This window comes from Paroedura picta, chromosome 1 (genome assembly GCF_049243985.1).
Source record: "Paroedura picta isolate Pp20150507F chromosome 1, Ppicta_v3.0, whole genome shotgun sequence".
NCBI lineage: Eukaryota > Metazoa > Chordata > Lepidosauria > Squamata > Gekkonidae > Paroedura > Paroedura picta.
Window position 1 is genome coordinate 197,671,289 of NC_135369.1, and position 143,967 is coordinate 197,815,255.

General features: G+C 47.8%; 2 protein-coding genes and 1 pseudogene across 2 annotated transcripts; 2 read left to right on the forward strand and 1 right to left on the reverse strand.

The window, feature by feature from the left end:
- Positions 1-48,886: 48,886 nt before the first annotated feature.
- LOC143822605 (interleukin-17F-like) lies at positions 48,887-55,367 on the forward strand. Its single transcript, XM_077307987.1, has 3 exons — positions 48,887-48,954; positions 50,806-51,038; positions 54,208-55,367. Exons 1-3 carry the CDS (start codon positions 48,928-48,930, stop codon positions 54,512-54,514), a joined length of 567 nt encoding a protein of 188 aa, XP_077164102.1. The 5' UTR covers positions 48,887-48,927; the 3' UTR covers positions 54,515-55,367.
- Positions 55,368-64,396: 9,029 nt separating this feature from the next.
- Positions 64,397-121,119, reverse strand: MCM3 (minichromosome maintenance complex component 3). Its single transcript, XM_077315966.1, has 17 exons — positions 120,865-121,119; positions 118,414-118,526; positions 111,912-112,120; positions 110,147-110,277; positions 108,068-108,306; positions 95,434-95,542; positions 92,447-92,600; positions 92,196-92,327; positions 84,603-84,811; positions 83,761-83,935; positions 80,832-80,958; positions 80,207-80,357; positions 78,516-78,656; positions 76,461-76,564; positions 74,905-74,996; positions 71,820-71,892; positions 64,397-70,569 (listed from the first exon to the last, which is right to left on the reverse strand). The coding sequence occupies exons 1-17, from the start codon at positions 120,934-120,936 to the stop codon at positions 70,371-70,373; spliced, it is 2,430 nt and encodes an 809-aa protein (XP_077172081.1). The 5' UTR covers positions 120,937-121,119; the 3' UTR covers positions 64,397-70,370.
- A 2,311-nt stretch (positions 121,120-123,430) lies between these two features.
- Positions 123,431-129,668, forward strand: LOC143826700 (proteasome maturation protein pseudogene; annotated as a pseudogene).
- Positions 129,669-143,967: the final 14,299 nt, after the last annotated feature.

Genomic DNA, 143,967 nt, shown 5'->3' on the forward strand with positions numbered 1-143,967 from the left:
TAACACTTTGGCAGGAAGCCTGGGATAGCACCGGGGTGGAGGATGACACCCCTCCCCTTGGGAATGGGTCTGGTTTCGGTGGGAGAACAGTCCGATATCGAACAGTCTTGACTTCAGATGTTTAAGTGTTCAGATCTACTTCCAATTAAAGCTTTCTTTCTATAGAAGCCTGGTTGTGAGTTTTGTCTGCCCTTGACACCCCCCCCCCAGAGCATGGATGGATGGGAGGCTTGGATTCCCTCAATGTTTTGCTGTAGTGGATGGTACCCACATCCCCATCAGAGTACCGGAGGACAGCATTAAGGAATACGGGAACAGAAAAGACTTCTGCTCCGTTCTCCTTCAGGGGACAGTCAACTACACAGGGAGGTTTATTGATGCCAAAGTTGGGTGGAGTGGAAGAAGGCATGATGCGCTGGTCTTTCATGAGTCCAACCTGAGGCGTGCTATGGACAAAAGGGTCTTTGTTCCAGGAAACCCTATGGTGACAATCGAGGGTGTTCATCTCCCCGCTCTGATCCTTGGGGATGGTGCCTACCTGCTGCATAAATGGCTGATGGTGCCTTACAAAAGACCCAGGACTAATGTGCAAAGTTATTACAACTTGAGGCACTCAAACACAAGAAACATGGTGGAGCGCACCTTTGGACGATTAAAGAGAAGGTTTCATTGCTTGATGAATAGCCTGCATGTCCACATTGATAACGTCACCCCCTGATCATAACCTGTGTGATCCTCTATAATATCTGTGAGGAGAAGGGTCAGCGAGTTCCATTCCCCTTGGAGGAGCTTGAACCTGTTGTGCTTCAGGAGGATGTCTCTCTCTCCAAGCCAAGGAGAAAAAGGATTTACGAAGAGGGTTGCAGAGTTAGGGATAGGCGATGCTTTTGAGTCGGTTTAATAATGTTTGTTCATTACTGTTGAATAAAGTTTTAATTATTGTTTCCAGAAGCCTCGTCTCCTCCTTCTCACATCTCGATAAAACGATTATGGGGGTGGGGGGTTACTGGGGACTTATTCTCAATGACCACTGCCAACAGACTCCCTTAGAAGCAAACAATGTATGGCTGGGAAGTCGTTTGACCTACAGAAACAGCTTCCTGCTCCACGGGAAATCATGGCGCCCCCTGTGTTGCGTGCTATATTAACCAGCCATCAATGCATGCTACTAAGCGGCCTCATCCCATTGGATGATGGATTGGACACTTTTTAAAATTTGATCAGGAAGGCGTATTAATGCATCTTCGTTAGCCCACTGTCACTCTGCGCCATAGCTCCACCGAGACAGGGTGCATTTTGGCGGCAGGCGGAGGCAGAGGCAATGCTGGAAAGCATTCTAGCTTCCAGGGATATCAAGATCCTTATGGCTAGCACTCATGGCCACACCAAGGAGGCCTACATGGCCACTGCAAAGGTACCCTGAACATTGATTAGTACTGCAGGGTTACTATGATAACTGTTTGGTGATGGCATGATTTTTCAGTTATGTGAGGATTTTTCAGTTATGTGAGGAGCAAACGTAAAGTAAAGGAGGCAATAGGCCCACTGTTGGGTGCGGATGGACAAACTCTAACGGAAGATGCAGAGAAAGCAGAAAGGCTTAGTGCCTATTTTACATCTGTTTTTCCCCACAGGTCAAAGTGTTTAGGCACATCTAGAGATGGCCATAGCCAAAGGACAGTGTCTGGGTGGCAGGTTAACATGGATAGAGAGGTTGTCGAGAGGCATTTAGCTGCACTGGATGAGTTCAAATCCCCTGGTCCGGATGAAATGCACCCGAGAGTACTCAAAGAACTTTCCAGAGCACTTGCACAGCCCTTGTCCATCATCTTCGGAACCTCTTTAAGGACTGGAGATATCCCGGAGGACTGGAAGAGAGCAAATGTTATTCCGATCTTCAAAAAAGGGAGGAAGGATGACCCGGGAAACTACAGACCAGTGAGTCTGACCTCTGTCGTGGGGAAGATAATGGAGCAGATATTAAAGGGAGCGATCTGCAAACATCTGGAGGACAATTTGATGATCCAAGGAAGTCAGCATGGATTTGTCTCCAACAGGTCCTGCCAGACCAACCTGGTTTCCTTTTTTGACCAAGTAACAGGTTTGCTGGATTGGGGAAATTCGGTTGATGTCATTTACTTGGATTTTAGTAAAGCTTTTGACAAGGTTCCCCATGATGTTCTGATGGATAAATTGAAGGACTGCAATCTGGATTTTCAGATAGTCAGGTGGATAGGGAATTGGTTAGAGAACCGCACTCAAAGAGTTGTTGTCAATGGTGTTTCATCAGACTGGAGAGAGGTGAGTAGCGGGGTACCTCAGGGCTCGGTGATTGGACCGGTACTTTTTAACATATTTATTAATGATCTAGATGAGGGGGTGGAGGGACTACTCATCAAGTTTGCAGATGACACCAAATTGGGAGGACTGGCAAATACTCCGGAGGATAGAGACAGAGTTCAACGAGATCTGAACACAATGGAAAAATGGGCAAATGAGAACAAGATGCAATTTAATAAAGATAAGTGTAAAGTTCTGCATCTGGGTCAGAAAAATGAAAAGCATGCCTACTGGATGGGGGATACGCTTCTAGGTAACACTATGTATGAATGAGACCTTGGAGTACTTGTGGATTGTAAACTAAACATGAGCAGGCAGTGTGATGCAGCGGTAAAAAAGGCAAATGCCATTTTGGGCTGTATCAACACATCAAAATCACAAGATGTCATAGTCCCATTGTATACGGCACTGGTCAGACCACACTTGGTGTACTGTGTGCAGTTCTGGAGGTCTCACTTCAAGAAGGACGTAGATAAAATTGAAAGGGTACAGAGGAGAGCGACGAAGATGATCTGGGGCCAAGGGACCAAGCACTATGAAGATAGGTTGAGGGACTTGGGAATGTTCAGCCTGGAGAAAAGGAGGTTGAGAGGGGACATGATAGCCCTCTTTAAGTATTTGAAGGTTGTCACTTGGAGGAGGGCAGGATGCTGTTTCTGCTGGCTGCAAAGGAGAAGACACGCAGTAATGGGTTTAAACTTCAAGTACAACGATATAGGCTAGATATCAGAAAAAAGGTTTTCACAGTCAGAGTAGTTCAGCAGTGGAATAGGCTGCCTAAGGAGGTGGTGAGCTCCCCCTCACTGGCAGTCTTCAAGCAAAGGTTGGATACACACTTTTCTTGAATGCTTTAGGATGCTTAGGGCTAATCCTGCGTTGAGCAGGGGGTTGGACTAGATTGCCTGTATGGCCCCTTCCAACTCTATGATTCTATGATTCTATGATTCTATGATGTTGCCTTGTCCAGAACTCAAAAGTTAATAGGGAATGTGATGACACTAGGAAAATTACGGTTTTGAACCCAGTACTGTACAGTACTGCTAGAGGCTTACTGTGCAGACTGGCATGCTTCCAAGGCACTGTACAGCTCTAGTTGTTGTTTGACATTTCTCAACTAGAAATGTGGTAATCCTAGCATTTTTGTAGACTAACTGAAGGCATCCAACCTTTTACTAACCCCCGTGTTGGTCCCCTTCTGTTCCCCTCCATAGCAACAATGTCCCCGTGGGAAGATGGTTGCAGGGTCAACCGTGAGGGAGGAGACAACGGGTGACCGGGATGACCAGCCATCCACCTCTGCCCAAGCTACATGTAAGATTCTGAATTATGCTTAATGTCAACCCTGCATGCATACTAGAAATCCTATTCTATTGATTGATTTATTCCCCCCCCCCCCAACAGACAAAACTCTACAAGCCGGGATCCAGGAGCTGGAGAGGCACAAGGAACAGTCAGAGGCCATGGGTGAGCATGCCACCACGAGGCTGTGATGTGAATAGGAGATTGTGACGGAAATATCTAAACCCAAAAAAACCCCAATTAATTCCCTTCTGTTTACCCCCTTTCCAGTTAACACTCTCGAGTCGAGGAACAAGGAGCTTCAGTGCTCACTGGGTGGGCACAAGGAGGTTTGCAAGAGCTTGCAGTTATTATCTGAAGCATTTAAGACATGTGTGCTTTGTCCAGAAACAATCCTGAATTGAGCTATCCTCCTTTTTTCTTGCACCCCCCATCCAGTACATACACTGCAGTCGAGGGCCAGTGGATAGGATGCTGCCTTGGGGAAGCTGAGCGCGCGGCTTGATAAGGAAGGTGAGCTGGTTGCAACCACAATTAGATACCCACAAAATTTTGTCCATGTCCCCATGCACTGTATGATTTTTCCCCCTTTTTTCTGAAGATAATAAAGTAAAGGACGAGGCCAGGGCAGCATGGGAGAGGAAGGCCGTGGGCATGATCAACAGAATGAGCAGGCAGCTTAAAGCCATGCCGGGGGTGGGAGTGGGGGTGGCCAAAGGAGAGGCTAAAGTGGAGGTGGGCAAAAGAAAGGCTGGGAAGGGGAAGGGAAAGGGGAAGGGTGGTAAAGTAAAAAGGGTTAAAGGGAGGGGGGAGGGGAGGGGAGGGAGATGCTGGTGAGGGAACCTCTGGTTGCTAGATATTTATATCTCATGTTAAATATTTGCCCACCACTGTCTCAACCACCCACCCGTAATGCTAGGCATCACCCTAAAACATAGACCGGGCAACACAGAAAACCCATGCCCCCCCCCAAAAGATTTAAAAATGAACACAAGTGGTAACATCCCAAACAAAACAAGACTGTATTTATTGAAACACTGTGGGTGGACATGTACGTGTGCGGGAAACTAAGATGGTGAATATGGTACCCTGCAGCATCCGCAAGTCTGTTCATTGATTCCACTATACCCCAGAGAGAATCGCTGCATGACGCATACACCTCCCTTAGTAGCCTTCCCTCCTCCCTCCTCAGCCTCCTCCTGGCATCCTCCCTTTCCATCTGGCAGCAGTCTTCCTCAAAGTAGAGCATGTCCTGCTCAAAGGCATGAGAGTGTCTCATGTCCTCCTCTGCTTGCTCCAGCAGCCTCTGGCCCACATTTGTCAGCAGGGCAACGCATCTCTGTCTCATGCATTCTCTTTGCAGTCTCTCTTCTGCTGAAAGAGTCCCCCTTTGGTCCCTTTGGTACCATGTCTCTAGGATGGCCATCCCCCTCCTCTTCTGGGTCTTCATCAGAGTGTGGCTCTGAAAACACAAGATCAGCGCAAAGCAGTTATGACAACCAATCCCCCCTCCCTTTAAGACTACACGCAGTAGGCACACCCATGAGTCAGTGCATCCTGTTGTAACATGAAAAAATGCATGAAGACCATATTAATGAATAGATAAAAGGCTTTCTGCCACACTTTCCTACTGGTCCTTCCCTTTCCATTTGGGTGAACAGTGTCCTGAGTGCATGTGGCTGTGTTTGCTGAGTCCCAGGAACACAATCTGCTGGTTTAAAGGATGTTTCTTAATAGAGATAAAGTAGATTTTGTCTAAGAGCTCCTCATCAATTTAGGTTGTCCACCTTCCAGTGAGTTTGGTGACCGCACAAAGGCTAACCCTACTACCCACATTGTTTTCCCTCCAAGTAAACAAAAGAAAATACCCACCTATTTGTGTTGAGGCTCCAGAGTCACGCCCTGGGTCCTGATCCCTGGGTGTTGGATTCCATTGGGGAAACAGTCTGTGGGCCATCGAACTGTGTTTCTATTGGAATGGAAAAAAAGTAAAATCAGAAAGGTCTCCCCCCCCCCCCTCATCCCAGCACATATTCTGGGAAGCATGGCTCATTTTTATATGCTTGGAGAAGCATGACCCCGAACAGGTAGAGGACAAAGTTGAACTTAACAAAGGAAATCGTTGCAACGAATTAACATTCTCCCCCTGCCAATATATACCTAAGAAATGGCTAAACCCAGCAGCAAAAGAGGGAAGCTTACCCGAGGCGAAGGCTGTCTAGGGAAAAACACTCTTCTGCTCTCCGTGGATAACAGCAAGAATGTCTAGAGTTACCAGTTCTGTCCCCCCTCGCTGTTGCAGAACTGGCTGCTGGATCCTCCCGGTGGATGGTCCCTCTTCTGGATCGTCCTCCTGAGAAGGCTCAATTAGTGCGGGGGCAGCCCGCCTGACCACCTTCAGGCTTCTTCCCACCCGCTTCGGCCTCCTGTCGCCCTCTCCCTCCCCATACAGTGCACGCTGCACTTCGTAAAACGGGCAGGTGACTTTTCCCACCCCGGATTTCTTGTTGTGGGCTATGACCAGTCCTATGGTGGCCAAGTTCTCTCTTCATTGCCACCTGCTCAAATACTTCCCTGTTACGATGGGAAGATCTGAATGAGTCCTGAATTCTTTCCTCCGAGACAATGGCCATTAGATCCCGGATCTCGGACTCCCTCCAAGTGGGTCCTCTGCCGCTGCCCTGAACGGATGAGGATCCCAATGCAGAATCCATCTTTTTTTGTTTAATTTTATTGTTTATTGTTATTATATAAAGTACAGAAAAGTGAAAGAGAAAAAAGAAGGCGACCAGCTGATAGGTAATTATTATTACATAGTCTATACATCGTCTATACAAATATACCTTACATAGTATAGCCTGATATTATCTCAAGAAACATGTAGTCAGTTCCCATTGCATATTAGTCCTAGCCTAGCAGTTACTGCTGTCTTTCTTAAGAAAGTCCAGGTAATCGCTCCACTGTTCGTCATATTCTTCCGGTGGTTTCTTCTTAACCATGTTAGTGAGTCTTGCCATTTTTACTAAGTCCGCTAGTTTGTCTAGCCATGTAGAAATAGTTGGGGTCTCGGTCGCCTTCCAGTGCTTCGCCCACACCAACCGTGCCACTGTAGTTGCATGGAAGAAGAGGATTCTAGAAGAACTTGGTAAAGCACTTGGATGATAACTTAGCAACATAGATTCAGGCTTCATTGGGTATCGCATTTGCTTTCTCACAATTCCACCACATATGATAAAAGGAACCTATTGCTTTATTACATTTCCAACATTTATTATCAAACCTATCTGAAATTTTTGCGATAACCTTTGGAGTAATATACCATCTATAAAACATCTTATACCAGTTTTCCCTTAAAATCTGGCTGTTGGTTTGTTTAGGAATTTTGATCCATTCCTCCATAGCAATTATGGAGCCCAAATTTTGCATCCATTTAATCATACAGTTCTTTACTTGTTCCGACTCAGGCTCATATTTCAAAAGTAGTTTATAGATCTGGCCCTGTAAGTGTGGTTTTTTGAGCAATAACATGTTTTCGAAATCACTAAAAGGCGAGTTTTTGTCCACTCGAATCTCAAAGTCTGTTTTTAGTCTAGCTTTCAATTGATTGTAGCTACCATCGTAGCTCATATCCTTCTTTGTTTAATACTTGCAGACTCTTGAGCTCACCTGTTCTCGTTAACAAGTCCTTGTACATTGGGCATGTTATTCTTTTTTGCTGCTGTCTGGAAAAATATGCCTCAATTGGCGATTTTAATAGGTATGATGAAGAGCAGAGTCTTTTTTCGTATTTGTTCCAGATCTTTAAGAGAGATCTTGTCCAAAAGCTGACCTTAGGTTTTTCCTTTCCTTTTGTTTTCAGGGAGGGCCAGAGCATTTCATGAAAACTTTGCTTGCTATCTGCTTGCTATCAGGTCTCTTGTCATTGGGTCAGTTATCCAATCTGCCACTGCTGTCAGTGTTGCCGCATGTAGGTATAATTTTAAATTTGGGATGCCCTGTCCCCGTCTTTCTTGTCATCTTGTAAAATTTTAAAGGCAATTCTTGGCCTCTTATAGTTCCAGAACTTATTTATTTCAGACTGCCATTTATTTACCACGGAGTCGTTGATATCTATTGGTAGAATTTGAAAAAGTTAAATTTTGGTAATATTGACATTTTTACTGTGGCCATTCTTGTTGACCACGAAAGGTTCAAGCTTTTCCACTTCTTAATATCCTGTTGGATTTGTAACCAGAGCTCCCCATAGTTGTTTGCAAACAGGGACTCAGAATGGTTTCCGGTTTGGACTCCTAGATATTTAACCTTCTTGGGGTTGATCTCACACCTTAATGTCCTTTTGGTTATCTCTATATTCAAGTCAGACATGTCAAATTGCATAACCTTAGTTTTAGAGAGGTTTACTCTGTAACCAGAATGTTTCCCAAAAGTGTTTATCTCTTCAAACAACAATTCTAAGGTGGAGACTGGATTGGTTAATACACAAACAACATCATCAGCATACCTTTTGAGTTTAAATTCTTCTCTAGCAATCATGAGTCCCGAGAGCTTTGCGTTTGCTCGAATTTTACGAGCTAGAGACTCCAATACCAGGTTGAATAATAGGGGGGAGAGTGGGCATCCTTGTCTGGTTCCCTTCCCAATATGAATAGGGTCCTTAGTTAACATTCCGTTAACCAAAATTCTTCCCTCTTGCTTAGAGTATACGTGATTAATTAGATTCCAAAAATTGTTCCCACATTTTAGTTGGGTGAGCGTGGCCAATAAAAACTTCCATTGCACCTTGTCAAAAACATTTTCAGCGTCTAAAAACACAAAAGCCGATTGAATTCCTTTAGTACGGACCACCTCCATTGCATTGACAAATCTGACGTTGTTTTTCATATGCCTCTTGGGCATGAATCCTGTTTGGTCTGGGTGGATGATTTCATTAAGGCATTTCTTCAGTCTTTCTGCTAAGGCCATAGTGAAAATTTTATAATTCACGTTAAGTAGTGATATTGGTCTATAAGCATTCGGCGATGATGTGTTCATACCTTCTTTGTATAGGAGTGTTATTGACGCTTGCTGCCACGATTTGGGGAGCGATTTTCCAGAATTGTCCACTACCTCATTCAGCATCTATGTCAGAACTGGTAATAATATATTATTTAATTTCTTATAATAGGTTGCGGAAAGGCCATCTGGGCCTGGAGCCTTGTTTAATTTCATAGCTGTTACCGCTTCAGCCTGAGTTCCTGAGCTGAGAATTTCTGATTTAATATCTTTCGTTGCTCATCTGTAAAGGTTAGAGATGGGGCGCCTCCAAGGTATTCCATACTGTCAGGTACAGTTTCTTCATCTGTTTGGTATAAATTTTGGAAAAAGTTTGAGAGACATTGTTGTATTTCCGGTTCTGTACGAAAGTGATTGTCTCCACATTTAAGGCTGGATATGACACTTTTGTTATGATTTCCTTTTAATTTATATGCCAGCCATCTTCCAGGTTTGTCAGCATATTCAAAGTTCTTTTGTTTTAACCAATCCAATTTTTTCCTCATATCTTCGGTTTCCAATGCATCTCTTTTTAGTCTTAAGAGAGTTATTTGTTTGGCTGTCTTCTTAGACGGATGAGTTTGGTGTTGGAGTTCTAGTTGCCGAATTGACTACACAATTTCATTCAGCTCTTTTTCTTTCTTTTTCCTTTTGGCGCTGTTCAAGCTTATCAGTCTTCCTCGTATATATGCTTTACTCGCATCCCAGACCGTGGATAAAGAAATCTCTTTTGTGCAGTTAAGCTCAAAGAATTCTTTTAAGTCAGTTTCGCACAGATTCAGATCTTCTTTGTCTTCTAAGATATATTCATTCATTCTCCATCTTCGCATACCAGCTCTGCAAAAGGAAAATTCTGCCCATATTGGGTTGTGATCTGCAAAGGTATTAGGGAGTATTTCAATATTTGCCACTTTTGGTACTAACAATTTTGAACACCAGCATTGGTCTATTCTAGAATATGAGGAGTGTCGAGAAGAACAGAAGGTGTACTGTTTGCTTTTAGGATGGAGTTCTCTCCAAAGATCTATTAGTGAATTGAGGTGAATGTTGCGCTTGGCCGATTTCGGAAAATATGCTCCCTGTCGGTTATGTGATTTGTCCAGCGAGGGGTTCATTACTGCATTAAAGTCTCCGATTATAATCCACTGTTCGGTAGTAATTTCTGTGTGCTTCTGAAAAAATTCTTCGAAGAACTTGTCCTTTGCATTGTTGGGAGCGTATATGTTTGTCAATGTGTATTTCTGACCATCTGGTAGCTGTATTTCAAGTGTTAAAAAGTGGCCATCATTATCTTGAATTTTCTGCTCTGTTACCCAAATTGCTGAACACGTGTCTGAAAACACGTATCTTTGAGCTTGTGGGGAATATTAGCTCAAAATGCTGCGAGAGGGGGGTAACTTAGCGTTATCGGATCGTTACCTTTGTATACGAGGGTTTATTACACCTGTAGGAACTCAAGGCAAACACAGATTTAAATGGTAAAATATTAATATAAGCTTTTATTGAAAGGAAAATAACAAAAAGACACACAAATAGCTAACACACATACAAGCAGTCATATAGAGAAGGGGGAGGAAGAGTGGAAGGCTTGATAGTTACCTGTCTGAGGAGTGGTGGGTCAGAGGAAGAAGCACGAACCAGCGTGGGAGGTCCCGGGTTGGAAGACACTCAGAGTGGCTGTGTGAAGCCACAGTTTTTATAGGATTTTGGGAAGGGGGCTATGTGACAAGGCTCAGGTAAGCATGTACTGGAAGTTTCCAGGGTCCCCAGAGATTAGGACAATACCGGGCCAAGTGGGGGGTGATGGCTGTAAATGGATTTGGATAAAGGTATTAATGGCTCTGAGGAAGAGAGCCATCAGGTCTAGCTGGCAGGGTGTGGGGAGGAAATATCCCCTGGCAGAGGGGCCAAGTGTGAAAAATGTTGCAAGACAAAGGATTTTCCTAGGAGCCCTTAGGCAAACAGGAGGAAGCCAGTCCACTCACTTAGAAATACAATGGGGGGGGGGGAGCTGATGCAAGCTTGAGTCCAGAGGCACCTCTGGGTCAGGCAAAGGCTGTCATTCCAAACCTAAGGCAGAGAGCAAGATTTCTAAGATGGAGTCTGGCCTGGCTTGGCTGACCCTAGCAGTGTCATGGCTTTAGCTTAAGCCTAGACTATTGTGGGGTGCCATTGGTTATAGAAGACAGTGTGCCAAGGCATAAGGCAGGGATCCTGCCATGCGTAACAGCTCAGCCTTGATGTTGGGGTTTGCAATATAGATTATCACCCCTCTTTTTTTCACTGCGGCAGAAGCTGCAAATTCTCTTCCTAGTTTTCTTGTTGATTAAAAAAAAAATTAGATTTTTTCCCCACACATGTGTTTCCTGTATACAGTAGATGTCGGCTCTCAGTTTTTTCAGTTGATTGAAGAATTCCGATGCAGAATCCATCTTGATTTGGCTGCTGCTGGAGGGAAATAGAGTTGCAAAGGAGTGTCCAAGCCTAGATACTTTCTTCCTGCTCCAGGAAAGAAGGCGGGATTGTAGGCTCCTGATTGGTTTGCTGCCCCTTGATTGGAGCTCTCGTGTCATGTGATTTGTTTGGAAATCCTGCGTGAGGGAAACCGCGAAGCCAAAGCTACACGTAGAGATCTACAAAATGGCTGTGTACACGCACCTAATACTTAATACTGGACTTAATACTGACCAACAGGCAAGAGTTGGTGGATGAGGTGAAGGAGGTGGGGACCCTAGGGGGAAGTGACCATGTCCTCATAGAATTCTTTTTGAGATGGGGAGGCAAGGAAGCTTGTAGCCAGACGTGGATGTTGGATTTTCGTAGGGCAAACTTTAATAAACTCAAAGACATGATGAGTGTCATACAATGGACGAGAATGCTGGAAGGGAAGGGAGCATGTGAAGGGTGGGCGCTACTCAAACAAGAGCTATTGCATGCTCAATCAATGACTATCCCAGAAAGATGAAAACACTGCAGGAGCTCTAAGAAGCCTATTTGGATGAACAGAGAACTTCAAGAGGAACTAAGAAGGAAAACGGAGATGTTCAGGAAATGGAGGGAAGGACAGAGCTCTAACGAAGAGTACCTACAGGCTATTAAGCACTGCAGATCAATCATCAGAAAGGCCAAAGCTGAGAGTGAGCTAAGATTGGCCAGGGAAGCCCACTGTAACAAGAAAAGATTTTTCAGTTATGTGAGGAGCAAACGTAAAGTAAAGGAGGCAATAGGCCCACTGTTGGATGCGGATAGAAAAACTCTAACGGAGGATGCAGAGAAAGCAGAAAGTCTCAGCGCCTATTTTACATCTGTTTTTTCCCATGGGTCAAAGGGTTTAGGCACATCTAGAGATGGCAGTAGCCAAGAGATAGTGTCTGGGTAGCAGGTTGACATGGACAGAGAGGTTGTTGAGAGGCATTTAGCTGCACTGGATGAGTTCAAATCCCCTGGGCCGGATGGAATGCACCCGAGAGTGCTCAAAGAACTTTCCGGAGAACTTGCAGAACCCTTGTTCATCATCTTTGGGACCTCTTTAAGGACTGGAGATGTCCCGGAGGACTGGAAGAGAGCAAACGTTATTCCAATCTTCAAAAAAGGGAGGAAGGATGACCCGGGAAACTATAGATCAGTGAGTCTGACCTCTGTTGTGGGTAAGATAATGGAGCAGATATTAAAGGGAGCAATCTGCAAACATCCGGAGGACAATTTGTTGATCCAAGGAAGTCAGCATGGATTTGTCTCCAACAGGTCCTGTGAAGATAGGTTGAGGGACTTGGGAATGTTCAGCCTGGAGAAAAGGAGATTGAGAGGGGACATGATAGCCCTCTTTAAGTATTTTAAAGGTTGTAATTTGGAGGAGGGCAGGATGCTGTTCCCATTGGCTGCAGAGGAAAGGACACGCAGTAATGGGTTTAAACTACAAGTACAACGATATAGGCTAGATATCAGGAAAAAGTTTTTCACAGTCAGAGTAGTTCAGCAGTGGAATAGGCTGCCTAAGGAGGTGGTGACCTCCCCCTCACTGGCAGTCTTCAAGCAAAGGTTGGATACACACTTTTCTTGGATGCTTTAGGATGCTTTGGGCTGATCCTGCATTGAGGAGGGGGTTGGACTAGATGGCCTGTATGGACCCTTCCAACTCTATGATTCTATGATTCTATGATCTAACAGTGGTGTTTGAACATGCGCAGTTCTCTCCAGTTCTAAATAGCAAATAAGTAAAAGGTCTTTAACACAGACCATGAAGAGACTTGTGGCACGAGGCAATAATCCCCACATCCACGACATTGTCAGCAAGTTGATTAAACCCCTTTATTTGTTCGGTCACCTTTGTTAAAGAAACTGCGTGCTCGCGTCTGCGTTACTCCTGTAGGTTCTAATACTAAAAAAAAAAATTCCCCGTCTCCCAGGACCAGTATATAATACATTTAGAAAAAAGGTTTGTGATATTGTTTAATTTCCAAGTGGGTGCTTATCTTGCTGCCACCCCATTACTTCTTCATGCACCTTTGTTAAACAAGCCGCCTGCTCGCTTCTGCGTTACTCCTGTAGGCTCTATTAATTAAAAAAAAATTCCCCATCTCCCAGGACCAGTATATAATTTACCCCCCAGCAAGCTGTGTACTCATTTTACCGACCTCGGAAGGATGGAAGGCTGAGTCAACCTTGAGCCGGCTGCTGGGATCGAACTCCCAGCCTCATGGGCAGAGCTTCAGACTGCATGTCTGCTGCCTTACCACTCTGCGCCACAAGAGGCTCTTATATATAGCCATATCACCCAATAAATGTTAAATAAATTTTAAAATATAGATATAAAAATAATGAACTCCCACCCAGTCTGCAAAACCCTTCCAGGGTCATCAAGAAACCCCAGGGTTTCACAAAACCCTGGTTGATAAAGCCTGAACTAAGTGCAGGATACAAATGACCTCTCCTAAGAGTGGTAAGGCAGCAGGCATGCAGTATTCTTCAAAGGGAGACTTAACCTCTAAGATCTCAACGACCATTAGAGTTAAGCAAGGCTGTATTCTGGCCCCCTTGTTGTTTAATTTATTCATTAATGATTTAGCGCAAAAACTGGAACCTATTAATGGTCATCCCCCAAAACTTGGTTCCCAACATATTCCTTTGTTGTTGTATGCCGACGATACTACAATACTCTCATATATAAGGGTTGGCTTACAACGATACTTATCCACCTTTTACCAATATTGCCAAGATAATAAGTTAGTAATTAACTATGGTAAAACAAAAGTTTTGGTTTTCTCTAAGAGCTGGCATGCAATGACTATTGGAGACACTTCAATAGAACAATTTAATCATTTAAGTATCTAGGTGTTACCTTCCAATATAACCAGAACTGGCGCTCCCACTGCCAACGAGCTATCTATCTGCCCAAATCCTCATCTTCCTTGATAAAACAAATCCATCCATAAAACAAATTCTCTGCGAAAGGTAACCAATTTATTCCTGCAGCAGTTAAAATTTTTAATGCCAAAGTGATGTCCCAGCTCCTGTTTGGATGCCCCTTATGGGTTCCTGCTTTTAATAAATCTATTGAGGGTGTTCAATCTGCTTTCTATAGGCAAATTGCAGGGGTTCTCAATTGTGTCTCCTATCATGCCATTTGCGCAGAATTTGGCCAAATTAGGGTAGAGACAAGGGCCTGGATAGCTACTTTTAAATATTGAGTCAGACTCTATTTTAGAGTAGAAACTGGCAGCCTTTTAACTTGTCTAAAAAGTGACCCTCTTAAATTTCGATGGTTCCAGGCTATTGAACAAAAATTAGTCTGCATTGGCATCGATCTGAACTCCCTACTACCTCTGGAAGAAAAATGTATCTTCTGGGTTATTAAACAGAGAATACTAGACCATGAGCAGCAGGAACTCATGCCTACCCAGCCTCGAGTCTGCTCACCAGCATTCTTTGGCATCACTATGCAGAGAAATATTGTGTCTACATATCTGCATCTTCTTGATGTCCCACCCCTGAGAAGAGCTTTTCTCCTGGCATGAACAATGCTTTCCCCTCAAAGGTCTTAGAGCTCAGACAACTGAGAGCACGTGGAGAGAGCTACTGGGGAGAGTTGGTGCTGACCAGGTGAGGCTATTGTTCTGTCTGGGTGAGGTGATTGCTGGGTAATTGTTGGGAGGATTAAAAAGGGCTACTCCTCACCAGAGGCGCGAGCCTTTGGCGAGAGACAAAGGGCTCTTGGCCTGTGGCTCTTAGCCTGGGGTTCTTGGCCGAGCAATTAGAATCAGTAGATTATATCAGTAGATTATATTTCCCTAGTACTTCCACTGCCTAGACATTACAATGGACCTCCAGGACACTCATCCCATCATCTGCAGTGAGTGTGACATGATTGCCTTCCTCCCAGAAGACAAGATGGACTACAGCTGCCCCAAGTGTAAGCTGGTAAGACTTTTGGAGGAAAAGATTAGGGCACTAGAAAACAGAATTATTACTCTGACCCAAAGTAAGAAAGGGGAGGAGTTCGTAGTCCAGAGCTGTGCAACTTGGAATAAAGAGAATAAAGAGAATACAACTAGTCCTGAAGAGGACAAGGAGATTGACCACAATAGGGAGCCTCTGCAGGCAGTTCGGAAAAAGACTGAACGGCGAAGGGCGAGACAGTTCTCGGGGCCTTTGGAGCTCCAGAATAGATTTCAGGCCCTTGCAGAGGAGGTGCATGGGTCAATAAGGGAAGGGGTCCCAAAACAAACTCTAAGACAAAGGGAAGAGGCCACGGGGACAGAAGGAAATGGAGTTGAGAAGAAAAAAAAAAGGAGAGTACTGGTAATTGGAGACTCCCTGATAAGAGGAATGGATCGCCATGTCGCTGGGCCCGACCCCCTAACCCGAGAGGTGTGTTGCTTGCCAGGGGCGAAAATTAAAGATGTTTCAGAAAGGCTGCCCAAACTCCTCAAATCTACGGATCGCTACCCATTTGTGATGGTCCATGTGGGAACGAATGACATGTCCCTGAATACCATCGCTCCTATTTAAAAAGACTATCAAGATCTGGGGAGGAAGCTCAAGCAAATGGGGGCACAAGTGGTATTCTCTTCAATCTTGCCTGTCAAGGGAAGAGGAATGCGTCGGGAGAGGAAGATAATGGAGGTGAATCACTGGCTGCGTAGTGGAACTAAGAAAGAAAAGGAAAATGTTCAGGAAATGGAGGGAAGGACAGAGCTCTAAAGAAGAGTACCTACAGGTTACTAGGCACTGTAGATCAATCATCAGAAAGACCAAAGCTGAGAGTGAGCTAAGATTGGCCAGGGAAGCCCATTGTAACAAGAAAAGATTTTTCAGTTACGTGAGGAGCAAATGTAAAGTAAAGGAGGCAATAGGCCCACTGTTGGGTGCGGATGGACAAACTCTAACGAAAGATGCAGAGAAAGCAGAAAGGCTTAGTGCCTATTTTACATCTGTTTTTTCCCATGGGTCAAAGTGTTTAGGCACATCTAGAGATGGCCATAGCCAAAGGACAGTGTCTGGGTGGCAGGTTAACATGGATAGAGAGGTTGTCGAGAGCCATTTAGCTGCACTGGATGAGTTCAAATCCCCTGGTCCGGATGAAATGCACCCGAGAGTACTCAAAGAACTTTCCAGAGAACTTGCACAGCCCTTGTCCATCATCTTCGGAACCTCTTTAAGGACTGGAGATGTCCCGGAGGACTGGAAAAGAGCAAATGTTATTCCGATCTTCAAAAAAGGGAGGAAGGATGACCCGGGAAACTACAGACCAGTTGTCAAACGTGAAGAGAACTCACAACAGGCTTCTTAATTAAAGAAAGCTTTATTGAAAAGTACTACACACTCTAGGACTGCAAAGTCAAATCTGACTAGAGTACAGATTTGCTTCTGCTTATCAATACAATTCTCCCGCTCAAAACTTGAAAGTTCCCAAGGGAGGGGAGAAGGAGGGAAGAGGCACAGGCAATTAAAACAGTGATACATTCTCATGGCCTTGACTGGGTGATAGCGAAACCAGACCCAGCCGAGAGGCCTCAACAGGTGATAAGAGTTACAACAACATAATTCACTTATAATTGTTAGCAAGAATATAGGACCTGTGGCAACCAGGCACCAAGCAATAAAACTGTCATGGAAGAACTCAGGCTAATTTATGACAGAGATTCTACAATCCTGACATCCTTCCACTCTAAAAAGGACCCCCCCCCCACCCTAGCCCGCATCGACTGGACGAGGGCAATCTGGAAATGCACGGTGGAACGCCCGCAGGAGGCGCGGAGCTTTTACATTCGCAGCCTCCACCCACTCCCTCTCCCCCAAAAGGAACTCTTTCCAATCCACCAAATATTGGAGGCGACCCTTGTGTACACGAGAGTCCAAGATCTGATTGACTTCGTAATGGGTGTCCTTATCAACGTAGACAGGCACAGGTGTTGAGAGCGGAGGGTACCACACATCCGGCACCGGGGCTCGGCGCAGCAGGCTGGAATGAAAAACCGGATGCATATTCCTGTAAGTTTTAGGCAATCGCAATTCCACAGTCACAGCATTGATCAGCTTCACGATGGGAAAGGGCCCCACAAATTTGGGACCCAGTTTCTTAGATTGTTGCTGACAGCGTAGGTTTTTTGTAGACAGGTAGGCAAGGTCACCTACTTTCCAGGCTGGTGCAGGTGCACGTTTTTTGTCTGCCTGGGATTTATAAGCTTGTTTAGCCTCCTCAAGGCTAGAGACAATGTCAGGCCAACCCGCACTAATAGTTGTCGCCCATTTTGTGACTTCAGGGGCTTCAGCAGACACTAATTCCCAGGTAGGTGCAGCCACAAGGTCAGTCCCGTACACCACCTTAAAGGGAGATACTCCTGTGGATGCATGCACCCCGTTGTTGTAGGCGAATTCAGCCAGTGGCAAGAGGGCGACCCAATCATTTTGTTGGTGGTTAATAAAACAGCGCAGATACTGTTCAAGTATTTGGTTCACCCGCTCAGTTTGACCGTTGGACTCCGGGTGGTAGCCCGAGGTCAGGGCTTGCTCTATTCCCAGCAACTTCAAAAGCTCCCGCCAGAACTTGGCAACGAACTGGGGGCCCCGATCCGTGAGCAAACGCCTAGGAATTCCATGTAGGCGGATTATGTGGGTCACAAACGTAGAAGCCAGTTTGGCCGCCGAGGGCAAGCCCATACAGGGAATAAAATGGGCTTGTTTTGAAAATGCATCCACCACCACCCAAACTACAGTCTTGCCCTGGCTGGGAGGCAGGTCCGTAATAAAATCCATGGTAACATCGGACCAGGGACGGGCAGGGGTGGGCAGAGGCTGCAGCAGCCCTCTTTTCTTTCCTCCCGGGGGCTTGGAAACCAGGCAGGTGGGGCAGCCTTGCACGTATTTTTCCACATCGCTCCGCAACGTTGGCCACCAATAATGTCTTCTGACCAGGTGCAAAGTTTTCACAAAACCAAAATGACCTGCGGTTTTTGCATCGTGGCAAAGTTTTAAAACGTCCCCGCGCGCTGCTGCTGGAACGTAAAGGCCCTTGAAAAACAGGCCCCCCTTGTCGGCTAGGTCAGGGCGGAGGGAAGCAAACTCAGAGTCCTGTAACACCTCCTTCTGAACCCACCCACCGGGAATTGAGTTCCCCTTCTTTGTTTGACTGCGCGTCACTGCGGCCATCCCCAGTTGGGCGGGGGTGAAAACTGTGTCCACCAATGGGTCGCGCTTACTGTTGTACTGGGGCAAGCGGGAGAGAGCGTCCGCCAAAAAGTTCATTTTGCCTGGCAGATGCTTAAGAGTAAAGTTGAAACGAGAGAAAAACTCCGTCCACCGCATTTGCTTGGCAGAGAGTGAGCGGGGCTGCTTAAGTGCTTGGAGATTTTTATGGCCTGTCCAAACTACAAACGGGACGGCGGACCCTTCCAACCAATGTCTCCATGTGGCAAGCGCCAATTTTACTGCAGCTGCCTCTTTTTCCCAAATTGCCCAGTTGCGTTCTGCCCCCGAAAACTTTTTTGACATATAGGCTAAAGGGTGTAGCTTCCCATCCTCCCCCTCTTGTAGGATCACGGCCCCCATTGCCATATCCGAGGAATCTACTTGCACGGTGAATTGCTTAGCTGAGTCAGCATGGGCAAACACGGGCTCAGATGTAAACAGGAGCTTCAAATTCTCAAAAGCTTCCTGACACTGGGGGGTCCACTGGAGTGGGGCGCCCGGTCGATTTGCCGCTTTTCCCCCTTCTTTTGTTTTCAACAAGTCAGTGAGCGGCAATGACACCTTGACAAAACTAGGGATAAACGTTCTATAAAAGTTTGCAAATCCTAAGAAACTCTGGAGCTGCCTCCGCATCCGGGGAGGTTCCCAGGCCAGCCAGTCACGCACCTTGCCCGGGTCCATTTCGATCCCCGTTTGAGAGACCCGGAAACCTAGAAATTCCACCGCATCCCGGTAGAATTCACACTTTGAAAGTTTAGCAAACAAATGGTGCTTCCGCAGTCGGCGGAGCACTTCGCGGACTAATTTGGCGTGCTTGCCCACGTCTTCTGAATACACTAAAATATCATCAATGTAAACCAACACCCCTTGATACAACAAATCATGCATAATTTCATTTATCATGTTCATGAACACGCCCGGAGCGCCGGCGAGGCCTAACGGCATGACAGTGTATTCAAATTGGCCCAGGGGGGTGTTAAAAGCGGTCAAATACTCCTGCCCCTTCTTTATTCGGACCCGGTAATAGGCTTCTCTCAAGTCCAGTTTTGTAAAAATCCGAGCCCTCCCCAAATGTCCCAGCAAGTCCTTAATCAAAGGCAGCGGGTAAGCATTGCAGGTGGAAACAGCGTTCAGCCCTCTGTAGTCCGTGCAGAGGCGCAAGGACCCGTCTTTCTTTTTCACAAAGAGGACCGGGGCAGCCAAGGGAGAAGTCGCAGGTCTGATAAATCCCCGGGCTAAGTTTTTGTCCAAAAACTCCCTAAGTTCTTTCATTTCTCTAGGGCTCATAGAGTAAAGTTTGGCTTTGGGAAGGGGCTCCCCTTTCTTTAACTCAATGGCACAGTCTGTTTTACGGTGGGGAGGAAGTTGGTCGCATTCAGCCTCTGCGAACACATCAGCAAAGTCTCGATACTCCCGAGGGATAGCCACCCCCCCGGCGGTCTCTACTGCGCCCACGGCTCTGCAGCTTTGAGCAAGTTGGGGCCGCACATGCTGCTTGCAACTAGGTGAGGAAAACTTCACTGTTCCCTTTTTCCACTTCACCGTGGGGTCATGCTCCCTCAACCAGTCCAAACCTAGCACGCATGGGAAAGCGGAGTGGGGCGCTACTAGGGGTTGAATTTGCTCCCAATGTTTCTCAACGTCCAAGTCCATCGAGAGCATTTTCACCGTAGCCTCCCCCCCTGGGGCACATTTCCCATCCAGTTGGGTAATGGGTAGGGGCTCCCCCAAAGGCACCTTCCCCACCCCCAAAGTCTCGGCTAGCGCTGGGCTTACTAGGGTTTTGGTACACCCTGAGTCCACAATGCAACGAACCCCCACTTTTCATCCAGAGTTGGGCTTTGTGAGGGTCGCGGGCAAAAGAACCAGGGGGGAGTCACTCACCACGCGTCTGCCCCTGCCGGAGGCCTGCTGGCGGGGCGCCTTTACAGCAGACCGTCTTCGTTTCCCGACTGCTCCTCCGATTGAACTTCTTCGTCCTGGCCGCTGCTGTCCTCCGATTCCTCCACCACAGTTGCGGCCCCAGCTGGAGCAAGCAAGGACTTGGCACTTTTCTTCGGGACCGTTTTCTTAGTGGTGGGCGCTTTGGCTGGGGTTCCTCCCGTTGACTTGGCGCTGGGTGATGTCTTGGTTGGGCATTGTGCGAGGAAGTGGCCAGCCTGACCACAACCCAGACACAATCCCTTTTCCATGCGCCAAGTGCGCTCACTCGGCTCCAGTTTCGCCTTCGGCTTGACTTTCTTGGGGGTAGAAGTCTTCGTCCCCGTCTTGCCCGCAACTCCTTGATATTAGGCCGCCCTTTCCAGGCGGCTCTCCATCTCTCCTGCCAACTGCACCCATCCCGCCACCGTCAGTGGGTCTTCCAGGAGGAGGCACTTGCTGGACAAATCTCCGGAGAGCCCCCCCACGAACGCGTGCACTCTCTGGGGTTCAGTCCAACCCGGGACCGCTGATGAAAGCTCCTTGAATTCTCTGCCATATTCGGCCACCGTCATTTTCCCTTGCTCAGGGACTTGAGTTTCTTTTCCGCCGTCTCCTTCTCGAAAGGTTCCACGTACATCAGGCGCATGGTTCTCAGGCAGTGATTGTAATTACGGACGGCCCTCGGGTTGTAACGATAGAGGTCCATGAACCATTTCGCTGCCTTCCCTTCCAGGCATTCTCCCACAAAACGAACGCGCTCGGCATCATCGTTAAAAGTGAAACCCATGTCCATCATGTAGGCTTGGAGATGCACCAGGAATGAATGGAAGGTTGATGGGTCCCCCGAGAATTTAGCTTTAAACTTGTAGGTGCTCCGCATTTCCACTCCTCTGAGATGGGAAGGCAGCCGTCCTGGTCCCCAATCCATCGGAGCCCGCGCTCCTCGGCCCACGCCACGACCTGCTCCTGCCGCCGCTCGCGCCGCCACCGCCGCTCGCGCCGCCGCCGCCGCTCGCGCCACCGCCGCATCCGCTCCGTCAGCATCAGCCGTTGCTCCGTCCGCCGCCCCGGCACCTTCGGCAGCTCCCGCTCCACCACCAGCATCGGACCCACCAAGGCCGGCTTCTTCTTCCTCCTGCAACTGCGCTGCTGCCCTTGCCGCTGCCAAGGCGGCGGCTTCGGCCTCGGCAGCAGCCTGCATCACCGCCTACTCGCGCACCGGCAGGGTGGGAAGATCCCCCAGCCTCCGTCCGCTAGGTTCGCGAAAGTCTCCGTGCAACTCGCGCAGCAGGCGCCGCGCTTCACGCTGCTCTTCCGGATCCAACCGGCCCGAGACATCCTGCAGCCAATTGGTCACCTTGTCCAGTTTATGCTGCAATTCGCGCACCTCCAAGGTGGGCTCCATCCCGTAGCTAGGCATCCCCAGTTGATCCGGCCACTGCTCATCCCCCGTCAGGTGGTCGTACTTTGACAGACGCCTGCGTTCGGTGATGTGCTTTTCCAGGAACTCTGCATGACCCGGAGTCGCCTCTCCCAAGGCTCTGATCATGCCCTAGCTATACGGACCCGCACCGGCCCCGTCGCCCTGAGAGAGGTCCCAATCCAGGCCCTCTTCCTGTTCAGTATAGATATTGCCTTCGTCCTGCATGTTGGCAGGTGAAAGGGGTTGTGAGATTTGACTTAATGTCAAACGTGAAGAGAACTCACAACAGGCTTCTTAATTAAAGAAAGCTTTATTGAAAAGTACTACACGCTCTAGGACTGCAAAGTCAAATCTGACTAGAGTACAGATTTGCTTCTGCTTATCAATACAATTCTCCCGCTCAAAACTTGAAAGTTCCCAAGGGAGGGGAGAAGGAGGGACGAGGCACAGGCAATTAAAACAGTGATACATTCTCATGGCCTTGACTGGGTGATAGCGAAACCAGACCCAGCCGAGAGGCCTCAACAGGTGATAAGAGTTACAACAACATAATTCACTTATAATTGTTAGCAAGAATATAGGACCTGTGGCAACCAGGCACCAAGCAATAAAACTGTCATGGAAGAACTCAGGCTAATTTATGACAGAGATTCTACAATCCTGACACCAGTGAGTCTGACCTCTGTTGTGGGGAAGATAATGGAGCAGATATTAAAGGGAGCGATCTGCAAACATCTGGAGGACAATTTGGTGATCCAAGGAAGTCAGCATGGATTTGTCTCCAACAGGTCCTGCCAGACCAACCTAGTTTCCTTTTTTGACCAAGTAACAGGTTTGCTGGATCGGGGAAATTCAGTTGATGTCATATACTTGGATTTTAGTAAAGCTTTTGACAAGGTTCCCCATGATGTTCTGATGGATAAGTTGAAGGACTGCAATCTGGATTTTCAGATAGTTAGGTGGATAGGGAATTGGTTAGAGAACCGCACTCAAAGAGTTGTTGTCAATGGTGTTTCATCAGACTGGAGAGAGGTGAGTAGCGGGGTACCTCAGGGCTCGGTGCTCGGCCCGGTACTTTTTAACATATTTATTAATGATCTAGATGAGGGGGTGGAGGGACTACTCATCAAGTTTGCAGATGACACCAAATTGGGAGGACTGGCAAATACTCCGGAAGATAGAGACAGAGTTCAACGAGATCTGAACACAATGGAAAAATGGGCAAATGAGAACAAGATGCAATTTAATAAAGATAAGTGTAAAGTTCTGCATCTGGGTCAGAAAAATGAAAAGCATGCCTACTGGATGGGGGATACGCTTCTAGGTAGCACTGTGTGTGAACGAGACCTTGGGGTACTTGTGGATTGTAAACTAAACATGAGTAGGCAGTGTGATGCAGCGGTAAAAAAGGCAAATGCCATTTTGGGCTGTATCAACAGAGGCATCACATCAAAATCACAAGATGTCATAGTCCCATTGTATACGGCACTGGTCAGACCACACCTGGAGTACTGTGTGCAGTTCTGGAGGCCTCACTTCAAGAAGGACGTAGATAAAATTGAAAGGGTACAGAGGAGAGCGACGAAGATGATCTGGGGCCAAGGGACCAAGCCCTATGAAGATAGGTTGAGGGACTTGGGAATGTTCAGCCTGGAGAAAAGGAGGTTGAGAGGGGACATGATAGCCCTCTTTAAGTATTTGAAAGGTTGTCACTTGGAGGAGGGCAGGATGCTGTTTCTGTTGGCTGCAGAGGAGAGGACACGCAGTAATGGGTTTAAACTTCAAGTACAACGATATAGGCTAGATATCAGGAAAAAGTTTTTCACAGTCAGAGTAGTTCAGCAGTGGAATAGGCTGCCTAAGGAGGTGGTGAGCGCCCCCTCACTGGAAGTCTTCAAGCAAAGGTTGGATACACACTTTTCTTGGATGCTTTAGGATGCTTAGGGCTAATCCTGCGTTGAGCAGGGGGTTGGACTAGATGGCCTGTATGGCCCCTTCCAACTCTATGATTCTATGATTCTATTCTATGATTCTAAGATAATACCCATATCCCATACCATGCGAGACTCTGTCCATGTGGTTCTGGCTGCCCTGACTCTGTCTCACACATTTTGTTAGATTGCCCCTTATATGAGCAGTGTCGGGATGACAGTTTTGTTGCTTTGCTGGGAAACAAACCTTCTGTAAGTAAATCTATGACCTTGCAATTTCTGCTCTCTGACAAAGACCCAGAGGTAACCATTTTAGTTGCCAGAGTTTTAACTAAGATGCTTTTATAATATGCTGCGTACCTTGTATTTTATCTTTTATATTTAATCATTTTAAGATCTGTTCGGTTATGTAACCCCATGGTCTATTTTATTATTTTGTTGAAATTTTAAGCCCTATTTTTATATGTTTTATACATATTTTATGCCAATAAAAGGTTACTGACTGACTGACTGTAGTTCATGGGCACGGAGACCTAATAAGAAATTTCCATGGGGATACACAGGCTTTTGCCTTTCAGACAGCTGCTGAGTTAATGCAAGACAGTACAGGGAGCCCACCCTCCACCATGGTAACTGATGAGAAGTAGACTGCTGTTTCAAGTAATTGCTTGTGGGATAGAGTTCCACAGAGAAGCTAGTTTTGTAGCCTCAGGAGCATTGGAGGACGGAATTCCATTGCTAGGCAACACCATTCACATTTTAACTAGTTTTGTCCTCAATTAGTATGTCAGTTGTAGCTTCACCTAGAGCTGCAGCCAGTATCTTTAAGACAGAGACCCCAGGTCTGCATAAATCAAGCTACAAAGGACTGATTTCTGGGGGAAATCACTCTAAACTCCCCGGCTGCCAGAGAGCCACTTGGAGTTAAGGCAAAGCCCCTTCCTTCCTAAAAAAAAGCCACACAAAACACCCATCAAGTATAGAACTGTGGATTCCTCAATGTGGACTCAGAAGAAAAAAGGAAATCACAAGGCACAATGAGACATGTTTATAAGTGAAAAGGTTATAACATAAAGTCTAAATGGTCAAACATAAAGAGTCAACCAAAACGGGATCCTAGGTTAAGTGACCCGCTTTCTATTTTATCTTTGTCAGTGGTTGCTCTTCCAATATACTGTCATAGTAGTAGTTGTAGTATCACCTTGGCAAAATGCTCATAATCATCTGGGGATTTCATAACCTTTTCACTTATAAACACAAAACACCCAGGCCGACCTCAAGCTATTACAGGCAATATGCTAAAGAGCATAACATGGGATGGGGAAGAGGGATGGGGAGGAGGGAAGCCGACCAAGATGAAGATGAAGAAGATGATGAAGATGATGAAAACTATGAAGATGATGATGATCTGGGTTTTATGTCCTGCTTTTTACTATCTGAACGAGTCTCAAAGAGACTTACAGTTGCCTTCCTTTTCTCTCCCTATAAGAGACACCCTGTGAGGTATTTGGGGCTGAAAGAGCTCTAATAGAAGTGCTCTCTGAGAAAAGCACTATCAGGACTATGATGAGCCCAAGGCTACCAAGTGAGCTGCATGTGGAGGACCGGGGCATCAAACCCAGCTCTTCAGATTAAAGGCTCTTAACCACTATAGCAACCTAGTGTAAAGATTCTATCCATTTTCGCATCCCTAGCAAATATTTAATTTTATGAAGAGAATTTTATGAAGCCTGATCACACCCCCACCCCCATTACTTTCCCCCACCATGTCAAACGCCATCTCCAAATATATCCAGCTGATGCAAGCACGCCAGATGGAAAACGTTTACTGCAAAGGACAATGTTTGCCAAAGTGCACTCAACAGCAAAGGTAGCCATGGAAAATTAAGTAGGCTCCCTGAAACAAAACAGTCATAATAATTTCCATTTAATCTACCACTTGCCAGAGAAAAACCAAGACCACAAGAAAAACCAAGACCACAGTGAATCTATGACTCTCACTGTTCCTTCAAAGGCTAAGCTAGAATAAAGAAGGAAAATAGGTCACTCTGTGGTCATTCAATCCCTTTCCTGTGGCCTGGGTATTTAGCTCTTGAGGTACAAACGGTACTGACAAAGTGTTTTATGCAGCGAGAGATACCAGCAACTGCTTACCCCCAAAAAGCTGTAATGCAATCAAGGAAAGCTTGATGGTGATGGAAAGCGCCACCAGGCCACCCTGCAGGGTTTTCATGACAAGAGTCAAACAGAGGTGGTTCTCCCATTGCCTGCCTCTGCAAAGCTTCCCTGGACTTCCTTGGGGGAAGGGCTGGTTTAGCCATATAATACACATAGGACTGGTTAACTCCCTACGCCCCTCACAGAGCTCTCCGTTCTGTGAATCCTAATAGGTTGGTGATCCCCAGTCCACGTGAGGCATGCTGGCCTCAACCAGGGCCAGGGCCTTTTCAGTCCTGGCCCCTACCTGGTGGAATGAGCTCCCAGAAGATCTGAGGGCCCCATCAGCGCTATCACAGCTCCACAAGGCCCACAAGATGGAGCTCTTCCACCAGGCATTGTGTTGAGGCTGGGCCAAGGAAGCTCTGTGTGGCCCCTCCTCCAAACATCTTAACACCTATCTTGAGGCATGGAGCTAGGTTCGCTAGGTTAGATCTGTCAAGCCGAATGTGGCTGAAGGGGAGGGGGAAAACAAGATGATTTTTACTGATTGTTGCTATTGTATTTTATTGTGGTACTTTTTTGTTGTGAACCGCCATGAGCCAGCTAGCCCCAGAGCAGCGTCAAAAAGCTGAAGAGGGGAAATGATTGTGAACTGGTGGTCACTTGGAGGAGAGGAGGGAAGGTTCCTGTTGGAAACAGTGAACAGGACCCACAGTAATGGGTTTAAAATACATGTAGAATGATATCAGCTAGATACCAAGGGGGGAAATTTTCATAGTCAGAGTAGTTCAACGATGGAACTGGCTGCCTAAGGAGGTGGTGAACTCCTGGACAGATCCTTCTCCTGGATGCTTGAGGCTGATCCTGCACTGAGCAGGGGTGGACTAGATGGCCTGGATGGCGCCTTACCGCTCTAGGAATCTAGACACAGGTGCATCCCTAAGAAGGGAGAGCCTATGGGAACTAAGAGCATGCCTGCCCACATATACTCTCCATTACAGAGGGGAGAAGGCAAAGCCAACTTGGTCCTCCTCTGTCCAAGCCCAGTCTCTTTCTCACCCACTGCTACTGCTCCTTCCTCCATGCCCCATGCTCATATTGCCTCCACTGCAATTGTATTCTGCCATGACCCTATGAACCCTTAAACCAGGCCTGTTCCCATCCAAGGCCAGTCTTACTTAGCTTAAGATGACCAGATGTCCTGCCTTTGGCGGGACAATCCCACCTTTGGGTCACTTGTCCCACGTTCCGCGGCATTTTCCAAGTGTCCCACGGCGTCCTGCAATTTTTAAAATTAAAAAAAAATTAACATTTTTTAATAATTTGTTTTTATTTTTCTGCCGCGTGCCAGTAGGCAGCCCAGCAGGCAGCTCGGGCTTAGGATGCCCCCGTGCAGGCCCCCCAGTTCCGGGGTGGAGCTTGTGTGGTGCCAGCATTGAATTCCCACCGGCTGTAGATACGGACTGGCAATGGCAGTGGCTGCGGGGCCCTGGAGGCGCGAGGTGAAGCAGAGCGCGACGGCTGTGGCGGGGCGCTTCCTTACTTCCTCCTGATGCTGCCCTGAAGGTGCGAGGTGAGGAAGAGCGCAGCGGAGGCAGCCATGGGCTGCAGAAGGGTGCTTCCTGCCTTCCTCCTGCTGCTGCCATCTCTGCCGCAATCGCTTCTCTTCCCAGGGCCGCGAGAGCAGTGCTGTCAAAAGGGGTCCCAGATCGCGACATGGCAGCCGCGCTGGAGTTGCTGGATCTCCGTGACAGGACGACATGGAGCGCATCCGTTTTGTTGGTGACTGCATGGATGGGGAAGCGACCAAATGGTTCGTGGACCTGTACCGGTACGCCCCGACGGAAGTGCGCAACTATGATCGATTCATGCACTGCATGAGGGAGCGGTTTGAGGATCCGTTCGAACGTGAGACGGCGGAGGCCGGCCTGAAGTCAATTAAGCAAGGCTCCATGTTGGTGAGCCAGTACACCCAGGAGATTTGGAAAGTAGCTGCTTTGGTTCCCCGCTGGACTGAGTGTCCATGCCTATCGAGGAAGTCTGAATGAAAGCCTCACCCGAAAATGCCTGCATCTTGATGACCCGGAGACGGTGATGGGCTGGGCCCGCTTGGCAGGAGAAGTGGAGCGGCGGCTGAGAGTGGCATCTGAACTGGGTGGCGGGAAACCCAAACCACCCCCAAAGACATCAACCCCGAGAAAGGCGGCCGCCCCTAAGGCGCCTAAAGCTGATGTGGCAGAGCGCAAACGGCGTAAGGAAAAAGGGCTCTGCTTGGGCTGTGGTGGGCCACTTCCTGGCCCAGTGCCACCGGCGACGGGGGACAAGGCTGCCAGCAATCCGCAAGCAGCAACCATGAAGCCAACGGCGGGGGCCCCAAAGCGTAAAGGGGCCGCCAAGAAAACCGTACGTTCGCTGATCACCCCGCTCAGGGGTACCGTGCCTGGATCTGGGATCAGCGACAGTGGGACAGAGGAGGAGGCGTCCAGAGAGCCTTCGGGAAATGAGGATGACCTGCTGTGAAGAAGCCCCGCCAGCAGGTCCCGTGCAGGGGCAAACGTTCGGTGAGTGCTCCCCCCTTTAGTCTTCCTCCCTGTGACTTTGACTGCACCAAAATCGGGAAAGCAGGTGAGGGTCCCGTGTATCGTGGACTCTGGATGTACCAAGACTTTAATTAATTCCCCGTTGGCCAAATCGTTGGGAGTAGGCGAGGTCTCATTGGCAAGACCCCTCCGCATCACCCAGTTGGACGGGAAATGTGCCCCGGGGGGGGAGGCAGTGAGCAAGACGCTCCCGCTGGAGATGGATGTTGCTGAACACTGGGGAAAGATTCACCCGGTGGTGGTGCCCAGTTCGGCTTTCCCGTGTGTCCTAGGGTTGGACTGGTTGTGCAAACATGACCCAATGATAAGTTAGCGCAAAGGCGCAGTCCGTTTCCCTGAACCAGGGTGTGAGGCACATCGACGAGGCAAGCCGCACAAGCCCCCGAAACGCAGGCCCCCTGAAGTAGCAGCAGTGGCTAAAATGGGACCCGAGGGTTTGCCCAAGGAGTACTGGGACTTACAAGACGTTTTTGCGGAGCGGGAGTGTGACCAATTGCCCCCCCACCGTAAGACTGATTGTGCAATTGAACTCAAACCTGGGGAGCCGCTCCCCAAGGCTAAGCTTTATTCCATGAGCCCCTGAGAAATGCAGGAGCTGAGACCAATCTTAGACAAGAATTTGGCACGCGGATTTATTCACCCGCCACCTCTTCCCTGGCTGCACCTGTCTTTTTTGTGAAGAAGAAGGATGGTTCCCTTTGCCTCTGTACTGATTACAGAGGGATGAATGCAGTCTCTACCTGCAATGCCTACCCCTTGCCTTTGATTAAATACTTGTTGGGACACTTGGGGAGGGTCCGCATTTTTACAAAGCTAGATTTGAGGGAAGCCTACTACCGTATGCGGATTAAGAAGGGGCATGAATACTTGACGGCGTTTAACACCCCCTTAGGACAATTTGAGTACACTGTCATGCTGTTCGGCCTCGCCGGCACTCCGGGCGTGTTCATGAACATGATTAATGAGGTCATGCATGACCTGCTGTACAAAGGGGCCCTAGTTTACCGGGATGATATTTTGGTGTATTCAGAGGACCCAGCAGAACACGTGTCATTGGTCCATGAGGTGCTGTGCCGCCTGCGGGCACACAACTTGTACGCTAAACTCTCGAAATGCGAGTTCCACCGGGAGGCGGTGGAATTCCTGGGTTTCCTCGTCTCCAGCGGAGGAATAGAGATGGACCCAGGGAAGATCCGGGACTTGTCTGTTTTGTGAAGAAGAAGGATGGTTCCCTTCGCCTCTGTACTGATTACAGAGGGCTGAATGCAGTCTCTACCTGCAATGCTTGGGAACACCCCCACACGAGAAAAAAACTCCAAAGCTCCCTGGGGTTTGCCAACTTTTACTGTTCCTTCATTCCCAACTTTGCAAAAGTTGCCCTCCCTCTGACTGACTTGCTAAAGACGAAAGGGGGCCGTACCCAGGGGGCTGGGTCCAGAAGGACGTCAGTCTGGACAAGGAGTTTGAAAGCCTCCGGTCCTCCCTAGTGGAAAAAGAGGGACCCTTTTTTAAGGAGGATCGTTTGTTTGTCCCTTTTGCTGCTAGTAAGAATGTGCTGAAGCTCTGCCACGATTCCAAACCTGCTGGGCATATCAGTTTTGTAAAGACTCTCCACCTAGTCCGGCGGCATTACTGGTGGCCTTCCTTGCGGAAGGATGTTGAACTCTATGTGCAAGGCTGCCCTGTGTGGCAAAAAGAAGGGCCTTTTGCAACCCCTGCCCACCCCGTCTCGGCCCTGGACGGATGTCACTATGGACTTTATTACGGACCCTCCTCTTATTCAAGGGAAAAGCGTGATTTTTCGAAGCAAGCCCATTTTGTTCCCTACGCCGGGGTCCCCTCTGCCCTGAAGCTGGCTTCTTTGTTCATCACCCACATATATTGCCTGCACAGGATTCTGGGCAGGCTGCTCATGGATTGGGACCCCCAGTTTGTTGCCAAGTTCTGGTGGGAGCCTTTGATACTTCTGGGGTGGAGCAAGCTCTTACTTCAGGTTACCACCCCGAGACTAATGGACAGACTGAAAGGGTGAACCAGATCCTGGAGCAATATGCTTTATTAACCATCAACAGGACGACTGGGTCTCCCTCTTCCCTCTGGCCAAATTTGCGTACAACACTGGGGTGCACGCATCCACAGGAGTGACCTCCTTTAAGGCTGTCTATGGGGCTAACCTGGCCGCAGTACCTACCTGGGACATTTCTTCCCCAGACGCCCCTGACATCCAAAAGTGGGCAAGTGGGATTTCCTGGGCATGGCCCTCCATTGTGGATTGCCTGGAGGAGGCGAAACGCACTTATAAAGCTCAGGCGGACAAAAAACGAACTGCGTGTCCTGCCTGGGCGGTGGGGGATTTGGCCTATTTATCTACGAAAAACAGCCCCCTTCGCGCAAACTGGGGGCGAAGTTTGTGGGACCATTTGTGGTGAAGCGTTTAATCAATGCTGTGACTGTAGAACTTTCCTTGCCTAAGACTTACCGGAATGTACACCCCGTTTTTCATTCCAGCCTGCTGAAATGTGCTCCGCCCCCGGACTCCTGGCACCCCCCGTCTGCTGCACCAATTCCTGTGTTCGTGGACAAGGACATGCATTATGAAGTCGACAAAATTCTGGACTCCCGCTGGCATAAGGGGAAGCTACAGTACCTAGTGGACTGGAAAGACTTTCCCATGGGGGACAGGGAGTGGGTGGAGGCCAGTAATATTCGAGCCCCCAGGCTCTTGTGGTCATTTCACAGGGAATTTCCGCAGTGCCCGAGACCCAAGGATGCTGGGTGAGGGGAGGTTGTTTTTGGACCAGAGGAATGTCAGGATCAGTCCCTGTTCTCTGCCATGAACCTGTCTGACTCCATATTGAATGCTGTGTCTTTGCTGAACCGTTCCCATGTAACCGAGACCCATGCCTGTAGTTTTTCTTTGATTCCCCCCTTCTTTGATCCTTGCATTTTCACATTGCATATTCTCCTCGCTGTGAAACAATGTTGCCTGGTTCCTGTAAACATCTTATCAGCTAGCCTGAGACGCCGGCCTGACCAAGGCCGTGCTAACTTCAACACCTTGACAGGAAGCCTAGGATGGCACCTGGGTGAGGAGCTCCCCCCCTCCCTAGGGAACCTTCAAGTTTTGGACGGGAGAAAAGTATTGATAAGTGCTTACTGTTATTGTATCGAACAGACTTGACTTCGGATGTTATACTGAACTGATCTGCTGCCAATTAAATCTTTCTTCTTATAGAAGTTTTGGTTGTGAGTTTTGTCAGCGCTTCACATAATGAAGAACTGGAAATATGAAATTCTTAACCCTTGTATCAGTACAGCATCTGAGAAGAACTCACACTTTCTATTGGGCTGGGAAGGATGAGGGCCAGAGATCAGTGTAATACTACAGAATGTGAAGATATCTATCCTGTTACTGTTTTGCATCAATAACAGCAATAATCAAACTTCAAATGGCCCACAAAATATATAAGGTATGAACAAATGCAAATACATAAGATACAAAAATTAAAGCAGAATACACCCAAATCAATAAATGAATCAGCTGATACCTTCTTCAATCTTCAGTGCTGTATGTACTCTGGAAAAGAATTTCTCATGTTTTCATTGTGATATTTGGGGGGGGTTATGCTTTAAAAGGCTGGACTACGCCAAAGAACTTTACGATTATTAATGCAATACATAAAAGGGTTAAAAGTCTTTTGAAAATAAGATGCCAGCAAGAAAATGCCACTGTGATACTATACCTATCCTGTAAAATGCAAACTGTTCTGCCATTTTCATCCAGAAAGCTGGAAACTGTTAGAACTCTTTCCTGCCTTCTCAGCAATTCATCTGTCAATATTTAGGTCCCAATACTTACCTTTTTCTTTAAACACTTTATGACCACATATAACTTAACTACAGGAGTTGCCACATGCCACACCAATTCAGCAAAATTAAGCACAACACCAGATGTAATATGTAGCATTTTAAAAATTAAATATTTTAAAAATTAAATATTAATTAGTTAGACATCATGTTACAATTAAAACCCTAAACCTGGTAAGCAACATCAACATCTGAAAAGCTGATAAGTTAGATTTCTTGTCTGAAAAGATTATCTAAAATTACTAGGGGTTATTCTGCCTCATAAAAAAAAGCAGGTAACAAACAGGCTCATTTGAACATTAAGTCCTTGAGAAAAGCACACCCACAAACCCTTATCAGCCCACAACATTCCCTAATCAGTTCATTCACCACTAACTGATTGCTCCCTTGTCCATTCTGATCTGACCCCTAATCAATTCAAATATCTACCCAATTACACCCTAATTTATTTAAATACTTACCTAAGAAATTCCAAATTGATTATGTCCCTATCCAACCTTCCTTACCCATAATTAATTAAGGATGATTCCAGAACTCCAGGATGCAGCTGGAGGTTGGCAACCCCAGGTGTCTACAAGCTGTGCAGGCCTTAGGTAATTCTGAACCTCCAGTCCAAACCTCCAGTCCAAACCTGGAGGTTGGCAACACCCCCCATCAGTGGCGTCCCTCTTTGACAATCTTGAAATCTGGTCAGCTTACATAAAGATCAACCCAAAAATTGACTATGCCTAATTGCAGGTGGTGAGGTGGATCCTCCCTCTCACTCCACTCAGTGAAGTTGGAAGACTTTTTCTAGCTTTTGGAAGCATTATCACATGAAATCATCATAAATAAATAAATATAATAAGCTGCCATGTACTGAATCAGCCCATAGGGTTCCCAGGCCCCTCCTAGCCACTGACAGAGGATGGAGGGACTTCTCAGGAGTTGGAGGGAGGTCCAGTCAATGTTGTAGTGACATGCCTACATCACTTCTGACATGACTCGAAAGAGACATCATCACACAGCAACGGTGGGGTGATGCTCTGGTATTTGGACAAAAACTCTGTGGTAAATTTGGCTACCTCCATATCATAATTCTCAATAAATATGGGCTCATGCACCTCATTCTAGAACATTCTAAAAAAGCCGTGGTTGAGATTGAAATAGGAACCCTGAAGGATAAATTAAAAGCAAATGTTGGAATGGGAGAATTAGAAAAGAGATATAAAGAGCTAGAGCTAGGCATTTAAGTGGTTGTGATTTTTAAGTACCAATTCAATCTGATCCAACTGAATATATTTTGAATCTTATTAAAACAACAGTGAGGGGGGCATTGGTTATGAATTACATCGCTGAAGGAACCTCAACGTTTTTAGTGAATGGTCCCCATATTTTATGCTCTTCTGAAAATTCATAAAGGCATACTACCACTTACAATTAATTTCGGGTTCAAACTCTGTATTAAACCAATATTAGGGTACTTACATACTTTTTTACAACCAGCAGTCACAAAAGGAAAAGCTTATCTGAGAGACAATCAGACTTCATAAATAAAATAGAAAATGTGAACCTTCCTGTGGGCGCTCCCTTATTGACTGCTGAGGTACAATCTTTGTACACTAATATTAATCAGGAGAGAGCAAGGAGGATGATAGAAAACACGTTATTAGAAAGAACACTACAGGAGCCACCAACCTATTTTTTGCTTGACCTGACTGATAGCTGCCTGGAAAAAAAAACTTTTAGATTCAAAAGTGACTTTTACTATCTAACTAAAGGGGTTGCTATGGAATCCAGTTTGTCCCCTTCAGTAGCCAATTTGATTATGACTCAATTGGAAACAAAACTGTATTGAACAATCAAAGAAATTCATTTTTTCATGAGTTAATTTTCTTTAAGATTTGTTGATTATTTGATATTTGTTATGAAATCCCTAGGTATAGCACGCTTACCCATCCTGGCAGAGGCGCAACTTACCATCATGTCCCAAGCCAGGAATTTGGGTGTGACTATTGATGCCTCCCTGACTACGGAGGCACAGGTCAAGAGACTAGCCGGCCAGGCGTTTTTCCACCTTCTCCAGGCTCGGCTACTAGCGCCCTACCTGTCCCCCGAACACTTGGCCACAGTGATCCATGCAATGGTCACCTCCAGAATAGATTTCTGTAACTCGCTCTATGCAGGCCTACCCTTGTCCTTGATCCGGAGACTTCAGCTGGTGCAAAATGCAGCTGCTAGGGTCCTTACTGGCACACCGTGGAGGGCCCACATCCAGCCTGTGCTGAGGCAGCTGCAATGGCTGGCAATTGCTGTCCGGATCCGGTACAAGGTTTTGGTTTTAACCTTTCAGGGCCTACGCAGGTTGGGACCCACATACCTGAGGGACTGCCTATCACCCTATGCCCACCGCAGGGCCTTACACTCTGCACGTGAAAATTTATTGGTTGTTCCCGGCCCTAGAAAAGCGCACCTAGCCTCAACCAGGGCCAGGGCCTTTTCGGTCCTGGTCCCTACCTGGTGGAATGAGCTCTGGGGTGAGCTGCGGGCCCTGCAGGATCTCTCAGCGTTCCGCAGGGCCTGTAAAATGGAGCCCTTCCATCAGGTTTATGGTTGAGGTTAGGGCCGGCAAGGTAGATCTATCATCCTCCCAGAGTTTGAAGTGAACATTGTTGGACCTCTTCTCCACCCCTCTAGTAGTGGGTGTGGGAGTGGGGTTTTTCCGCCATGTTGAGGGTATTTTGAAGTCTTTTAATGGGAGTTTTAATGGGGATTTTTAAGACATTGTGACCCGCCATGCGCCGGTTAGGGAGTGGCGGGAAATAAACCTAATAATAATAATAATAATAATAATAATAATTTGCTGGGTGGCTCACTACTCTGAACATAGATATAAAATTCACTTTGGTATGTGAGTGCAAGTCCCACCTATACTTCAACAACTCAGCTGGCTCCCAATTGAATTCCAGATCTGTCTTAAGGTTTTGGTTCTTACCTTCAAGGCCATACACTGTCTGCTCCCAGCGTACCTGAGAGGCTGTCTCTCTGCCTATTCCCCCTAAAGAGCACTACCCTCCGCCACAGCCAGTTAGCTGGTGATACCTGGCCCAAATAAGCACATTGGTCCTCAACAAGTGCCAGGGCTTTTTCTGTCCTGGCTCCCATCTGGTAGAACGGGCTCCCTGAAGAGATCAGGACCCTGCCTGAATTCCCAGAATTCCTCAGGGCCTGCAAAAGGGAGCTCCTCCACTAGGCATTCCCCTGGGACCAACCAAACACAACAACATCCACAGATTCCCCCCCCCCCCCTCAGACATCCCCTCCATGGCCTGAACCAGTCTGACCTCTCTGGGGGCCTTACCTAAGTTGCCGTTCTTATTATATTTTTGATTAAGACCATTGAAATTGTGTTGTTCAAAACCACTGTTGAATTATTGTTGACTAGGGGCAAATTCTGTTGTATCCAAGATAGGCTCCTTCACAGCAAGCCTGAAGAGGGGGGGGAGCGCACTCTCCAGCCTCGTGCCAGCTCTGTCAGGGTCCTGAGGCAAAATTACAGTTGGACATGACAGTTAGGGCAGCCTTGGGGTGAAAAGGGCTGCCACAGCCGGTCCAAGCCTCCATTCTCATCCTCCTTGGAAGCCCTACTGACCTCCTCTCCCTGCGGTGGTCAGGGGCAGATTGGCAGCGATGTCTCCAGATTGCCCCTGGCTGGGCTGGGTGGGCGGACCCTGTCAGAACTTTGGCTTTGGGCCTCCCGACTGGCTGGAACTCTGGTCTGTGCTGGTTGAGGGCCCAATTGGGCCCTGACCAGGACAGACAACTGGCCCTCACCCAGACTGGCCCTGCCCACTCTCCGCCCACTTAGGCCTTAGCCTTTTAGGTATATACAGTGACAGCTGTATAAAGATGTATTTTGACTATGTTATATGTTAGGCCATTCCATATATTGCCCTACACCGTTAAATGTAAACCGCCCTGAGCTGTATGAACGGGCAGTATAAAAATCTAATAAATAAATAAATTCCATATTTAGATACTGGAGTGTTTATAAATAAATACAATAGGATTAGTATCCTTCAGGTAGGAATACCTATCTTCATTATCATAGAATCATAGAATCATGAGTTGGAAGGGGCCACACAGGCCATCTAGTCCAACCCTCTGCTCAACGCAGGATCAGCCCAAAGGATCCTAAAGTATCCAAGAAAAGTGTGTATCCAACCTTTGCTTGAAGACTGCCAGTGAGGGGGAGCTCACCACCTCCTTAGGCAGCCTATTCCACTGCTGAACAACTCTGTGAAATATTTTTTCCTGATATCTAGCCTATATCGTTGTACTTGTAGTATAAACCAATTATTACGCGTCCTTTCCTTTGCACCCAACAGAAACAGCACCCTGCCCTCCTCCAAGTGATAACCTTTCAAATACGGAAAAAGCATCCTGCTCTCCTCCAAGCAAAAACCTTTCATATCCCCTCTCAACCTCCTTTTCTCCAGGCTGAACATTCCCAAGTCCCTCAACCTATCTTCATAGGGCTTGGTCTTCATTAAATTGCATCTTGTTCTCATTTGAACATTTTTCCATTATGTTCAGATCTCGTTGAACGCTGTCTCTATCTTCTGGAGTATTTGCCAGGCCTCCCAATTTGGTGTCATCTGCAAATTTGATGAGTAGTCCCACCACCCCCTCATCTAGATCATTAATAAACAAGAAGGAAAGCCCATTTATAAAAATGGGCTGAAGGCGGCGGCGTGATGCATGTGTTTAGATGGCTGCCCCCTCGCTTCACAGGCAGGGGCGGTGGGGGCAGGCGCAACCACACAGGCGCGGAACTCCGCACTTGTGTGGCAGCGGTTGAGCAGGGGCAGATACAATGACGCAGCCACGGAACTCAGCGCCTGCGTGGTCACGGGCACCATGGTGGCGGCGCTGATTGGGAGTGGTGGAAATGGGTGGCCAAGCAGGCAAATGGGACCACAGTAAGTACTGGCCAGGGAGAAGGGTGGGTGGTCGGGCGGGGTGGGAAATGCGCAGGCGGTGGCTGGCGAGGCAGGCGGTGGGCGCACAGGTGAGGTGGCGGGGTGGCCAGCGATAAGAGCAGATGGAAAGTGGATCCAGTTGGCCGGGCAGGGTCGGGCGTTGGCGGGGGTAAGCGCAGCACGCACGGCACGTGCGGCGGTGGGCAGGCAAGGTGTCGCTGGTGGGGGGTCTTGTTCGTGGCGGCAGCAGGAGCAGGCAGGTCCATAGGCGGGCAAGGACTGTCACTGGGCGGAGGGAAAGCAGCAGGGGTGCTGGGTCTTTGACGCGGCAGCCCTTCTGCTTTCCCTGGGTGCAGCGGCATGGGACAACACTCCTCCCCGGCAGCCATCCCCGTCCCTGGGCAAAACACAGCGGTGCTCAGCGGGAAGAGTAGGGTTGCCGCGTCTTCGACGTGGCGTCCTTTTCCCTGCGTTGAGGACTCACTGTCCGGAGGCCACAGGGGCAAGGATGGCCACCTCGGAGGGCTGGGGACCCAGCGGTGTGCCGCTCCGAGGACAGGCCAAGTAACCACTTGGCCCTGGATTGCCACTCGGAGGAGCGAATCAGGAGCCCACCCTCTCTCCTCCCCCTTAGTCCTTAGCCTTTTATTTATACTGCTCCATTGGAGCAGTGTAAAAATGTGTTTAAAAGTACTGGACCAAGCACCAAGCCCTGAGGTACCCCGCTACTCACCTCCCTCCAGTCTGATGAAACACCATTGACAACAACTCTTTGAGTGCGGTTCTCTAACCCATTCCCTATCCACCTAATTATCTGAAAATCCAGATTGCAGTCCTTCAACATATCCATCAGAACATCATGGGGAACCTTATCAAAAGCTTTACTAAAATCCAAGTAAACAACATCAACCGAATTTCCATGATCCAGCAAACCTACTTGGTCAAAAAAGGAAACCTGGGCAGAGTCTGCACTTACTTTGTTTATTCCACTGTCAATCCTGTTGAATTCAGATCGCTTTGAACTCGGATCTTCCTCCCCCCCCCCCATTGAAACAGGAAAGTGTTCTGCACGTGGTTAGGGTAGTTCAGAATTGGGGGGGGGGGAGCCAAGCCTCTTTCTTTCTTTTCTTGTAGGGGGGGGGGGAGAGGAGCCAAGCAGGGAGCCTCTTTCTTTTCTTGGAGGGGGGGGGTTATCGAAAAAGGCAGAGAAGGGAGAAAAAATCCAGGACCGACAGAAGTTGAAAGAAATTAAGGGCTTCTCCTTTAAGGCAAGTTTGTCACATTACCACCTGTGGCCAATCACGGGTCCTCTACCACGGAGGAAAGCCCAGATTCAAAACAGCCTTTAAATATTGAGCATTAAAAGCACTCTATCGCACAATAAAGGTAGGGTCACTCCTTCTTGCTGCAGAAGGAAATTTAAATCGCCCCAAATCCAAACGGAAATTGCATTCTGTGTAGAGGGCAGGGACTGAATCGATCTGGGGTTGGAATAAAAGCTCCGTGCAGTTTACGCCCAGGTTGGTCTGACAGGATCTGTTGGAGACAAATCCATGCTGACTTCCTTGGATCACTAAATTGTCCTCCAGATGTTTGCAGATCGCTCCCTTTAATATCTGCTCCATTATCTTCAATCATGTCATTGTAGGCAAAAATAGTTTGCCATATGACCTTTTCCTGGGACAAAAGAGAAATGCCAAAGAACCACAACATTACTATGAGGTGGCAAGTAGTCTTTGTAGAGTGAATGAGGCTACCCTAAAATAATAACAGATCAAGTATTAGCATGGGCACATGACACTGCACCAAGCTCTTTATTAAAACAAAAGCATCAAATGCAAATAAATCTAACAGAATAGTATGCTCATTAGAGTTTTCCTAGATGGCACCTGCCATCAAATCAGCTATTATGAAACACTGGCATATTTTGTCTGTGCATATTTAAAGGAACTACAGGAAACTACTATAAATGTGAGGGGATACGTTGAACATGAGGCAGCAATGTGACTCGTTGGCTAAAAAGGCAAATGGGATTTTGGGTTGTATCAAACAGAGTCTCATGTCCAGATCACGGGAGGTGATGGTACCGCTTTACTCTGCTCTGGTTTGGCCTCACTTGGAGTCCTGTGTTCAGTTTTGGGCACCCCAAAAGAGGGATGTTGACAAACTGGAGCGTGTCCAGAGGAGGGCAACAAAGACAGTGAGGGGTTTGGAGACCAAGACGTATGAGGAAAGGTTGGGGGAGATTAGTCTGTTTAGCCTGGAGAGGGGACGACTAAGAGGGGATTTGATAACCATCAAGTATTTGACAGGCTGCCACATAGAGGATGGAGCAGAGTTATTCTCTCTTGCCCTGGAGGGATGGACCAGAACCAATGGGATGCAATTAATACAAAAGAAATTCCATCTAAACATCAAGAAGAAGTTCCTGACAGTTAGAGCGGTTTCTCAGTGAAACAGGCTTCCTCGAGAGGTGGTGGGGTCACCATCTTTGGAAATTTTTAAACAGAGGCTGGATAGCCATCTGACAGAGAGGCTGATTCTGTGAAGGTTCAAGGGGGTCGCAGGTTACAGTGGGAGAGCTATAGGGTTGTGAGTGTCCTGCCTAGTGCACGGGGTTGGACTAGATGACCCATGAGGTCCTTTCCGACTCTGTTATTCTATGATTCTAAGATCTCCCATTCTCAGTCATTAAAGTGGTGGACAGGATGCCATTCCACCGCCAGAACCTAGAACAAATTCTGTTGAGAGAAGAAAACTACAGGCGGAATTAATTAAAACTCCAAGAGAAATTAATTCTAGTTCAGAACTGGGATGCTTTATAGCAGTGGTCCCCAACCTTTTTATCGCCGGGGACCACTCAACGCCGGGGACCACTCACCGGGGACCACTCAATACCTTTTACTGAGGCCCAGTGGAGGGATAGTTTACTCCTCTACTCTCAACCACTGCCCTAACGCTCTCTGATCGCTATGGTAATGTTTAAACATCCCTTCAAAATAAGATACAGACATGCCACAACAATGAAGTGTGTTGTAAAGGGCTGGGGGGGATGAAGTAAAGGGCCGGGGGGGGGGGAGAAGGCGTCCTTCGGGGCCCACATTCAATTAGTCTAAGGACCACATGTGGTCCACGGCCCAAAGGTTGGGGATCGCTACTTTATAGGATCGCATTTGAAAATAAATGTTCAACATGTGGAGGATTTTAAAAGGCTATAAGTAGTTTCAGAGTATGCAGCTGTCGTGGTTCGGTCCTTGGTGGCTTGGGAACCAGACCGAACCCCGCCATCAGAGGCGCCCGCGATCACGGAGGTAGGGCATGGTGATCACAGGCAAGCCGGCAGCTGGGCGCCCCACCCGATCGTTGAGGTGGCAATGGCCGCTAAAGAACCTCAATGTCCCCCTCCACCTTTTGACAAGGGCCCGGAGATGGCCCTTTTGTTCCAGGAAAATGGGCCATCGGGAACCCCGGAAAACCTCGCATATGTGCATGAGTCATGATTGTATCAGCATGTTCCCTCCGCAAGTACTGGGTGGGGCAATACAGCCTAAGGAGGTGGGTTTTGTATAAAAGAGAGCTTCCACCTGGAGTTCGGTGGAAGCTCTTACTCCATACCAGCGGACTCCACGTTGCTGAAATAAAGCGTGTTCCTGTTGTATCGTTCACCAGGCCTGGCGTGACGTTTTCTTCAAAGGGGCACCCTGTTTTTTTTCAGTTAGCAAGCGGGTCCCCGACATCGTAAGAGCTTCCCCCGAACTCCAGGGTCGGCATCGCATCCGAGCGCTTATCGGGACGGATCCAGAGATGGCGTTTTCAAGCAACGAGGCGGTCTCGACCCCCACGAACCCCGGGAACATGAGTTTAATGTCCCCGGGAGATTTCCTCCGAAAATCGGGGGGCCAGGAGCAGCTGTCCGGGACCCCGAGACCCTCGGCAGCGGCGGCCAAGGGAAGGCGCCGGGCCATGGGGTTCCCAAGCACGGCGGGGAGCGCGCCGAGGTCTGGGGGGTTGGCCCCAACCTGGGACACCCAGCTGAGGCAGGCGCTTCGCCCGGTAAGACCTGAGGAATCCCTAGAGGACCTGCGGCGGGCCATGGCGGACTTGGCCAGGCGCTTGCAGGCAGCTGAAGCCCGTGAGCAAGCTCGGGCCGGGCCCGGAGGGACTGGTAATACAACGGCGGAGGGGATCGCGTCGAGTGAGGACGCCTCCAGCGACGAGGACGAGCCCGGCACTGGTGAGCGGGCCCCGGACCCCGACCCGGAGCAGTTTTCAGTCCCGAGTAGGCGAGACGGCCAGCGGAGAGGCGAGACAGCAGAGGATCTCGGGGGAGCGGGTGAGCCGACGGGGCGGCGAGAGCCGGACCAACGCAGGAGCGACGTGCAAGGCAGGGAGCGGCACGGCGTCGTTGGGCAAGTTGGTAGCCGGTGGAGCGGAGCAGGACGAGACGGCGGACGCCGAGAATCCCGGATCCGGAGGGGGTCGGACTACTCTCCAAAACGTTCCCCCCCAGAGCTTAAGGCGCGTTTCGACGGGACGCCGGACGACCTCCCGCAGTTCCTCCTCCACGCGCTGACGCATGCCCGGAGGTATGGAGACCGGTATGAGGACTCCGAGGACTTGGTCTGGGGGGTGGCCTCGTGTCTCCAGGGCAAGGCGGGTCAGTGGTACCTGGGGTTGGCCGAGCGCGGCGACCCGGCAACTCGGGACCTGCAGGACTTCGTGGTCGCGCTCCGCCGACGATTCCAGGACCCCCAGGCAGAGGACAAGGCAAAGAGTCGGATCAAGGGACTTCGACAGGGTACTAGGGGGGTTATGGACTATATAGACATTTTCCGGAGGGAAGCAGGCAAGGTGTTCTCCTGGAACGAGGAGACCCAAATCGAGTACTTCCGGGAGGGCCTTAACCCGAAGCTCAGGGAATGGGCCGTGATCAAGGGGACGGAAGAAGATCTGTCTACACTGGAGGGGTGGTGTTTTGTGGTCGCCAAGCTGGAAGCCAGCCTGGGTTGGGCCGCCGCACCCCCCCGGGAGGCCAAAGGCGGGTCAGCCGAGGCGCCGAGACCGGGCCCCGACAACTCTCGCCCCAAACGACCCCCGAACCCCGAGCGGGAAAGGAGACGCCGGGAAGGACTGTGCCTGAAATGCGGGGGGTCAGGGCATTTCGCAGCAGCGTGCCAACGGCAAGGGGGGGAGGACCGCGGGCTCTCCCAGGGGGGAGGTGCGACACGCCCCCAGCAGGCACGCCGGGCGGAGGACCTCCGCAACGAACCGGGAAGCGTCCAGGCGACGGGAAACGGCCAGGACCTGCTGTAGACGGCGCCGGGCAGCAGGTCCCGCGGTGCGAGGGAAAACCCCTACAGCATGAGGCGCGACCTCCGAACGTGGTAATTTTAGAGCTCCGGAACCCGGAGAACGGACTAAGTTGGGTGGGGGAGGCTCTTTTGGACTCTGGATGCGACCACAGCATGGTCCACCCCCAGATAGCCCGGGCTTTGGGGCTACCGAAGCGCATTCGGAAGGTTCCCCTGGTTTTCGTCCAGATGGACGGCAGCCCGATTCAGGGGGGACCTTTCGGGGAGGAGGTGGGTCCTATCGCCATCCACATAGGGGACCACCAAGAGCTGCGGTGGCTGATCCAGGTCCCCGTAGCGGGATATCGGGCGGTGTTGGGCCTGGATTGGCTGAAGGAACACAACCCCGTGGTGGACTGGCGGGCGGGGACCCTGAAGTTCGACTTGACGGTGGGTGCACGGCATCGGGTCCCCCACGAGAATTCCAGCCACAAGAGGACGGCGGCGCGTCCCAGGGGAGCGGCGGCGGCGCAGCAGGAGAAACCAGAGCCCGAGGTCCCGCCAGAGTACCGAGACCTCGCAGCCGTTTTCAGCGAGCGGGAAGCGGACGAGCTACCCCCACACCGCCGCACGGACTGCGCTATCAACATCCCAGAGGGGGCGGTACTGCCCAAAGGGCGCATCTACAAAATGAGTGAGGGTGAGCTCAAGGACCTCCGGGAGTTTTTGGGAAAAAATCTGGCCCGAGGTTTCATCCGGCCCGCTTCCAGTCCCATGGGAGCTCCAGTCTTGTTCGTCCGGAAAAAGGATGGGTCCCGACGGCTGTGCCAGGACTACCGGGGCCTCAACGCCATCGCAGCGGGGAACGCTTACCCCCTCCCGCTGATCCCGGATTTGCTGGCCCGGCTGGGCAAAGGGACTCTGTTCACTAAGCTGGACCTAAGGGAGGCGTACTACCGGGTACGCATCCGGGAGGGGGATGAGTGGAAAACAGCGTTTAACTGTCAATTGGGACAATTCGAATTTAAAGTGATGCCGTTCGGTTTAAGCGGGGCGCCTGGGGTTTTCATGAGTCTAATTAATGAGGTGTTGCAGGACCTTCTGTTTCAGGGGGTGGTTGTTTATTTGGATGACGTCCTGATCTACAGCCAAGATCCCCAAGAGCACGTGACCCTGGTGAGGGAGGTGTTAAAGCGCCTGCTGGCAAACCACCTATACGTGAAGCTGGCTAAGTGCGAATTCCACCGTCCCTCCCTGGACTATTTGGGCTACCGCATCTCAGCCCAGGGCATAGCTATGGACCCCGAGAAGGTGCAGGCGGTGCTGGCCTGGGAAAGGCCCCGCACCCGGAAACAGCTACAAAGCTTCCTGGGGTTTGCTAACTTTTTTAGAGGCTTCATCCCCAGATACTCCTCCGTAGTGGCTCCCCTCACGGACTTGCTAGGTACCAAGGGGAGAGGTCCTCGCGCCACGCGGCCCAGCGCAGCGCTCGGCTGGAATGAGAAATCGGAGGCAGCGTTCCTGGCCCTCAAGCAAGCTTTCGCGTCTGAGCCCACGCTACTGCACGTCGACCCAACCCAGCCGATGGTGGTACAAGTCGACGCCAGCGACGCAGCAGCCGGGGCGGTTCTCCTGCAGCGAGAGAAGGCGGGACAGCTGAGGCCGGCGGCCTACCTCTCACGAAAATTCGCCGAAACGGAGCGGAACTGGTCTACCTGGGAGAAGGAGGCGTTTGCGATTAAGTTCGCCCTCACCGAATGGCGGCATTGGCTGGAGGAAACAGAGGAGCCGTTCGAGGTCTGGACAGATCACAAGAATCTGGAGGCGCTCCGGCAACCGCGATCCCTGAACGCCAAGCAGATGAGGTGGGCGGAGTTCTTTTCGCGGTACAATTTCAAGCTTGGTCACATCCCCGGCAAAGAGAATTTCCTCGCGGACGCCCTCTCCCGTCTGCCGCATCATGGGGAGGGGTACGCTCCCTGCACTAGGTCCGTGTTTGGTGAGGAGCAGCTGGGACGGGGGGTCGTCACTAGGCGTCGGGCCAGGGGGGAATGGGAGCCCGACCCGGCGACCGCCCCGCTCCGAGACCGCCTAGTGGCAGCCTACGGGACAGACGAGGAGCTGGCTGAGCTCCGGGACTCTCTGATTTTGGACTCCGGTCTCTGGCGGAGGGGGGAGGCTGTCTACGTCCCGGAAGGGCTACGACGGGAAGCCCTCAGCCTCTGCCACGATGCTAAGACCGCCGGGCACTTCGGTTTCGTAAAATCCTGGAAGTTGGCCCGGCGGCGGTTTTGGTGGCCCAGTCTGCGGCGGGACACAAAAGCTTACGTCAGTGGTTGTCCTGTCTGCCTGACCTGCAAGCCGGGGGTTGGCAAGCCGAAAGGTCTGCTGCACCCGCTCGAGGTCCCGACCCGGCCGTGGTCAGTGATCTCCATGGACTTTATAACAGACTTGCCTCCCAGCAAGGGGAAAACGGTGATCTGGGTGGTGGTAGATCTATTTTCCAAACAGGCCCACTTCATTCCTTGCGCCAGTGTCCCCAGTGCTTCACAGTTGGCTCGGATGTTCCTGGATCACGTGTTCCGACTGCACGGGCTGCCGGACAAGGTGATTTCCGATCGGGGCTCACAATTCGTGTCCCGGTTTTGGCAAGCTTTCCTGCGCCTGTTAGACATCGAGCAAGGGCTGAGCTCCGCTTACCACCCCCAGACGGACGGGCAGACCGAGCGGGTTAATCAAGTACTGGAGCAGTACTTGCGGTGTTTCGGTTCCTATCATCAAGACACCTGGGTGCCCCTGCTCCCCCTGGCCGAGTTCGCGTACAACAACGCAGACCACAGCAGCACGGAGATGTCGCCTTTTGCCGTCGTCTACGGGACAGACCTGAGACACTTCCCGGAGCTTGGAGAGGTCCCCGCCCGGGAATCGGCCGACCTTCGCGAGTGGGGGAAGCGTGCCGGGAGCTGCTGGAAGTCGCTGCAGGAGCAGCTCCACAAAGTCAAGGCAGCGCAGAAAGAGGACGCCGACCGGAAGAGACGACCAGCTGAGGAGATCCGACCGGGGGATCGAGTTTACCTTTCCACCCGGAACCTACGGTTGAATTTGCCCAGCAAGAAGCTAGGCCCCCGGTTTTTGGGGCCTTTCGAGGTCTTGGCCCCGATCAACGAAGTTTCGGTCAAGCTCAAGCTCCCCAAGAACCTCCGGCACATCCATCCCGTCTTTCACGTGAGCCTTCTAAAAAAAACTCCGGACGGTGACGTTTGGCACCCCGTGTTTTCCCCGCCAGCGCCCGAGGTCCTGCCGGGGGGGGAGCACCACGAGGTGGCGGATATCCTGGACTCTAGACTCCACAGGGGGAAGTTGCAGTACCTCGTGGAATGGAAGGACTTCGCTTTGGGGGACCGGGAATGGGTCTGGGCAGCGGACGTCTTTGCGCCCCGACTCACTGAACGTTTCCACAAGCGGTATCCTGGCCGTCCCGGGGGGTTGGAGAATGGACCTTTGGGGGGGCAGAATGTCGTGGTTCGGTCCTTGGTGGCTTGGGAACCGGACCGAACCCCGCCATCAGAGGCGCCCGCGATCACGGAGGTAGGGCATGGTGATCACAGGCAAGCCGGCAGCTGGGCGCCCCACCCGATCGTTGAGGTGGCAATGGCCGCTAAAGAACCTCAATGTCCCCCTCCACCTTTTGACAAGGGCCCGGAGATGGCCCTTTTGTTCCAGGAAAATGGGCCATCGGGAACCCCGGAAAACCTCGCATATGTGCATGAGTCATGATTGTATCAGCATGTTCCCTCCGCAAGTACTGGGTGGGGCAATACAGCCTAAGGAGGTGGGTTTTGTATAAAAGAGAGCTTCCACCTGGAGTTCGGTGGAAGCTCTTACTCCATACCAGCGGACTCCACGTTGCTGAAATAAAGCGTGTTCCTGTTGTATCGTTCACCAGGCCTGGCGTGACGTTTTCTTCAAAGGGGCACCCTGTTTTTTTTCAGTTAGCAAGCGGGTCCCCGACAGCAGCTCTGTAGTTAAAAGTCAATGCATTAGTCTGCATGCCACCTTGTGAGCCTGTGTGCTGTATTATAGAGAGTTGGATTGTACTGGGAACTATGGTTTTAGTAGTTTAAAATAAGCAATGTTGCAAATAGCTTGCTTTAAGAGACTTCAAGATTTATATTATAATTTCAAATAACATTTGGAGCCATTTGAGGGTATTTTGCATTTGGAAATTGTAATGATTGGTGAAGTCATTGTTGCTTTATTAAATTGTACCATAGTAGCTTTTTGAATGTGTGCCTTTTTATGTTTTCAGACTATTGTTGGTTAAGAACGTTTTGAAATACAGTGTTAATTTGATATTGAATTGGTGTATTAATATTTTGATATTGTACTTGTAAGAGCCTCTTGTGGCGCAGAGTGGTAAGGCAGCCATCTGAAAGCTCTGCCCATGAGGCTGGGAGTTCAATCCCAGCAGCCGGCTCAAGGTTGACTCAGCCTTTCATTCTTCCGAGGTCGGTAAAATGAGTACCCAGCTTGCTGGGGGGTAAATGATAATGACTGGGGAAGGCACTGGCAAACCACCCCGTATTGAGTCTGCCATGAAAATGCTAGAGGGCGTCACCCAAAGGGTCAGACATGACCCAGTGCTAAGAAGGCAAATGGGATTTTGGGCTGTATCAAACGGAGTATCATGTCCAGATCACGGGAGGTGATGGTACCGCTTTACTCTGCTCTGGTTCGGCCTCACTTGGAGTCCTGTGTTCAGTTTTGGGCACCCCAAAAGAGGGATGTGCCGGTGCTTGCACAGGATACCTTTACCTTTTTATTGTACTTGTGTAACAATATTTAATGTTGAAACTTGCAGTATTGATCAGCAAATAGATGCCACTGTTTAGAAATATATATTTACAATGCTGAAGCAAATACATAGTTTGTAGCATTGTATTGGGAAGTGTGTGCATAGTTGTTGCCTTGTGCTTGTAACTCATTGAATCCATTACTACCGTGGCTCTATTGGTTTGATGGTAACCATGGCAAGTAGGCATTGATGAACCTCTCCTCCATCTGTGCTCACAGCCATCACTATCTCCCTTTCTGTATGTCTTGTCTTGTCATAAGTCATAGCTGACCTATGGCCCCCTCACAGGCTTTCCAGGCAAGAGACATTCACAGGTGGTTTGCCATAGCCTGCCTCTGCTTACTGACCATGGACTAGTCTCCCACCCCAGCACTAACCGGAACCAACCCTGCTTAGCTTCCAAGATCTGGTGAGACTGGATTAAACTGTACCATCCAGTTCAAGGCAGAGGTAGTTTACTGTTGTCTGCCTCTACATAGCAATCTTGGACTTCCTTGGTAGTCTCTCATATAAGTACTCACCAGAGCCCATCCTGCTTAGCTTCTGAGATCTGGTGTGATTGGGTTAGCTTTGGCCATCCAGGTCAGGGCACAGTTGTTTGCATTGCCTGCCTCTGTGTAGTGACCCTGGCCTTCCTTTATGATCTCCCATCCAATCACTAACCAGAGCTGACCGTGCTTAGCTTGCAAGATCAGATAAGATGGTGCAACCCTAGGCCAGGGTCCTGGCATCACAGTTGATTTACTTTGTCAAAGAACTGTGTTTTTCTGTCCTGTGCATATGGCCTCTGGTTCATTGGGTGCCCTCAAGTCCTAGTATTGTGGGAGATAATGGGTTCCCATAAAATTTATGCTGGTGAGGGACAGTTCCCATAGGAAGACACCATGAACAGATGTATCTGTCCAGTGTGTGTTGATGCTCGTCCATTGACATCTCAGTCATAAACTCTGATCTAGACTGATTTAGACTTACCTAACAATAGGCATCTTGGTATTTTAGCTCTGGTTTTAATTGCTTTAATGATGGATGGAGGGTTTTAAAGCATTGTATGTGTTCAATTTGTTAGCCACCTTGGTGGCACTTGTGGGAGCCAAAGGGCGGGGTGTACATTTTGCTAAATAAGCTAAATATATAAATAATGAATTGTAACAGGTAAGACTCAATGGAATAGACCAAGCCAAAAGCCAATCTGGTGAGTTTTTAAAATAGCCTTTATCTTGTAGGTCATCTGTCTTGTTTTCAAACAAATCAGTTGGTCTAGATCCCCCATGACTAGATCGTGGGTGCATTACATAAGCTATCTTTTCCTGTCCCCTCATGTACCAAGATAATGTTCAGGAGGAAGTGGTACAGAAAAAATAAAATCGAGCAAATGTCAGCCACATTTGCCCTAGAACCACAAGGCAGAATAGGAAAACTATCTCTGCACTGCAATGGAAAAGAGGGCTGTGATTTCAAAAGTACAGTATAAAAAGAGACAGTGGCTTGGCTCAGGGATATATTTTAAGGCAGTGAAACTTTCACAACGCCAAGGAGGAGACTATCTCAGCCGAAACGAGATGATGGCAAGGAGATTTCCCTCACTGGTAAGTACACATATGTAGTCAGTAGGACAGGGGTGGCCAAACTGAGGCTCTCTAGATGTCCATGGACTACAATTCCCATGAGCCCCTGCCAGCGTGTCCATGGACATCTGGAGAGCCACAGTTTGGCCAGCCCTGCAGTAGGATATATTTTTTAAACTTAGTAACATTATCTCATCTTGTTCATAACAAACACCAGCTTCTTAAGATCAAGAATGTTAGCTAACAGCTAACCTTTGATTATCCCCGCTATCTTTGTTCCTTCTACTTTGTCAATGTAAAAATCCACGTGGAGAGAGGAGAGTCGCTGTGTTGATCTGAAACAACAGGGCTCAGTCCAGGCGTGCCTTTAAGGCCAACAAAATGTTATTCTGGGTATACAATTTCATGAGCATGCAGCCTTCTTCAGGGAATTTAGTTCTGAGTTATTTACTTCTTAGTTCATTATACTATAAATCTTCCTCCTGCATGCGAGGTTTTTTTACCTACACATTTCTATCTAGTGCCCCAAAATTGGCCACTGTCCTTACTATAATGTGACCTACATCTATATATTCTGGACTTCCTTTACTGCTTCAAGGAGAAGGCTAGTCTTAACTATGGATGCAAGTTGGTTGTTTTTCATGTGGACAATCCTTTGAAACATGCAGCTTTCCCCCCAAAATACAGCAGAGAGGTATATTTATGGATTAGCTTCAAAGCCCATTCCTAAGAACAGGCCTTGAAAGGGCCCTTCTCCTGGCCCCTGGCCAGGCAGCTTAAGGTGGCCTTGGGCGGCAGCTCACAGCCACATCAAGTGGGGCGGGTGGAGGCTGGGCAGCTCGTTAGCAGGCCCAAGACAGAGCAGACAATCAACATGCCGGGAGGCCCTCATTAGCAGGCCCAGCCTAGCAGGCCAAGAGGCCCTCGTTAGGAGGCCCTCCACCACGATCTTTTGCCCAGGGCCTCTCCCCTTACCTGCTGCTGGCTTCAGGCACTGAGGCATCTGAGAGCAAAGAGGATAGAGTCCAGGGACAGAGGGCGGGAGCTGCATGGGCAGGGCCAATCAGGGCAAAGTTGGCTGCACCCTGATTGGGCCTATTCTAACTTGGACAGCTGGACACGTCCCACCCCCTAGGCTGTTTCATAAATATGTAGAGGAACAACAATGGATAAGGATGAAATGCAATGAATTTTGGGGCAGCAGCCAAGAAGCCTCTGCTTTTTCTAGTACTTGCACTGATCTTGCTTATTAACTGGATCTTCAGCAGAACTTCACATAGGATGTGGCTCATGCAGGAAGAAATGTTAGAAAGATTTAAAAGGTAAAGGTATCCCCTGTGCAAGCACCAAGTGAAGATTGACCCTTGGAGTGACATCCTCTAGCGTTGGCATAATTGTATCTATGAGTGAACCAGCTGTCCCCTGTGTGGCCAATGTAAGAAAGCCCCTTATCATGGACACTCCCACTAAGCCAAGAGAGCTGAATCCCGGTACCCCAAATTTTAATTAATGATCACTGTTTCTAACCTCTCTCTCAAATTTCTGTTATGCTGATTCTGGATCCTAAACTCACAGTGGAACAGCAGACACCACTGAGCAACGATGGTTCTGAGCAATAGAACAATTGTGCATGTTATAAACCAAGGTTTGTTTGTTCATTTATTGTCATTTAGTACCACCCTCCCTTGCAACTCAGGGAGCTTCACTTTATAGCCTAATATACATGCTCCAATGTAATATAAATTGCAATACGCTCCAACTTGATCTATTGGACCAAGCAACATCTTGGGCTAGTTTCAGATGGTTGCTTTCACTAATTTATGCCCGATAGATCATTTTGTATACCCCAAATGCTTCCATTCTCCCTTTCAGAACAAATGGTTAGTGCTGATGCTGGCACTGATGAATTCGGTTCACGGGAAATCATTAAGCTCTAAAAAAAGCAAGGAGAGTCCCAGTGAGCAACAGAGTGATGACTGTCCAACCTATGAAGATTCCAAGTTCCCTGACAGTGTGAAGATCCGGATAGAGGTTGTTCACAGAAACCCAGGCACCGTCAGGCCTCAAGATGTCAGGAACAGATCTCTGTCTCCATGGGATTACAGGTATCCATATAGGTATCCCCATTGACTAGGATTGTCAGCTATAACCTGGAGATTTGGGGGAGGGGAAATACCTCAGCAGGGTAAAGTACCCGAGAGCAGGGGTCATCAACCCCCAGTGGTCGCAAAGGCCTCAGCACGGGCCGCCGGTGGCCACACCTACCTCTCCCCCCCCCCGCAGCAAGAAACTCGCTGGGCTGCGAGCAAAGCAGCCGCCAAAGTGGCCTCCAAAGCAGCCTCCAAAGTGGCGGCCAAAGCGACTGCTTCGCTCGTGGCCTGGCTAGCTTCTCGCTGCGGGGATGGGAAGAGGTAGGCGCCGGAGGATGCAAACACACATGCGCGGAGCTGCCACAGACATTTGTGCCCCACTGGCGGGTGCAAACAAGCATTCACGGCAGCTCCGTGCATGCACGTTTGCACGGAGCTGCCATGCATGTGCGATGCCCGGGCCACCCTCTCTCCCCCATCCCCGGAGGTGGTCCTCAACCTGAAAAAGGTTGGTGGCCTCTGCCCTGGATTCCACTCTCTGAAGCAGCCATGTTCTCCAGGGAAACTGAGACTGGTCATCTGGAGATCAATTGTAACAGTGGGTGATTTCCAGGTCCCACCTGGAGGTTGGCACTGGATGAGGTGCCTTGCACAAACACAGAGGCTTTTAAACCGCAGACTGCTACAAGCCAGATGTGGCTTTGCTTTTGTTTTATAAAAATTAGAGATCGGTTAGATTTCCTAAAAACCAGCTTCAGGGAAGGGGGAGATGAAGAGGATGGTTTCGGTTGCACGGTGCTGACGGAAATACATACTGCCCCTTCATATTTGGAGGGGCTGTGGCTCAACATAATGGGATCTGCTTGGCATGCAGAAGGTCCCCGGTTCAATCCTTGGCCCCTCCAGTTAAACCAGTGGTTCCCACACTTTGTTGGGCTGCTGCCCCCTTGACTCCCAGGCCACATCCCCAGTGCCCCTCACCCACCCACATACGAACACACACCTCTTTCCTGGTGGCAGGTCTACTGCAAATTCAAAACACAATTTATTGTCTACACTTTTTTGGTTATTGTGCAACGGCCATGTTTTAGCCTAAGGGGGAGGAGAAAGGGTGGACCCTGTCCGGGATAAAAACTCGGAGTGTCACTCCAGGTTCAAGCGGCCAATAGGGAGCCGCACAAAGCACAGCTCCCCATTGGCTGCTTGGCCCAGGCTCACCTTGCCTGCCCTGGGACTCGCCGCACACAAGGAGAAGCAGCCTTCCCCAGAGGTGAGTCCTCCCACCGACTTCCCCTCGCCCTCATTAAAGGAGCAGGGATGCCGCGTCAAAGACGCCGCATCCCCGCTCCTTTCCCACCCGGGGTCCCTTCCCGATGCCCACCTCGCCACCACTGCTTCCCCGCACCCAGGCACACAAACACACACACCGCTCCTCCACAGCTGAACCCCCCTGACCCCCCCCAGCCGATCGCCGCCACTGCTTCCCCGCACCCAGACACACACATACACACACCCATCCTCCGCAGCCAAACCTCCCTGCCCCCCCTTCCCCGCACCCCCCTAGGCCGTCACCCCTTTCCCTCACCCAAGCACACACACACACACACACTCTGCCACCCACCCACCGCGCTCTCCCACCGCTTCTCCTGCCCCAAACACCCACGCACACACCCCTCTCTACCCCCCACCACCTCCACCTCCCTATTCGCCCCCCCCTCGCGACTCCCCCCACCCTTCACAGACACCCCTGTCCCCTTCCATTCCACCTACCTCGCTGTCTGCCTTCCTTTCTTCCTTCTGACTTCCTGACTACCTCTGTTTCTCCATCTCCTTCCTGTCTCTCTGTCTCGCCCTCTCACTTGCTTCCTGTCTCTCTCCTTTACTTACTTCCTGCCTTCCTTGCTTTCTCCCTTCTATCCATCCCTTCTACCACCCCTTGCCCTCCTTTCTCCCTCCCATACCTCCTTTCCTCTTCTTCCTTTCTTTCCTACAGTCTGCCTCCCCATCCGCTAGCTCCCGCTGTATTTCTTCTACATCGGGCTTAATTTCTAGTTTATAAATGATTTAGATGAGGGATTAGAGGGGATACTTATTAAATTTGCAGACAATACTAAACTGGTAGCAAACGCAACAGAAGACAGAATCAGAATACAGGATGATCTTGATAGGCTCAAGAACTGGGCTAAACTAAATAAAATGAAATTCAATAGGGACAAATGTAAAGTTCTGCATTTAGGTAGGAAAAACCATAGACACCAATATAGATTGTCTTGGCAGTTGTATGTGCGAAAAGGATCTAGGAGTCTTAGTAGACCATACATTGAACAGGAGTCAGCAGTGTCGGTGGCTAAAAAGACAAGTGATATTTTGGGCTGGATCAAACAGAGTATCGTGTCCAGATCACAGGAGGTGATGGTACCACTTTACTCTGCTCTAGTTCAGCCTCACTTGGAGTCCTGTGTTCAATTTTGGGCACCCCAGTTGAAGAGGGATGTAGACAAACTGGAGCGTGACCAGATGAGGGCAACAAAGATGGTGAGGGGTTTGGACACCAAGACTTATGAGGAAAGGTTGGGGGAGCTTGGTCTCTTTAGTCTGAAGAGGAGACGACTGGGAGGGGATCTGAAGCTATCTTCAAGTATTTAAAAGGAGCATATAGAGCATGGAGCAGAGTTGTTCTCTCTTGCCCCAGAGGGATGGACCAGAACCAATGGGATGAAATTAATTCAAAAGAAATTCTGTCTAAACATACGGAAGAAGTTCCTGACAGTTTGAGTGGTTTCTTAGTGGAACAGGCTTCCTTGGGAGGTGATGAGTTTTCCATATTTGGAAATTTTTAAACAGAGGCTGGATAGCCATCTGACGGAGAGGCTGATTCTGTGGAGGCTTAAGGGGATGGCAGGATACAGTGGATGAGCGATAGGGTTGTGTGTGTCCTGCACAATGCAAACGGTTTGACTACATGACCCCGGTGGTCCCTTCCGACTCTATGATTCTATGGTTTATTCTATGACTTGGGTGGCAGTTGCTCCAAAGATCACCAGGGGTCATGATGTGGAGACTGGCAATGGCAGACCACCTTCAAATATTATTTCCCTGATGGCCAGACAATCCTCAGATCTCCTGGCTGCACGGCATGCCCCATTCAATAAATACATGAATAACTATGTGTGTCGATTTACAGGATTAACGAGGATCCCAATCGATTTCCCCATGCGATTGCCGAGGCCAACTGCCGCTATGACACCTGTGTCGACACCACAGGAGGACAGGGCCTGTACTATGGCCTGAATTCTGTCCCGATTCGGCAGGAGACCCTAGTTCTCAGGCGGAAGCAGACAGGTTGCCAGCAATCCTATTGGCTGGTGAAAGAAATGGTAACTGTGGGGTGTACCTGTGCCTTTCCAGCCACCTACTCCAAGACTGACCTCCGGAGGGACAGACGGAACTACAGGGATTTAGCAGGGACGAACCCTGGACTGAGACAATAGGCACATTCTCTGTACATTGGGATGACCTAGGAATGAATCCTGCCCTTCTCTAAGGGGTCAGAAATCAAGCCAAGAAGCAGATTAGGAATTTTTTTTAAGTTATCTTTTTAGATGATTGCCCTAATGGGTCTCCATAAGCCTTTCATCATTTTTCTATTGTGCTATGAAACAAAATATCTTAATATAGAGACTGCACAACCTGCAATTGCAATTTGCCACAGAATGAATTCCCCATCCCATTCTCCCACCTCACTCCTATATTCTGGTCCCAAAGAACCTCCCAAAATTCCTGTGAACCAATATGGACATTCCTAGGGTTTAACGCAAAGATACGAAACACGTTATATTAACTGAACGCTGAGATCCTTCGATCAAAACAAAATACACAAGAAGCAGAAGATCAATTGGATGTTGAGGTTCTGCACGCGAAACAAACACACAAGGAACAGAATACCATGGGACAGTTGTTAAGAAGTTCTGTGATATTTGCTTTCTTGTTTATTGTTGCCTGACACTGTGTAACCTCTTCATGGTATATTATGACATCTTTGGCAGATCCCAACGTTATTTAATTCCCTGTGTGACTCTTCAATAGTATTTGTAACCACTGAAGGGAATTTGAATTTATTGTTGAAGCCATTGCAACCATATAAACAATGGGCACATTAAAATGGGCACATCCATATATGTCACAACATAAACAAGTGATCGCAGTAAGAAAATTGTAAAAAAAATTGCAAGCGCTTTGCAATAGTTCTCAAGAAAATATTTATACACTTTATTATCATATTTATAATCTGTAAAAGCATAGGTTTGACATATTTGTATTTATTCAGTAACTTATACAATTAAAAAAACCCCACAGAAATGCTGTGATGTCTCTTCCTCTATTCATTGATTAGCATAATAGTTCTTAGTGGTAGAATAATGATGAGCCACAGAAGGATTCCTCAACTTTGTTCATTTATTTAGTTCATTTCTCCCACAAGAACCCAAAGTAAAGAAGAGTTGGTTTTTATACCCTGCTTTTCACTACCAGCTTCCAATCACCTTCCCTTCCTCTCCCCACAACAGGTATCCTGCTAGGTAGGTTGGGCTGAGAGAGCTCTGACAAAGCTGCCTCCCACCTGGAGGCTGGCATCCCTACCTTAGGCACAGGTTCTACCATGGAAGCTCATGGGGCGACTTTGGGCCAGTTACCTCTCAGCCTAACCCACCTCAGAGTGTTGTTGTAGGGATGCCAGTCCCCAGGTGGGGCCTGGGGTTCCCCGAGAGGTCCAGCTCACCTCCAGACCACAGAGGTCAGTTCCCCAAGAAAAAATGGGAGGGTGGACTCTGTATCCTTGTTCTTTGGATACAGCCCTGTGGCCCTGTCCTTCCCACGCTCCATCCCCAAATATCCAGGAATTTTCCTACCTGGCAACCCCCCAACCGGTGGCCAAGAGGAGTCTGACAGCACTAGATCTTATTTATTATGAATGGATTAATTCAATTTGTAGCTCACCCCCCCCACAGTAGAATATGAGGATATGAGGATAAAATAGATGAGGGAAGAATTATATAAGCCACTTGAGAGCCAGCTTGGTGCAGTGGTTAAGAGTGGCAGCTTCTAATCTGGAGAGCCGGGCTTGAAGCCCTACTCCTCCACATGCAGCCACCTGGGTAACCTTGAGGTAGTCACAGCCTTGTTAGGGCTGTACTCACAGAGCAGTTGTGTCAGAGCTCTCTCAGCCCAACCGGGTCTTTCTCATTACTTTCCCCCGACTTGCTCCGCACCATCTGGAGAGCTGAGAGAGGGGAGGGCAGAGGATTTTGCTTCTTTTGAAAGCTGGTGGAGAAGCAGCACGAGGGCTCTTTCTCTAACGAGTGTGGGGGAAGGAGCCGGGGAGCCAGCCAGCCAGGCATCAAGCAGTCAGAGAAGAGGCAAATCTCTGCTGGTTCTGGAGCACAGATTCCAGAGGGAAACAAAGAAAAAAATCTTGGGAGGAAAGTTTCGCAACCAGGAAGCATTTGAACTGACACCACGACCAAGCAGGGCTTTTGTACAATGTTGGAGGCTTGGCAGCAAGTTAGTTCAGGGAACAGCAGAGAGGTGCACCTTTAGTCATGCGATTTTTAAAATATCGAGGGTTAAAAGCACTCCAGGATATCATGAGGAAAAGGTAGAGTGACTCTGGATCAATCATGTTTGTTGCAGAGGGAAAATTTAAATTGCCCAAAATCAAAAAGGAAATCGCATTCCGTGCAGAAGGCAGGGACTGAATCAACCTGGGATAGGAACAAAAGCTCCGTGCAGACTCCACCCTGGAGAGGTTTGGAAGGGGAGGGACCCCAGCCATTTAAAACCTTTGCTGCCCAAGGCCCCTCTCACTTCTGTGGGGCATGGTAGGGAAGCATGGCCAGCTGACATCACTTCCTTGATGGACCCAGGGTCAGATTCAATATAAGGAAGTTTTGCTTACCATAAAGCAGGCCTACAATAGCTATGTTCTGATACTGGTCGATGAGAATGAACGAACGAATGAATGAGCCTATGATTGATGGAGAGAACTGGGCATTTAGAAATAAAATGTAGACATTATCCTACAACATTTCCTGGGTAACAATAGGGACTGTTCCTTAGAATTGCCAGCTCTGGGATTGGAAATTCCTGAATATTTAAGGGTGGAGCCTGCAGTGGGCAGTGTTTGGCTATCTAGAATTAGCAGCGGGACTGACAGATGGTTGAAGGAAATGCAAGCTGTTTTCTTCCATGCATCAGTCTTGCTAGAATTGCAATCAGCAAGTATTTGATGAAGTCAACTCTGAAAGGTTGTTGTGAAGCAGTTAAGCTGTGCCCACTAGGAAGGTCTTCCGCTTGCCGGCAGGAACAAACTTCCATTCAGCTCTCAGCTCTCTCCACCTGCTGATGTGTGAGTATGTAGTCTGCTGGCAGCCCAGCCATAAAAGCTTGCAATGTGTTTCTTTGTAGTTACTTTTTAAAGTTTTTGTGCACTGCTGAAGCAGATGAAGATGATACATATTGATGTGTAATCTTTTTAGTAAAGATTATTTCTTTTCAACCTCAAAGCACTGTGCGTCTGGATCTGTGCCTAATCCACAAAATGTAACCCAAAACTACGAACACTCTGCAAAAAGGCTACAACTCTTATTTCTCTTGAGGGACTTAGGACCAAGTCTTGTCCAAATGTCCCAATCGGGCTGTCTCTCACTGCCCACATAGCTCTTAGTTACTTTCTGTACAAGCAGATTCTGTCTTTCACTTCCAACTTTCAAATCTGATTACTACTTGGGATGGGAGATCACCAAAGCAGGCCAGGGTTGCTACTAAGGTTGCTACACCCCAGGTAGGACTTCAAACAAGGAAATCTGGACATCACACAAGGCCTTGAAATTTATGTGGCCACATTGTATGTACATTAAACGTTCATAGCACAGACGATAATCAAGAGGTCCAAAAACAGCCCAGAAAAAGCAAAACAGATCAAGGAAAATAATCCAGGCGAAGCAAAACAAAAAACCACACAGACCAGCGCTGCCATTTCAGACTTCAAGAGCCCTCCCTCAGTTTTGCTATAAAGCATTCAAAAATACATAGATTAAAATCAATATAACTGAAGCAACCTTATAGAATCATAGAATCATAGAATCATAGAGTTGGAAGGGGCCATACAGGCCATCTAGTCCAACCCCCTGCTCAACGCAGGATCAGCCCTAAGCATCCTAAAGCATCCAAGAAAAGTGTGTATCCAACCTTTGCTTGAAGACTGCCAGTGAGGGGGAGCTCACCACCTCCTTAGGCAGCCTATTCCACTGCTGAACTACTCTGACTGTGAAAAACTTTTTCCTGATATCTAGCCTATATCGTTGTACTTGAAGTTTAAACCCATTACTGCGTGTCCTCTCCTCTGCAGCCAGCAGAAACAGCATCCTGCCCTCCTCCAAGTGACAATCTTTCAAATACTTAAAGAGGGCTATCATGTCCTCTCTCAACCTCCTTTTCTCCACTGAACATTCCCAAGTCCCTCAACCTATCTTCATAGGGCTTGGTCCCTTGGCCCCAGATCATCTTCGTCGCTCTCCTCTGTACCCTTTCAATTTTATTGACGACCTTCTTGAAGAAAGGCCTCCAGAACTGCACACAGTACTCCAGGTGTGGTCTGACCAGTGCCGTATACAATGGGACTATGACATCTTGTGATTTTGATGTGATGCCCCTGTTGATACAGCCCAAAATGGCATTAGCCTTTTTTACCGCTGCATCACACTGCCTGCTCATGTTTAGTTTACAATCCACAAGTACCCCAGGGTCTCGTTCACACACAGTGCTACCTAGAAGCATATCCCCCATCCAGTAGGCATGCTTTTCATTTTTCTGACCCAGATGCAGAACTTTACACTTATCTTTATTAAATTGCATCTTGTTCTCATTTGCCCATTTTTCCATTGTGTTCAGATCTCGTTGAACTCTGTCTCTATCTTCCGGAGTATTTGCCAGTCCTCCCAATTTGGTGTCATCTGCAAACTTGATGAGTAGTCCCTCCACCCCCTCATCTAGATCATTAATAAATATGTTAAAATGTACCGGGCCGAGCACCGAGCCCTGAGGTACCCCGCTACTCACCTCTCTCCAGTCTGATGAAACACCATTGACAACAACTCTTTGAGTGCGGTTCTCTAACCAATTCCCTATCCACCTAACTATCTGAAAATCCAGATTGCAGTCCTTCAACTTATCCATCAGAACATCATGGGGAACCTTGTCAAAAGCTTTACTAAAATCCAAGTAAATGACATCAACCGAATTTCCCCGATCCAGCAAACCTGTTACTTGGTCAAAAAAGGAAACTAGGTTGGTCTGGCAGGACCTGTTGGAGACAAATCCATGCTGACTTCCTTGGATCACCAAATTGTCCTCCAGATGTTTGCAGATCGCTCCCTTTAATATCTGCTCCATTATCTTCCCCACAACAGAGGTCAGACTCACTGGTCTGTAGTTTCCCAGGTCATCCTTCCTCCCTTTTTTGAAGATCGGAATAACGTTTGCTCTTTTCCAGTCCTCCGGGACATCTCCAGTCCTTAAAGAGGTTCCGAAGATGATGGACAAGGGCTGTGCAAGTTCTCTGGAAAGTTCTTTGAGTACTCTCGGGTGCATTTTATCCGGACCAGGGGATTTGAACTCATCCAGTGCAGCTAAATGCCTCTCAACAACCTCTCTGTCCATGTCAACCTGCTACCCAGACACTATCTCTTGGCTACTGCCATCTCTAGATGTGCCTAAACCCTTTGACCCATGGGAAAAAACAGATGTAAAATAGGCACTAAGCCTTTCTGCTTTCTCTGCATCTTTCGTTAGAGTTTGTCCATCCGCACCCAACAGTGGGCCTATTGCCTCCTTTACTTTACATTTGCTCCTCACGTAACTGAAAAATCTTTTCTTGTTACAATGGGCTTCCCTCGCCAATCTTAGCTCACTCTCAGCTTTGGCCTTTCTGATTACTGATCTACAGTGCCTAGTAACCTGTAGGTACTCTTCTTTAGAGCTCTGTCCTTCCCTCCATTTCCTGAACATTTTCCTTTTCTTTCTTAGTTCCTGTTGAAGTTCTCTGTTCATCCAAATAGGCTTCTTAGAGCTCCTGCAGTGTTTTCGCCCTTCTGGGATAGTCATTGATTGAGCATGCTCTTGTTTGAGTAGCGCCCACCCTTCAGTTGCTCCCTTCCCTTCCAGCATTCTCGTCCATGGTATGACAGGCATCATGTCTCTGAGTTTATTAAAGTTTGCCCTACGAAAATCCAACATCCGCGTCTGGCTACAAGCTTCCTTGGTTCCCCATCTCAAAAGGAATTCTATGAGGACATGGTCACTTCCCCCTAGGGTCCCCACCTCCTTTACCTCATCCACCAACTCTTGCCTGTTGGTCAGTATTAAATCCAGTATGGCTGAACCTCTTGTGGGTTCATCTACCATTTGATAAATGAAATTGTCAGCCAGGCAGGTCAGAAAGTTGCATGACTGAGGAGCCAATTCAAATAAACTTAATAAACTTATAGAACCAATTCAAATAAACTTAATAAACTGCAGTGCCCACATGGGGTGGGAGGGCTCTTGCTCAGTCCTGTGTGCCATCCCCTCATTTCTCTCAGTCATAGAATCATAGAATCATAGAGTTGGAAGGGGCCATACAGGCCATCTAGTCCAATCCCCTGCTCAACGCAGGATCAGCCCAAAGCATCCTAAAGCATCCAAGAAAAGTGTGTATCCAACCTTTGCTTGAAGACTGCCAGTGATTGCACTAAAGGAAGGAACTCCTTGCACTAAAGGAAGGAACTCAAGCCGTTGCATCCTTGCAAGAGTCTCTGCACGCATGCATGCCTGCATGCCTGCCAAGGAGGGAAGAAGCAAGAATGCCTTGAGGGAGGCTGCAAGAAGGCTCCGTGGTCCCTGCCACTTTGCTAGCGAGCCCCACCTGGTGCTCTCTTGCGTGAGTCCTGGCATCCAGTAAGGCCACGGGGGTGGAGGGGTGGCACATGCCTGGACAGAGGAGCCCTGTGCACCCCCTCCTTCTGGTGAAACTCAAAGCCAAAGACTCCACCCCCCACCCCATCCGACTTAATTTCCCCTCTGCTGTGTGGCCAAACACCGCCCCCACCCCAGTCTAGGAAGGGGATTCACAGCTCTCTTGGGCACCTCCCCTTCTCTAGCCGGACTTGCCACTCTCCTCTCCTCCTGCACTAGTCTGTTGGTCAGCTCCCCCACAGCATTCCCTCCCTTGGGGGCCTCTCCCACCTAAGGTATGCCTCCCCAGCTGTCAGGATCTAAGGTTCTGGCACTCAGCCGCCAGTCTCATCTGCCATGGCCCAGAAGCTGAGCAAACTCCTCTGGGCCACAGGGGGGGACTTGCACAGCAGGGGGGGGGGGGGCAAAGGGGTTGGTGCAGAACACCAGGGGCTTTCATAGGAAAATGTGAGTGTTTTTTTGGGGGGGTGGCAGGTCCTTTAATTTCCTGCCCCCCTCCTTCCTCCCTTCTTTGCCCCTGCCTCTCCTGGTGTAATTCCAGGTCCTCATTGCCCCTCCCTGGCCATTCCTCTGTAAGGTAAAGGTAAAGGTATCCCCTGTGCAAGCACCGAGTCATGTCTGACCCTTGGGGTGACGCCCTCCAGCGTTTTCTTGGCAGACTCAATACGGGGTGGTTTGCCAGTGCCTTCCCCAGTCATTACCGTTTATCCCCCAGCAAGCAAGCTGGGTACTCATTTTACCGACCTCGGAAGGATGGAAGGCTGAGTCAACCTTGAGCCGGCTGCTGGGATCGAACTCCCAGCCTCATGGGCAAAGCTTTCAGACGGCTGCCTTACCACTCTGCGCCACAAGAGGCTCATGCCATTCCTCTGTGCTGGGGCTTATTTTTGTGACCTCTGGTCTCCCCGGGAAGAGCAGGGCTGTGTTCCCTGAACAAAGACTGGAATTTATATTTTCGGAATGCAAACTGTGGCCTACATTTTTAAAGACATATATGTATATCTCTATACTCACAAATTATATTATATATATAATATATATAGTGTACACGGGCGCACAGGTTGTTGCACTAGAAATGTCTTGAAATAGCTATATGAAAACCTCTTAAAAAAATAAAATAAACTTACCAAGTGACAACATCTTTTGGCTACCAGATAGTTGTCGGTGAGTTGTGCTCTCAACAGTGTTGATATGACTCAAGCAACCTGACACAGGTGAACGCTTCTAGTAAGGGACTAAACATTCCTTAAAGCAGTGGTCCCCAACCCGGTACAGGTCCGATCAGTCGGTACCGATCCACAGCTTCTCCCTGTCCTCCTCGCCAGCTGCTGCCTCGGGGGCTGCCCTGCCATTCTGCCGCCAGCTCACCTTTGGTGCTCTCTGGTGGCCGCCATGGCTGGGGCTCCCCCTCGGAATGGCACTGTGCAGCTGCTGCTGGCAGCACCCCTCAGTGGGCGGTGGGAAGTCAGGGGTGCCAGTGGGAAAGCAAGCGGAGCAGGGGCTCAGGCAGCAATGACGTCCCTCGGCAAAAGACTACCCCCCCAGGCCTCAGTAGAATTGTCAAGCGTTGACCAGTCCCCAGTTATAAAAAGATTGGGGGCCACTGCCTTAAAGGTACCCAGATGAAAACACTTCTATTATAGAACTGCCCTTTTTTAAAGTATCATATCCAGTTGAAAGACACTACGCTGTTAAAATGTAGATAATTTATATGAAACATGAAAAATCTTGTGTCGTGTTTATTCCACAAGGCTCCAAAATCCAGAGTCCTTGAATAAAAAAGGATTCCTGTTGAAGCAGAATTTGGTCTGCATTAATAACATTATACTGGAGAGGATGAAAGTCAACAAAAAACAAGAGAGATCAATTCCTCAGGAGAAAATGGCTGTTTTGGAGGGAGGAGACAAGCCCTTGGAGGAGAAGGCTGGCTGAGGACAACAGAAGACGGAGATGACAAAGAAGACAAAGACTTGGATCTTCTATGCCGCTTTTGTCTGCCCAAAGGAGGCTCAAAGCTTCCAATCGCCTTCCCTTCCTCTCACCACAACAGACACCCTGTGAGGTAGGTGGGGCTGTGAGAGCCCTGGTATTACTGCTTGGTCAGAACAGTTTTATCAGTGCCGTGGCGAGCCCAAGGTCACCCAGCTGGTTGCATGTGGGGGAATGCAGAACCGAACCCGGCTCACCAGATTAGAAATCTGCACTCCTAACCACTACACCAAACAAGATATGATATTGAACAGTGTGCGCGTCCTGGGGTACCTTTAAGAACAATAATTCTAGGAATAGCTTTCCTGTGCATGCACACTTAATATATCAAAGACCTCTGCATGCACACAAAAACTTCTACCCAGAATTAAACTGGTTGGTCTTAAAGGTGTCCCTGGACATACGCTGTTCAATATCATATCTTGTTTCCTTGCTGTCCTCAGCCAGCCTTCTCCTCCAAGGACCTGTTGATTAGGGGGGGGAAAGCCTTAATTGGACAAGAAAGTAGATCTTGGCCTAGGAAGAGATGTCCTTTGCATCAACCAGAGCATGTCAGGATCTCTCTGACTCAGAAGTTTTGTTTGCTTATTTGCATCTCCTGTCTGGTTTTGAGTAATCCGACTCCATAAAGCTTTGATCTTCCTACAAGGGCTTTTGGTAAAAGGCTAGAGGTATCGTTTGATATCACCCTGACCTGGACGGCCCAGGCTAGGCTGATTTGGATGGGAGACTGCCAAGGAAGAGGCAGGCAATGGCCAAAGACCACCTCGTACCCTGACCTGGATGACTCCTGCTAGGCCAATCTCATCCGATCTTTAAGATCTCTAAGAAGGGCCAGTCCTGTTTAGTTCTTGGATGGGAGACCCCCAAGGAAGTCCAGGGTTGCTACACAGAGGCAGGCAATGGCACACCACCTCAACATCCCTTGCCTTGAAAACCCTTCAGGATCACTGTCAATTGGGTGTGTCTTGAAATAATTGTCTACCAGCTTGGTACAGTGGTTAATAGCGGTGGCTTCTAATCTGGAGTCAGGTTTGATTCACGCCTCCAAATGCAGCCAACTGGGTGACCTTGGGCCAGTCACAGTTCTCTCAGAGCTTTCTCAGCCCCACCTACCTCACAGAATATCTGCTGTGGGGAGACAAAGGAGACTGCAAGGCACTTTAAGATTCCTTAAGAGAGAGAGAAAAGAAGGGTCTTTTAAGAAACTATTCTTGAGAGCCAGCGCGGTGTAGAGTAGCAGACCCAAATCTGGAGAATGGGGTTTGATTCCCCCCTCCTTTTCGTGTAGCCAGCTGGGTGACCTTGGACTAGTCACAGTTCAAGTAGATACAACACTAGCTGAGCCATATAATCCAAGAAAAAATACTCCAGAGTAGCACATAAAACTTTATTTATATTGTTATCAAGATTTATTTAACACCAAATGTTAAATACCTAGTGAGAAAGCCGTTCAAGGTATTTCCCATTACACCAAGTATCATCAGTTTGAATAATTACAAAAATGAGTTAGTAATTTCAAAATCCAAATTGGCAGTAATTTACAGAGATGTAGCTAAACTTCATAGCAATTGGCAAGGAAATGTTGATCAACAGAGAAGCTGAGGCAGATTGCTGGCTCTACTTTTTTTTGACGTTTTCTTCTTCAAGGTCGACTCTGTGGCACATCAATAGCTTAACAATGTTTACAACAGCAGTCTCAGTTCTCTCTGAGCTCTCTCAGCCCCACCTGTCTTGCAAGGTCTCTATTATGGGGAGAGGAAGGGAAGGTGATTGTAAGGGCCTTTTCGCACAGGGATCTTTGTTGCAAATTGTTTGCGGAATGAAAAATCGCCATTTAAAATAGTGGAATTCGTCGTTATGCATACCTGCCTTTGTAGTGGAATCAGTTGCGTTTTTTAGCGTTTCCCACAGGCTTCCGGTCTCGGCAGAAATCGCTAGAAAGGAAGCGCTATTGCCAAGCTCGTCCCGCCCCTGGCCGTCAAGCAGCCAATGGGCAGCCGTTAGCATGCTCCCAAACAGCCCCTTTCCCTTTAAGAAAGGTTTTTTAAAAAAAAAACCCGACCCATAGCAACGAATCTAGGTAGATTCGTTGCTACAGAGAGACCCATCCAGCTGCCTAATGTGAGCTGTCACTTGATTGTATGATCGTTTGTACGCTGCCTCGAGTGATAAAAAAAAAATCCCCCCCCCCCTCACGGGCCCGATTTTCGGCTGAATTTATGTGTAAAAAATAAAGGGACTTTATTTCAGCAAACGGGCTTTTCAGTGGTTTGTGCTTAGTGACTAAAGGTGAAGGACTGAAGCCAGGGAAGCCTCTAAACAGAAAGAGGCTCGCCGGTGCGTTTATCCCCGCTCGCTCGGAGAAAAAAAAATGGCGATCGCTTCGCCGGAAGTTTGGAGGAGAGAGCCAGGGGGAGGGACTTTGAAGAACCCGCAACAATGGTAACGCACAGGTCTTTAGCGCTACTGTTGCAGATTGGTTGCAGGAGTGTATCGCTATCCGGAGGGTGAATCCACTTTTCTGGATTCCCCTGAAAGCGCCACAACGAAGCGCTTTTTGCTGATTGGTTTCAGGATTGTTGCAGATTGTCTACGACGTCGTGGGTTATGGCAAATTAGTAGCGTTTCCAAATAGCAACCATTGTGCTACTTTGAAGCCGTGCGAAATGGCCCCTAAGTCACACTGAGGCCCATTCCGCACTTATTGGATAACTAGCTTCAAAGCCCGGATCCCTGAAAGGGTCCCCTCCCCTGGCTCCTTGCCAGGCAGCTTAAGGTGGCTCTGGGCCCCAGCTCGCAGCCAGATCAAGTGGGATGGGTGGGGGTTGAGCAGCTCGAAACAGAGCTGTTTAGCAGGCAGGCAGCAGGCTGGGAGGCCCTCATCAGAAAGCCCTCCACCACAACCCTTTGCCCAGGGCCTCTCCCCTTAGCTGCTGCTGGCTCCACGCACTGAGGCGCGCTTGAGAGCAAAGAGGCTAGAGTCCAGGGACGGAGGGCGGGAGCTGCAGGGGCAGGGCCAATCAGGGCAAAGCCGGCTGCACCTTGATTGGCCCTATTCTAACTTGAACAGCTGGACATGTCCCACCCCCTAGGCTGTTTCAGAAATATATAGAGGAACAATGGATAAGGATGGACCTCCAAGGCACCTGAGAAATCGATCTCCCTGTTTTGCGCAGGAAAATCCAGCTCCAAAAAAGCCCACTGAAAAAGTATACTCCCTTAGGGTAAAATTTTTCCTCCTATGCTTTAGTCTATATTGAGCTTTAGGGCTATTCAGCATCTGAAGGGCTATTGTTTATGCGAAATGCAACTAAATATAGGCTGGTCTGGAATCCTGTGCTGAGCAAATATGATTTCCCAGTATTAGATCAGGTCTGTATTCAATCACCATGGTTGTTTGTCTTATGGATTTACGTGAAAGCCTGAGAAATGAAACAAAACTTGAGTCATCCAGGCCCCTTTTCCAAAGTAGCCTCCTTCCAAAGTCACCTCGGGATGACCCCACAGGTTAAAGATGGTTAAGCAGAAGCCATCATGCAAATGGAGTCACTGTTCCAGCCTCCACCTACAGCAGCCTGCCAACCAATAAAGAGAAGAAGGCCTGCAGCCAGGCAGAACGGATAAACCAGTGGTCCCCAACTTGCGGGCCACGGCCCGGTGTCGGGCTGCGAAGGCCATGGCGCCGGGCCACGGCTCCCTCTCCCCGCCCCCCCCCCACAGTAAAAAAACTTCCCAGGCCGCAAGCTTGCGGCCCGGGAAGCTTCTTACTGCGGGAGGGCGGGGAGAGGGAATCAGGGCCGGGCCGCAGCCCGTGCGGGCGCGGGCGCGGCACGCTGCGCGGGCGCAGCACGCTGCGCGGGCGTGGTCTGCACGGGCCCGGCCCGATGCCCTGCCGGTCCCCAGCCTCAGAAAGGTTGGGGACCACTGGGATAAACCATTACAGTGACAACCCTACCCCCAAATGTAGGGCAGCAAGATTCCTGGGAGAGAATGCTATAAAGTAGCGATCCCCATCCTGTGGGCCGCAGACCACATATGGTCCTCCGACTAATTGGAGGTGGGCCGCGAAGGACGCCTTCTCCCCCCCCCCCCCGGCCCTTTACTTCATCCCCCCCAGCCCTTTACAACACACTTCATTATTGTGGCATGTCTGTATCTTATTTTGAAGGGATGTTTAAACATTACCATAGCGATCAGAGAGCGTTAGGGCAGTGGTTGAGAGTAGAGGAGTAAACTACCCCCCCCCCACCAGGCCTCAGTAAAAGGCGTTGAGCGGTCCCCGGTGAGTGCTCCCTGGTGTTGAGTGGTCCCCGGTGATAAAAAGGTTGGGGACCACTGCTATAAAGCTTTAAAACAGTTTAGCTTGAATCTTTATCTAACAAACCCAAACATCTGAGCTAAGCTAACTTAGCAAACGGCATGATGCAAATTGAAAGTTCAGCAAACTTAATGGGGTTAACTTCATTTTCATATGCCACAGATTTCCTGGCTGCAGAAATACAGATTTGCATTTGTAAAACCAAGGAATTGGGGCCTTAAAAACCCCTAAAAATAAGAGTAGATAGAACTGTGTGCAGAAAGGGGAGAGATAAGATCTGTGGGGATATACGCACACATACGGAAATAGGTTTTTACAGGCAGCCATATACATGAACGCAGAGTGGTAAGGCAGCGATATGCTGTCTGAAGCTGTCTGCCCATGAGGTTGGGAGTTCAATCCCAGCAGCCGGCTCAAGGTTGACTCAGCCTTCCATCCTTCCGAGATCGGTAAAATGAGTACCCAGCATGCTGGGGGGTAAACGGTAATGACTGGGGAAGGCACTGGCAAACCACCCCGTATTGAGTCTGCCATGAAAACGCTGGAGGGCGTCACCCTAAGGGTCAGACATGACTCAGTGCTTGCACAGGGGATACCTTTACCTTTTATATACATGAAAACATCATTCTAATGTTTATCTTTTAAGGAAATGTATTATATAAAAGACTAGGGGCCAAGCCCATTGCATTCAGGAATACAGTGTGTGCTAGATTAGGGGGGTGGAGTGGAAGAACTCTGAGGGCCTCCCCCTCCCCCATGACCTGGAAAGGCTGCAGGCAGCTGTTAGAGAACAGGGGCAGCTCTCATGCAGCACGGATCTGCAGCCTCTGAGGGAAATGGAAGGAGGAGGGGTGGGGGACAGAAGGCGATTGGTTGGCTGCTGGACAGACAGGCAAGCTGGTTGAAGGAGGAGGCACTCAGGGGTGGGACAGCTGCCCTGAGTGGGTGTAAAGCACTGAGTGGCACTTAAGCCATGAGACATGCCCCTCCTCCAAGGCAATACCAGAAATATTAAGAGGAACAAATATATGTCTGACATTCCTTGGCCCCAGAGAAGTCTGACTGGCCTCAACCAAGACCAAGGCTTTTTCCGCTCTGGCCCTTGCCTGGCAGAAAGGCTCCCTGAGGCATCAGGGGCCTGGCAGAACTATCACAGTTCTGCAGGGCCTGCAAGACGGAGCTCTTCCACCAGGCTTACGGTTGAGGCCTTGGTGTTCCGACAGCCCCCCTGTCCGTTCCAGAAAGGGGCATAATGATGTAATCAACTATTTGGTTAATTTTAACTGTTATCAATTATTGTATTTATTTTTGTTTCATTTTTACTGACTGTTTAGTAATTGGTGCCTCAATTTTTCACTTGGTCCACTGTGCTTGCAGCATCCCCTTCCTTCAGGGTGCTTTTGCAGCCTTGTCAGCTTTTCATGGCACAATTAAAGCTTACTGAGAAGATAAACAGATAACTACTCAGAATTACCAGTAACCCAAATTTTTACAAGTTTATACTACAAAAGATGAGAGATTTTAATTACTGCAAGTCATCCTGCTGGCAAACTAGGGTGGCTGCCACAGGAGGTGGAGCCAAAAGTTATACCACCCTCCTTGTCCTACAAAAGAGGTGGAAAAGAATGAAAGGAAAGGTGAAGGGAGAACAAGATTGGGGGTTAAAAAGAAAAAAAGGAATGCCCAAGGGGAGAAAAGAGACCCACACTGTGCTGGTGGGTGGGTCCGGTGTACTGCTGCCACAACCTGGTTCTGGGTCAGAAGAGAGGCCTTGATCTGGAACGCTTGCTGAATGCAGATTCTGACTGGAACCAGAGTTCCTACAAGCCACAGGGCTGCCCTGAGAGGAATGCCCAAAGGCAGGGTCATTAACAAGCCACGTGTCAAAAGCCAGGAGGTGACTAGAACCAGGGGAGTCCAGAGAGCAAAGCCGTGTAATCAATGTGCCAGCCAGGGGGATCCAATGTCAGGATGGTGGTCATCAGTCCAGGTTGTCAGGAGATGGAAAAGCAAGGCTGCCGAGCTAGGCTCTCTCAGACAAGACTCACAAATCCACACCTCATTCTTTCCAACCCTGCCTCAAGTCAGGCCCGCAGCCTACATGCTCCTACAACTACTCACTCAGTCTTGCACACAGTCTTGCACACAGCACTGGCTTTGTAGGAATGCTGAAGTATGCTCAAAAAGCAGGAAGTCTGCTCTTGAGTCAATCAGGACACTGGAGGAGAGTTTGACAATCAGGAAGTTCCTATCCTATCTACACTAAAGATGCCCCCTGCAGGACACACTTTATTTTTTGCTCAGTTATGCATATTGTAGCGCTTGCAGATTCCAACACCTGTAATTTCATTTTGGGGGGGATTAGCATCAAAGTACTTTAAGTCAAGGACTAAGCTCCAAAGTCATTGCTCAAAGGTGGTGGCCAACACATAAGGGAGGCAAGTACACGCCACTCTCGCAGTACCTTTCTGCTTGTAAATATACTTTAATTGCCTCAGGAACTAAATGCCTATCACAACATTTGGACTCATTTTAAAATGCCCCCCATCCCATGATGACGGTTGTGCATCCAACTGTATGTACATAATCTCAGCCTCAGTTCACTGTGCAGCTGGGGGAATGAAGATGGGGAACCGGAGCAGCCTCCGCAAGGGAAATGCTTTTAGGTGCAGAAACTTGGCATGGATATTTGTTCCGACACTCAAATCACTAGTTTATTTTGGGTGCACTGATTGAAGTGCTAGCAAGATAGGTAAGCTGTTAAGCACCTGGGGGGGGGGAGATTCCCCACCCCCACCACTGAAATAGTAATGTTGAAGGACACGCCTACACGGGCCCTTCCAAAAGGCAGTTGCCCAGTTCCAGTTCTCGTCATACACCCTGCTGAAAGACAATCTATTCCTCATCTAAATAGTTCAGATCAGATCAGCCATGCCAAACTTTCCCAGTATGTTGGGGGGGGGGGCAGCTTCCACGCAGAATAGGCACAGGTGGGAAGGGGGAACCTCCGTTTCCTCCTCAGGCCAGGCTCAGATGAGGAAGATTATATCATCCGACATCATGATCTGGTTATCATCTTGCATCTGCTCCAGGGCCACCTTCACCTCTGAGGCCAAGAAGGGCTTCGGCCTGTCCTGGTTGATGGACTTCATCACCGTCTTCAGGCCCACTGACTGGGCGTGAGTGGAGCAGAACACCTCCAGAAGGGCACCCTTGAATTCCTTCAGCCTATGAGAAGAGAATGGCGGTAACCATTGATTCCAGCCAGCGCCTGACAAAGCAGCTAGGATGCAAACTATTTTATTTACTTATTGTATTTATATGCCACCCTCCCCGAAGGCTCAGGGCGGTTTATATGAAAGAACAAAATGGTACAGGTAACATCATTCTGGATTGTCTAGTTCCTTATGAACCTGCCCAACCATGACAGTCATCTCAGAGGCCCTCCTTTGAGGCAGGCGGCAACCCAGGGCAGGGCCTTCTCGCTCATGGCACCTAAGCTCTGGAACTCTGCCAAGCGAGATTTGCCTGCCCTTTTCCCTTCCCCTCTTCCACAAGTAGGTGAAAACGTTTGGTTCATTTGGTGTTCCCTCAATGTTCTTTCCTCCCCTGATTTTTAAAATCATGTTTTAGATGTATTTTTTGTCTTGTTTTAGATGCATTTTAACTGTTTTAAAATTAGTTTTAAAATGGCTGCCACCGGAGGTGGACACAACCACAAAATGGCTCCCACGGCTAACTTCCATTAGCACAGCCAAGATCCTTATGCTGCGTTTTGATCAAGTATGGCTGGGGAGGGGTATGATTGCAATGCTCTTTAAGTATAATTTCATCATGTATGTTTTAAATTGTGAACCTCCTTGGTGATCCTTGTAAGAGCTGAAAGGTGGGATATGCATTTTGTAAAATAAATAGACAAGACTGTCAGAGCTCTCTCAGCCTCCCCTCCTCCACAGGGGGTCAGTTGTGGGGAGAGGAAGGGAAGGCGATTGGAAGCTACTTTGAGACTTCTTCATGTAGTGAAAAATGGGGGATAAAAACAAACACTTCTGCTCTTCCTCCTGATATCCTGCTTTTCTCCCCAGTTGAGACTCAAAGCAAGCACTGCTCTTCCCTCCTCCACTCACAACCCTGCAAGATAGGCCAGGCTGAGAGTCTGTGACAGGCCCAATTTCACCCAGCAAGCTTCTATGGGAGAAGCGGGATGTGAACCTCAGTCTCCTAATCCACTGACTATGCCACTCTGAAAAGGGCATCATTTCAGCCATGTTAGAAATTCCACAATACCATGTCCCACCAAAGATCTAGTGACACCCTGGCTGTAGGGCCCCATCATGAAAGATTCGGATCTTCTGCTTGGAAAGGGCAGCCATGAACCTGCTTTAACAAAAAAAGCAAGCAAAACCCCCCTCCCCCCAAAAAACTCGTTAAAACCCCCAACCAAAACCCCCCAAGCATTTTCCCCTGTGAGGACTCACCTAGATTCATCCAACTTTGTTTTGGTCTCTCCACTTGGTACAGGACCAGGAGACTTGGGTGTCCGTGCCTGAACTGGAAATATCAAGAACAGTGTTAAAAAGAGATGTCTTCTGTTTCAGGATTAGCCTGCCGTGATAATTTGGTGTTGCCATTTATCAGCGTCCCGTCATTCTGTGTATTGTCATCTAGCTGTGGGGAGGGGGTCTGGGAAAGTTAACGGATGGTAACTGTTTTTATTGCTTTGCTTGCTCATTTCCCAATTTTCTCTTGGGAGGATGGAGCTGTGCGAGAGGAGAACCTGGACATTATCGGTGAGGCTGGCCTTGAGTCAGCCCTGCAAATGCGCGCCTGGGCACAGGACTAGTTGATGCACTTCTTCCTGGGAACAGAGGGAAGCCTGCCTTTTCCTGGAAACACGCCTGTTCTCGGTTGGGATCGGGTGTGGTTTTGGGGGCTACACTGGACAATGTATTGCCTGTTAAATTAGTTTCAGCAAGGATAACCATGAGCTTCATATTGCTACCTCAATAAACTGCTTTTGCTGCTAATGCCAAGGGTGTTCATTGAGAAAGTCGACAGGGATCTGACACTCTGTTCATCTGGGCGTGTGTTTTAATACAAAGCAACACACACCAGCATTAGAACCCAAAACTCAGGAGTGCTTGGTTCAAATCTCATTTTAGCAATGAACTAGTTGCTTTGAGTTTTGACTGGTGGCAGCCAGTTTGGTGTAGTGTTTAGAAGTGCGGACTTCTAATCTGGCATGCCGGGTTCGATTCTGCACTCCCCCACATGCAACCAGCTGGGTGACCTTGGGCTCACCATGGCACTGATAAAACTGTTCTGACCGAGCAGTGATATCAGTGCTATATCAGTCTCACCCACCCCACAGGGTGTCTGTTGTGGGGAGAGGAAAGGCGACTGTAAGTTGCTTTGAGCCTCCTTCAGGTAGGGAAAAGCGGCATATAAGAACCAACTCTTCTTCTTCTTCTACTACGTTATATGGCATTGTGCTGCTGTTACACTATACAGGGGGGAGGCAACCTTTTGAGTCTGCAGGCACTTCTGGAGTTCAGCCCAAAGCATCCTAAAGCATCCAAGAAAAGTGTGTATCCAACCTTTGCTTGAAGACTGCCAGTGAGGGGGAGCTCACCACCTCCTTAGGCAGCCTATTCCACTGCTGAACTACTCTGACTGCAATGTCAGCTGTGCCTCCTGTCCTGTCCTAGTGTCTCCCCATCCCCCCCCCCAGTTGCCAGGAGGGAGCTGGCCACCTTAGATTGAACTGGCTGTGTCTATATCCGCTTGCTCTTGCTCATCCAGATAGAGATAAGAGAATGAAAAATTAGAACCCTGGGTTGGGTTGGAATTGCACCAACTAAGGGTTTTTCCCCATTCTCATTTTCCTCTGTGAATGCCTAATGCTTCAGGATTCCTTTTTCCCTGTTCTGCACATGGTTTGCTCCCCCTGGTGGTTCATTTTCTATTACATCAGGTTATGTTTGGCATAAAAACCTGCAGGTTATATCTGCAGGAGATAAAGCCAAGTAATATCAATTCAACCACATGGGAGCAAAACACATGCAGAATAGCAAAAAAAGAATCCTGAAGCAACAGGAATATGCAAGTAAGGAAAACGAGAAAATGGAAAATCCGTTATTGCCAGAAGGGTATATGAACATGCTTTAAATGAGTAGACTGCTTTAATCCTAACTATGTTGTTCATTTGCCATGCATGACAACCAAAAGTAATCCACACCAGTTATTGTAGAGAACAACTACTCAGTGTCACCTTGGGCCCCTCCTTTAAAACAAGATAACCCTTTGCTGCTAGAGAGATCATACAGCCACAATTTTCATAGAATCACAGAATCATAGAGTTGGAAGGGGCCATCCAGGCCATCTAGTCCAACCCCCTGCTCAATGCAGGATCAGCCCAAAGCATCCTTAAGCAGGGGTAGTCAACCTGTGGTCCTCCAGATGTCCATGGACTACAAATCCCATGAGCCCCAGCCAGCATTTGCTGGCATGGGCTCATGGGAATTGTAGTCCATGAACATCTGGAGGACCACAGGTTGACTACCTCTGTCCTAAAGCATGCAAAAAAAGTGTGTATCCAACCTTTACTTGAAGACTGCCAGTGAGGGGGAGCTCATCACCTCCTTAGGCAGCCTATTCCACTGCTGAACTACTCGGTGACTGTGAATTTTTCCCCCCTGATATCTAGCCTATATCGTTGTACTTGAAGTCTAAACCCATTACTGCGCGTCCTCTCCTCTGCAGCCAGCAGAAACAGCATCCTGCCCTTCTCCAAGTGACAACCTTTCAAATACTTAAAGAGGGCTATCATGTCCCCTCTCAACTTCTCCAGGCTGAACATTCCCAAGTCCCTCAGCCTATCTTCATAGGGCTTGGTCCCTTGGCCGCAGATCATCCTCATCGCTCTCCTCTGTACCCTTTCAATTTTATCTACGTCCTTCTTGAAGTGAGGCTTCCAGAACTGTACACAGTACTCCAGGTGTGGTCTGACCAGTGCCGTATACAATGGGACTATGACATCCTGTGATTTTGATGTGATGCCCCTGTTGATACAGCCCAAAATGGCATTTGCCTTTTTTACCGCTGCATCACACTGCCTGCTCATGTTCAGTTTACAATCCACAAGTACTCCAAGGTCTCGTTCACACACAGTGTTACCTAGAAGTGTATCCCCCATCCAGTAGGCATGCTTTTCATTTCATTCTGACCCAGATGCAGAACTTTACACTTTCCTTGAAATCACTCACCTTTCTCACAAATGGCTCCCCTAAGCAAGGCCCACCAGCCAGCAGCTGACACTTTTGTCCTCTGAAAGCCTCACGGCTCCTTCTACCCACCTGCCCTGCCAAGTGTCTCCAGGGACCACTCCAGAAAACAAAAGCCAGAGAGAATAAGATCCCCTTTGGTGGAGCAGGTGTCAGAAAGGCAGTTGTACGCTGCTGCCAGGATTCTTGCCAGATCCCACAGCATGATGGCTCATTGCTCACAAAAGGCTGCTTGACTCCAATTGGTCCGCTACACGCAGAAGGGTCAGAGGCTGCTTACCCTCAGGCATTTCCTCTTCCGTGTCACTGAAGTCATAGGGATCATACGATTCCCCTTCTCTCCCCGTCTCATCACTGGAACGTGTCTTCCTTCTAAAGAAGGACAGAGGTCAATAGAAATATTGCTAGACAAGCATTTAGGTTCCTCTAATTCTTATTAGAGCCTCTTGTGGCGCAGAGTGGTAAGGCAGCAGACATGCAGTCTGAAAGCTCTGCCCATGAGGCTGGGAGTTCAATCCCAGCAGCCGGCTCAAGGTTGACTCAGCCTTCCATCCTTCCGAGGTTGGTAAAATGAGTACCCAGCTTGCTGGGGGGTAAACGGTAATGACTGGGGAAGGCACTGGCAAACCACCCCGTATTGAGTCTGCCATGAAAACGCTAGAGGACGTCACCCCAAGGCTCAGACATTACCGGTGCTTGCACAGGGGATACCTTTACCTTAATTCTTATTAGTTGAGTATTTGCAAACTGAACACCATTGAAACAGTTGTACTTGTGTTAATTTACTGCTCATTTCATAAGCATCCTCCTCCCCGGCTGCTGCCTCAGGTGCTGCCCTGCCACTCTGCCGCTGGCTCATTTTTGGTGCTCTCCAGCGGCCGCCATGACTGGGGCTCTCCCTTGGCGTAGCACCGCACAGCTGCTGCTGGCAGCGCTCCCCAATGAGTGGCAGGAAGTCAAGGGCACCGGCGGAAAAGCAAGCGGAGCAAGGGCTCAGGCAGCAAAAGACTACCCCCCCTGGGCCTCAGTAAAATTGTCTAGTGTTGACCGGTCCCCAGTGATAAAAAGGTGGGGACCACTGCCTTAAAGAAACCGCTTTTGAGGCACCAGTGTCCTGTGCTTCGGCTCAGCTGATAAGCGGATGCTTTAATTCTTTTATTAAGCACTAATTAGCAATTCCCTACCAGATCCAAGTTGTGTGAGGACAGGCAACATGAAGAGGACCCCAAAGCCTGATATATAAGCAATTCTTTGCCCAACCACACAGCATAGGAGAGGACAACACCTGCTTATGAAAAATATGCAAGGCTCTCTGAATGTAATCTATGTATATTTAAAGTATTTGTAACCACTGAGGAAGGCCGTTGAAGCCAAAAGGCATCTGGTTTTGTGTGGCTCAAAGGACATATTCACACACCAGGAATGTTTGTAAATTGTACTGTCTGACATTCAGACCCCTAATGTTTTGAATTTTGTATGTGTCTACTATATAATAAATATTTTATTATTTTTTATTTTGACACACATTTGAAGGTTTGGGGTTGAGTTTATTCCCCTCTCCCCTGTTTGCTCGGAGGTGGCATGTCATTTTCTGCCTCCATGTCATGACCCCTAAGTGGCCCTTGGAGGAACTACCACCCAAAGCCTTGAAGGTCCCCCATCCAAGGATTACCCAGAGTCAGCCAGGCTTAACTTCTGAGATCTGACAGGCTCAAGCTTCCCTGGACTACCCCAGTCAGAGCACTCTTCCCCCAATCAGTCAGGGACAAAACTGAATTCCTTGATACATTTCAAGGTAAACTGCCTCTGGAAACATCACCAAGTAAACTTGCCTACCTCCTTTTCTGCCTTTGTTCAGGTTCCTGTTCGGCTTCTTCATCTGTTTCTTGGTCTGTATCATCTCTGGCCTGCTTCTTTCGCTTCTTTTCTTTCTCCAGAACCTTTGAAATAAGTCAGAAACCAAAGAATCCATAACTAGGTCATACATCTGCCCCAGGGGCTGGAGGGGGGTTCCGGCTCACATGACGTTTCAGGCAAGGAGGAGGAAACACCAGTGACTTTCAGCCTCCTGGCTTTTTCGTTTTTTTCGCTTTCACTAAGGAGGGGCGCAATTGAGGACAACAGACGCTATGTCTTTTCCATGGTCAGCGGACCAAACATGTTGTTGTTATTGTTATTGGTTTATTATTATTACTAGATATTAAGCCCGCTGTGGGCAAAATACAGCGGGCCCTAGCATGATGGGTGGGTGGAGGGATGGGGTGAAGGAAGGAGGAAAAGGAGAGAGACAGAAAGACAGACAGAAAGGGAGGAAGATAGAGACAGAAGAAGAGGGAGAGAAACAGGTAGCCAGAAAGAGGCAGATGGGAGAGAGGGAGGAAGGGAGAAAGGGAAAAACAAAGGGAATGCTGGGAGGAAGGGAAGGAAAGGGCAAAGGGAATGCTGGGAGGAAGGAAAGGGCAAAGGGAATGCTGGGAGGAAGGGAGGAACAGAGGAAGGTAGGTGGTCTTGGGACCTTCTGCTGGGCCCAGGGGCAGGCTCGGCTGCTCCAGGGCCTGGCAGAAGGCTTAGGACTTCGGGAGTGGGCTTTGTGGCCTTCTGGCGGGCCCAAGGGCAGGCGAGCCTGCCCCAGGGCCCGGCAAAAGGCTCCCTGGGCGAGGGGAAGCCGGCCGGAGGACTTACCGCTGGGGAAGGCTTCTTCCTCTGAGCGGCAACTCCCCGGCCGGCCCAGGCAAGGCTGGGCCAACCAGCCAATGGGGAGCCGCGCGCGGCTCCCCACTGGCTGCTTGGCCCTCGAGTGACACTCGGAGGGTACAATCAGGAGCTTCGCGGCTCCTGATTGGGCCCTCCAAGATTTTATCCCGGACAGGGCCCGCCCTAACTCCTCCCCACTTGCCCCGGAGCGGGGGGAGGGTTAAAGATTGTTGTTGTTATTATTAAAATTTATTTCCGACCACTCCCAAGAACAGCTCGTGGTGGGTCTCCACTAAATCCCCAATAAAGCACTATTAAAACAATACGGGACATAAAATATGATAAAACCAAAACAGAGTGAAAACATGGCGGTATTATCCAATTCTCCGATCCCCCCAGACACATATCTAAATAAGGGAGTTGGGAGAGCTGGCCATCAATGGAACATGACCCAGCCCTGCTTAGCACCAGGGGCAACCCAATCAGATCTTCCTCCCGCCCTGGCCTCAACCACAGACCTGGCAGAAGAGCTCCATTTTTATTTTATTTAATCATTTATTTTTATTTTAGATTTTTATACCGCTCTTCCATACAGCTCTGGGTGGCTTTGCAGACTCCGGCACACATGACTAATGGCACACTTTCAAAACACTGTGCCGGAATACTGGCCAGAACTGTGGAACCCCCCCATAGTTGGGTGGCCATCTGTGATTGCCATCCAGTCACTACTGACTCCTAGGGACCCCCGGGGCCATGGTGCCTTCAAGGCAAGCGATGAGAAGGGGTTTTGGTAAGTCAATTAAACTTCATAATCAGCCCAGCTCACCTTGTGTGAACATAAGAATAAGAGAGAAGCCATGTTGGATCAGTGCCACCCAGCAGAGCCAAAATCCTGTATCCCTCAGGAGGTCCACCAGCAGAGCCAGAACTCCAGAACCTCTCCCACTGTCCCCCCAAGAATGAAGAGCATCCCTGCCCCAGACAGTGTTCCACCTATACCTTGTGGCTAATAGCTACCGATGGACTTCCACTCTATGGAGGAGTGGGGAATCAACAGATTAAGAGTCTGCTGCTCTTCACCACTACACCACACTGGCTAGACAAAAAGCTACATCCACGGAAGACACAAGCCAACTCTTTCTCAATATCTGCCCTTCAGCATGGCTTTCCTCATGAAGAACAAGCCTGTCTCCGCACCTTTTTGAAGTAGGCAAACTGCACCAGATCCAGAGCAGCTTTAGCGTCCACCTCCTCAATTGTTTTGCACATGCGAGCTTTAGCATGCGCGGTGGCGAGACGGATCAGCGTTTCGAGTGTACGGGCGGTGATGGGGCAAGTCTGGAAAGCAACGCAGATCACTGTTTAGCAACTGATGGATAAAACAAACACAAACAGGCACAAAGCAGACATTCATGGCAAGCAGAAGCAAGTAACTGTGGATGCAGAAGAAGAAACAGAGGAGTTGGGTTCTATACTCTGCTTTTCTCTACCGGAAAGAGACTCAAGGCAACTCAACCCCAATTCCTCCACCAGAATAGCTTTTCTGTCTCCAGAGGAGGAAGGGTTCCTCCTCCCTCCCCCCAAGGGAAGGCTGGCCTACAAGCGTCCTTCCTGAAGCATGCCTGCACCCCACTACTTGGCCATCAGCGTTCTGCACTGGAAATTAGGGTTGTGTGTGGCGGCATCCGAATCGGCCATTCCAAGCCTAGGAAACACCAAAATGTGTTTGTTTCGGCCCCAGAGATTGAATACCAACATCTGCATGCAAGCAGTCAAGGGGAAAAGGTACCCTCCAGCCTGGCTCCATTTTGTCCAGCAAGTACCCTTGTAGCTGACTGGGGAAGGAGCCCCTAATTGCTAATCTTTCCCTTTCCCCACACAGCAACCAGAACTTTTCTGCAAGAGTGGTCTGCTCCAGAAGGCCTCACAATCCCATCTTTATCTAAACGTCTTCTGCTTCTTGCTCCACCAGAACAAATACACCCAGCCCCAATTCCCATCCAAGCCCACCCCAGGAATTGGCAATTTCCTGGTGGATAATTTGACCTTTTGGTCTTTGCTTGGGAAATCCCTCCTCAGTACTTCCCCAGCCAAAAGGAGGAAGAGCTGGGAGTCTCAAAATGACTTATGATAGCCCACCCACCCACAACAGACACCCTGTGAGGGAGGTGAAGCTGAAAGCTCTGAGCGACCTGCAACTAACCCAAGGCTGCGTGTGGAAGAGGGTGGCGAATCAAATCTGGTTCTCCAGTTGAGAGGCTGCTGTTCTTAACCACTATCTCATGCAAACCTTAATGCCATAGGGCTGAATGAGGATTACAACTTGGATTCCCTTGCATTAATTAAAAACAATTTGGTGTGGTGAACAGTGGTTCGAGTGCCAATTTATCAGTGCAACAGCAGTGATAGAATCCTAGAGTGGGAAGGGGCCATCCAGGCTATCTAGTCCCACCCCCTGCTCAGTGCAGGATCAGCCTCAAGCATCCAGGAGAAGTCTCTGTCCAGCCACTGCTTGAAGACTGCCAGTGAGGGGGAGCTCCACACCTCCTCAGGCAGCTCCTCCCACTGCTGAACAGTTCCTCCACCAGAATAGCTTTTTCTGTTTCCAGAGGAGGAATGGGGGCTGTGGGCCAGTTCTCCCCAACCCTACTGAAGACTCCCAGTTTGTTCCATGCACTATTCCCTTTTGGGGCCCACCCACTCAAAGGAGTGTGAATCGAGGAGAGGGGCAGAAAATGTGGCTGGGAAAGGAGGGAGGCGGGGAATTTGCTCTCTGCTCCCATGGCTCTGCTCATAGTGCTCCGAGTCCCAAGGCCAGCACCCTGACTTCAGGGGCTGCACGCTGCAAACAGCAACCCAGTCAAAAAGTACCCAGCCGAATTACTCACCCGTGCAACTTCGGAGTTGACCTGCTCCTGGCTACGAAGCTCCGAGTAGGACTTGGCTATGAAGGCTGCTGCCTCCTCGGTCAGCACCGGCTTGAGCATCTTGGCAAAATTGATGTATTTCCTCATGAACTCCACACTCACTATCTTTTCTCTGTCAGACAAACCAAAGCGATCAGGAGCAGTCTCTCTCTTGAGCAAGGCTTTTAGGGGGACTATGGCATGCACCCAGCCCCAATCAGCAGGTGGACAAAACAGACATCACCAGCACTGATTTTATTCTCTCACACCTCCTTTCCCAAACTGTTTTTTTAATTTCCCTTCTCCTCCCCTGAACTGGGGCTTCTGGTGCATGTGGGGCTCTGCCTCCTACGGGGGCCATTTTATGTTTATCTCCACAATTCTGTGCCAAATTGGCCTGGCGGGGCTCTTAGATTTTTCTGGCTTCTCTTTTCCACACAGACAGGGAAATGGTGAGGGTTTCAGAAAAGCGCCAGCCTCCTGTAGGCCTGAGAGAGCTCAGTTCTACTTCTGTGCATTCAATTAACAGTGCTCAAAGTACTTTGCAAGATGCCTGGAGCACTGGGGACAGCAGGCTACAACCCATCATACCTCTGCCAGCACTTACTTCCGCCTCCTCGGCCCATGCAGAAGATCGTCGTGTTTTTCGTACACCTGCAGCTCTTGCTCCTCCTCTTCTGCGAGGCCAGGGTCCTCTGTGGCCAGGCGCTCGACTGAGCTGCCCAAAGGCATGACTGGAAGGACATGGGAAGGATTAGAATGCAAGAATTAGCAAGATGTACGAGAACCTAACCTAAACCCAGTGATCCCCACATGGCACCGCGGACACCATGGCAGAAATCTACAGATTATCTGGTTTGTCCAATACTCTAAACCGGTGTTCCCCAACCCCCGGGTCGCAGACCAGTACCGGGTTGCAGGCTTCACAGTACCGAGGGCTTTTTCGGCAGCGTGAGAATTGCTGATTCCTTCCCTGCGATGCCACTAAAATGCACCCTCTCTGCTGACTGCGCGTTAAATGCGACTCGAGGCAGTGCGCATGGAGTGAGCCCGCTTTGCAAAACAGGGCGTAGAGGTGGAAAGGAAGGCGAGGACCTCTCGCGCCGTCTTGGGCTGACTTATTTCTCCCCAAGACTCGCACTTCTCTTGCCTGGGTGCAGCAGAAGCAGGACCTGTTTGAAAAGCCGTCGATGCTTTTTTTCTTTTTTTGCCGTGTTTGTTATTGCTCTTCAAAAACTCTTTGGCCATTCCCTCTTTGCAATGCCCGCGGGAAAACGGGAGTCTTTGCCCTGAGAGGGGACTAGGGGGAGCTTCCTCGGAGTCCCCCTCCTCACGATTTGCTGCAGAGTCGCCCCTCTTCTTCCTGGCTCCCGTCCTCGGGAGTAGGGGGTGTTGCTGGGGGTGTTGCTCATTCGCTGTGTGTTTGTGGGGGTGGTTTTGCAAGGGCAGGGCAGCAGAAGAGATCCCCCCGAGGGGAGCAGGGGAACGGAGGAGGCTGGCCAGCCCTGTTGGGGAGCGAAGCCCGGAAAGGGGAATTCTTTGGATCAAAAATCCTGGATTGTTTCAGCGCTTGCAAGAGGGCAGCCGGGTTGGTCTGCAAAACACCACAACATTTGGCTCCAGGTGCACCTGGAAGACCAACCCAGATTCATTGCAGGCGTGAGTTTACACAGGCACACGAAAGCTCACGCCTGCAATGAATCTGAGCTAGTCTTCCAGGTGCTTCTGGAGCCAAATTCTGGAGCTTGGTTTGCTCCCTGGATTTTGCAGACAGTGCCTGGGAGTGCAGGGGAGTCTTCTCAAACCCGGCCTCCTCTTCGGGACGGTTGAGAGTGCGGCACTTTCTGCCGATGACGGCCATGTGGAAGCTGCTCGCTGCGGAGCTCATCTGCTCCCCTGGCTCCCTTGCACGCGGGAACGTGGGCAGCGCAGCTGGAGGTGAGGTTTGCAACGTTGCCTGGACACTGAGGAAGGGCAGATGGTTGAAAAGTGCTTGGTCAAAGTCACCTGTGCTCTAGGTTGGAGCGAATGGTGTGATTTAACTCTGCTTTGAGGCTCCGATTGGATTTTTATCTAATTAGGAGCAAAATACTTGCATTTATTAGAGTTTGGTCAAATGTATGTTTTAAGTTTGGAGGTAGAACTATTGGGACTCTCGCATTCTGACTTCATTAAGTTTTTGGCTATGCATCCCGTTTATTTTGGGTTAAGACACATACACCTTTCTTATGTCTTTAATTTTTTAAATTTTATATTAAAATATTTTAAAATATTAGTATCTAGCTCATCCTATTACCAACTCTTCTAGACCTTAAGACTTAAGACAGGTGCCCACGCCTCCCTCTCCCCCCCCCCTCCGGTCCCTGAGCCTCCCTCTCCCCAATCGCCCCCGTCCCTGGCCTGAAAAAGGTTGGGGTCCACTGCTCTAAACACTGCACCACACTGGCTCAGAGGGTCTCGGGTTATCACTAATTAGAAACTCAATTATGGCATCTAATTAAATTCAGTGTTTCTACTTTGTTCTTAAACTAGTTATTCAACTAGTTCTTGTATCGAAGTTCCGGTAAGACTAGAAGAAAAAGAGTTGGTTCTTATATGCCACCTTTCTTTACTAGGAGTCTCAAAGCGGCTTACAGTCCCTGTGAGGGAGGTGAGGCTGAGAGAGCCCTGAGATTAAGAAGAGTTGGTTCTTATATGCCACCTTTCTGTACTAGAAGGAGTCTCAAAGCGGCTTACAGTCGCTTTCCCTTTCCTCTCCCCACAACAGACACCCTGTGAGGAAGGGGAGGCTGAGAGAGCCCTGATATTACTGCTCGGTCAGAACAGCTATATCAGGGCTGTGACTAGCCCAAGTTCACCCAGCTGGCTGCATGTAGAGGAGGAGGGGGAATCAAACCCAGCTCGCCAGATTAGAAGTTGGTGCTCTTAACCACTACACCAAGTGGTCTCCAGTTTCTTGAGAATCAATAGGCATATTTGGAATTCTGATACAACCACAAAACAGGGGCCACAGAAAGTGTATTCACACACACAGGAAGCTCAGCTGCAGAGGAGAAGATGGGTAATATTTAAAAACACATGTGGGGCAAGATTTGTAAGAAAGAATAAATCAAATATTTGCCACTGAAACAATGTTATAATGTGCACAAGCCAGACAGATCTTCAGGGGCAGATCAAAAGCCCTGTGAAGCAGAAGCCCCTCCCATTTTCTAAACCTTTTTCCATCTCCAGAGGAGACAGGGCACCAGGATACATATTGGAGGGCACTGTAGTGCCCACGGGCGTCATGTTGCAGACCCCAAGCTATAAATTCTACTCTGGTTCTCTTTCAAATCCCACCCTCTGCACAGCTCCTAAACACCAATTCTTCTGTAGATATTCATTTCAGTGCCTTTTAGGCGGGACCAGACATGCTGCTTCTACAACAGGTCTCTCAGTTGTGGCCAATATAGTCTTGTGAGGAAAGCAGTACTTATTTTGAGGAACACTTTCCCATTCACCCTCTCAGGTGGGGAAAAGAGGTGCTTAAGACTCACCGTCCCCATCTTGCTCGCCAACTGCTCGATAACGGTGCATCCGCAAGACGTGGTCTGAGATCTCCCGATCTTGCTCCGGATCCATCTGATCCAAGACGATGAAGAGCAAATCAAACCGGGAGAGCAAGGAATCCTGAAGGCCGATGTTCTCCATGGGAGTTTTGTACTGGTCATACTGGAAAAGATGAAAGAACGAGGTCAAGTCTACCTTGCGAAAATACGGTTGAAGGCAGGAACCGGATATTTATGGTGGAAGAGAGATTCAGCAATAGCCTCTGAATCCAAAACAAGGTACACCCAGGTACCTCTCACACACAGTCTCAACTTACAAGGTAGTGTGGTTCTGTTTTGAGCGCTGGAAATACAGAGGAATGCTGGCCAAAGCTTAGGCCTCCATTCTCTTCTCTCCACTTCCGTTTTCGTGTTTTTCAAAAGCTAACTGTCTCAGGCTTCCCTTCTGTCAAGTTTCAGGATGGCAGCCATGTTGATCCACAGTAGAAGAGCAAAAAGTGCATGACTGGACCATTTGGAACCAAAAGAAAAGAGCCTGCCCTCTCTATGAGAATTATTCTTCATACTGTTACTATGCATCTACAAGCCTGTTGAATGATTATTCAAAGGAAACAGAAGGCTTATTTCCAATAAAGGCTAACGGCCTATACAGGAAACCAGCTTCTCCGAACCGACTCTAACCAAAACCTCCCTGTTTACTCTGCCCTGAAGGCTCTCATGCAAATTTATTCTCATATTCAGAAACTGATATTGGCTTAAATCAGGAGCCTGGCTCCAAATGTGTTTTCACAACACTTTCACAAGCAAAACTCACTGAATGAAGCCCTTACCCTTCCGTACACTGGATTGGCAGCCGCAAGGACACTGCAGCGGGCGTTGAGTTGGGCTTGGATGCCTGCCTTGGTAATAGTCACGTGGCCCTGCTCCATCACCTCATGGATAGCCGTGCGGTCAATATCGGACATCTTGTCGAATTCGTCGATGCACACCACTCCCCGGTCCGCTAGAACCATGGCCCCTGCTTCCAGGCAGCGCTCCCCTGAGGACCGAAACAGTGGAAACACAACTAAAGACTTTGTGGTTCTGTCCACCCCCATGAGAAGGACAGCTGGCTTGGCATACTCTGCTTTTAACTACCCACAGGAGTCTCAAAGCAGCTTACAATCGCCTACCCTTCCTCTCTCCCTACAACAGACACCCTGTGAGGTAGGTGAAGCTGAGAGAGCTCTGAGAGAACTGGGACTATCCCAACATCACCCAGCTGGCTGTGGGGAATAAAGCTCAGTTCTCCATATTAGAGGCTGCCACTTTTAACCACTAGAATGAGAAGCTACGTTGGATCAGACCAATGGCCCACACAGTCCAACACTGGGTGTCATACAGTGGCCAAAACCCAGGAGATCTACCAATGGGGCCAGAACCCCATAAACCCCACTGTGGCCCCCCAAGCACCCAAAAAGTACACCTTTTCTGCCTTCTCTATCCCAGGCATAATTTTGTAAACTTCTATTAGGTCACCCCTCAATTGTTTCTCCAAGCTGAAACCCCCTGACCTCTTTAACCATCGCTATACTGCCCCCTCTACCTCTGGGGTAAAGATCTTACCATCTTCACCTGGGTCGCCCAAATAAACCCACTCTGGGACCACTGTGATTTGTTGTTGATTTTATGGAGGAGCTGTGATGTCGAAATGGTATTTTAATGAGCATTTTTATTATTTAATTTTATTATTTAATTTACAGGTTTTATTGTAAAACCTACTCTTGTTAGCTTCTCTGAGACACTGTGAGGGGTGTGATGCTAATTAATAATTGATTAATGTGCCCTAAAAACAATAACAAAGAGAAAAACCACTAAAGTAGTAGTTCAACGACATTTACCGCCATCCTGAATAGAAAAACGAGGGCCACTCAATATATTCCTTTTTATAGAATAATAGAGTTGGAAGGGACCTCATAGGTCATCTAGTCCAACCCCCTGCACTATGCAGGACACTCACATCCCAATCGCTCATCTACTGTAACCTGCCACCCCTTTGCCTTCACAGAATCAGCCTCTTCACCAGATGGCTATCTAGCTTCTGTTTAAATATTTCCAAAGATGGAGAAACCACCACCTCCCGAGGAAGCCTGTTTCACCGAGAAACTGCTCTGTCAGGAACTCCTTCCAGATGTTTAGATGGAATTTCTTTTGAATTAATTTCATCCCATTCATTCTGGTCCGTCCCTCTGGGGCAAGAGAGAACAATTCTGTTCCATCCTCTATATGGCAGCCTTTTAAATACTTGAAGATGGTTATCAGATCCCCTCTCAGTTGTCTCCTCTCTAGGCTAAACAGACCAACTTTTCTTCATACGTCTTGGTCTCCAAACCCCTCACCATCTTTGTTGCCATCCTCTGGACACGTTCTAGTTTGTCTACATCCCTCTTCAACTGTGGTGACCAAAACTGAACACAGTACTCCAAGTGAGGCCGAACCAGAGCAGAGTAAAGCGGTACCATCATCTCCCGTGATCTGGACACGATACTCTGTTTGATACAGCCCCAAATCCCATTAGCCTTTTTAGTCACTGAGTCACACTGCTGACTCATGTTCAATGTATGGTCTACTAAGACTCCTAGATCCTTTTCGCACATGCTACTGGCAAGACAAGTCTCCCCCATCTTATATTGGTGTATTTGGTTTTTCCTACCTAAATGCAGAACTTTACATTTGTCCCTACTGAACTTCATTTTATTCAGTTTAGCCTACTTCTTGAGCCTATCAAGATCATCCTGTATTCTGATTCTGTCTGCTACCCCTCCCAGCTTTCTATCATCTACAAATTTAATAAGTATCCCCTCTAATCCCTCAACCAAATCCAAATCATTTATAAATCATTACAACAGGCAAGAGTTGGTGGATGAGGTGAAGGAGGTGGGGACCCTAGGGGGAAGTGACCATGTCCTCATAGAATTCCTTTTGAGATGGGGAGCCAAGGAAGCTTGTAGCCTGACGCGGATGTTGGATTTTCGTAGGGCAAACTTTAATAAACTCAGAGACATGATGAGTGTCATACCATGGACGACAATGCTGGAAGGAAAGGGAGCATGTGAAGGGTGGGCGCTACTCAAACAGGAGCTATTGCATGCTCAATCAATGACTATCCCAGAAAGACGAAAACACTGCAGGAGCTCTAAGAAGCCTATTGGGATGAACAGAGAACTTCAAGAGGAACTAAGAAAGAAAAGGAAAATGTTCAGGAAATGGAGGGAAGGACAGAGCTCTAAAGAAGAGTACCTACAGGTTACTAGGCACTGTAGATCAATCATAAGAAAGGCCAAAGCTGAAGGTGAGCTAAGATTGGCCAGGGAAGCCCATTGTAACAAGAAAAGATTTTTCAGCTATGTGAGGAGCAAACGTAAAGTGAAGGAGGCAATAGGCCCACTGTTGGGTGCGGATGGACAAACTCTAACGGAAGATGCAGAGAAAGCAGAAAGGCTTAGTGCCTATTTTACATCTGTTTTTTCCCCACAGGTCAAAGTGTTTAGGCACATCTAGAGATGGCCATAGCCAAAGGACAGTGTCTGGGTGGCAGGTTAACATGGATAGAGAGGTTGTCGAGAGGCATTTAGCTGCACTGGATGAGTTCAAATCCCCTGGTCCGGATAAAATGCACCCGAGAGTACTCAAAGAACTTTCCAGAGAACTTGCACAGCCCTTGTCCATCATCTTCGGAACCTCTTTAAGGAATGGAGATGTCCTGGAGGACTGGAAGAGAGCAAATGTTATTCCGATCTTCAAAAAAGGGAGGAAGGATGACCCGGGAAACTACAGACCAGTGAGTCTGACCTCTGTTGTGGGGAAGATAATGGAGCAGATATTAAAGGGAGCGATCTGCAAACATCTGGAGGACAATTTGGTGATCCAAGGAAGTCAGCATGGATTTGTCTCCAACAGGTCCTGCCAGACCAACCTGGTTTCCTTTTTTGACCAAGTAACAGGTTTGCTGGATCGGGGAAATTTGGTTGATGTCATTTACTTGGATTTTAGCAAAGCTTTTGACAAGGTTCCCCATGATGTTTTGATGGATAAGTTGAAGGACTGCAATCTGGATTTTCAGATAGTTAGGTGGATAGGGAATTGGTTAGAGAACCACACTCAAAGAGTTGTTGTCAATGGTGTTTCATCAGACTGGAGAGAGGTGAGTAGCGGGGTACCTCAGGGCTCGGTGCTTGGCCGGGTACTTTTTAACATATTTAGTAATGATCTAGATGAGGGGGTGGAGGGACTACTCATCAAGTTTGCAGATGACACCAAATTGGGAGGACTGGCAAATACTCCGGAAGATAGAGACAGAGTTCAACGAGATCTGAACACAATGGAAAAATGGGCAAATGAGAACAAGATGCAATTTAATAAAGATAAGTGTAAAGTTCTGCATCTGGGTCAGAAAAATGAAAAGCATGCCTACTGGATGGGGGATACACTGTGTGTAAACAAGACCTTGGGGTACTTGTGGACTGTAAACTAAACATGAGCAGGCAGTGTGATGCAGCGGTAAAAAAGGCTAATGCCATTTTGGGCTGTATCAACAGGGGCATCACATCAAAATCACAAGATGTCATCGTCCCATTGTATACGGCACTGGTCAGACCACACCTGGAGTACTGTGTGCAGTTCTGGAGGCCTCACTTCAAGAAGGACGTTGATAAAATTGAAAGGGTACAGAGGAGAGCGATGAAGATGATCTGGGGCCAAGGGACCAAGCCCTATGAAGATAGGTTGAGGGACTTGGGAATGTTCAGCCTGGAGAAAAGGAGGTTGAGAGGGGACATGATAGCCCTCTTTAAGTATTTGTAAGGTTGTCACTTGGAGGAGGGCAGGATGCTGTTTTTGCTGGCTGCAGAGGAGAGGACACGCAGTAATGGGTTTAAACTTCAAGTACAGCGATATAGGCTAGATATCAGGAAAAAGTTTTTCACAGTCAGAGTAGTTCAGCAGTGGAATAGGCTGCCTAAGGAGGTGGTGAGCTCCCCCTCACTGGCAGTCTTCAAGCAAAGGTTGGATACACACTTTTCTTGGATGCTTTAGGATGCTTAGGGCTAGTCCTGCGTTGAGCAGGGGGTTGGACTAGATGGCCTGTATGGCCCCTTCCAACTCTATGATTCTATAAATATGTTGAACAACACAGGCCCCAGGACAGATCCTTGGGGTACTCCACTTGTCACTCTTTTCCAAGAAGATGCTGAACCATTAACAAGTACCCTCTGGGTACGATTTGTCAACCAGTGATTGATCCACCTGACAGAATTAGGATCCATACCGCATTTTACCAACTTGTCAACAAGAATATCATGTGGAATCTTATCAAAAGCTTTACTGAAATCCAGATAAACTATGTCCACGGCATTCCCCTGATCCAGCAAGGTAGTCACTTTCTCAGAAAAAGAGATAAGGTTTGTCTGACATGACTTGTTCTCTTATAATTCTGACCACTGAAGACCCAGTAGGTCGAAACGTGTTTGGTCTTATATGCAGTTAGTTCTGTATAGTTTTTATGTAATTTTTATTGTTTTTAAATTGTGCACCACAATAATTACTGTTTTTATAATATTTTATTGTACAGCTCAACTTCTGAGTTCCCACTTGTAAAGGTTGGGTTGTGTTCCTTTTTTGGTTTTGGGTTACATTGTTCTTGCGAAACCCATGCTGAATCTTAGAAATCACAGCTCTCACTTCCAGCTGCTCAAGGACCGAGTGTTGTGTTACGCTTTTGCCACATTGATCATTATTTCCCTCACAAGAGAAGATTGAGGAGAAATAGAAGTTAAGCAGTTCATCCCTCTCTTCATCATCTGTTATAATTTCACTTTCTTGTCCTGGCCCTACGGTGTCCCTATTCTTTTTCTTGCTTGAAATATAACTAAAGAAGCCTTTTTTGCTATGTTTAGCATTTCTTGCTAGCCTAAGCTCATATTGAGCTTTAGTTTTTCTAAAACTCCCCCTACAATTATTGGTTATTTGTTTATACTCATCCTTGGTAATAAGTCCTTCCTTCCATTTCTTAAATGACTATTTTTATTCCTCAAATCTTTTGACAACTATTTATGGAGCCAACCTGGCTTCCTTAGGCACCTTCCATCTTTTCTTCTCAAGGGAATTGTTTGTGATTGAGCCTTCAGTATTTCAGTTTTATGGAACACCCAGCCCTCTTGGACTCCCATCTCTTTAAGTCTTTCTGACCACGGGAAGTCTGTGAAAATCAGCTTTCCTGAAGTCCAGTCTATATGTACGACTACGTAAAGGTTTTCTCTTTCCCACGATTGAAAATTCCAAAAGCACATGGTCCCTGCTAACAAGTGTGCCCACTACTTCCACCTTGTCTACCAGTTCTTCCTGTCAAGCGTTGACAAAACTCACAACAAAACTTCTATAAGAAGAAAGCTTTAATTGGAAGTAGCTCAGATCACTGTAACGTGAGAAGTCAAATCTGTTCGATACACGAACAGCAGGCACTTATCAATACTTATCTCCCGCCCAAAACTTGAGCGTTCCCAAGGGAGGGGGGGACCCCTCACACAGGTGCCATCCCAGGCTTCCTGCCAAAGGTGTTGAAGTTAGCGTGGCCTTGGTCAGGCCGGCGCCTCAGGCTAGCTGATAAGCTGTTTACAGGAACAGCAGGAACCGGGCAACATTGTTTCACAGTAGGGGGGGAATATGCAGTGTGAAAAGGCAAGAATCAAAGCAGGGGGAATCAAAGGAAAACTACAAGCAGGGGTTTTGGTTACATGGGAACGTTGTGGCTACAAGGACAGAGCACATACACAGCAACCAAGATGGAGTCAGACAGGTTCACTGAACAGTAATCATGGCAGAGAACAGGGACTGATCCTGACACTTCCTATTGATGAGAATCAAGTCTAAAATAGCAGACCCCCTGGTTCTCCTCTCTACTTTCTGGGAAATGAAGCTGTCGGCAAGTCAAGTTAAGAATTTAACGGAGTTTGCATTTTTAGCAGAGTTGGTCTTCCAATAGATATCTGGGTAATTGAAGTCACCCATGACCATTGTTTCCCCCTTTTCTGAAAATTGTGTAAGTTGGTCTAGCAGTATCTCATTCAAGTCCTCTTACTGGCTTGGTGGTCTATAGCAGACCCCCACAATAATACAATTCTCCTTTCCTACTCCTTTTATATTTACCCAAATACACTAAACTAAACTTTAATGCTCAGGTACCTGTATTTCTTCACAAGATTCCTAACATATATTGCTACACCTCCCCCCTTCTTTTCTTGTCTGTCCCTTCTGAATAGATTGTACCCCTCAATTTTAGTATTCCAATTGTATTATCCCACCAAGTTTCAGTGATTCCTATTAGGTCATAGCCCCCTTCCTCTATTACTACTAGTTCCTCCTGCTTGTTTCCCATACTCTATGCATTAATGTAGAGACATCATAGTCCATCTTTTGTGTATCTCATGGTTTTGGTTTTTGAACTTCTTTGTAAGCTCGTAGTTTCCTGCTTATGTAACATTCCCTGTAGATTTGAAATCTTCTCATGTTCAGATCTTGCGATCACACCAAGTTCTGAATTTACATCTAGCTCCCCTTTGTGTCTAGTTTAAAGCCCTCTTCAACAGGTGTGCAAGGGTTCTCCCCAAAATACTTTTTCCTTCCCTTGTGAGGTGCATGCCATCTCCTGATAATAGTCCCTCATATTGACATCGTTGACCATGATCCAGAAATCCAAATTGTTCCCGTCGACACCATTGACATAGCCAGTCATTTACTTGCATCATTTTCCTCTCTTCCTATGCCTCGAAGCAAAACACAGACCCCTCCCCCCGCTAGACCTGAGCACCCCCAACCCCAACATGTATAATTCTGTCTCAAAAATATTTTAATTACATTGTTCAAACATTTATTAGTTGTATCGAGTGCAAAGTGGCTTATAATGCACTGAATATATGAGTCCTGGGCTGCTTACAAAAACCCTGAAGTGTTCTGCCTAGGGTTGGGTGCTTTGGCGGCCAAAGCAGCCGTTCACACCTGAAGCAGCCAGTGCCGTGGAAAGCAAGCTGGTTGGGGGGAAAATTAAACCCTGCCTCCGTCTAGTAATATGGCCTCAACTTGGCCTCCTCTCTGTGCTGCTTCTGATTTTTAAAAAATGCACTGGGAGAGGTAACCAGAGCTTCCCACCATCTTGACTAGTGTGGTCCCAAGGGACATCACAGGGCACCCAGAAGGCCCCTGCAAACATAAACTATGCAACCCCATTAAGCAGGCCAACACTGCTCTGCACTGACTGATTCTACCTGCCACAGGTATTCCATAGTACTGCTCCTGTGCAACCCCCAGCCAAACTCACAGTAGAGTATTCCACGCAATGCCACCACATTATCCACACACAACCCACACTAGCATGTCTGTCTGCTTCTGACCTGTTTCCTGGTCCGTTGTGACTGCAGCAGTCAGGCCGACACCTGAAGAGCCCCTGCCGGTTGTGGCAATGGCCCGGGGAGCTGTGCACAGCACGTAACGCAGCAGCTGAGACTTGGCCACTGAGGGATCCCCTGAAACGGAATGCAACAGCATCTAGTTAGGAGTCCCAAATGATGGGATTAATCCGGCCTTCGCCCAGTTTGAATCTCCCTTGGAAGTTTTGCAAACTAGTCTGGCCTTCAGGGCCTACCGATGAGCAGGATGTTGATGTCTCCTCGAAGGCGACTTCCGTTCTCCAGGACCTTTTCCACCCCTCCCAAGAGCATGCAGAGAATGGCCTTCTTGATGTACTCATGCCCATGGATACTGGGAGCCAGAGACCTTGCCAGCTGGTCAAAGATGTCCTAAGCAGAGGCATGGGGAAGTAACGTAAGAGAAGTCATGTTGGATCAAACCAAAAACCCAAATGCCACTAGGAGGTCCACCAATGTGGCCACAACTGCAGAAGACCTCCAATTGTTGGCCCAAAGCAGCAAAAATGCAGAGTATCGTTGCCCCAAACATAGGAGAAGCCATGCTGGATCAGGCCAATGGTCAGTCCAGTTGAACACACTGTGTCACACAGTGGCCAAACCCAGGTCCCATCAGGAGGTCCACCAGTGGGGCCAGAATTCCGGAGGCCCTCTCAGTGTTGCTCCCTAAGCACCAAGAACAGAGGGCACTGCTGCCCCAGACAAAAGCACCTGAGCATTACTAGGAGTTGCCATTATATAGAGCACAAGCAATTTGCACCAGCAAACTATCTGGGGAATCTTTTAGTGCAGAAAACAAGATTAGCTTTTTCTCAGGTGTGATTTAATGTTCTCCCTTCTGATTGGTTTAAAAGGGAAATATCAAAGAACCCTGTATTATGACCAGAATTGCCCTTGTGGTAGGCAAGAATCAGAAACGATACAGCACACTCTTCTATATTGTTTTCTTCATGTAGATTTTTGTGGCATCTTCCCATTTTATGAAAATTTCCAGGAAGAACAGAAATTCTTATTGTCTATCTAGCAGGTAAATACTGAGAAGGTAGCTAAGTTTTACTCAAAAGCAAAATCTGTCTGTGCTTCATTGGGGAAGGAGCTGCTGTTGTATTCTATAAAACATTAATTGTATATATACAGTTTTGGAATTTGAAGATGCATCTGTATTTCTCCTTCATTCTATTTTGATTTTTGTCTGCAAAGCAGAGGCTCTTTCCTCTGAGCATCAGTCCTTCCCCTGCACTAAAATCACAAAACTCTGAACACACCTCCTATGGCATGGTGCCTCAACAATTTAAAGGACAGTCCATGTTACTTGGCCGGGGGGGGGGGGGGCTGTGCCAGGTATCAGCTGAAACACGGAAAAAAGAATTGCTTGGTAGGCATCACAAAAGGCAATGGGACATATCCTCAAGAAGTCGAGAAGTCCAAAAATTATTATCATTGCAATATATTAAATACACATTTTATTGCCCAGTGTTAAAGGTCAGTCAAAAACGATGCATTCAAAATCTCAGTCGACAATACACAAGAATGCTATGAATAACACAAAATATGCCCAGGTAACAAAATGACCTATAGCAAAACGACATGGTGTGAATCAGACCCACCTATACATAAATATCCATAAACAAAAAAACATTTTTCAGTCAGGAAGGATGAATGAAAGTCTGAACTACCCAGAGGAGCCACAAATATCCTGGGTCTATATTGTGATCTGACAGAATTTGCAAGCACCAGGTAGATAGTCTTCTGCAAACCTTTCCAAGACAAGTAAAATCTGTGAGCATCCCAAAAGAAGGATTTACAGGTTACATTTGTCTCTTTTCCCTTCCCTTTCTTGTTTTCAATGAGACATATCCCTCGCATCACTGGCACAATGCCAGGGATGAAAAATACCAGGCCATGACCACGCAGCCTGGGTAACCCACAACAGCCAGGGCATGAAGTGCCTGAGCTTCCTCGTTAAAGGGAAGGCTGGGCAAGCCGAGTGCCTGCCACATATGTCCTTGCATGTATGTAAAAGTGTGTTCCCAGCCCAAGTTACAAAACCTAGCCTGTCATGTAACCCATCTCAGTAAGGCTGCCTCTGAGCAAGTAGAAAAAGCGCAGCTTTTTAGTTACAACAATAATTTGTCATTCCCCAGAGGCTCAGGGTGGGTAAAAACATCCTTATCCATTGTTGTTCCTCTATATATTTCTGAAACAGCCTAGGTGGTGGGACGTGTCTGGCTGTCCAAGTTGGAATAGGGCCAATCATGGTGCAGCCAGCTTTGCCCTGATTGGCCCTGCTCCTGCAGCTCCCGCTCTCCATCCCTGGACTCTAGCCTCTTTATTCTCAGACACCTCAGTGCCTGGAGCCAGCAGCAGCTAAGGGGAGAGGCCCTGGGCAAAGGGTCATGGGTGGAGGGATTGCTAACGAGGGCCTCTTGGCCGGGTGACAACGGCCTCCCAGCCCCCGCCTGGCCCACTTGATCTGGCTGTGAGCTGCCGCCCAAAGCCACCTTAAGCTGCCTGGTCAGAGGCCAGGGGAGGGGGCCCTTTCAAGGCCCGATCTTAGGAAGAGGCTTTGAAGCTAGATTATAAAAAACAAAACAATACATCATCATAAATGTATATCAGCTGTAAATATACACAACAATCAGATGTCCATTGTCCATCTGGTTAAGAAAAATAAATTCATTCTAAAGTTACCAGTGAACTCCCCCCTCCCAGGTGCATGCATGTTCTCGTGGTCTAGGTGTGTGGCTCTGATTCCTTAAACAGGAAAAGATGCTTTTATTCCTTAAGACTGAGCTGGAGCACATACATGGAAAAGAGCCGCCAAGTCCAATGGGTACAAATACAAGGGAAATAAAATACCGATCTTATTCTAGCTCTGTCACAATACGAGACTCTTACCTCTGGCAATCCACCAGGCTGTCATGGAGCAAGCACACCCCAGGCCTCGCCCTGGCTCAGGAGTCTGGATGTCACAGCCTTTGGGCAAAGCACGCAACAGGCGTGAGTAGTGCCAACCAACACTTGTCGGGGAGGTGGTGGGCCATTACCTGCCTCTGCGCAGCAGCCCCAGACTTCCTCAGTGGTCTCCCACCCAAACACTGACCCAGCTTAGCTCCCAAGATCTGAAGAGGTTCCCTTCCAGGTCAGGGAACTTGAACCTGTTTTCGGCAAATTGTGCCCTAACCAAGGCCACAAGTAAACCTACCTTGGAGCGGCTCTTGCTAAACCTCTTTATCTTAGGCACATCACTTGCAAGGAAGGTCGGCTGGGCCTCCTTGTTCATTTGCTTCACGTGGCATGCAATGAGAATGGTTCTGGAGGGGAAGAGACAAAGAACATGAAGGCAAGGCTGCCTTGGGCTTTGGGACGGTTCTGGACATCCTGTCGACTCCTTGGAAGGAACACAAGGTCTCTATGACCAGTCAGGTCTGCTACGTTTGCAGGCGGAACTTTGGAGAAAGAAGTCCCCCTGCCCCACCTTGCGCCTTCCCAGGCACACTCCCACCCCTCACCCAGAGCACATCATCAGCTGCCCCTTCAGCACTGGAGAAAGCTGAGCACCATCCGGATCTCCTCTGTGCAATTAAGGGAACTCCTTTCAAGCAACAGCCCTGACCAGGTGACCCCACTTGACGTTGTTGCTTAACTTGGGCTAAGAACGGAAAAGAAGCCATGTTGAATCAGGCCAATGGCCCCCCCTCCAGTCCAACACTCTGCGTCACACAGTGGCCAAAACCCAGGTGCCATCAGGAGATCCACCAGCAGGATCAGGACTCCAGAAGCCCTCTCACTGTTGCTCCCGAAACACCAAGAATACACAGCAACACTGCCCCAGACATAAGAATGCAAGAGAAGCCATGTTTAGTCAGGCCATGTTTAGTCAGGCCCCTCCAGTCCGGCACTCTGCATCACACAGTGGCCAAAGCCCAGGGGCCATTAGAAGGTTCACCAGTGGGGCCAGTCCCTGAGAGATGTGAATAAACTGGAGAGGAAAACAGAGTAACAATAATTGCAGCACTGATCTTACACACAAGTAGGAATGAAAGCAGGGCAGACAATAAATCATTAAGAGAGGAGTGGGGGGAACTTTAGTGTGAGACCTATGGAGCAGCGGCTATTAGGCACAAGGTTTGGATGGAATACTCTGTCTGGTGCCACATTCAAAAGAGCCCTTTATCGGGGTGCCACACACCAAGCCTCAGATAGCAGGGGAAGCCAAATATTACCAGAGTGGTCACGGAGGTTCATGTGGGAACAGCTGGACCTTCAAATATGCTAACCCCAAAACATATAGTCCATCTTAGCAGAAATAAAGAAACCATTTTGTCCAAAAAGGACTGAGTAAACCGCCCAATGCAGAAAGAGACAAGCAGGAATCACTGAGGCCTGGGGAAGTCTGGATAATCTTCCCCTATGGCCTTTCTGAGATTAAAAATTTGATAGGTACACTGCGGCCGGGTAAGGCAGGTGGATTTGATTTAGTCCCCCCGGACCTAATTAAAAGAAATGCAGAATGGTGGGCACCGGTATTGGTCAATTTATTCACGATGATTGATAAGACAGGGAAAATTCCAAAGAGTTGGGAGGTGGCAACCATTGTACCCATACATAAAAAAGGGAATCTGAATGACCCAGCCAATTATAGACCGATAAGTCTACTAAGCGTAATAAGCAAACTCTATGCAAAACATCTTCAGTGGAAACTTCGGGATTGGCTGGACCAGAATAATTTTCTGGCAGATGAATAAGGAGGATTTAGAGAGGGTTGTTCAACACAAGATCACTGTACAATACTTGATCATCTCGTAGTTAAATATTCTTCCAGCTCTATGACAACCCTGTATGCAGCTTTTGTTGATTTGAAATCGGCTTTTGACTCTGTGTCAAGGGAATTACTATGGGAGAAATTAGTTAAGACTAACATAGATAAGAGTCTTCTATTTTTGATACGTGCTATGCATGAAAATACTACCATCAGAATTAAGTGTAATGCCCATGGTCATCTGACTAATTCTATTAAAGCACTTAAGGGAGTTAAGCAGGGCTGTGTTTTATCACCCCTACTGTTTAACATCTTTATAAATGATATGGTTGAACATTTTCAGAATAGTGAATTACATCCCCCCCAGATTAGCTAACAAACATATCTCACTACTGCTCTATGCAGATGACGCTGTCCTGTGATCAAGAACGCCAAATGGAATGAGAAGGGCCTTGGTTCTACTGGGTACTTACTGCCGACTGAACCAGCTAGAGGTCAATCATTCAAAAACAAAGATTATGGTTTTTGGTAACAAACCTAAAACATATACATGGCATCTCAATTCATCACCCATAGAACAGGTCAGATTTTACAAACATCTGGGAGTACTATTCCAATCAAATGGCCATAGAAACTCCCATATATCATATATTTCCTCAAATGCCCAGAGAAGCTCAGGTGCCATTCAAATTCTTCTGGCACAAAGATGGGCGTAATGTTCCCGCAGCCCTTAAGCTGTTCAATGCAAAACCTCCAGCACAGATGATGTATGGGGCCCCATTGTGTATAAATGCCAATATTTCCAGCCTAGAAAAGACCCAGGCCAAATTTTTAAGATCCCTGCTCCAAGTACCAACCAGCATTTCCAACGCTTCAATCCGGGTGGAAACAGGAATGTATCCTGTCCAGACCAGAATATGGATATGTACATCAATGTACTGGTTAAAATTGTTTTTTTCCACAAAGGGTTTGCTTTACCTAATGATGTCTAAATCATTGGTTGTGCCGTGGAAGATCCCTGCTCCAAGTACCAACCAGCATTTCCAACGCTTCAATCCGGGTGGAAACTGACCATTGAATACATACCGAGAGGGGTCCTTCTCTCCTGGGGTATAAGAGGACATCTTGTTGGGTGAGATTCCACCGTCGGATCAAGGGAGTTCTTCTTCCGGTCCCTAGGTGGCACTCACCCGGCCTCTTCAGTTCGGCCACTGCCATAGCTGTTCGCATTTTAGGCATTTATAACCACAACTTATAACCTAGGAACCTCCTAACAGAAGAAGAACTAGAGACACATCACAATCAACAATATGGAAGAAACACATTATGACATGTCGATAACTCTGCTCTGGGGCAACTTCCAGATGCCTTACGGCTAAGAATCTTTTCCTTTTAGTTTGACGATGGAAGGGAGGGATCAAGATGTCCTCTTAATACCCCAGGAGAGAAGGGCAACTCTCGGTATGTATTCAATGGTCATTCTCCTCCTGGGGCGAGGACATCTTGTTGGGACCTCCCATAGCAGTCCGTAGATTCAGGGTGGGCCATCGTCATCTGTATTGATCACGTTTTGCAGCACTCTTCGCCCAAACGCTGCTTCCGCTGAGCTGTAAGCATCTATCTTGTAATGGCGAATGTCAAGGCGTTGGCCCATGTTGCTGCTCTGCAAATTTCGAGAACCGATGCTCTACCAAACAAGGCCGCTGACGTTGCCGTACTCCTTACTGAATGAGCTGTAATACCAGGTGGTGGTGTCAACGTACGCTTCAGCAATGGCCGCTCTGAGGCAACTACCGATAGCCCTGCTGGACAGCTTCGAGCCCTGGTTTGGGGCTGCAATGGACACAAATAACGAATCAGACCTTCTTATATTCTCTGTTCTGATAATATAAGCCTTTAAGGAGCGCCGCACATCCAGAGTGTGCCAAGTTATCTCCTTCGGATGGACCGGGTTTGGACAAAAAGACAGTAGGACCAAATCTTGGTTAAGATGAAAGTTGGACAGCACCTTCGGTTTGAAGGCTGGATCTGTTCTTAATACCACTTTATCCTTGTGAAAGATGCAGAGTTCTTTTCTGATCGATAGAGCTGCCAGTTCTGATATCCTTCTGGCTGAAGTCACTGCCGTAAGGAAGATTGTCTTCATCCTCAGATGTTTCAATGAAATGTCCATTACTGGCTCAAAGGGGTGTCTTGTCATTCCCGTTAGAACTTTATTCAGATTCCAAGTGGGGAATCTATGGGCAATTGGACCCTGGATTTGGGTGGCCCCTTTGAGGAAACGGATGATATGAGGGTGCTTAGAAATCGGCTTGCCTTTAAAATTTGGAAGGATAGATACTAAGGCTGCCACTTGTCGCCACCTTCAACCTTTGTGCCAGACCATCTTGAAGGAACTGCAATACATCTCGTAACCTTGGAGACAGGTGATCCACCTTCTTCCGCTGGCACCAGCGAACGAATGCCTTCCACGAAGCATTGTAGATCCTGTTAGTGGACTGGCGCCTGGATGCCATAATCGTCTCAACCACTTCCGTACTGTAGCCTTCCGTTACCAGGCAGCCCCGCTCAACCTCCAGGCGGTCAGTTGGAGCCATTCCGGATCCAGATGCCAAATAGGACCTTGTTGGAGCAAGTCCGGCTGTACTGGAATCTGCAGCGGATCCCGCACTGACATGCACACCAGGGTTGAAAACCACGGTCGACGAGGCCATTTCGGAGCTATTAATATCACCTCCGCCTTGAGCTCTTTTACCCTTGCGAGCAGGCGTGTGATCACCGGGAACGGCGGGAAGGCGTAAAGCAAGCCCTCTGGCCACTGGGCCAGCAGAGCATCCGTCTTTTCCGCTGACGGATGGAAGTACCGGGAAAAGAACCTGGGCATCTGGCTGTTCTCCGCTGTTGCAAACAGGTCCAGCTTTGGCTGACCGAAGATTGACGTTATCCAGGTGAAGATTTCCGGCTTCAGACGCCATTCCGCTGCGGACACCGTCGCTCTGCTCAGCCAGTCTACTTGGACGTTTTCGTTTCCTTTTATGTATTCTGCCCTTATTGACAACAGGTTGGCCTCCGCCCAACACAAGGCCTGCATGGCTTCCCTGTGAAGGTTTAAGGACCTGGATCCGCCTTGGTTGTTTAGGTAGGCCTTCATTGCTATGTTGTCCGTTCTTACCAACACATGAGTGTTTTTTATTCGACATTGGAAGTGTTGTAGAGCCCTGAAGACCGCCTTCATTTCCAGGACATTTATTGGAAGTTTCTTTTTTTTTTTAATAATTTTATTGTTTATTGTTATATAAAGCATTTACAAAGAAGTTGTAAAGAAAAAGCGACCAGTTGATATGGTTTGCCATCTCTTTTAACATAGATATTTAGTTCCCATCACATATTATTCCTAATCTAGAAGTTTTTACCATTTTTCTTAGCCAAGTGATTGTTAATACATATGAGAGTATGATCTGTTATAGGAATACATTCTGTTATTATCTTAAATGATATTAGGTCAGTCTCCTTCATAAATTGGCCCTGACCCAAGAATTACTACTGTCGTCTTGTTAATGCCTATAAAATATGGTTTTTCATCCTCTTTTAGCATACATATTTATTGGAAGTTTCGATTCCTCTGAGGACCATCTTCCCTGGGCTGAATGGCTCTCCAGCGTGGCCCCCCAACCCCTCAGACTGGCGTCTGTGAACAGTTGTTTTTCCAGCCTGGGGCCGAATAGCTTTCCTTTTGACAGGTTGACCTTCTTGGTCCACCAGGCTAAGCTGGTTTTTACGGCTTGTGGTACCTTCAATTTCTTGTCCAGTTTCATGGAAATCTGGTGCTGGAATGGTCGCCAGCTCTGAAGCTGGCGAGAATGCAGTCTTCCCCATTCCACTGTGCACAGGTTCGACACCAAGACGCCCATCATACTTGCTAGCGTCATTAGGGACGACGTTCTTCCTTTTATTATCTGATTTGCCAATTCCCTGGTTTTTTGTACTTTCCTTTCTGTCATGAAGAGTCTGGATGCCACCGTATCTATCAGTACCCCCAGATGCTGAAGGGACTGAGACGGGATTAGCGAGCTCTTCTGAAGGTTCACGATGAACCCGAAGTCTTGAAGGATTTGCAACGCGATTGCGGTGTGGCTGTTGGCTTGCTGGAGGGACTGAGCCCTCAGTAACAGGTCGTCTAAATATGGATGCAGGTGAATCCCTTGCTTCCGTAAGTAGGCTACAGGGGCGATTAACAGCTTCGAGAAAACTCTGGGTGCCGTCGAGAGTCCAAACGGTAAAGCTCTGTACTGATAGTGGTGCTGACGCACGCAGAACCTGAGGAACTTCTTGTGACCGTTTCGGATCGGAATATGCAGGTACGCTTCCGTGAGGTCTAACGATGTAAGGTACTCTCCTTTTTGTATCGCTTCCGAAATGGATTTGAGGGTTTCCATCCTGAAGTGGCGAAGCTTGATGAAGCGATTCAGGAACTTTAGATCTAACACTGCTCGCCAGTCCCCGTTGGATTTGGGCACTGTGAAGAACACCGAGTACACTCCCATCCTTTCCTCTCCATGAGGTACGGGTTCTATTGCCCTGATGTCGATCCGGTGTTGTATGGCGGCTTGGGTTCTTTCCAGCTTTGGTTTTGATCTTGGGTAGGGTGACTGGACGAAGTGGTTTGGTGGGAACTTGAAGAATTCTATGGCGTAGCCCTGTTCTATTATTTCCAACGACCAGTTGTCTGCCTGGTATCTTGTCCACTGCTCCAAGAATAGGGCTAGTCTTCCTCCCACCGGAATGATGTGAGTCACGCCTTGTGAGGTTTTCCGTCTCTTTCCTGCTTTGGAGGAGGGTTTCCTCTCTGGAACCTGTTGGCGTAGCCACCCCTGAAGTTCTGTCTGGTGTTCGACCAGCTAGATCTCCTGTCTTGTCTTTGTTTGTTGTATGAGCCGAAGGAACGAAAGGAGTTATCTGCGAGTTGGGAGAACCTTCTATCCGTTCTCCGCAAGTTCCTTGGCATTACGCGCTTTTTATCACGTGTCTCCACCAGGACCTTGTCCAAAGACTCACCGAAAAGTTTCGATACATGAAATGGATAAGCAGTGACGATTGATTTCGCTTTTGTGTCTGCCTGCCATGCTCTCAGCCACAGTGTCCTTCTCGCAGCTGCCGCTGTGGCCATGGCTCTGGCGTTGAAGATGGATGCGTCCAAGGTGGCGTCTGCTGAAAAACAAGCTGCTTTTAGCACTCTATTCATTCCTTCTGCCACTCTTATCTGGTTCCGGCAACAGTTGAATCAGCTTCTTGACCCACATGATTGTGGCTCTGGATACAATTGAAGCTATTGAAGATGCTCTTAGAGATATTGCTAAGGTTTCATGAGTTTTACGTAAGGCAAAATCCGCCTTCCTATCCATTATATCTCTTACAGATCCCTGGCCATCTTCCGAGAGAAGACCATAGGATTGCAGCCCTACTACCGGGGCATCCACAATCGGGGTTCTTAAAATTTCCTCTGCGTAATCAGGCATAGTATACAGCTTTTTTGCATACTGCCTGTTTGCCACGTCTTTTCCCATTCCGCTCTGAATTTTTTCTCAAAAAATACGGCCAGTGGAAAGTTTCTAGGAACATCCTCCTCTGGGGGAAAATATTCTTTATTGCCATAAGGCCTTCTAGGGTCCTGATTTTCTGGATCCTCCGTCCCGTTTCCATTTTAGGTCCAATGCGTTAAGGCATTTTGACAACAGATACTGATAGTCTTCTGGTTTGAAAAATCTTTTGGATACCTCAGGTAAATCCATAATTTCAATCACTTCTTCATCAGATAAAAATTCCCCATCTTCCTTTACTGAGGACTCATCTGCTGTAGAAGGATAATCCTCCCTGTCAGGACTCCAATGGGGCCTTTTGCGCGCTGCTTTTGTGGGCCAGGAGGGTCTTTGCTCGGCCAAGTCCCCATATTCCTCCCTTTCTGAGTCAGGGGAGGCCTGCCTACGACATCTATGCCCCTCAGGCCCTCTTTCCCTTTTTTCTAACTGCGCTTGCACTACCTCTGAAATACAGGCAATTAGTTCTTTAGATAACAAATGTTGCCCACTGGACCTTACTGTACTCCTGGATTGGCTCCCCTCTCCTTCCTCCTTGACTCCGGTCTCCTCGCGAACAAGCGTGGACCGGGCCGCAGCTGCGGAGCCGCCCGCCCGATTTTCCTCAAAATGGCCGCCGCGCGTCTTCTCCCTGCTCTTTTCCTGCGCTTCGGCCTTCTTGCGGCGTTTTGCCGCTTGGCAGCTTGGCTCCTCATTGGCTGGTTTGGGGACGGCCTGCGGCGTGCCCTCCAGCTTTTTTGGCTCCTGCTCCATGGGTTCCATTGGCGCCTCCAGTTCTCCTTCGGATAGGAGGTCGTCTGCCATTGATCTCGAGCGGAGCCGGCAATGGGGCTTCGCTGGGAAGTTTTGCCTTTAACGGCCTTTTCCCAGAGCCGAGTTACCAACAGGGTGGGGGGGGGAGGTTTTTCTCTTTTTTTTTTTTTTTGAGAGGAGAGACAAACACACAAACGGAGACTGACACACACGAGGTAAGGTTGGAGAAAAATAGGTAGGATTTGAGGTGAAATCTATTCGGATCTTCCAGCTCAACTGCTCTCCCTCCGAGGCAGAAACCGAACTGAAGAGGCCGGGTGAGTGCCACCTAGGGACCGGAAGAAGAACTGTTAAGTTCCTGCCTCCCTTGATCCGACGGTGGAATCTCACCCAACAAGATGTCCTCGCCCCAGGAGGAGAAAGGAATGTATCCTGTCCAGACCAGAATATGGATATGTACATCAATGTACTGGTTAAAATTGATTTTTCCCACAAAGGGTTTGCTTTACCTAATGATGTCTAAATCATTGGTTGTGCCGTGGATATCCACTCTTGAGAAAAAACGTTGCTCATTTGGTCTATCCAAACAGTTAATACTGTCTCTGGGTTTCAACTGAGCAAAGGAAACGATAAAACAAAGAATCCTAGATATCCTTCGCCAACAGGATTTCAATCAAGTAAAAAATCCACTTTTTCCAATGCCTCCACTTAATAATTTGAGGCCATTACCTTATTTATCTATTCTTGTTTTCCCAGAACATAGGAGATCATTTACTCTCTTACGATATAACATGCTCCCATCCGCTTTTAGGGAAGGCTTATCCAAAAAATTACCCATCTGTGATCGTTTATGCATCTGCCAGGATGGGAGCATTGAGACATATGAACATGTATTACTCCAATGTAGGCTATACGATCAATTCAGGGGAGAACTTATATCTTCCCTACAGAATAAGCCCAACTCAGAGGGAGTCACAGACATGTTGTCAGACAAAAGCACAGAAATAACTTCTGTTGTGGCCAGATTTGCTTGGAGAGCAATCAAAACAAGGAAGAGCTGGTTGGATTCGGAGCAACTTAGGTAGAGATAGACTCAATTGCTTGAGATAATGCTTGTAAGTTTTAAAACCAGAATGATTCTTATAGCTGGAATGTTTTTATCTTTTATATTATTTAAGTCATCAATGATTCTTTTATCTTGTTAATGCCAGATGTTTTTATGTACTTTGTGATTTGACTACTGGTCTAGTACCGTAATAATAAAGACTTGACTATCAGTGGGAGGCCTGGGGAAAAAACCCTTAAAGACAAAAAACGGAGCACAGATGAGGACTGGATCCACCAAGACAGCTGCTCTGGATGTCAGATCTGCTACCTACGATTTAGAATTGAAGCAATTTTGGATTGGGAACAGTGGTGGAGGCAAAGGCACAGTGGTTTCTGGCCCATTCAAAATAATTACTGCATTGCTTCACCTTCGCCATTTGCATGGCCCTCTAGGATATCAGGCATGAGACCATTTCATGCCTAGAGGGTACTATCCATGGCTTTCAATACCAAGAGCGTTTCCCCAAGTTGTAGGACCAGAGAAGGGAGCTTTGGCACAGAAGACCTGCCTCGAAGGGCAAGAGAGCCCATTTGTGAATGGGCCGGAAGAAAACGGTATGAGAAAACTGATGCTATAAAAACTGATGCTATAAACCTGAGGTCATTAACCCCTGGGCCACAGCCCACAAAAGCCTTGGCAGCGGGCCAAATATTTGTTGGTCTCAAAGGTGAAGCCCCTGGCCACGCTTGCAGGGGACAGGGCAGCGGGACGGTGCCGTGCTTCAGTTAATGGAGCAGGCAGTGGAAGCCGGCCCTGGGCCCACCAGCCCTGAGGCTGACCTGTGCTTCCCCCCCATCTCAGCCCCTCCAACTGCCATCCCACTAGCACTCGCTGCATTTCAGCCTGCAGCAGGCTTTCTCCTAGTAATAATAGTAAGATGATAATCACAGTTGAAAAGCCATTTTTTTTTTATAATGATTTTTTTTATTTTCATAAAGATAGAAATATAATCATCATTTGAGAATATACGACCCCACATTGACTCCACAGTGATATAAACTTTTGCCCAAAACTCTAAGAGCCATGAGTCTAAGAGCCATCCACATTTCCACTACATTAAAAAAAAAGGCCTGTTTAGATATACAAAAGAAAAGTTATTATTAATCAACTTACTTGAGAGATCATAGACCTCACATTAACTGCTTGATACAATCTAAGAGCTATCCTAGCAGATATTTCTAGGTTTGAGTTAGATGCTTAACATTAAACATTTCTTATAGCACAGTATGAGTTTTGGCCCTGTATCAATACCCTGATGAAGGGAGAGGAAAGTAGGGCTTTGCCTTAAAGATGTACAAAGAAAAAAAATTACAAAAGGATTTCATAATTTCTCCTTATCCTTAATACAGATACATCTACAAACCATTTATACTTGACCCATTCTAAGAGCCATCCTGACAGGTATAAGTTGAGAGCTTTGCATTTTCTACAGATCAATATGAGCTTTGGCCCTATAACAATACACCAATAAAAAAATAATAATAATAAGGGGGGAAAGCCCCATTTTATATTTCCAACGCTAACGATTATATTACCTATATGCCTACTAAGAAAAAGAAACAAGAGAGAAAAAAGGCACTGCTTCCCCTTTTTCATAAAAATAGCAATGTAGGATACAGTATATGTTGTTAATACAGAGAATAATAAGATTTCCAGGTTTAGATTAAATGCTTAACATTAAACATAGAACAATATAAGCTTTCAGTCTTCTATAGCTTCTCCTTATCCTTGGTTCTGATACATCTACAAAACAATTTATGCTTGACCCATTCTAAGAACCATCCTGACAGATATATTTTCAGATTTAAGTTGAAAGCTTAACATTAAGTATTTTCTACAAGTCAGTGTAGGCTTTAGTCCTAGGACAATACCCTAATAGAAGAAAGAAAAAATAAGGGGGGGGAACCCCATTTTACATTTTCAGCACTAATGATTATATTACCTATATGCCTACAAAAGAAAAGAGACAAAAAAAAAACAAGAGAGAAAGAGATACTGCTTCCCCTTTTTCATAAAAATGGAAATATAGAATACAGTATAACATTAAACATAAAACAATATGAGCTTTCGGTCTTCTTAAGGGGGTCTCATCTCGAGGCTTGCTACATCTTGTCGTTCCCGTAAAATTATATTCTGTCCCATTGGCCTTTGGCGTAGAAAGTGCAGTTGTACTCTTTCCCGCAGAATATGCATCGATAAATCTTGAGGCCGTTGCACCTCCTGGACTCCAGTATCAATACAATTCTTTCCCCAGAGAGATCCTTTAAATCGGTTACTTTCACTGCAGATCCATATTTCTTTTGATTGATTTTTGTACACTGTTGCTTTGAGATGGCTGTATGTCTTTTTAAAAAGGGTGTCCTTATCTGGGCTGCAGAACTCCGGCATCCCATTTTCCGTCTCCAGAATTTCAGATTTCTCTTCTACTGTTGGTTTTCCACCTTGTTTAGAGCTGTCATCAGCCACTGTTATTGATCCATCATTCCTGTTAAAGACTTCTTCCTTGGCATCTTGGATCTCCTTGAAGATATGAATTTCAGATTTCTCTTCTGCTGTTGGTTTTCCACCTTGTTTAAAGCTGTCATCAGTCACTGTTATTGATCCATCATTCCTATTGAAGACTTCTTCCTTGCCATCTTGGATCTCCTTGGAGATATTTTTGATCAATCCATCTAAAAATACTTTGTAATCTTGGGTTTGTATCTCTATTAGATGAGCCAATCTTTTTAACATAGACATGATTTTGACTTTAAAAAAAACCGGCCCCAAATAATTTTACAAGTGGCCAGTAGAGGTCCTCTGTTTTATCCTCTAATGTTCCGGCACAGGCATGTGACGTATTGAAGGCAGAGATTCTCGTGCTGGCACAGAGTTCTCGTGAGATTTTCCCATTCACAGCTTATCTTATCTTCGAAAACCAAAACAATTACAATAAGAGCATTTGCCAATTAATTCGAGTTGATTTGAGTCCTTCTTCTGCTTAGTTAGGAGAATTAGCCTGCCTCTTAACGAGGTGGCTTCGGGCAGAGCAGAGTAAGAGGAGGGGGGAAACAAAGGGCTTTGATGCAGGAAGAGAGACGGAGAAAAAAAAAAGTGAGAGATACTTGCAGTAAATGATGTTTTGGAACTCAGCCGATGTCCTCCCCTCAGTTCAAAGCGTTCATTTGTGGTAAATCATCATGTAGGGTTGAAGCAGATACTTTAAGATTAAAGAAAGAAAAGAAAGTCCGAGGTAGAAAATGGCAGTCGTCCTCTGGACCTGGAACGCTGACAGCCTATAATCCAGGGAGATATACTCCCTAAAGGATTGGAGACGGCCCCAAGAACTTCCTGGGTAGAAAGGTGAGGTGGGGTTTGCGTACCCCTCCTCTTTTCTGCCAATTGCTTGCACAATTGACCCCTGTCAGGCTTCAGAGATAGCAGAGCAGATGCCCTGCCACCCTCTCAGGACGACATCTTTAGCCACACCCCTGTTGAAAAGCCATTTTGTTGCAGGACGCAGCAGGATAGTAGGATGTCCACAGCTGGAGGGAAAAACTTCAACAGCCAATGACAAAGCAGCAAGGATTATAAAAATCAACTCCAGCTATAAGGCCAATGCACTAAGAGATGCCTCTTTTACCTGAATGCCCCTGAGGTGTAGCCACCTTTCTTCCCAGGCAAGCAGCGGAAGGTTCCAATGACCTGCACCCTGTCACCTGGCTTGACCGAGTCGACCAGATCGTCGTCCAGAATGACGTCCACCGAGCGAGGGAGCTGCCCGGCGGGTGCTTTCTCCGGCATCTCCTGGATCGCGATGGTTTGGTGGTCCTTGTAGGTAGACAGGCCGTATTCTGTCTCCAAGGGGTTGTTCTCTTCATCCTGCAGAAACAACACAGGAAAACTCACGGCATGTTTCAGTGATATCAGAAAACTGAGTTGCACTTTGCAATGGAGAGGCTAATATTTCCCACCTAGAAAGGATACAGTAAACATTTTTAAGAACTCTACTTTATGTACCAACCAGTACCTCTAATGCCGCAATACTTGTGGAAACAGGAATGTCACACATACAAATTTATGTACATATATATGGCATTAAAAAAAACTTCTAATGGCAAATAAAAAGTCTATATGAAAGTAAGTAGTTGTTCATTAATAATATATAATGATTACATAGTTTTAAGATGAAAAAAATGATAACCAATCAGTAATTAACACCAACTATAAATGCCCATAGAGCCTCTTGTGGCGCAGAGTGGTAAGGCAGCAGAAATGCTGTCTGAAGCTGTCTGCCCATGAGGCTGGGAGTTCGATCCCAGCAGCTGGCTCAAGGTTGACTCAGCCTTCCATCCTTCCGAGGTCGGTAAAATGAGTACCCAGCTTGCTGGGGGGTAAACGGTAATGGAAGGCACTGGCAAACCACTCCGTATTGAGTCTGCCATGAAAACGCTGGAGGGCGTCACCCCAAGGGTCAGACATGACCCGGTGCTTGCACAGGGGATACCTTTACCTTTATAAATGCCCATGGATTAGAATTAATTCTTGCTTAGCTGATTATCCTTTTGTATCACTGCAGTCAAGAATTTGGCTAGTTCTGTTATTTCTGGGGATTTATCAGCTAGTAAATATATGGTATTTAAAAGAACAATGAAACTTACGGCAAGTAACCTTCATGACAGAAGATTTTACAACTGGAGCAGGTACAATAACGGCATAGGTCTAATAACAAGACAATCTAGAAGCCTTTATCTTTTAGACCTAGGCTACGCAAACTGCTCCATAATTTCTGGGGACTTAGCATCCAATAAAAGGCTCATGGCATCATCTGGGTGCATTAACAAAAGGTAACATGGGTAGAATCAGACACTGACAAGGTTGATTGTCATTAATACAAAATAAATTGATACGATAAAGGGAATCTGGTTCATTGTGGCAATAGCTGTGAACTCTCGTCGCAAGGAGTGCCCCTGTATCTGCCTGTAACCATAGCCAAGGGGGATATGGTAAATCCGACTAACATAAAAGCTCTATGAGATGGAATTGTTAGATAAGAAACGTAGTGGGCCATACAATCTGAAGGATAAGTAAGGCTCCATGAGCATGAAGAATATGTCCCACCCGCACCAGCATAGATGTCCAAAATTCTTCTTTGAATAGCAGCAATGTCTGCTGTTCAGACTAAAATGGGTCTGTAATGACACATTCATTAGTTACGCCGTGGACATCTAGTTTTGAGAAAAACATATGTTCATTAAGCCTCTTGCAACAACTAATACTGATTCTTGGTCACTCTTGAAACTCCTCCAGGTAGAGAAAAGTGGCATATAAGAACCAACTTCTCTTCTTCTGTTCTGACTGAGCAGTAATCTCAGGGCTCTCTCAGCCTCACCTCCCTCACAGGGTGTCTGTTGTGGGGAGAGGAAAGGGAAGGTGACTGTAAGCCTCTTCGGGTAGAGAAAAGCAGCATAGAATAACCAACTCTTCTTCTTCAGTAATCTCAGGGCTCTCTCAGCCTCACCTCCCTCACAGGGTGTCTGTTGTGGGGAGAGGAAAGGGAAGGCGATTGTGAGCCACTTTGAGACTCCTTTGGGAAGTGAAAAGCGGGGTATAAAAAAACAGCTCTCATCTTTCTAACTGCCTTCGCTCCATTACCAGGATGACATTGAGGATGCCAAAAATACCACCCTCCACACATCCATACACTAAACCATCATCTCACCTTTGTGGGATAAACAGCGCTGGATGGAAAAGCTTCCAGAGAAGTCATGTCTGTATAGCGTCGCTCAATGGTCTTCTTAGTGGCAGGGCAGTAGTGTACGCTGCGGACAATCTTGGGGCGCACCAAGGAGCCTGGAGCCAGACGGGGGAAAGAGAGGCTTGAACTGGCTACTCACTTTGATCAGAGGCTCCACGGTAGGGTTGCGCACTCCAGTGCACTTTGGTGAGTACCAGAGGGACCGGAGTTCTGTGCCTGCGTGCGGACGCTGGCTGGTACGCCGCTGTCAGTGCCATCCCTACCCTCCGTGGGCAACCTCGGGCTTCAGGGCCCCCCAAAGCAGCTGAAGTGCACCAGAGTGCACAACGCCACTCCACGGCAAAGTTTGGTTTCTGAGCACAGAAGGTTCCGAGATCGTGTCCGAACCTAAGCCTGCTGGCCTCAAACCTGTTCTAGTAGGTTCAGGAGGACTTAATCCCGAACAAGTCCGCAAGGCCATTTGCAAGCTGCTGCAAGCCTTGCTGAATAGCAGGGAAGGGTTTTTTTTTAAACCCTCATTGGTAGCTGTTACACCCACAACAGCTAGAAGAGGAGCGCAGAGGCCACTAAAAAACATAATCACACCAAATCGAGACATGCAGGAAGCAGCATCGTTTGGGAGACAGGAATTGCAGCCTACACTACTGCATGCCTGCTTTTCAGACTAGGCAGACTCCTCAACCTTAATGTATCATAAATTATTAAATTTCTAGACCGCCTCTCCCAGCATGGCCTCAAGGCTGTTTGCAACATAAAAGGACATTAATACATCAGTTATTAGATTTGATATCACAAGTTCAGTTTATTAAAATTAAACTAGCTGATTAGCAACAACTTTAAATTAAACACACCCACCCATGGTCCAGCCCTCTTTCCCTTTCCCCACCTATTGCTTATGCCTCTATCTCCATCAGTGGCATGGAAAAGGGAGGGGGGACCAGAGCGGGATGGAAGGAGGCCCATATTTGTTAGCTTGCTCTAGCCTCAAGCTGTAGGCCTGGCGGAAGAGTGCTGTCTTACAGACCCTGTGGAACTGTAGTAGCTCTGTCAGAACCCTGGTCTTAGCCAGCAACTCATTCCACTAGGCTGGAGCAGGGCCCAAAAGGCACTGGCTCTGGTTGAGGCCAGGTGGATGCCATTGGGGCGAGGGACTACCAACAAATTTGCACCAGACGAACAGGTGCTCTCTGGGGAAGATATTGGGAGAGGTAGTCCCTCAGGTCATAGATTGTCTCAGCGCTGAAATTCCATCTTGATTTCTGAATTCTGTAGTCAAAAACCTATTTACTGGATACTTATTTATTTATTGGATTTCTTACCCGCCACTCCCAGATGACTCGTGACGGGTTACAAATATCTATATAAAATTCCCAATAAAAAACCCTGAAAACCACAGACAAGAATGCATCAATAAGAACAGCAAGATGCGGCAAAACCATAAAATGCTGGGTCAAAGTGGCTACTTATATTATTATAATTGGTTTCCTGTGTGTAACTCTGCCACATGGTAATTTGATAAATTCATGCATTGATTAAAATATTTAAATCTCACATTTCCTTTTAGCTCATCCTGATGACTGCATTTGTCCAGCATCATGTAACTTGCCCTGCATTTCAGCAAGAAAGATGGTCTTTGAATAAATTGAAAAAATCCAGCACTCTTTGGTATTGAAGCCTGACATACTGCTCTGCAATTCACACTCTGCCCTTGGGAGCCTTTTCCACTCACATTTTGTCACAATGCCCTCCACGCAGACAACACAGCCGAGAAACTGGGAGGTCAGCGTCCGAGGTGTCACGTGCTTTGAGCCGAAGCTGCCCTCCAGCCCTATGTAAAACTCTTCGTGCTGTTTGGAATATGTGGCATCCACAGAGGCAACCATGTCCTTCAGGGCTCGCTGGAACGCCACCAGCTCTTCGAACGCACTGGTCAGCAAGCTAACAGAAAAGAGGGAGAGAGCCCCATTCAATACCACGGGAGGGTCAGCAGCCTTGGTGGAGGAAGGCAGAATAATATAGATCTGGAAGAGACCACAAGGAGCAATCCAGTCCAGCCCCCCGCACACTCCTGATAGGTGTTCAATCCAATCTCCTTCTAAAAACATCCTAAAAAGGAAACTATACCACCCTCCAAGGCAGCCTATTTCACCTACAAACAGCCCTCCCTGTCAGAAAATCCCTTCTAATATTTATGTGGAACCTTTCCTGTCACTTGAACCCATTACACCTAGTCCATTTCTCAAAAGCTGCAGTAAACAAGTCGTCCCCCTCTTCAACATGTCTACCTTTTATGTAGTTAAGTGCAGCTGTCCCATCACCCCTTGCCCTCCTCTACTCCAAGCTACACATGCCCAATTCTCTCAACTCTCCTCTCCTCATAAGACATGGATTCCAACCTCTTCTCTGAAATCATTCCAACTTGTCAACTGTGGTGCCCAGAACTGGACAAAATCAGGTTTGCATCAGGTTTGGTGATCCAAGGAAGTCAGCATGGATTTGTCTCCTGTCAGACCAACCTTGTTTCCTTTTTTGACCACGTGACAGGTTTGCTGGATCGTGGAATCATAGAGTTAGAAGGGGCCATACAGGCCATCTAGTCCAACCCCCTGCTCAATGCAGGATCAGCCCTAAGCATCCTAAAGCATCCAAGAAAAGTGTGTATCCAACCTTTGCTTGAAGACTTCCAGTGAGGGGGAGCTCACCACCTCCTTAGGCAGCCTATTCCACTGCTGAACTACTCTGACTGTGAAAAATTTTTTCCTGATATCTAGCCTATATCGTTGTACTTGAAGTTTAAACTCATTACTGCGTATCCTCTCCTCTGCAGCCAACAGAAGCAGCATCCTGCCCTCCTCCAAGTGACAACCTTTAAAATACTTAAAGAGGGCTATCATGTCGCCTCTCAACCTCCTTTTCTCCAGGCTGAACATTCCCAAGTCCCTCAACCTATCTTCATAGGGCTTGGTCCCTTGGCCCAAGATCATCTTCGTCGCTCTCCTCTGTACCCTTTCAATTTTATCTACGTCCTCCAGTACTCCAGGTGTGGCCAGACCAGTGCCGTATACAATGGGACTATGACATCTTGTGATTTTGACGTGATGACCCTGTTGATACAGCCCAAAATGGCATTTGCCTTTTTTACCGCTGCATCACACTGCCTGCTCATGTTTAGTTTACAATCCACAAGTACCCCAAGGTCTCGTTCACACACAGTGTTACCTAGAAGCGTATGCCCCATCCAGTAGGCATGCTTTTCATTTTTCTGACCCAGATGCAGAACTTTACACTTATCTTTATTAAATTGCATCTTGTTCTCATTTGCCCATTTTTCCATTGTGTTCAAATCTCGTTGAACTCTTTCTCTATCTTCCGGAGTATTTGCCAGTCCTCCCAATTTGGTGTCATCAGCAAACTTGATGAGTAGTCCTTCCACCCCCTCATCTAGATCATTAATAAATATGTTAAAAAGTACCGGGCCGAGCACCGAGCCCTGAGGTACCCCACTACTCACCTCTCTCCAGTCTGATGAAACACCATTGAAAACAACTCTTTGAGTGCGGTTTTCTAACCAATTCCCTATCCACTTAACTATCTGAAAATCCAGATTGCAGTCCTTCAACTTATCCATCAAAACATCATGGGGAACCTTGTCAAAAGCTTTACTAAAATCCAAGTAAATGACATCAACCAAATTCCCCCGGTCCAGCAAACCTGTTACTTGGACAAAAAAGGAAACCAGGTTGGTCTGGCAGGACCTGTTGGAGACAAATCCATGCTGACTTCCTTGGATCACCAAATTGTCCTCCAGATGTTTGCAGATCGCTCCCTTTAATATCTGCTCCATTATCTTCCCCACAACAGAGGTCAGACTCACTGGTCTGTAGTTTCCCGGGTCATCCTTCCTCCCTTTTTTGAAGATCGGAATAACATTTGCTCTCTTCCAGTCCTCCGGGACATCTCCAGTCCTTAAAGATGATGGACAAGGGCTGTGCAAGTTCTCTGGAAAGTTCTTTGAGTACTCTCGGGTGCATTTCATCCGGACCAGGGGATTTGAACTCATCCAGTGTAGTTAAATGCCTCTCGACAACCTCCCTAAAATAGGCACTAAGCCTTTCTGCTTTCTCTGCATCCTCCATTAGAGTTTGTCCATCCGCACCCAACAGTGGGCCTATTGCCTCCTTTACTTTACGTTTGCTCCTCACATAACTGAAAAATCTTTTCTTGTTACAATGCGCTTCCCTGGCCAATCTTAGCTCACTCTCAGCTTTGGCCTTTCTGATGATTGATCTACAGTGCCTAGTAACCTGTAGGTACTCTGCTTTAGAGCTCTGTCCTTCCCTCCATTTCCTGAACATTTTCCTTTTCTTTCTTAGTTCCTCTTGAAGTTCTCTGTTCATCCAAATAGGATTCTTAGAGCTCCTGCAGTGTTTTCGTCTTTCTGGGATAGTCATTGATTGAGCATGCAATAGCTCTTGTTTGAGTAGCACCCACCCTTCACATGCTCCCTTCCCTTCCAGCATTCTCGTCCATGGTATGACACTCATCATGTCTGAGTTTATTAAAGTTTGCCCTACGAAAATCCAACATCCGCGTCTGGCTACAAGCTTCCTTGGCTCCCCATCTCAAAAGGAATTCTATGAGGACATGGTCACTTCCCCCTAGGGTCCCCACCTCCTTCATCTCATCCACCAACTCTTGCCTGTAGGTCAGTATTAGTCCAGTATGGCTGAACCTCTTGTGGGTTCATCTGCCATTTAATGAATGAAATTGTCAGCCAGGCAGGTCAGAAACTTGCATGACTGAGGACGCTTTGCAGAGTTTGTTTCCCAGCACACATCTGGGAAATTGAAGTCACCCATGATGACAAGGTCCTGCCACTTGGATATTTTCTCAAGCTGCTCACAAAGTGCAGCATCCACATCCTCTCGTTGGTCAGGCGGTCGGTAGCAGACACCAACCACCACACTGTTTGTTTTCCCCTCGCTTATTTTCACCCAGATGCTTTCCACTGTAGATATGGTCTCCTTCACTAGAATTTCCTGACAGGTATTCAGGGACATGTCATTCGTTCCCACATGGACAATCACAAATGGGTAGTGATCCGTAGATTTGAGGAGCTTGGGCAGCCGTTCTGAAACATCTTTAATTTTCGCCCCGGGCAAGCAACACACCTCTCGGGTTAGGGGGTCGGGCCCAGCCACATGGCGATCCATTCCTGGAAATTTGGTTGATGTCGTTTACTTGGATTTTAGTAAAGTTTTTGATACGATTCCCCATGGTGTTCTGATGAATAAATTGAAGGACTGCAATCTGGATTTTCAGATAGTTAGGTGGATAGGAAATTGGTTAGAGAACCACACTTAGAGAGTCGTTGTCAATGGTGTCTCATCAGACTGGAGGGAGGTGAGTAGCGGGGTACCTAAGGGCTCAGGGCTCGGTTCGGTACTTTTTATCATATTTATTAATGATCTAGACTAGATGAGGGGGTGGAGGTGTCAAAAGACACTTAAGTAAAAGCCTACATTTGCATGGAAGTAACGTTGTGCCATATGATGCTGTATCTATTAAAGGTAAAGGTATCCCCTGTGCAAGGGGTCATGTCTGAACCTTGGGGTGACGCCCTCCAGCGTTTTCATGGCCCTCCAGTGTTTTCATGGCAGACTCAATACCAGTGCCTTCTCCAGTCATTACTCATCAAGTTTGTAGATGGCACCAAACTGGGAGGACTGGCAAATACTCCAGAACAATGGTCCCCAACCTGTGGGCTTTGGCCCGGTAACGGGCCGCAAAGGCCATGGCGCCGGGCCGTGGCTCCCACTCCCCGCCCCCCCCCCCCACAGTAAAAAACTTCCCAGGCCGCAAGCTTGCGGCCCGGGAAGCTTCTTACTGCGGGAGGGCAGGGAGAGGGAATCAGGGCCGGGCCCCCCGCGCGGCCCGATGTCCTGCCGGTCCCCAGCCTCAGAAAGGTTGGGGACCACTGCTCCAGAATATAGAGACAGAGTTCAACGAGATCTGAACACAATGGAAAAATGGGCAAATGAGAACAAGATACAATTTAATAAAGAAAAGTTCTGCATCTGGGTCAGAAAAATGAAAAGCATGCCTACTGGATGGGGGATACGCTTCTAGGTAACACTGGGTGTGAACGAGACCTTGGGGTACTTGTTGACTGTAAACTAAACATGAGCAGGCAGTGTGATGCAGCGGTAAAAAAGGCAAATGCCATTTTGGGCTGTATCAACAGGGGCATCACATCAAAATCACAAGATGTTATAGTCCCATTGTATATGGCGCTGGTCAGAACACACCTGGAGTACTGTGTGCAGTTCTGGAGGCCTCACTTCAAGGACGTAGATATAATTGAAAGGGTACAGAGGAGAGCTATGAGGATGATCTGGGGCCAAGGGACCAAGCCCTATGAAGATAGGTTGAGGGACTTGGGAATGTTCAGCCTGGAGAAAAGGAGGTTGAGAGGGGACGTGATAGCCCTTTTTAAGTATTGGAAAGGTTGTCACTTGAAGGAGGGCAGGATGCTCTTTCCGTTGGCTGCAGAGGAAAGGAGACGCAGCAATGGGTTTAAACTTCAAGTACAACGATATAGGCTAGATATCAGGAAAAAAAATTTCACAGTCAGAGAAGTTCAGCAGTGGAATAGGCTGCCTAAGGAGGTGGTGAGCTCCCCCTCACTGGCAGTCTTCAAGCAAAGGTTGGATACACACTTTTCTTGGATGCTTTAGGATTCTTTGGGCTGATCCTGCGTTGAGCAGGGGGTTGGACTAGATGGCCTGTATGGCCCCTTCCAATTCTATGATTCTAAGTTCTTCTAGATGGGTAGAGCCAGGTTAGTCTATCTGTAGCAGGAGAAACCAGAAGGCAGCTGCAAGAGTTTGTGGTTTCATAAGTCACCAGCTCACTTCTTCAGATACAATAAAACCAGAATTCCGTAGCACCTTTGAGACCATACCCTGAATAAATATTTGTTGGTCTCAAAGGTGCTACTGGACTCTGGTTTTATTGTGCTACTTCAGACCAACATGGCTATCCATTTGAATTCTTCAGATACAGTTCTACCTGAAGTGAGCCATGACTCACAAAAGCTCCTAGCCTGTCACGAATTTTGTTAGATGTTCTGGTGCTCCTGGACCTTTGCTCTTTTCTACTGCTACAGACAAACATGGTTACTGCAGCCTAGAATGAGTTTATAGGACCTTATATTTCCTACATGTAAGGACAGATGGACTCACGTTCTAGCTGTATATGAAGTAAGCAGTAGCTGATAACCTGCCATGAATTTTGTTAGCCCTTAAGGTGCTCTTGGACTCTTGCTCTAATAATTTGGCCCTTGACCTAGAATGCTGCAAGTCTATCAGGAAAGAGCTCCCACACCCCCGCCACTTAAGAAGTCTATCGCCTTCTGCCGCATGCATTTCCAGTCAACCTTGCACGATCATCTATAGTTCCTCCAATTTCTCCGTTTCATTTTATAAAAAGCTGCTAGTGTATTCTGTTGCAGACATGAGAGGGAAGACCTGTCTTTCAAACAAAAAGGCCTAGAGGAGGCATTCTCAACTAGGGTTTTGTGAAACCCTGGGGTCTCTTGGTGGCCCTGGAAATGTTACACGAATGGGTGGGAGTTAATTAATTTTTAAAATTTCTTAAACATTTATCATATGACCATATATGGTTACGTCAACCAACACACACACACCCTGAAATTGCCAGTGATGGGCCTGGAGGGGATGTGGAAGGGAGGAGTTCCAGGTGGGCATGTCCACAGCTCTGCTTTCCAACCATATTCTGCATGACCAGAGGTTTCTCAATGGTATAAAGAGGCTAGCCTACTGGCTTACTTGAGAAAACAACAGCTGGGCATTCCAAGAAGTCAATCATCAAACCGTATAATGTCATAGTGATATGTCTACTGCAAATTCTTTTTAAAAATTAAAAATGCTTGCTAGCGACAGGAGAATTGGCAGCTGGGCGGAGTGTCGCTGATACAAGGAAAATGCACATTTTCTTGTACACGTGGAACATAAATGATTTGGCTTCAACTTCTCTAGAAACACTGTAGCAAACCCGAAGGAAAGCAGGATGGAACAGTTAGGGGACAACCTCACGTGGAAGTTACTCATTAAAAACTACCCACATTTGTTTGGACCTAAAATCAGAGCAAATCCCCCGACATGGAAGCAATCTTCAGTGTCATGCTCCATCAAATGAAGCTCACATACCGACTAGCTCTCTTCTGGTTCTTCCTTCGGAGGTCATTGAAATTGACGATCAAACGATACAGGTTGTCGCTGATCATGGTCCGGACTTTACTCTGGTAAATCCCCTGGTCTTCCTGCAATGAAAAAGCATCACTGAGATGGTTATTTTGATAGAGAAGCGAGTCACGGTTGCTGTTTCCATCAGGGCACAGTAATCTCCTGCATCAAATTATCGAACACAAATCCCTGCAAGGCCTGGAGAATGCATTTTTCTCATAAAGTGGGTTCAAGAAATAGTGCAGAAGCTTTCTAAAGCATAAAATTAGGATCTGAGAAATCTAAGTTCAAATCCCTACTGGAGTCATGGAAGTTTGCGGGGTGAACTTGGGACAATCGCATAATCTCAGCCTAACCTATCTCACAGGGTTGTTGTGAGGATAAAACAAAGAGGAAAATTATGGAGAGGTTTACCAATAGGGTGAAAAGTGAGATACAAATAAAGTAAACAAACAGTTCACAAAGGAGCAGCAACTAAATTGTGTTGATGCCTAACAGGGCACCATGAAGGATCTCAACCCCTATGTAGATTTGCATTCTTGCATTTATCAGTAGCCATGGATTATTTTGTCAGGGGTCCTTTCTCCCCTTACAAGGGTGGCCCAACTGCAGCTCTCAGTGTCCATGGACAACAATTCCCATAAGCCCCTGCTATTCTTAAACCCCTTTATAACAGGGGTGGGCAAACTGTGGCCCTCTGGATGTCCTTGGAGTACAAGTCATGGGACTTATAGTCCACAGACATCTGGAGAGCGACAGGTTGCCCACCCCTGCTTTAGAGTGACAAAATGTTTCCTTTCTTGCAGGGGTGGCTCAACTGTGGCTCCCCAGATGTCCATGGTCTACAAGTCCCATGAGCCCCTGGCAGCACATGCTCGTGAGAATCATAGTCCATGGATACCTTAAGAACCACAGTTGGGCCACCCCTGCAAGAAAGGAAACATTTGGTCACTCTAAAATCAATCCCAGTCGAAAATGGTTAGACAAAACCACCATCTGTCTGGAACACAGAAAAGCAATAAATTCCCAGAATAAATACACACATTCCCCCACGGGGTACCTGGGATGGGGAGAAAGAGACTGGGGAGAAATAGAATGAAACATGCAGCACATTCCAAAATCCATGGCTTGGATTTTGTGACTCCATTTAGAGTTGCAATCGTCAACAAATTCTGTAGCAACAGAACCAAGTTCGAGTTCAGGAGCACCTTTTTAATCATGGAAATTTAATCCTGTGTGGAAGTTTTTCACCTGCATGTACACAGCAGAATTTTTTTTAATCTTATTTATTTGATTTATATCCTTCCACTCTCAAGATCAAATGGCTTACTATCAGATCATAAAAACACCACAGTAAAAACTAAAACAATTAACCCTCCCCACAAGCACAATTACTGAGTTACCCTAAAAAGACTCTCACCCCCTCTATTCCTGCTCAAACCGCCCCCCCTTGCGCCTCAGGGAGAAATACTAGGGATGCCTATCTTATCAGATGGAACACAGATGCTGTAAATGTGTGCCCACATGAAAACTCAAGCCCAGAATTAAACTTTGATGTTCTTAAAAGGTGCCCCTGGACTCAAACTTGGTTTCATCTGAAGAAATGTGGATGCACATGAAAGCTCAAACCCAGAATTAAAGTTTGTTTAAGAAGTTCCTGACAGTTAAGACTGGTTGGAATAGGCTTCCTTGTGAGGTGGTGGGTTCTCCTTCTTTGGAAGTGCTTAAGCAGAGACTAAAGAGCCATCTGACAGAAATGCTGATTCTGTGAACTTAGGCAGATTGTGAGTGGGTGGGAAGAAAGGGCCTGTGTCTGAGCTTGGCTCTTGCAGCCCTTTCTTGCATGCCTAGGGAAATGTGGATCACCACTTTGGGATCAGAAGGCAAATCTCCTCCAGGTTTTGCGGGGGGGGGGATTCTCTGAGCATAAAACTGTGGGTGGGAAGGTAGTCGTGGGTTCCTGCATTGGGCAGGGGGTTGGACTAAATGACCCTGGAGGCCCCTTCCAACTCCACGACCCTGTGCTCTTAAACGTGCCCTCGGACACAGACACAAAGTTACTCTCTTCAAAGTCCATTGACTCTCACGGCCTTACAAGAACGCTGCTTGCTCTAGAAGAGCCTCAACCCCGTGTGGAATTGTTCGAAATCGTTTATTTCTGTATTATATTTATACACCGCCTTCCCCTAAGGCTCAGGGCGGTTCACGAGAAGCAAAAAACAAGAACAGCACATCACGCTCAGGGACTATAGCAGATGAAACGCAGCAGCAATCTGAAGAGAAAATAGGCTTTTAATAAGGCGCACGACCTAACCGCCTAGCAGACGCCCTCTCCTGCCCGCAGCCGTGCCCCGCCTGCACTCTGCACAAGCTCAGAGTCGCTGCCTGCCCCTCAGCGGCCCCTCTTCCGCTCACCTCGTCGTCCAAGAAGTCCAGGTAGTCCCGCTGAGCCTCTCGCAGCTCCACCTCGTCCCCGGGAGCCGCCATCCCGACGCGCCTCCGTAGCAGCCGCCTTTGGCGCGAAAAACTGAGCCACTTTCCCGCCAACGACCGGAGGGGGAGTGGCCAGAACGCTCCCCGCGCTCCTTCTCCCCATTGGACGCCTTCGCGGCGGCTTCACCCTTTTTGTTCCGAGCGCGCGAAAGTTCCGTACAACGAACCAATAAGGCGCGTGAAGGTTCCTTCCTGTCTTTTTTTAAGCGCGGAGTATTGTGGACAACGTAGTTTTCCGGCTCCCATTCGCTCTTTGACCTGAAAAGGCGAAGAGGACGTCGGGGTTCTCGCCGTGTCTGATGGGAACTGTAGTTTCTTGCTGAGCGCTGCCAGGCTTAGGGATCTGGATGCTTCGCTGGCACTGCTGTGGTTGCGCACGAATGATGTTTTTGTGCGCTCTTAATTAGCACTTGTGCCAGTTTTGTTAAAGAGGCTGATTGGCTTGTGCTTGTTCTAATAAGATTAAGGGTAGATGCAAGTGGGTCGCCGTGTGGGTCTGAAGTAGCGCAACAAAAGCCGAGTCCAACAGCGCCTTTAAGACCCACAAAGATTGTCAAGGCGGGAGCTTTCGGGAGCACGCACTCTTTACTTGATCTTAACAAAAGCAGAGCCCAATAGTGCCTTTAAGACCAACAAAGATTTTTTCATGGCAGTTAGCACTCAGTGCTTGCACTCGAAATCTCACACCTTGAATCAGTCTTTGTTGGACTCTGCTTTTGTTAAGATTAAGGGTGTGAGAATACTTAACCGGGTACTCAGAGCAGCGTTCTCGCCGTGGGGGTGCCACAAAGAGTAGGACTGGTGTTCTTTGTGAGATTTCCAACTGCCCAAGTAGAATTCATGAGGGCCGAGTGCTTTGGATCTACATTCTTGGGCCATGAGGGTGATGTGGAAAGTTGGACTCTGCTTTTTGTGGTGCTTGTGGGTGTGGTGTGGGATTTGTTTGTGATCCCACAACACTTGTGGGGATCCATGCTTTGGAGCCTGGGTTTTCTGCCCTGGTTGCATCCGGAAACAATGTATTTGTAGATGTTGCAGTGCAGTCTTTGGCCTTGGGTGATTTGATGGTGAGTTTTGCATGGCCTGTTTTAAAATCTTGAGGATCGATTAAGATCCAGGCTGTGGATTGATGTTTTTGAGCCGTGGCAGTGCCACAAAGGGGTGCATCTGTGCTTTTATGATGCACCCTGTGGCTATGGACATGATGTATGGTTTCATGATGACTTTGGGACAACCAGAAGTATTGACCATGAGGATCTGTGCTTCCATACCACAGTTTTGTTTCACAGTGGTGCCGTTAAACAGTGGCTCTATGATTTATGTGGTACAAGCCGTGGCCACAGTCATGATACATGATTGGATGACGAGACTAGGGAGGCTAAAAGTACAGGTGTTGGGGATCCATGAGGATCTGTGCTTTGGAATCATCTTTTGTGCCATGGTTATGCCACAAAGTATTGGATCTGTAATTTCTCTGGTACAGGCTATGGCTATGGACATGATACATTATTTGATGGTGAGGTTGGGGGTGATGCAGCACATACAAAAATGAGGACCTGTGCTTTGGAACTGTATTATGTGTGATGTCAGTGTCATATAGTGATGGGTGCATGCTTTTTTTTTTTGCGGCTGCAGCCTATAGGCATGGGAGGTAATTCGGTAACAAATTTGGCATGACCAAACATAAAAATTGTGAGGATATTTGCTTTGAAACCACCTTTTTGCACCATAGTGGTTCTACTACGGAGGGGATGTGTGCATATTTTTGTCATGAAGACTGTTGCCATGAAGAAGACGTATAATTAGATAGTGAGTTTAGGGCAGCCCAACATTAAAAATCTTGAGGATCCATGAGGATCTGTGCTTCAGAATCACAATTCTGTACTGTGGTGCCACAATGAAGCAGTGGAATGGATTTTTCTGACGTAATAGGGTGCTATGGATATGATATGTGATTTGGGGTTGTGTTTAGGGTGACTCAAAGCAAACTTGTGGTGACCCATGAGGATGTATGCTTTGGAACTTAAGTTTTTGTCCCACTGTGATGTATAGACTATAGACTCAAGGATGATCTATACCAGGCTTTTTCGACCAGGGTTTCTTGATAAACCCAGAAGGGTTTCCCGAATGGGTGGGAGTGAATTAATCTTTTATATATATTTAAAATTTGTTAAACATTTATTGGGTGATATGACAATATATGGTCATGTTGACTTGCCCTCCTCAGCCTCCCAAAATGGCCAATGATAGGCCTGGAGGGGGTGGGAAGGGGAGGGTGGGCATCTCCACAGCTATGGTTTCCTACTATATTCTGCATGATTGTACTACTTTTGGGTTTCTCAAAGTCTGAAGAATGTTTCAGGGGTTTCTCAGTGGTAAAAAAAGTTGAGAAAGTCTCATCTACACTAACAAGGTGAATTAATATTGTTTCAATGTAAATATCATATGAATTCATGAGGACCCATGCCTCATAGCCATATTTTGTGCCATGGCGGTACTCCAAAGTAGTGATCCCCAACCTGTGGGCAGTGGACCACGTGGTCCGTCGACTAATTGGAGGTGGGCCGTGAAGGACGCCTTCTCCCCCCCCCTTTACAACACACTTTGGGTGTCATTGTCTCCCATCACTCCCAGATGGGACTATCTCGTTGCAGAGAAACAAGCTCAGGGTTCCCATTGATTTGTCATTGTCATGAGTTAAAATTTCCATGAAAATAAAATGTTCCTTATGTTTATTGTTGTGGCGTGTCTGTATCTTATTTTGGAGGGATGTTTAAACATTACCATAGCGATCAGAGAGCGTTAAGGCAGTGGTTGAGAGTAGAAGAGTAAACTACCTCCGCCCCACCGGGCCTCAGTAAAAGGCCTTGAGTGGTCCCGGGTGATAAAAAGATTGGGGACAACTGCTCAAAAGCACTGAGTATGTTTTTTTGTTTTTTCTTTTAGGTTCCATCTGTGGTCTTGGCTTTGACGTGTGCTTTGAAACTGGTTTGGGACGAGTTCGGTAGGGAAAAAACTACAGAAACCACAAGGATCTATGTCAATCCAACTTCTACTCTCCCCCCCCCACACACACACACACGTGCACACAAATGTGATGAATTATTGGAATATCTAACAGTCTTGGAGGGGAATGTTAATTTATTATAATCAATAATATTTATTATTTATTATAAATAATTCTGGTGAATTGAAATTTAAAACGTTTATATAGGTATGAGCAATTCACCAAAAGTTTCTTCTTTTATCCTGGAATGCCGGGATTTAGCCTAGAATACTAATCCAAATTTTTTTTTTGTGTGTGGAATAAAATTAAAACAGAAATAAACCAAAGGAATAGCACCAATTAAAGGGGGGGAGTGCTTCACGCAAAGTCATATATAAAAACAATAATATCAGAGTCCAGTAGCACCTTTAAGACCAACAAAGATTTATTCATGTTGTGAGCTTTTGAGTGCAAGCACTCTTCCTCAGACTAAGGACTTGCACTCGAAAACTCATGCCTTAAATAAATCTTTGTTGGTCTTAACGGTGCCACTGGACTCTGATTTTATTGTGCTACTTCAGACCAACACGGCTACTCATTTGAATATATAAAAACAGTCCAGCTGTTTCCAGAAGCCTGCTGTTACAAGAGGTGGCTACTAGATGGAGCACTGCTAAGGTAATAATTCTGATCCTGAAATTATTAATGCTAAAGTCAAGCATTATGTCTGCCTCTCTTAACTACTGACGCATTAAGGAAATATGTTTGTTTGGGGGTGTGTGGATTTTTGACACAGAGGTATTCGTCACTTGCAATATGTGTTCACAGTTAAATTAATGGAGGTGCAATTGATCAGCGCCCCAACCCAGCTTGAGAAACCTGCTTAGGCACCATCATAAAAAAATTGGCTGCATCATTAAAAGCCCCTTAAAGACCAAAACATGTCTGCTTAAAGGAGGCTGACTGTAATGTATCTGCATTATTCAGCACGCTCCGAACATTTCCTTTAAATTAAATTTTGAAAAAGAAACATCCAGTTGAACTTCAAAAAATATTCAAGTTATCAGACGCCTGCAGAACACTCATAGCATGATCAGGGATTTCTTTTGCTTTTCTTTAAGCCCATTTGGTGTCATGGTTATGAGCAGTAGAGTCTGATCCGGAGAGCTGGGTTTGATTCTTCATTCTTCCACATGCAGCCGGCTGGATAACTTTGGGCCACTCAGAGTTCTCTCAGAGCTGTACTTGCAGAGCAGTTCTCTTAGAACTCTCTCTGCCCTATATACCTCCCAGGATGTCTGTTGTGAGGAGAGGAAAGTATTCGTAAGCCGCTTAAGGATTTCTTTGGGTTGTGAAAAGCAGGGTATAAAAAAACAGGTCTTCTTCTCTATTTTTGTTTAAAGAAAGCTTTGTAGATCTGATGATATGCTCTGTTGGGGAGGAGCTTAATTTGAATGCTAGAGCATGGAGTTAGTGGGCTACGATTCTCTGATCTGAACAAATCCCACTACATGGCAAGGGCCCTCAATGTGGTGCTCATGGACCAATGCATTTCCTGGTGCCCGCCAAGTGCTTTTAGAAAGAGAGGGGCACATGTGTTAGTGGCCAGACCCCTCTTCAATTTGAGGGGAAGTTTGCTTGCAAACCCCCTTCCCCAAGATTGCCTTCACATTGTTCTACAAAGAATCTTGCTTGACTTAAATGTACAAATTGATGTCAGTGTTACCAATCCCGAGCAGAGATGGAAAACGGATGCTCCAGTTGGATGCTGTGTTTTCAGGGGCTGCCTGGACTCCTTGGTTGAGAGATGAGCGCTTCGGCTCGGCTCAGCCACCTCAGCGATCATCACAGCCTGAGGGGGCGCGCCACTACTGCCCCTCCTCTCCGCACCATGGTGCTGGCATCCTAAGATCATTGTGAGCCTACAGGGAGTGGCTAACCATTGACTCTTTCTCCCCTTCCAAAATAGCAATGCATACCTACAGGACGATAAGGCTTATAGCGGTGTGACTAAAGTCATCAATGCTAAAAGCTTCTTCCTGCCCTTTCCCACGGTAGGCTTCAATGTGGGAAATCACCCACAGCCTGCCACCCCTAGCCAGCATTCTGTCCCACAGTCTAGATGTCATCATGAGACACACTTTTAGTCTCCCCCAAGTAATGCAAGCATGGCTTTGTCTCCTCTCCTGGGAAATTCATTCAGGATTCATCCACAGCAACCACGGGTATTATTCACACTTTGGGAAACCTCCAGAGTTCTCAGACCAGACAAGGCTATCACATGCCTTCTACTTTATTATACACACATAATTACTTCAAGTCATAGAATCATAGAATCATAGAGTTGGAAGGGGCCATACAGGCCATCTAGTCCAACCCCCTGCTCAACGCAGGATTAGCCCTAAGCATCCTAAAGCAGTCCATTGTTTGAGGGGCTACAGTGCCCAACTTCAGTCTCAAGAAACAAATGTTGGTATTTAAGCAGACACATAATCCATGTGTATGTGTTCTTGGATCTGATACACACATCCCTAACACGCTTGTGTCATTTTCCAAACACTGGTTGCATCTCCCACAGACTTCTTCATGTGAAGACATTAGCTGTACTTTATACTCCCCCCTTATAATTCCCCTATCATACCATCTCATCTGTTTTTCTGATCTTATGGGTATGTTTGTCAAGGCCCTGTTCTCATGATCTTGTCATCTAATGTTTCTTTGACCTGTCTTTATGGCTGCCATGTGATGTTCCCTTGACTATTTTTGGTGTGTTTTTTTTTTGCTTGCTTTAATTGTGTAGTGGTTGTTTTTAGATTAGGAAGCCTCTTTCTCATTATAACGGGAATATCAGAAGAATGTCTACATCTGCTTTGACTACAAGAAAGATTTAAATGTGTGGATCATGAAAATTGTGGGAAGCCCTGCAAAATGTTGGGGTGCCAGTGCATTTGATCCAACTGATGCAGTCGCTCTACGCAAACCAAGAGGCCATTGTCCGTACACCATTGAGTGACACTGACTGGTTCAAAATAAAGGCCAAACTGAGAGTGAGCTAAGATTGGCCAGGGAAGCCCATTGTAACAAGAAAAGATTTTTCAGTTATGTGAGGAGCAAACGTAAAGTAAAGGAGGCAATAGGCCCACTGTTGGGTGCGGACAAACTCTGACGGAGGATGCAGAGAAAGCAGAAAGGCTTAGTGCCTATTTTACATCTGTTTTTTCCCACAGGTCAAAGGGTTTAGGCACATCTAGAGATGGCCATAGCCAAAGGATAGTGTCTGGGTGGCAGGTTAATATGGATAGAGAGGTTGTCGAGAGGCATTTAGCTGCACTAGATGGGTTCAAATCCCCTGGTCCGGATGAAATGCACCCGAGAGTGCTCAAAGAACTTTCCAGAGAACTTGCACAGCCCTTGTCCATCATCTTCGGAACCTCTTTAAGGACTGGAGATGTCCTGTAGGACTGGAAGAGAGCAAACGTTATTCCGATCTTCAAAAAAGGGAGGAAGGATGACCCGGGAAACTACAGACCAGTGAGTCTGACCTCTGTTGTGGGGAAGATAATGGATCAGATATTAAAGGGAGCAATCTGCAAACATCTGAAGGACAATTTGGTGATCCAAGGAAGTCAGCATGGATTTATCTCCAACAGGTCCTGCCAGACCAACCTGGTTTCCTTTTTTGACCAAGTAACAGGTTTGCTGGATCGGGAGAATTTGGTTGATGTCATTTACTTGGATTTTAGTAAAGCTTTTGACAAGGTTCCCCATGATGTTCTGATGGATAAGTTGAAGGACTGCAATCTGGATTTTCAGATAGTTAAATGGATAGGGAATTGGTTAGAGAACCGCACTCAAAGAGTTGTTGTCAATGGTGTTTCATCAGACTGGAGAGAGGTGAGTAGCGGGGTTCCTCAGGGCTCGGTGCCCGGCCCGGTACTTTTTAACATATTTATTAATGATCTAGATGAGGGGGTGGAGGGACTACTCATCAAGTTTGCAGATGACACCAAATTGGGAGGACTGGCAAATACTCCGGAAGATAGAGACAGAGTTCAACGAGATCTGAACACAATGGGCAAATGGGCAAATGAGAACAAGATGCAATTTAATAAAGATAAGTGTAAAGTTCTGCATCTGAGTCAGAAAAATGAAAAGCATGCCTACTGGATGGGGGATACGCTTCTAGGTAGCACTGTGTGTGAACGAGACCTTGGGGTACTTGTGGATTGTAAACTAAACATGAGCAGGCAGTGTGATGCAGCGGTAAAAAAGGCAAATGCCATTTTGGGCTGTATCAACAGGGTCATCACATCAAAATCACAAGATGTCATAGTCCCATTGTATACGGCCCCTTCCAACTCTATGATTCACATTATGTCAGAATTCCAAAGGTTCCTATAAGTTTAAAAACACCAGTGACCCCACATAGGCAGCCTTCACACGTGTGCCTACTGACCCAGGTTGCAGGATCTTCAAAGTCTGCATAGACATCAAGGTGTTTGGAAACACAGTGGAAGGAAATGAAGGGGAAGACAATTCTGTGCCATATTAGGAGGGTGGTATAAAAACGATAGAAAGGAAAGGGCACTTAAACCACCCTCTACATCAAGAAAAGCCCTGATGAATACTTTGAATACTTTGCTGCTATATGACATATTTACTGAATCTACCTTCCCAATTTGGAGAGGAAAAGAGATGAGCTTAATTAAGGTTGTGATGAACTCTGGGCTGGGAGATTCCTGCACATGGATGGGTAAGGCCTCAGAAGAGTATAATGCTGGGAGAGAAGGTGGCATAGCAATTATGAAACCCATACACGTGCCAAGAGTAAACCCCATGCTCCCCATCATGGCACTTATCAGTGACCCATAATCATGGTATTGTGAGTTTGTGTGTTCCAGTTAATTTGACACTTCTCCCTTGTAGTACTGACCATCTGCAGCTGGGGGGCGGGTTCTGGCTCTGCTGAAAAACCAGCCTGCAGCTACTGAAGAAAAAGAAGAAGAATGCAGACCCACAGGGCATTTCCCCCCTCCAGGCAACTAGATGTCAGCTAGGGAATTCCACTTCAGTTCATTCCTCTGTATCTGCACAATATCCGAGAATTTGGATCTCACCTGAAAGGAAGTATTCCTGTCCCAGATATTTCATCTCATAGGTCATCTGAAAGCCATGATATATTACAAAAAGGTTTTTCAAATGCAAATAGTGGCCTTTTTTCTGCCTGTCCTTTGGAGTGATCAGCAAAAAATCTTTAGTTGAATGAGGACAGAATGAATTTTTCTAGTCTGAGAAATATTCAAGGGCTGCAGATGCTGCTGGAATAACAAATGGAGTTCAAAGAAGGGAAACAGGTCCTACGACTTCCTTTGCTTTGTAGCTCTAACCTGCCCTTGGAGATCTTGAAAGGCAACTGAGCCTGCATTGGTTTTGAGGATATTCTGAATGACCCAGCACAAAGTGAAATAAGGGGAGAACCTCGTACAATGATGGAGCACAAACTTGATTTATTAGAATGGCTTCATACTACAGACTTGCTGAATGTGGGAAAGTTTCATCACTATGGCCCATTATGCATGGCTGCCGAAACGGCGATTTCGGGTCACATGGAAAACGCGGAGGGGGAAGAAGCGAAGCAAACCACTTATGCACGGGACGGGATGCAATGGTGGCAAAACCCAGAGTAACCAATTATGCACACGGCGACCCCGGCGCCACTTCTGGTTGCGCCCTGGTCACCCGGAAGCTGTGCTTTCTTCCGTGTTTCGCTAACACGGCTTTTTCAGCAGCATGCACTGAATCTGCGGCCAGTTGCAGCCGGCACCATGCGTTATCGGTGATTTTAGTCGCCGCCATTCCACCCTGAATGTGCGCTATCCCCCCATGCAAATGGGCCTATGTCTCTGCAGTTCAAGTCGACCATATTAAATGGCAGCCATACAATATTTTGTTCATACACATGCTCTCTCACCTACCTTGATGAAAAGGCCTGCAAAATACTTGAAATACACTGACTTTTGTTCTGTGTTGATTGTCAATATAAATGTCTTGTACTTGGATAATTCAAAACATCCAGAAAGGAAATCGGTATCTCTGTTGAGGGCTATAGTTACTTCGTATCCACATTGTAGAGACCTGCACACTAAAAAGTATAGAAACAGGGTGGTTAAAGAAAACACAACAGATTATTTTAAAAAAATGTAAACCTGCATGGGGGCCTGGATCTTGCATGCTTGCTGGGTGTGCACTGTCACAGTTGTGTCGCTACTTCTCACCCATCATCAGTTTTTGTAAGGGCAACCTTGGGGACCATCACTGGGGGTTTAAATCTATCAAATATAAAGAATGGTGCATAATTCTGACAATGTGCTGAATGTTCCAAAGCCAGGCAGAGCCCTGCCCACATGCTTTAGAATGTTTGGCATCCTGGCTGAAGCATGTTCCCCAACCACCACCCTTGCAGGCAAATCTGCCTGTGAAGGGGGGCATTTAAAGGGAGCAAGTGAGGAATTTGAAGGGATCAGGCAGCACAACTCATTCTCAGCCTGTAGGCAGCTGCACTTTCCCTTTAAATCTCATGCGCTGGAATCTTTGGCATCCTGGCTGAAGCATGTTCTCCAACCACCACCCTTGCAAGCAAAGCTGCCTGTGAAGGTGGGGGGACATTTAAAGGGAGCAGGTGAGGAATTTGAAGGGATCAGGCAGCACAACTCATTCTCAGCCTGTAGGTGGCCACACTTTCCCTTTAAATCTCATGCTTTGGAATGTTTGGCATCCTGGCTGAAACATGTTCTCCAACCACCACCCTTGCAAGCAAAGCTGCCTGTGAAGGTAGGCAGGGAAGCATTTAAAAGGAATCTCTACTTAGTGCCTGTTGCATTCCAGTGCACAATGGGCTTTAGTCAATAAAGGGGTGCTAGTAAATAAAAGGAATGCAAAAAAAAAGTACTGAAAAAGTCCCCTCCCTGCTTTTTGTAGTGTTGAAAAGTGCTTCACGCTTGCCTTTTAGATGGGATTTCCATGCCCAATTAATTATTAACCCTTAAAATATTTGTATCCTCTTGGGCAAAAATAAATGCTTTCCCCCCACCCCCACACCAGTCATGCGGAGAGCTTTATCGCCTGCCAGTTAATAACTAACAAGAAAAGGGAGAAACCTGTAAAAAGACCACCTTAGCAAAGTTTCCACAGAGGAGCCCAGGAGCTGATATGTGGGCACAAAGGGAGAGAAATGGCAAATGTGTTGCCAGTTCTGCTTTGGGAACAGGTTTGCCAACTTCCAGGAGGTGGAAATCTCCCACTGTTACAACTGATCTCCAGGTGATAGAGATCAGTTCTCCCTGGAGAAAATGGCCACTTTGGAAGGTGGAGTCTATGGCATTCTACCCCACTGAAGCCCCTCTCTTCCTCAAGCCCCGTCTTCTTCAGGCTCTGGTCCTTCCCCAAATGTCCAGGTATTTTCCAACTTGCAGCTGGCAACTCTAGTTGGGAAACCCCCAGAAATTTAGGATGTGCAGCCTGGAGAGGTGGGATTTTGAGGAGGGGAGGGACCTCAACAGGTGTGCCACAGCATCCACCCTCCAAAGCAGCAATTTTCTCTAGGGGCATTGATCTTGGTCATCAGGAGATCAATTATAATGGAAGATCTCCAGGGGGCATCTGGAGATTGGCAAGCCAGCTCCCATGGTGTAGCAGGCAGCCAGTGAGTCTGAAGGCTTCTCCTAGCATCTGCCACAGAAGCATTGCCTGAATAAGCTATAAGAGCTTCGACTGCAAATGTGAAGCACTTTATAACAAAATCCATCCCTGGGGCTGCTTGGAGAGCTGCATTAAGCAGCTGCTGGTACCGCTCTAAGCTTCACTCAGCCTTCCTACACAACTGTGTTCTCCTGGACTTTTTGAGAGTCCCATCAATACTTTTTCATTTCTTTTTGCTGTCAAAACTCAGCTGATTTATGGCAACCCTTTAGGGTTTTCAAGGCAAGAGATGTTAAGAGGTGGTTTGCCATTGCCTGCCTCAGTGCAGTGACCCCGGACTTCCTTGGAGGCCTCCCATCCAAGTGTTGGAAGAGAAGGGGACTGCAGTGTCTCATAGACAGATTTCAGAGAGGGGATATGATAGAGTGTAGAGAGATAGGTGGGCATATTTAGTTTACAGTCCACAAGCACCCCAAGATATCTATCACACCCACTGATGCCCAGGAGTGTATCTCCCATCCAGTATGCCAGTTTCTCATTTTTGTGACCCCGATGTAGAACTCTTCACTTAACCTTACTGAAAAGAAATTCCATCTAAACATCCGGAAGACGTTCCTGACAGTTACAGTGGTTTCTCAGTGGAACAGGCTTCCTCGGGAGGTGGTGGGTTCTCCATCTTTGGAAATTTTTAGACAGAGGCTGATTCTGTGAAGGCAAAGGGGTGGCAGGTTACAGTAGATGAGCGATAGGGATGTGAGTGTCTTGCATAGTGCAGGGGGTGGACTAGATGGCCCATGAGGTCCCTTCCAACTCTATTATTCTATGATTTGATGATTCTATGAACCACAACTTGTTCTCATTTGCCCACTTTTCCAGCAAGTTCAGATCTCATTGAACTCTTCCTGTATTCTGGGTTCTTTGCTACTCCTTTGCTAAATTAGACTAGGTCTCTCTCTCTCTCTCTCTCCTGGTTTGTGTGCCTGGTTTGTGTTCCCAAAAGAGGGGGGTGAACCCCTATATCATCTGCCCTATGCTTTGTGACTCAGTCCTGACTATGCCTTCGATGTAGATGCTTTCATTCTTAAATAAAGAAACTTTCATTCCATGAGTTTTCTTATTTAGAAATGGAGGTTTCTCACACCAGGGCTGCCTCTGCTTAGCCTCTAAGATCTGTTGAGATGGGGCTAGCCTGGGGCTAGCCTAGTGGTTTATGCCACCAAAATGAAAAAGATTCTTCGTTAACAGCTATGACTGTGTATATGACAAGAAGCTCAAAAGGAAACATAAGGAAGTTAGCATTTGCTATAACCTGATAAGGGATTCTGAATGTTAAAACAGTTCTTCTTATTCAGCATTGACAACGCTAATGATTTTTAGATACGAAAATACACACAGATACCTGAGATGAGTAATATGTGTCCACTGCCTGAATCTTATCTCAGCTATAATTGCCCAGTTAATTATGGATCTGAACTGAGCTAAACCTCCCTGGCAATTAAACTCTCCCCCCTCTACTTAAGGGATCCTAGCCAGGCGGCTATGGACTCCCAGGGGTCCGCAAGTGTTCCAGAGGGGATCTGTAGCCTTCCCCCTCCTGCCTTGATGGTGACATGCGAGGCAACTGGCTGCCACCACCCAGGGGCTTGGTGGGTGTAAAAATCAAAGGGGGAAGTTGGTTGTGATATGATATGGGGGGTCCAGGCCATCTTCTCAGTTCCTGCCCTTCTTTCCGGCCTCCATAAGGCAGGCCCACTGTGATATGGAAGGGAGCGGGTGATGATGTCACTTCCGGTAACATGCCACTTCCAGGGGATGTGGCCAGCTGACATCCAGGGGCCCTTGAAGCCTGAAAATTTATTTCGGAGGCTTCTTGACAGTCAAAAGGTTGAAAAAGGCTGCTCTACCTATACGTATGTTTGTGGAAACTCTGGACAGTTCTGCACATGGAGAAAATAGTGTTACACTAGCACAATGGCGTAACGCTAAAAAATAAAGCGCCTCCAGCCATTCTTCACCTTCCAGCTCTCTCGCTTACGTCTGCTGCCTTCTCAAAATTTCTTAGCACTCTGCAAGCCTGCTTGAAATGGTGGAAGAGAGCAACATACTTTACAAGCATCTCTCTTTGGCCTGTCAATCAAGCCAGGGAGCCAATCACCTTTCTCCATGTTTTAAAAGGCCTGCGATGCCAGCTAACTTTTTAAAGTAAAACTTCTCTATTGAGACACCTATGCATCTACCATGTTTCCCCCCAAATAAAACATACCCATAAAATAAGCCATAACAGGATAAGCCATACCCTGAAAATAAGACATGCCCATAAGCGTAGCAGGATTTCTAACTATTTGCACAATATACGCTATAGAAATAAAGCTGCGGCTGACCTTTTACTCAGCACTGTGGGTCTTTCTCCCCCAGCAGCGGGGCTGGGAATCCACTCTGACTTGGGGGTGTTTCTTTCTCCTCTCTTCAAAGGAGGGGGCGGAAAAGCCCAGCCAAGAGGAGACAAAGGGAAGAGCTCTCTCCCTCCTTCGCAGCAGATTCCAGCGCACGAAGATTCCCTCCTCAGATTCCCTCCTCAGTGCAGTGGCAGTGATCCTGGCTTGCTCCCAGCAGTCGGAGCAGGAGAGGTGAGGCAGCGAGGAGTTTTTTTGTTACCAGGGATGATCAGCAGCAACATGCCAGTTGATGCTTGGCGGAAGACTTGGGTGCATGCAGCCAGTCAGGCATCCTCCTGGGCATCACATTCCCACCTAACCCCGCTTTTCTACCCCCCTTCCCCCACCGTGCATCCACTTCCCTCCCCTGGCCCTTTTGGGGGTTGCTTTCCTGGTGGGTGGGGCAGAGCCTGCACTAGTGCACCAGCCAGCACTCACACACAGGTGCAGAGCTCTGTGCCTGCAGGCTGGTGCCAGCTGGTGTACTGCCAGCATCAGTACTCCACCCATCCACGGCGCTGGCCGCACTAGTCGCTCTCACCACCCACACCAGTAAAGCTGCTGCTTCCCACCATTGACCAGCAACAGTCTGTGGGTCTCTCTCACCCCACACAAACACCTATGTTGATGGCATTTTCTAAATAAGACACCTCTTGAAAATAAGCCATAGTGTGTCTTCTTGAGGAAAAATAAATATAAAACAGTGTCTTCTTTTCGGGGAAACACGGTAATCATAGATGCATGGTGCTTTTTGTAAACTGTCACCTCTTTTGGAATAATGAGCCTTGAAGCTTTGAAAAATTAATCTGGTTCCCAATTTCTTTTGGAGAGGCTTTAGAGAGGCATGCTTTGTGTTTTAACAGGGGGGGGGATTTGTTTTGCCTGAATGATTTGATGCTTATTCGTTGCTCCAGGCAGTTTGCTTTAAAAAACCCCAAACACCCCAAGTGAAGGAGGCAGGTGTGAGGGCAGGCACTGGAGGTGGAGATAGCACTACTTTGGCGCCACACATTTCCTTGGCATGTGGCTTGCTGGTTGCTCTCCTCTCGCTAGCGCTACATAGTTTGAGGAATCCATTTTATGCGATTCCCCTGGTAGCGCTTTAAAATGGAGGATGTAGCTACCAGTTTGCTGCTTGGACACTGGATGTTGGTGATGTCATGTAATACACAAAAAATATGGCGTCTGTAGAAGGTAAGCATTTCACTTTATTTCTTGGGTGCCGAATGGCTATCTGTTTTCTTATATGTGATGATGAGAAGAAGTGTGCTTGCACATGAAAGCTTACACCTTAAGTACAACTTTGCTGGCCTTAAGGTGCCTCTGGACTCAAACGTTTTTCTGTTGCTTCAGACCAATGTGGTGACCCACCTGAATCTATCTGGCTACATGTCGACTGATTATCTGGAAATGCCTGGTTTCCAATTCATTATTTTTTTTAGATCCCCACCTGAAAATGTGGCATCCCTAACCATTAATCCTTAGGGGCTTTTTGCACGCCTTCAAAATCGCACAATGGTTGCCAATTGAAAACGCTATTGATTTGCCATAAAGCACGACGTCGCCGACAATCTGCCACACACCTGAAACCAATCTGCAAAAAGTGCTTCCTTGTAGCGCTTTCAGGGAAATCCCCAAAAGTGGATTCACCCTCCGGAAAGCGATACACTCCTGCAACCAATCTGCAACAGTAGCAAAAAAGACCTGTGCGTTAACATTGTTGCGGTTTCTACAAAGTCCCTCCCCCTGGCTGTCTTCTCTGATCTTCCGGCGAAGCGATCGCCATTTTTTTTTCTCCGAGCGAGCGGGGATAAACGCACCAGCGAGCCTCTTCTGTTTAGAGGCTTCCCTGGCTTCAGTCCTTCCCCTTTAGTCACTAAGCACAAACCACAGAAAAGCCCGTTTGCTGAAATAGTCCCTTTATTTTTTACACATTAATTCAGCCGAAAATTGGGCCCGCGAGAGGGGGGGGGTTCACTCGGAGGAAGCGTGGCAACGATCAAACGATCAAACGACAGCTCAAACACACCAGGCAGCTGGATGGGTCTCTCCGTTGCAACGAATCTACCCAGATTCGTTGCTATGGGTGTGTTTTTTATTTAAAAAAAACCTTTCTTAAAGGGAAAGGGGCTGTTTGGGAGCATGCTAATGGCTGCCCATTGGCTGCTTGACAGCCAGGGGCGGGACGAGCTTGGCAATAGCGCTTCCTTTCTAGCGATTTCTGCCGAGACCGGAAGCTTGTGGGAAACGCTACAAAACGCAACTGGATACCACTACAAAGGCAGGTATGCATAACGACGAATTCCACCACTTTAAATGGCGATTTTTCATTCAGTGACCAATTTGCAACAAAGATCCCGGTGCGTAAAGCCCCTTAGTTTCAGCCTAGCCCAGCCGCACCCATTCATTCTTCATTCTTCATTCTTACTTTAACTCTACAGGGAGGGTGGCCTGCAACCTGTTTTTGAGTCATTCTACTGGATGGAGTTATCACAGTACCTGTACTGACTCACAGATATAGTTACCCATAGGAATATTATCCACCCTGCAAACAGTAACTCGGGAATCACGAGACCAGTCCACGGTGCCTGTCAGAAAGCTTGTATTACAGAATCACAGAATCATAGAGTTGGAAGGGGCCATACAGGGCATCTAGTCCAACCCCTTGCTCAACGTAGGATCAGCCCAAAGCATCCTAAAGCAACCAAGAAAAGTTTGTATCCAACCTTTGCTTGAAGACTGCCAGTGAGGGGGAGCTCACCACCTCCTTAGGCAGCCTATTCCACTGCTGAACTACTCTGACTGTGAATTTTTTTTCCTGATATCTATCCTATATCATTGTACTTGTAGTTTAAACCCATTACTATGCGTCCTTTGCAGCCAACAGAAACAGCATCCTGCCCTCCTCCAAGTGACAACCTTTCAAATATTTAAAGAGGGCTATTATGTCCCCTCTCAATCTCTTTTTCTCCAGGCTCTTTTCTCCAGACATTCCCAAGTCCCTCAACCTATCTTCATAGGGCTTGCTCCCTTGGCCCCAGATCATCCTCGTCACTCTCCTCTGTACCCTTTCAATTTTATCCACGTCCTTCTTGAAGTGAGGCCTCCAGAACTGCACAATGTCAGGATCAGTCCCTGTTCTCTGCCATGATTACTGTCCAGTGAACCTGTTTGACTCCATCTTGGTTGCTGTGTATGTGCTCTGTCCTCGTAGCCTTGTAGCCTATGTAGCCACAATGGTCCCATTTAACCAAAACCCCTGCTTGTAGTTTTCCTTTGATTCCCCTGCTTTGATCCTGCTTTTCACACTGCATATTCTCCCCCCTACTGTGAAACATTGTTGCAAGGTTCCTGTGGTTCCTGTAAATAGCTTATCAGCTAGCCTGAGGCGCTGGCTTGACCAAGGCTGCACTAACTTCAACACCTTTGGCAGGAAGCCTGGAATGGCACCTATGTAAGGGGTCCCCCCCCTCCCTTGGGAACGCTCAAGTTTTGGGTGGGAGAAAAGTATTGATAAGTGCCTGCTGTTCTTGTATCAAACAGATTTGACTTCTGACATTATAGTGATCTGAGCTACTTCCAATTAAAGCTTTCTTCTTACAGAAGTTTTGTTGTGAGTTTTGTCAGCGCTTGACAGTAAGTCAAATCTCACAACGCCTTTCCTTCTACACGATGGCTGTGTATGGAGGGGGCACTTTTCTGAGAGAAATCCTAGACGAGGGGGATGAAACCACCAGCGACACCGAGGGAGATCTCGGAGTGCTCGGCTCCCTCGACCTGGGAGACTCCTCAGCCCAGGGAGGTTTGACTTTGACGCCATTGGGCGCCAGAGCCCGAACCACCACGCACACGCTTGTCCAGTCTGGGATGACTCGAGCACTGGGCGGCTTCTCAGTCCAGCGCCCCAGTTCTTCCTGGAGCGGCATGTCACCGAGCGCCGAAGGATGTCCCGTTTCGACAACCCCACGGGTCAGGAACAATGGCCCTAGGTGCTGCCGAGAGGGGCCCCGGAGAACGCCGCGCTGGAGGTGATGGATCTCCGCAAACAAATGGGCTGCATGGGCGCCTGGCTCATGACTGTGACCGGCGAGCTGAGAGAGAAATCCCAGAGAATGGCGCGCCGGTTCCAGATGGAGCTCCGGAGAGCCTCCGCGCTTCCGGCGGAGAGGGCAGCTATCGCTTTACCGGCCCCCCCTCCACACGGAGAGCAAGGTGCCACGGCAGGAGCCACTGGAGGCATAGCAGAACTACCACCCCGGGACCCACCAGGGATGGGCCGTGAAGAGCCGCACGAGCCGGAACCGCCGGCAAGTGTGGTCTGACCAGTGCCGTATACAATGGGACTATGACATCTTGTGATTTTGATGTGATGCCTCTGTTGATACAGCCCAAAATGGCATTTGCCTTTTTTACTGCTGCATCACACTGCCTGCTCATGTTTAGTTTACAATCCACAAGTACCCCAAGATCTCGTTCACACACAGTGTTACCTAGAAGTGTATCCCCCATCCAGTAGGCATGCTTTTCATTTTTCTGACCCAGATGCAGAACTTTTCTTTATTAAATTGTATCTTGTTCTCATTTGCCCATTTTTCCATTGTGTTCAGATCTCGTTGAACTCTGTCTCTATTTTCCGGAGTATTTGCCAGTCCTCCCAATTTGTATGACCTCCTTCAGGAAAGGGAAAGATTTGTGGCCCTTCACACAATTCAATGTCCTGCCACTTAAAGACATGAATTGATCGTTGTTGTTTTAAACACTGTAAAAATCCCAGCAATTCAGCTGTCTTCATTTCCCTACAAATGTGATTTCAAATATTTCTTTAACTTAAGGCTGCCAAGTTATGGAGGGAGCATCTGGTGAGTAGAAACTAGTAAAATCCTGCTGGATCAGGCCAGTGGTCTAATCTTGCATCCTGTCTCTTACAAGGTTGCCAGCCAATTCCTCTGAAGGGCCAACAACAGGGTACAGAGTTTGAGGCCTTCCCCTGATATTCCCTCCTGGCTCTGGGATACAGAGGTTTATAAGAACATCAGAAGAGCCTTGCTGGGTCAGACCAGTGGTCCATGTAGTCTTGCATCCCGTCTCTTACACAGTGGCCAGCCTGTTCCTCTGGACTCTGGAGGACCAGCATAGAGGCTGTGGCCTTCCCCCAATATTGACTCCTGGCTCTGGGATTCAAAGGCTCAATGCCTCTGAATGTGGAGGTGCACCTATATCACCTGAAGAACAGTTGGTTCTTAGATGCCAGTTTTCTCTACGCGAAGGAGGCTCAAAGTGGCTTACATTTGCCTTCCCTTTCCTCTCCCCACAACAGACACCCTGTGAGGTGGGTGAGGCTGAGAGAGCCCTGACATTATTGCTTGGTCAGAACTGCTTTATCAGTGCTGTGGCGAGCCCAAGGTCACCCAGCTGGCTGCATGTGGGGGAGTGCAGAATCAAACCCGGCTCACCAGATTAGAAGTCCACACTCCTCACCACTACACCAAGCTGGTGAGTAGCCTTTGACTGACTTATCCTCCATGAATTTATCTAATCCCCTTTCAAAGCTGTTTATTCCTATGGCCACCACAACATCCTCTGGCAGTGACTTCCATATCTTCACCACTCCTTGATTCAATAGCACTTTATTATTAGGAATGGCTTGGAGCCCCGTGAAGGCAGCCCCCCCCCCCGCTCCCACCTTCAGTGCTGGGCTTGGAGCCCCATGCTGAAGGCAGCCCCCCCCCACCCGCTCCCACCTTCAGCGCTGGGCTCTGAAGGCAGCCCCCCCCCCGCTCCCACCTTCAGTGCTGGGCTCGGAGCCCCATGCTGAAAGCAGCCCCCCCCCGCTCCCACCTTCAGTGCGGGGCTCAGAGCCCCGCACTGATGGCAGTCCTGCCCCCACCCCTCCCCCCTGGGCTGCAGCCTTTCCGCGCTGGCCGCGCTGGCCGAGTGGCCCATGGCGGGGAGTGGGTGGGTCAGGAGGCACTTTGCGCCTCCTGACTCATCGGTTCTGGGGCCAGTAGTTGGTTGCTTGTCACTGGACTGACACACAGAGGGCCCATTCAGCAGGCACTTTGCGCCTGCCTATTGGGTACCCTGCTTGTCACTCCAGGGGAAGGGGCCAATGGGCACCCTTCCCCATCCTGGACAGGGGCCTCCTCGAGGGCCCTTACTGTTTTATTTATACTGCTCCCGTGGAGCGGTTACAGATTGCTGACAGCAGTTAGTGGAGACCTTCCATGGAAGCATCTTAGGGCATCATCTTCTTGGCTGTGCCAAGCCATCTCCTCTGTTCACAGATCTGAGAAAAAACATATCAATCTCCCATTCAAAACTACATTGCATTATACAAGTCATAGTTACATTATAATGTACTTGTTCAAATCAGTTATTCCAAATAGGCAAGGAATTAAAATGCAGGGGACATTGGGACTTCCTGGGGGATTGTTAAGCAAGCAGCTTAGCATATCCACAGCTTGTCCCCTGCCTATCTGAGGGAGCACTTGTCTGCTTATGCCCCTTGCAGGGCACTTCACTCTGCAGGTGGCCCCTGGTCCCAGAGAGATATGCCTGGCCTCGATCCAGGCCGGGCCTTTTCAGTCCTGGCCCCGACCTGGTGAAATGGGCTCCTGGGAGAACTGAGGGCCCTGACAAACCTGGCAAAGTTCCACAGGGCCTATAAAATGGAGCTCTTCTGCCGGGTATTTGGTTGAGGCCAGGTTAGTTGACTGCGGGAGATAGGAGAGGTCTTGCCATCTCATCTCTTGTGCTGTTTTTCGGGTTGGTATTATGGGGATATTTTTACATGCAACCCACCTTGAGTCCAGGGAGGAAAGCGGGCTATGCATTTAATAAATAAATAATAAATGAATATGTAGTGAAATAAGAACCCAATATCCCTGTTGAGTCCTGGGGATTTCATTGTTCTGAGTGCTGTAAAGGAAAGCAGATCAGGCCAACAGCACAGGGAGGGATTTAATCATCTCCCTCCCCGAGATTCTCCCCTTGAAGCAAAGATTCTCCTTCAAGCTGACATTGTCCCTGCATAAATGGCTAATGATGGGCCTGGAGGGGGTGGGAAGGGAAGGGGCACTGGGTGGGCACCAACCTTCATGTTTCTTCCTACGGCTTCTCAAAGCCTGAAGAATGTTTCAGGGCTTTCTCAATGGTAAAAAAGTGGAGAAAGGCTAGTCTAGACTCACACATGCTTGACTGGTTCAGTCAAGGTAATTTGCATGGCAGTGACATTTATTGATTTATAAATTTATTCGCAAAGGTTGTGCTGACACCCGCTTTCCCGATGGGCCAGGGAAGTGCGCGTCGCACAGGCTGCAACCTGTTTTGATAGCTGGCAGCTCCGTGCGGGACCTTCCTTGTTTTCCAGACTCTAAAAAGAGATTGAGAACAAGCATGCACACGTACGCATGAAGTCAACGAGTTCCCCGTGTCCTTTCTTTCGCACATTTATTATTATTATTTATTAAATTTATTACTCACCTCTCCCCAGAGGCTCGAGTTACAACACATAAAACCCCAATAAAACCATACAATAAAACCCATGAAACAACAGTACACACAAATACTATGCACAATAAAATAGGTTACAACAAAAAAAACCCTACCACTCGATAACCCATTCCGGGGGAGGGGGGGACACAGAGGGTGCTAATTGGTACTCGCTACTGCTGCTGTAAGGGGGGCCAGATTGTCCAACTAGTTAATCACTAGTTGGTGAACATTTAGATTTGAGTCCAGTACTACTCAAATCTAACTGTTCAATGGCAGACCAATCTGGATGGCCTCTGAAATGCATGGATAGGTGTGTTTTGCTGACCGCATGCTTAAAAATAAAAGATATTTTGGAGGTAACTCCAATCTTTCAAGGCCATTTCCTGGGGGCTGTTTCTTTGCCACAATCTAGGGCAGACTCTTTTTGAGCTTGCCAGCAGCTCAGAAATTCCAACACAGTGTGGTTGGCAGAGCCACAAAACAGCTGCCTCAGGAGGTATATCCAGCCACAAAATGGCTCACGCAAGAGTGGCAGCTTCTGATTTCCTTCACCTGCAGACAGGTGGGTGACCTTGGGCAGTTCTCAGAGTTCTCTCAGCCCCGCCTACCTCACAGCTGCCTGGTACTGAATCAGATTGTCTACTCAGATGGGCAGCTTCTCTCCAGAGGTCTTTCTCATCACCCGGTTCTTTTAGCTGCAGATGCCAAAGAATGAACCTTGGGACTTTCTGCACGCCAAGCAGACGCTCTGTTATGAGACACAGACCCTCCCACCTCTTGTCCCAGCAGCATCAAAGGATTTTATTTCTAAGAGACCATTTTTCACCACCGCTGTGAAACCAAAACACACACTGATCCCCACAAAGGCACGTGGGCCTAGCAATAAGAGAAAGCAAATGTCTGTGAAAAGACTGATGGTTGGATTTCTCCTCTCACCTTCTGCTCTTTAAAGGTGATGACTTTAGGCAACAATTGACAGTAAAGGATGAGATTTCAGAAGAGTTGGACAAGGGAAAAGAGAGGTGACTAAAGATCCGATGATGGAAAAATCCACCAAGCTGGCACATCCTGGCGTGCATGTTGTCTCTAGGGTGCATAATTCTCACATGACTCCTCCACACGTGACTGGGCGCATAACCATTTGAGTGGCAGTGAGGGTATGCATTCTGTTGTCAAGGTGAACACTGAGTATACTTGTGTTTACATGCGAAAGAGATCACACGAAGAAAGTCACTTTCTCTGCCCGTGACCATAGCAACCCACACATGGTTACGATGAGCATTCATTTGCAGGTGCATAGACGTAGCAATGTGCCTTGCCAGTGCACAACGGACTTGCATGACTGTGAAATTGTGCACGTGACTGTATACACTACATGCCTATGCCCGCCTTCCTCCCCAGGGCAAACAGCAGGGTGTGTGTGTGTTGGCGATAGGGAAAGAATGGCACAGCAGTCACACACCCATGCACCACCCTCTGATCCAGCTGTCAATTGCCTGGTTACCTTACAGTTAAAAAGAAAGAACAAGTCAGGGAAAACGCATTGGATATTGCATTTAGGTGCTTTTAAAAGACACAGATGTTCAAAGCGCTCAGAGTGGATTGAAGCAGCTTGTTTCTAACAGGAAGTGGAGGGTGAATTTCCATCTCTTCTCTCTGCACAGCCCAAGGCAAAATGAGGCTTCACCTTCTGCACTTTTACAGACTATCTAGAATCCAAATTGCCTGCTGGCATAAGGGATAGATGTCATCACCTGTGGGAGTCCGTTCCCACAGAGAAAATGGCAGCTCAGAGGGTGGAATATATGGAATTACATTTCTTCTGTAGCTCCCCAAAGCCTCCCCTAGCTTCACCCCTACAGGTCCAGGAAAAAAAAGCTGTAGACTAGCCTTGGCCTAGATTGCTAGTTTTCCACTTACAGGGAATCATTCCTATCTAGAAGAGCTGGGGTTTTGTACCCTGCTTTTTACTACTCAGATGAAGTCTCAAAGGGGCTCACAATCACTTTCCCTTTCTCTCCCTAACAACAGACACCTTGTGAGGTAGGTGGGGCTAAGAGAGCTCTGCAAGAACTGCCCCTGGCCAAAGGTCAGTAGCCCAGGAGATCCCCTGGCTTTACAGCTAATCACCAGGCGACAAAAGATCAGTTTCCCTGGAGAAAATGCCTGCTCCGGAGGCTGGACTCATAGTATTCCATTCCACAGAAGGACTCCCTGTCCCAAATCCCACCCTATTCCGGCTCAATCTGCCAGTTCTCCAGGTATTTCCCAACCCAAAACTGGCAACACGACCCAGCGGGCCGCATGGAGGAGGAAGGGGGGCACGCAACCAGGCTCTCCCGATTAGAGGCCGCTTTATTTAGCCTTTACGCAAGAGTCTTCTGATGTGGAGCAGCACCCTGTCCCCAGCGC

Bases quoted from the DNA above. Each gene is read 5' to 3' on its own strand.
- LOC143822605 (XM_077307987.1), top strand. From the start codon at position 48,928: ATGATGGCAAGGAGATTTCCCTCACTG. The intron at 48,955-50,805 runs GTAAGTACACAT...TCTCCCTTTCAG, and splicing joins CAAGGAGATTTCCCTCACTG to AACAAATGGTTAGTGCTGAT. The intron at 51,039-54,207 runs GTATCCATATAG...GTCGATTTACAG, and splicing joins CTGTCTCCATGGGATTACAG to GATTAACGAGGATCCCAATC.
- MCM3 (XM_077315966.1), bottom strand. From the start codon at position 120,936: ATGGCGGCTCCCGGGGACGAGGTGGAGCTGCGAGAGGCTCAGCGGGAC. The intron at 108,307-110,146 runs GTGAGATGATGG...TTGTTTCTGCAG, and splicing joins GCGCTGTTTATCCCACAAAG to GATGAAGAGAACAACCCCTT. The intron at 92,601-95,433 runs GTAGGTTTACTT...GCCTCTGCTTAG, and splicing joins TTAGCAAGAGCCGCTCCAAG to GACATCTTTGACCAGCTGGC.